The sequence below is a fragment of the Lissotriton helveticus genome, chromosome 12 (assembly GCF_964261635.1).
Source record: "Lissotriton helveticus chromosome 12, aLisHel1.1, whole genome shotgun sequence".
Classification (NCBI taxonomy): domain Eukaryota; kingdom Metazoa; phylum Chordata; class Amphibia; order Caudata; family Salamandridae; genus Lissotriton; species Lissotriton helveticus.
This window is the reverse complement of record NC_136073.1, coordinates 789678996-789823174: the sequence shown is the minus strand read 5'-3', so window position 1 is coordinate 789823174 and position 144179 is coordinate 789678996. Positions and strand designations below refer to the sequence as shown.

The following is a 144179-nucleotide window of genomic DNA, read 5'->3' as shown; positions in this document are numbered from 1 at the left end:
GCATTGAGTATTTTAATATTATGTAAAATGTAAAGTTTGAATAAATAGTTATCATTTGCTTCTGTCTAGACAGGTGACATTTGAGCCATTGCATTTAGCAGAGTGATGCCACTGTGACATACCAAGTGATGCGCAGTTTAGTCTCCACATAATTTAAGTTTGTCTAATCACACAGATTTTGATATAAGGCTCCATGAACTCTTCAAACCTGTCTAGCCTGTCCAAACCGGGCTAAGCCTCTATAGTGGATAAAGCAACCTTTGGAGCATGGATGCATGTTTTGGAACTATTCTCACGTCGTTCTTTGAATTGCACTTTTGTGCATGACTTTTCTTGTATATATGCCACATCATGGCCTTTTCCATCGTATTCAGTCAATATGTGCACCGTTTTATCATTAATCCTTACCTCTTTAAAAATGGGCCGTACTTTTATACTTCAGTAATCTGACTTTAAATGATTTAATTTGCGTCCAAGAGTAGTTCACTGCGCTTATGCTTGCCTCTTCTTCATTTTGTGCTTCTCTTTAATCTCCATCTTCCTTGGCCCTCTGGTTTTCTTTCCTGGTTTCATGTCTTTCATTAACAATTGTAATTAAGGAATACTTAGGCAACTAATAAAAAATTGGGCAAGCTAACATTATAACAATGACAGAAACCCAGGTCAGAATCGAATATATGAAAATGATTTATTAGTATCAAAAAAGCTAAGAATTTATATACATAGTAAATGTACCTTGGATCAATACATGATTCAAAAAAAGTTTTTTTCATTTTCATAAATATTTATATAAAACAGTTCATTCTGCCACCAAAGATGTAAATGAAACAAGCCTAATTGACCAATCATACCTCTGCACTCATCCTTCTATTGTATATACATGATTATTCAAAAAGTTGATCAGAAAAACAAAGCCTATAAAAAAATATAACTGCTTTTCTATACATTCCTCCAGGTCTAAATAGACAGTTGAAGATGGAATGATAATTAATCGTCTGTGTCTATAATCTGCTATAAGTCACTAGTATAGCAACATGCATCACAATTTTACTTCCTTTTATACTATAAGGATGTCTACATTAAGTTAAGGTGAACAGAGGCTGGATTTTCATCTGTGGCTTTGGCTTGTCAAAACTGAACATTTACATGTTCACCATGGCCTAGGGGGTAGAACTCACTCGTGTTTCGGCTATTGCAGCCTTCACCAGGAAGCCATGATGGAAGGTATCTAAAATGTATATGTAGAGAATGATCTGGTTAGAATAACAATGCCCTATAAGACATAATAAAAACAGATGATAGTAAGTGTCACAAGAAATAAAACCTAACTACTTTAAAAATAAGTAAGTAGAGTGAGAGTGAACAAGGTAGGGTGCTAAGATTTACCATCCCTGTGAAAATGAGAATAATCAAGTGATTTTTTTTTTTTTGGAGTAACATGTGACATAAGTGACCTCACCCAAGAATAGAGCCAAACGTGAACCAATAATGGTAAAATTGCTGGTGCAGCTTGAAAACAATAGTTTAGGATGGCTGCTAGAAAGAATCCATGCGGGCAAGAAAAACTTAAACAGTTTACCTTATATTGCATAAAGTTCTGAATTGAGATGAGCAGAGGATAATAGAACCATCTTACCGTGTAAGAAATTGGAAGGAAAAAACAGTTTCTGTGAGCTAGATGCAATGATACGAATGGGGAAATACTGTCTTCCTAAAAAAACTATGCAAGAGCTAAATAAATCTCACCTGCTTAAAGTGTGAGCACAAAAATGCACAGTGATGGGCTAGTGTTTCTAGATTGAAGCCCTATAGATGGAAAAACAAAAGATGAACCGTGTGTGAGACGCTGATGTGTATACATGCTAGGGCTCTGCTATGTATACACTCAAGACCATGCTCACCTGGTTGCGAATCGCCCCCAGTGGGAAACAAAGGTCTTTAGATGAATCCTAACCGGTGAGATTTGCGGTGGTTGTTGTCCAGGTCCCGGCGTGTAGCTGACTGCCACCACGGTCCCAATTAAAGTTATTGCCAGAAAAGAAATTACTGGGCCTCGGGTATCGGACTGGCTGATGTTAACTACGCAAGGCCTGAAGAATTGGGCCATAAGAAAAATCGCTTGGCCTGGAGCAGCCGAGTGTTCCTCGATGCATAGTAAGAACGCCAGCACTCGAGTACTGACCTCATGCTGAGTCGTGCAGAAAGGCACGGAGTTTGCCATTTAAAATACAGCGCTGAGAGTCCATGTGCGTGCTACAGGGATACTGATAGGTGTGTTCAAAATCAAACATAGAAAGCGAACTGAACGACACCATGCTGAAACCTGTCAGCCATCTTTGAGAAGGTAAAAGAAGGCATCCTCATCTCTTAGAAAATAGCGGAGGATAGGAGTGGCCGTTTTAGAACGTAACTGCGATTTTTATTTAAAAGGTTTTATATAGCGCTAACTGGACCCAAGAGTATCAGAGCGCTTTACAGGATGAGTTACAAGTTACCACAGTAACAGATTAACAACGGGCAATTTGATAACATAGAAAAAGGCATTTGAATCTAACGAGTGGATAAGGATAAAGCATACTTCAAAGATAATGTAAATAGAATGAGGGCTATTGAATAAGTAGAAAGAGAGGGGTTGAATTGTTAGATTAAGGACGAAAGAAGGCGAGAGATTGTAGGAAAGGTAGTAGGAAGGAGTGAGTGGAGGTGAAGCAAGGATTAAATGGACAGAGTTTAAAAAAAAAAAAATGACCCCAATATTTATGGAGTAGAAGCAGATTGAGTTTTTTTTATTTTTAATAGGGGTTAAGAAGGGTTGCAACGCAGATCTTTGCGAAGGGCATTCCAAATAGAGGGGGCATTACCAGAGAATGAACGCGATTGCGTCTGTTTATTTTTGAGCTGAGGGGGGGGGGGGGGGAATAGGACAAGGGCGTTAGTACTTCTCAGATATCTGGTACACCCTGGTCCGAAATGAAATACAACTGTGTAAGAATGCTCTGCGGCCGGCACAAAATCAACCAAACCCCTACAAGGCCATCTGAAAACTTAAATGGGATATGCCCCTATATGGAACAAGCCTGGGAGTTGTGTGTGCGCGCTAAAAGAAAATTAAAAAAATCATGCCAGTGGTGCACGCGGCGGCTCTGCTCGTAAAAGCAGCTGCAGTGTCACGTCTGGCCAGTGGTGTGGGCACATCCTGACGAGAGAGGAAAGCCAGATGGCACCTCTGCTTGTCATTGTGCGCGTAACCGCACGCTGTATGCCAGAGAAAAAGCTGTGGTAGCACTTTGTAAACCCACACATTAAATGTCTCGCAGAGGAGCGCATGCCCTGGCTCAGGCGAGACCTAAAAAGTTGTGTTGGCTGAGCATTTTCTCTGCTTGTAGCTGAGCTACAGGACTCGATCCCTTTACATGTTAAATTGCATGACAGTTAATTATCATTGAGATGGGATCATAAAAACCTCGTCCCATCTTGAGACAGAAATAGATCGCAACAGCACGTGGGATTTCTTCTAAGTGGTCACTTTTGATGACCAATGCTGCACTTACCAAAGACTCATGACTTTCCCTGTAATCCTCTATCCTCAGTACACATTGGGCATGACCTAAAGTCCTATGTAGGGCACCGGACATAGTCTTTGGCCACAACTGCATATATTACCAAACCAAAGAATCCAGGTTTTTTTTTATTTTTTTTATTTTTTTTTTTTTTGCAATCTATCAAACCCAGAACCTTTCAGGGTAAAGGAACTAAATAAACTATGCGAACTTTTATGTGGAAAGCAGCTCCTGTATAGACACCCAGCAACACCAGTAACAATCTGCTCACCTCAAATGTCTGTTTTTTCGAGTAAAGAGTTTAAGCATAGGATTAGCATAGTGCCATCCACGCCGAACTGTTAAATGACAAAAGCCTTCTACCTCTCCAGGCACAGGATCACAGCTTTGGATTGGTAAAATACCGTCCAAGCCAACCTGAAATGAATAAAATCAACCCCATACACATGGTTGGCTACCGTTATAGCTCTTCAGAGAGGTTTAGCTTACTCCAGGCACAAAATTCTCATTTAACAGATCAGTTGGGTAAATAAGCAAAATGATCACAGCTTGTTGGAGGGCAAGCGCTTTATTATTGTGGAAGCACACAATTTCTGCCCATTCGAAACATGTACTCATGGCTCCCAACGTGTGGGCGGAGCTATAGCTCCTGTCTAGTGATGCTCACATAATTGTCTGGCTACAGCTCTGCTGTCAAGCCAAACCATATACAGGATGTTGAAAGTATCCTTGGTCTGGTGAAATGTGAAGAAGATTCTTCTGGTAATGCCACACAGAGCCTTTCTTAATTTGTAATTTTTTTAAAACAAGGTTTACAATGTATTAAAATCCACACATTTTTTTGGGGGGGTGGGCATTTTATTGTATTGAACATAAGATCTGCAGTACATTTCTTATAAAGGGGAGATTATTTTGACATCTCCTCAAACAATAACACATATAGTGATGTACAGGTTACACAGCTTTGCCTATTACGCCTCATCGTCTGATCCATGGTCTACGACCGGAGGGGTACATATATGGCCTCTAGATACATTCCATTTGCCCCACACCTTCCCCCATTTCTTAGGGAAATCCACAAATGTAATAAATAAAAAAGGGTTTGGAATAATCCCAGTTCCATCATAAGTTTTAAAATATTGACACCTTAAAATGAGTAGAGCATGTCACTGGTGCTGCAGCCAGACTCTCCACAGTAAATATGTAACGCCTGCAGCATCCTGCAGTCTGCCAGGTCCTCCTCGTGCCATCTTCACTTTGACTTGCTGTATATCAGAAAAGTGTGTGATTACATGGTCTGCCCAGCTGCATCTGCATGCTCCCTCCTTCTATTTGGTGCAAGAAGAGTGTATCGGGGTTTTAAAGTAGATGAGCTTTTCAGCACGATAACACAAAGGTAGTGAAGCCACGCATGGCTCAAAATGTAATTTGTACGGCAACATAAAAAATGAGCAGAGAAAGTCACATCTTGTACGAAAGCGTGCTCTTAAAAACAAGCATTGGAAATGCAATAGGTCTCGCAGCATTAGAGTTAGTGCATTTAGAATTGTTTATGGGTTTTTTGTTGTAAATCTTTTGCATTTTTTTTTTTTTTTGCCAATGCTAAAGAATTACAAATCAAAAAAGCAATAAACAATTGTAAAAGCTGTAACTAAAAATCCTACGAGACCTATTGCACTGTGTGAGGGTGAGGTGTTGAGGGTGAGTGAGGGTGGGGGTGAGTGAGGAGTTGAGTGTGAGTGAGGTGTTGAGTGTGAGTGAGGTGTTGAGGGTGAGTGAGGTGTTGAGGGTGAGTGAGAGTGAGAGTGAGTGAGGGTGAGGGTGAGGGAGGGTTATTGCGAGTTAGGATGAGGGGTTGAGGGTGGGTGATGGTGAGGTGAGACATTCCTTTTAGCCAAACATGGTGTCGATTTCTCTGTTGATTCGACCCCTTCTATTCCTGACTCTGCTTGCCGGTCCATGCAAATGAAAAATCCCTTGTTTTACGCCCCTACCAGGTGTTTCTAAATGTTAATGTGCGTGTATATGTTTTATAAGACACAGCCAGTGAGATAACAGAAGGTTATCGCCCCGCCCCCACAAACACATGCTGGCCGGAGACAAAAGGCAGCTGGAGTATGTGTGACCCCGGATCCCTGAGTCCTGTTTGTTAAAGCATGTAGACTTTGTTTATGTTGGGCGCATGTTATCATGTTTTGTTTTAGAGAGCTCAAAGAGAACCCTGACACGCGCCTTACCAATAGCAGAGAGGTCTGGGTGGGCGAGATATGCATTTTACGATAACTAGGGTTAAGGGGCTTTCCTTTACGTACTGAAAGATCTGCGGCAGGAAGTTGTCAACGTAAATAAACACCTGGATACAAACCAAATTGTCCTATGCCTACTTTGTACAAACGTGCAGGTAAGAGCAGAAAAAGAAACACCTGGATGCATTAGCGACTTCGCAGAATTCTGTAAGAAGTGCTGCGACTGCTAGAGGTGGAAGGTGAATATGCCACAAACCGACCCGCACTTCCGACACAGTTCTGGGCAGTGAAGCGGAGGGCGGTCTGAAGTTGAATTGGGAAAAGCTTGTGCTGAGTGTTTGGTTACAGTTCTGGGCGGAGGCAGGAGAAGCTTGTGCTGGAGTTCCTAGGATGGGCGGTGCTGGCAGACTACCATTTACGTAGTAACAACAAGAAAGGGTGGAGGGGGCAGGGGAGGAGGGGGCAGGGGAGGAGGGGTCCGGGGAGGAGGGAAGGGCCAGAGGGACTTGATGGGAGTGGTGGGGGGGAGGGGGAGGGTATAGAGAGGGAGAGGAGGAGAGACAGGACAGGGGGAAGCAGCAGAGACACGGCGGGTAAAATAAACAAACAAGCCTTTCACCGTAACACGGCTGGCAGGGGAGGGGGCGGAGAGGGGAGAGGTGCGACACGGCAGTAGGAGGAGGAGGGGGGAGGAGAGTAGGGGAGGCACGGCCTAGCGGCAGGCAGGCAGGGGAGGAGAGGAGGAGGGGGGAGGAGAGTAGGGGAGGCACGGCCTAGCGGCCGTGCAATCAAGTAGTGAGGGGGCGGAGCTGGGGGAGGCTGTGAGAGAGAGTAGGCAAGGCAGGCGGCTGGGGGCATGTGCACGCGCTTTTAAGCTCAATGCACATGCGCATTGAGCTTAAAAGTCACGGGCACTGCAAGGAATCGCCACGATTCCTTGCAAGTTAGATAAAGTCTGGATGAGCCCCTATAGTCTCGCTTGCTCGATGCGCATGCGCATCGACAGGCGAGACCTAAAAAAAAGTGTATATGGTCCTTATTTTGTATAATCTAAATGATGCATTAACATCTGTGGTAAAACATTTTATTGCTCAATTGTGATGGGTTTTTTCTTTCATGCCTAGTTTTTTTCAGGAATTTTGTTTAATAAATCTCACCAAACCATAATTTCTGTAAAGCAGTAGATGTTTTCTCTATTCTGTTGCTGTGCTCTTGTGAATCCCTATGCTTCTTAGTTTGTGGTGCAACTTGTCACATACCTGCATAATACCTGCATTTTCCGTTTTTATTTTAATGAAGGTCTTCAGCAAGAGAGAGTTTACAAAGTATCAGGAGTCGCTTCAAGAGCTGGTGGCAATGTAAGTAAAGGCATTCATTATATGTATAGCAATGGGTATTTCTGTTGTGGTATTGTAGCAATCTTGTTTTCAGTGGTAATGGGTGGATGGATAGGCTGTGTTGGGAAAGTATGTGCTTGTAGTATGTCCTATGTGGGAAGAGATAAGTAGGATGTAGCATGTCCTGGAATATTGCCTGATCACGGCAAACCTTCTGTTAGTTGGTAAGATTGCCAATGTAGTAGAGGTCTGTGCGAAGGAATAACGCGTTTCATGCTGCATATGTTATATACGGAAGCGTTAAATCCTCGTGTGGTGGGTGCGCTATTACACTGTTTCAATCACCACTTGTTAGGTTTTTGAGGGGAAGTCTTTGGGAGCTTTTGTTTGTTGGGCTGTATTAGCTGGAGCGGCATATGTGATGTGAAGGTTAAGTCGGGCTACAGTCTGTCCAGCAGACCATGTTTGTATTTAAATTTAAGATCGGTACTACACTTGCCAGTGTTGTATGTTCCCCCCTGCCATTTAGTATCTGTTTAAAGGACCAATGACTGGTCCTGGCCTGTATCGAATATGGAGATGAAATGATTCTCAGTTACAAATGGTGGCTTCGGGCCATCCTCTACTTCCATTCATCCTTCACCCTCTCCCACCATAATATTAGGTTACATTATCAAAAGCTGTTCATTAATGTGTTTTTTCCCAATGTTTTTATTTCATTCTTGTTGCAGCATTAAAGCCAGAGGAGTCGGTAATCAGAGGCAACACCAATCTGCAGCCAAAGATCTCACAATGGCTCCAGAGCCATCCACCATTCAAGTGACATACCTGCCCTCCAGCCAGAAGAGCAAAAGGACCAAGCACTTTTTGGAGCTCAAGAGCTTCAAGGACAAGTACAACACGTTGGAAAGCACCCTCTGATTCCTGGTGTCAAGAGCTGGGCTTAGGAAACATTCCTATGGGTCAGAGATCGACTGCATAGGTATCTTTAGGACCAAAAGCCAGTGCTAGTCCTTGGGGATAAACCTGCTCCGCAACTACTGAAGGTGAAGCTTCTGGGAATCACTCAAAATATGGCAAGGATAAAAGATGAACTGTTGGCCAGGAGTGTATGTTGGATTGATGAGGGAAAGCTGATCTGTTTTCCCTAGCTGAGATGGATTGTAGTTCTTGAAGCCAATTACAGTAGGTCCTCTAGCAAGGTCCTCTGCAAGGATTGTGTGCCTGCTGGTGATGGCAAGACGTTTCTAGGAACTACTCGGCACAAAAGTAGGCAAAGCCTTATGGCTGCTTCTACAAAATGTACCTAATGAGGCAAAACACAATTGCTGTCTGCCAGTCATCCATGGCTAGGTAATCTGTTTTGGCAATGTGCCTCCTTGACTTGATGGTGTCTACAGAACAACAAAGCTGTCCTTAAATCTCATGGATGGTGTGACAGGAGACGTGTTTTTATTAATCTTTATGTGCATGTGTCCACTTCCGAATCTACAGCTCATCCTTTTGTGGACTCTATGCCGGTCTATAGCTTTCATTTCTGTTTCCTGGAAATGTTTTGTTCTTCTGTCTGCGTTAAATGTGGCGAATCGATTGGTCCACGCTCAGTACATTTGATGGGCGGCGAACAGAAATGATTCAATCTTGTGGCTGGACAAAAGCTTAAGTCTGTAATTAGTTGCGGACAATCTGAGAAGTCTCATCAACCGTATATAAAGCTCAGAAGCCATTGTTCCAATAACTCCTGCTGCCCCCACTTGATCCTGACTGCAGCCAAAACAGTTTCAACATTCTACAAAAAGCAGTTAAAACTACAGTATGCAAAAAGACTACTTTTCTTTTTTATGTCCTTAACTAATGGTCTTTCCTAATGTAAACTGTTCTGTGACTGAAAGGTGACCACTTCATCTTTGGCACACCAGCAAACTCCTAAGTGTTTAAACATGATTGGACGCTTCTGTTGAAGTGTTAATTATGTATTCAGACATTTTATCAATCGGGCACTGTGCGCCCAAAGGAAACGGCCCTGCTGCTCTGTGGTGCCCAAATCGGGGATTATCAGAGGGGTCCATATTTGTGGGAGGTATTAATGTGGAATGACATAGCTGGCATGGTTACTTTGGAAGAGAGTTAATGGTTAAATCCTTGCATCTCTTTTTGGGTGATTTAGGGCTCTGGTGAGACCGTGTATGACCGTGTCTTGTCTCATCACTGAATGTTTTGACAACCAAATACAATATATATTTATATATCCGTGTGTGTGTGTGTGTGTATGTTTAAAGAGCATATTTTGTTAACCCCTTCCACACTCATGACGAGCTGGGCTCGTCATGCAGTAGCCTGCTCACACGCTCATGACGAGCCCAGCTCGTCATGAATAATGGGTTTTTGCATATTCCAGCACAGGGCTGGAACTCATCGAGCACCGATGTGGTTAACTGCAAATTTTTATTTGAATATTAAACAATGAAACTAAGGAATTATGAGAATAAAATTGAGAAAGCAGGAAAACGTTTTGAATGCAGTAGCGGTATGGATATTGTGCAATAAAACACATGCACAGTTTTGGGGGGGGGGGTTTTGCATGGGGTGGGCTGACTTGGTGGACTTCGTTTTTAAATTAATGTTCTTTAAATGTAATCGACACTGGGTTTGACGGTCCTTATCAAGAGGCATACCATTGACCTGTCCACCCCATACTCTTTTCCTCCTCCACATTTAGAGACCAGACGTTCTTTATTTTAAAAAAAAAATTTACAACGATTTTGGAAAAATTATGACATTCTTGGTACTGACTATCATAGGATTAGAATTTGGTTGAGCCCTTGCTCAGCTACATGGAGAACTTCATTTTTCTGAGACTTCTGTAAAAAGAAGGGCCCTTCTGTTTTTTTAGGTGTCTCCTAGACAGCACATGCGCGGTTTCTTCAAGACCTTTTTAGTCGGTAGGCTTGCAGCCATCCCATTGGTGTTCATTTGTTCGATGTCAATTTTATTTGAAATTTTTATTTGCATTTAAAACCACCACAGGTGCGCCAATCGGTTTAACAAGTGAAACATTTCTCCAAATACATTATAAACCACAAATAACTATTGATCAGTTTTCCTCTTCAAGTATAAAACAGATGGATTTTTAGCAGCTGTGCAAATTTATCCATAATGGTTTTAAAGTATATTATATCTTTACAATAAATAATGTACAGTACACGATAATGCATTGCATCGGAGATCCCAAAAAGAGATAAAAGTGCGGGTGCAGCAGACAGTACTATCTATAAGGGGTAGTTTCATCTAAAACATAAACATCAGGTGTATGCCATAACTTCCCTAGCATATTTAGCAAGTTAATACGGATAGGGCGACAGAGAATCCGAATACATACACCCCACCCCATCACCTTGTCTGGACAGGACCCAACCATATGGTCTTCACCAGACCCTCAATCCATTATGCAACAAAATGCCAAATCCGAGCCCCCCCCATTACTGTGCTTTTCGTCCTTTAAACTCATTCTGGATCTCCATTCAAAAAATAGGGTGGGATCAAGATTTAATCATCTTGTAGCAATACACATTTGTGCAACTGCCATAGCAATTGAAACCATATACCCCTCTTTTTTTGGCTAGTCGATTCTGTCAAGTCCTCTACCACTCCTAAAACCCCCAATGTAGCATTGGTTTTAAACTGTCCCCCGGAAACCTGTTCTAAAAATGTTTCAATCTCTTGATAAAGAGATCTTAATAACTGGCATGAAAAAAACATTTGTACTATTTCGGCAGGTGCAGTACCACATCGATGACCACAATCGTGCTCTCCTACCCCACGTACATAATTTCTCTGGGGTATAATACAGATCAAAAATTGATTTAAAGTGTTGGCTCTAATCCGGCTGTTGAGTACTTTGCTACCTATAGCCAGTGATTCTTGCAATAGCAGCCCCTCCACTCCCAGCCTCTCCTCACATTTGGCATTTTGAAACTCCAATTCATCTGGAAATTCTTGTACCAATAAATCATAAAGGGTGCTGATCTGAACCCTCTTGTTTATTGCCCTATGATAGGGATCTTAATCATCAACCCTGAGATCCTATACAATTTACTAATGTAATCCTTGATCTGGAGATATATATATATATATATATATATATATATATATATATATATGTTCTTTAGTAATCCCACATTTCTCCTGAAGGTCCCTGAATGGGTGTAGTTGTTCTCCATTGAACAAATCCCCTAATTTTAAAATCCCTGTACGTCTCAAGTTTGGGAAACCGCCATTACAATGCAGCTGTTTCCCCGCATACCATTATATCGCAAGGGTTAAAACGCATGCATTGTAACAACGCGTATTAAATCGCATGTGCTTTTACCACGCATGCCTTTACGACTTTCCTTTTTAAGGCATGTGTGGTAAAAGCACATGCAATGTCAAAAAATTTTGGCGATCCACCTCTTTGTGAGGTAACGGAGGTTCTTCCGTTTCCTCATGACGTGCACCGCCCCTCAGACCCGACGTACAGCAGAAACTAGGAGGAGCGAGAGGAACCACGAGGAGCGGGAAGTTAGGATAATTGATCCTGGGGTGGGGGTTACTTTTTTAGGGTAAAATGGGGTTGGGTGGGGTGTGTGTGTAGTGCAGGGTACTGTTTTAGGGTAGGGTCGGAGGGGTCATGCAGAGAGGCATGGGGGTCGGAGAGGGTCGTGCAGGGGTAGTGCCGGGGGTCGTGCAGGGTAGAGTTTTAGTGTCGGGAGGGGACTGGGGGTCGGTGGAGGGTCGTGCAGGGGAAGTGTTTTAGGATTTAGGGTAGGGTCGGGGGAATGGTGCCGGGTAGTGTTTTAGTGTAAGGCAGTGGTCTTCAAACTTTTTTGACCCGTGGCTCCTTTGACCAATTGGCCGTTGGCCGCAGCTCCCCGTTACATTACTATTTTTTGATGGGGAGCAGAGAAAGTAAGACCAACCTCGGTAGGACTTCCATTTTAATCCCTGAATATAATAGGAATGAATGTATGGAGAACTTCCCATATCATTTTCCTATAATCGTTCTCTTTTGAGGTCCTGCTCAACTGACTAAATCAAACTTGGTTTACTTATTACATTGTTTCTATGAAGAAAGCCAGCAAATTTCACATGTGGATAAACCACATGTTGTGGGATTGATTTTTAAATGCATTTGTCTACCTAATGCAACCTAGGTTTGCAGGGGAAAGGATTTTCAAGGCCGAAATTATAATCCTGGTTAGCAAAATTGTCAGGATTGTAGAGTCAAATGTGATTTGTAAATTTCTAAATACTGCAGTATGGTAAAATGTCTGCATTCACAAATGTAGGGTTTAGGTGTGGGATGCTTGGGAGGTCCAACATGAAAATGAGGTGAGACTTGGATATCCCCTATCTCAACCACCTTATAAACTGGAATAGTCTCAAACCTGCACACCCTGATTGGCCATATATAGTCTCAAATTGAGTCTAAACTTTGCACAAGTGTCTACACAGCAAGGATGAGACTGCTTTCAAATGGATGCTCTGTCGGGCAGTTCGGAATACCTAGCAGATTTTCACTTTGTAAGGGCGTTGAGCTGGATATTAATCTTGTGATAAACTGAGCAAGAGGTGAACATTTCATTGAGGGGGCTTGTGAAGTTCTTGGAAAGAGTGAAACGCAGTGGAAGATGGAGGGGGTCAAGAGAAGAGCACACTTGCTTGTGGGTCCACGGGGTCTCCTGATCTTGAGCTCCACAGTTCGGAGAAGGCACTGCATGTTCCTTCATATGCTGCGAGAACTTGTGCTTAGAAGCTGTGTTAAGTGCTATATAGAAAACGAAGTTGTGCTAGCGTCCCTTTGGAGAGCTGACTTAGTGCATGTGTGTCAGACATATATAGTACTAAGATTAATGGTGACTTGAAAAGAGAGAAATTGACTGCATTCATACGCATTTCTAAGTATAACGGTTATTCAAATATGATACGAAGTCCTGCACCTTGGGGGTAAGTACAAGTGAGAAAATGGAGATTTAACTGAATTTGGGTATCCTGTTCATCAAACCCATAAATATAATCTAACCGGCATAGCTCTTATAAGTTTCAGTTTGAAGCCAGCTAGCCAAAAGTGTGTGATAAATGCATATTGCAAGCTAAGGGCCAGTAATATTTATATTTATGGTTATTTCTCGAACCCGAGTTCAGAAACAAATATTGTAATTGCATTTGTATAGCGCTTACTACCCCTGACGAGGTGCCGAAGCGCTTTTCGGTGAGTAGCACGCTACTCTGGGACCCATAGAGGATTAGTGTTGAATTGGTATAGTGAAACATGCAAGCAAATTTTAAGTGGTGGATTTGTTAGTCAGTTATTTGGATTTGGAATGATAGCAGAAGGATAGAAGAGGAAACAAGCATTTACAATGCAATGGTATTCGCATTGTTAAAGTTAGAGCTATTGGCATTGCTCATGACATTATTTTTATTTATGTTTTTAAAACATAAAAAATAAATGGCATTGCCATTTACAATGCCAATAGCTTAATCTTTTGCAAATGCAAGACCTATTGCATTTGCACCCACACACAGACCCACCCCCGCACACACAGACCCACCTACACACACAGCCACCCTCACACACAGACCCACATTCACACACACACACACAGAGCCACCCTCACACAGACCCACCTACACACACACAGAGCCATCCTCACACAGACCCACCTACAAAAAAAGCTACCCAAACAGAGCCACCCTCTCACAGACCCACCTACAAAAAAAGCTACCCACACACAGATACACACACACACACAGCGAGCCCCACCCACAGCCACACACGACGTTAGAAGACTATTTAGGCGACTGTTTTTATCTTTTGCACTATAAAAGAAAATTTTAAAATATATTTTTACCAATGTAATACTATGTAAAGTGTTTGTGTTTATTTCGGTCCCGTGGTGCCCCCACTCCAAGGTGTCTGCACAGAACATCCCCAGCCTTCGCACCGATATCTGCGAAATCCTCCCCTTAATCTTAGTGGTTCTTTCCCACTCCCGGCCCCGTACCTGTATGAGACTCCGAGCTTGCACCCCGCCCTTTTTTCTTTCTGTCTACCATTTTCACAATGTGTGCGGGCTTCAGCTATGCAAGCGCAGAAGGAAGGATGTACTACGAAGGCATTTTTGTTAGGCACGGGAAGATTAAGTGATTTGCCCAAAATCACAGGAGGTTTAGCGACATTACCGAGACTCAAACCGGTTTCCCCAGGTCAGAGGTTTAGCGCCCTGGCCGTTAGGCCAACTCCTCTCCCGTAACAAAGCCAAGAATTGTAGCAACCTTCTATTTCCATGATAGCCGGCAATGATCATTTTATTACTTAGTCTATCTAGGCAATGAGCTGGTCTGTGTCAGCAGGGGGGGGTCGATGGTATATGGCTGTCCACTGTGAGATCCTGCTAGCCCAATTAATTGCGTGTTAATGTGTTTCCACATGTTCTACAAGCCTGCTTCCTTCTCGCCCCTCCGCCTCTTCTTTTTAGCACCATTCGGGCTGGACTTGAGTCATTAGCAAGGTATCTAAATCCCTAAAGCTGCCGCCGCTGGTAATAGACTCTCGCATGGGGAGGGCATGCATTATTCACAAGCTCCGGCTCTTTGGTGCTCCGATCACTTCCCTTTGCCCCTCAAAGCACACGAAAGAGAGGAAAGATGGAGTACACTTTATGGAAGACTGATAGCCTGCTGGCGCGGAGACATGGGGGGGCCAGGAGGCGACGCACAGATCAGGGCATTTATGAGCGAGAGATGTTCACAGCTGTTCACAAGGGTCAGTAACAGATGGTGGTGGCTGCCAGGTCAGATTGAAGATGTCGCAGCCATGCACGCCAGAGGGAAAGCCTAAGGTTTAAAGGACGTGCCGGAGGCGTGGGGCCAGTGGGCGAAGTCGAACCTTTTGGTTCTCGGCTCTCAAGGGGCGTGTCTGTTTATCTTCGTTCATCTGTTCCCAAGGTTTCACAAACACATAGTTTGGCATCTCCAGAGCCGTCGATGCCCTCAATCCTCGGGCTCTGTCGTCTTGTACTTGCAGTCCTCCTGCTCCGAGTATTCCAATGCAGCTAACCACAAACCAGCACAGGCAAAATCAGCATGTTTTTCAAAATAATCTTTTCTATTGAAGCCACAGCAAAAAAAACAAGTCATTTGGCATTCAAGGGCTTGTTTTTCGTTCTCCTCTTCCCATTGGCTGGAATGTAAAATTCCAGCCAATGGGAAGAGGAGAGAAAGAACCTGAAAAAACTCGCCCCGAATCCCAAAATGACGGGGCTTAAATTGACAGACGCCCCTCTCCTCCAATGGATGGCCTCCGTTTAGTAAGCCAGCCAATGAAGAAGAGGGGCGGGTTCAAGCCCCACACTAAGAGACCTAAGATCTTGCAGGCGAGACTGCGCAAGTGCAGCCTACGCAGGCCGAGACCTAAAAGAGATTTGTATTTGTATAGCGCTTATTACCCCTGATGGGGTGTTGAAGCGCTTTTTTTGGTGAGTAGCACGCTACTCCGGGAACCCATAAAGGATTAGTGCTGAATTAGTATGATGGAATATGAAAGTAATTTGAGTAGTGGATATTAGTGAGTTATTTGGAGTGAGAAGGATAGCGGAGGGGTAGAAGGGAAAGAAAGGCTTGCATTCAAATAGCGCCGGTTACCCCTGATGGGGTGTTAAAGCACTTTTCTGGCGAGTAGCAGGCTACTCCGGAGCGCATAAAGGATTAGTGTTGAAAATTAGTATATTGAAATATGAAGTAGTTTGAGTGGTGGATATGTTAGTCAGTTATTTGCATTGAGAAGGGTTGGGATATATATATATATATATATATATATACACACACACACACACACACACACACGAAGCAGAGAACTCTGGGTAGTTCTCAAGTTTAGGTGGAAAGCAGCTCCTGTATGGAGCACTCAACACCAGCGACACTCTAGATCTGCTCACCTCAAATGTCTGCTTTTCTATAAAAGTGTTTAAGCATAGGATTAGCACAGTGCTATCCATGCCGAGATAGAGATGGACAAAGCCTTTTGCCATTTCTACAGCAAAGTGTTTAAGCATAGGACTAGCACAGTGCTGTCCTTGCCGAGCTGTAAAATGTCAAAAGCCATTTATCACTCCAGGCACAATATTACAGCTTTGAATTGGTAAAATACCAACCAAGCCAACCTGAAATAAATAAAAGCAACCCCTGACACAGTGTTTTGCTCTAAATAGAGCTCTTCAAAGCGGTATAGCTTTGTCCAGACATAAGGTAGCACCCAGTATAAGTAAAAAAACAAATGCTGGAGAGTGCCCCGTACAGGAGCTGCTTTCCACCTAAACTTGAGAACTATACCCAGCGTTCTCTGCTTCTTTTTTGCATAATTTATTTGTCACTCTATGCCTGAAAGGGTATTTTTTATTGATATATAGTGGAAACAAATTCTGATATACAGAGGGACACATACATAGGTTGGGTATTAATGAATAGAAAAAATGGGCAGCATTTCTGGCCCTAGTCCCGACCAGGCTCAAACAGGTAATTACCCATGTCCTCTCTCTAATGGGAACCCTAGCCCAACCCTATCCAATCGCAGCACTAGCCCTAAAATCTAGACACCATAGGAGACCAGGACCTTACAGCCAATCTCCGCCCTAATCCAAGCACCCAATAACTTTAAAAAACCCTGATCTCTACGTCCAATTGAGGCCCTAGCCCTACCAGCAGTTTCAACACAAGTGCAAGCAACCAATGACACAGGAAGCTCTAGTCCCTACGTCCAATAGACATCCTAACCCAAACCCTACATTGATTGAATCACAGACCCACAAACCAATCTGAACCCTCAAATACTCAACCAATGAGGATACTAACCATAATCCAATAGAAACATCAGATACAACCACCAATCGGTGTGCATGTACCTACCACTAGCAAACTAGAAGGTCCCAGCGATCTCAGACAAGGTTTGCTGGCCAGGGAGTTGGGAGCAGCTTCTCTTGTTTAGAATCTCCTAGGAGACAGACCGGCTCAATCCACGCTTTGGACTTCTGCAGGTAAGGGCGTAACTTGTCCTCTGAAAATAGTGTATGTATAATACTTTACTCCCTCTCCTGGCCAAAAAATGAAGGGGGGGGGCAGGTTTCACTGATTTGTTAACACAAAATGGTGGCTGGGGGTGCACTGTTCAACATACAGGTCTTAGCACAGCGACAGAGGGAAATTTGGAGGGAAAACTGATAGTCCCTGTGAATGATAGGGAAAAAGTACAGAGATAATAGACATATATAATTTGAAAACAAAATGATGGCATACTAATTGTCCAGGCACAATAATGAGAGTTCCTATACCCGTTTCCACCTGCTCGGTGCGATCACTACCTGACCCGTGCACTGCTCTCCTGAACTAACAGAAGACATGCTGCTGCGCCCCCTCCGATCAGGGCTTGTTGGAAGTTAAGAATTCAAGTGCACGTGAGAGATGTTCTATAATTATCCAGCTAACCTTTTTCAAAGTGAATAAAAGAACATTCAGTGTAAAATGTGAGCATTCCATAATGTAAATAAGACTAGTAGTACTAGTCGGTTGAAACTAAATTTAACACGAATGACACTTTACCAGGTGATAATGCCACACTCTCGGCTCATCCTGTGCCTTCCAACGCTTGCTGACTTCCTTCCTCCCTCTCCCTGCGTCTACAGGGCCCAAGGCTGCAGCAGAGAGAATGGGAAACAACAATTAAAATGCAATGGTTTCGCCTTTGGAAAAGTTTAAGCTATTGGCATTGTAAATGACAAAATTTGTATTTATGTGTTGGTTTTGAAAACAGATAAATAAATGGCATTGTTATTTACATTTAAGTATCAATGGGGGCTAGCTAACTTTAAGGGGAAGGGAAGAAGTGACTCAGGTACGTCAGACAATACAAGGAAAGCGCGATGTTTTCCTTTGAAAGCCCTCACCCACCGACCTAGTCGGTGGCATGCTTCATCATCGGGCCCACCACAGTGGCACCGAATGTGCCCCGGGTGTGCTGCAACGCCAGGAGACTGCGGAGCTGGTATATTGCTGAGTGTGCAGTGTAGGGGTGAGAAGTGAAAGTTTAAAAAGCCATACGAGTGGTCCCAGCACCCGAGGGTTAACAAATGTTTAATAAACTGGGCCTCCGTTGGTTGTTTAAAAAGGCAAGAGGACAAAGTGGAGTGGTTAATGGTCTCCCATGTCCTGTGTGGTCTACATGTTTCTGCCAGTGCCTTTTCTATTATAAGCTGGCTTTCCTCAGGACCAAAGAGTTAAGTGAAAAAGTGCAATTAAATAATAAACAAATAAACTATATTAAGTGATTGTGTTTTTGTTGGCTATGTGTTGCGCTCGCTAAGGCGCTGTAGCTGTTAGAGGGGGATTCCCTCAGACTTGTCTACATAAAACACATAGGACAAAGACAGGACGTACAGGGGAGAGTCATGTTAGGTTGGCAGTTTTTAGAACTCATGGTGGCCGGCTCATAGGGTGGTGTTCGACATAAAACCGGCTAGGGTGAGCTCATAGCGATTGTATGAGGCTAGTGAGACTGTAAAAACAACCGTAGGTGGGTAGTGGTGGGCTAAAAGACGAAATTACAAGGTGAGGTACAGGAAAGTACTAGTTCTAGGTCCTCACTCTGTTATTTCACTGTAAAAAGCCTCGTGGGTCGCCTGGCAGAGAAAGAGACCCTGTGGAAATAAGTGAGATTCACAAGGCTGTCTAACCTGTTGGAAAGAAGAGTTTTGGCTTACCCCATGGTGTTGGACAAGCGGTATTACTCACGAGTAGTTCGGTCTGGTTCCTCCTTGGACCTATTCGTCCTTCCGCGGCGCCCGGTATGAGCTGGGTGGGCTGCCTCGTTTTCTATTTATGTGGTTTTGTAAACTCGGTACACCTGTTCAGGTTAGAAAGAGGGAGGGGTGCGCGGTAAACGCTGTCTCATGCCGAGACTTGTTGCGCATGTGCGCAGGAGTGGTGCGCGTTGGCAGCGCATGCGCGATGGACTGTTTTTGGCGCATGCGCGGTGAACTGCTATGGCGCATGCGCGGTGGACCGCGGTAGCGGTTTAGTATTTGGACATGCGCGATAGCGAGTAGTTCAGTGGTGCTAGGTCAATGATTTGCCAGTATTCTCTGAAAAGGCAAGATTAACTTGTTCAGTTAAATTCGTATGACTCAGTCAGCAAAGGTCTGTTGCTGTCGGTTGAGACAGGCATTTGGGGAGAAGAATGGGATAGGGAGGGGGACGTTCATATGGGAATACTGGTACAACATGGGTTTTTTTGCAAGAGTGTCTAAGAGGCCAGGCTATTCCACGGGATGGAATCATTGAAGCCTTTGGTATGGGTGGAGAGACGATAAATCCAACGTTGTTCCTTATTTAGTAAGAGTTTCTCGTCCCTGAGGTTGTCAAATTTCTCAATGACAGTCCACGTGAAGTCATTTGGTGTGTGATTGTGGGTCAGAAAGTGGTCTGTAAGCTTACTGATGTTTTTCCCACACCTTATAGTGCTTCTGTGTTCTGTCATCCTGGTGCGCACTTTCCTGGTCGTCATGCCAACGTACCGGAGGCCACATCTGCAGGTAATGAGGTAAACTAGATTTGAAGTCACGTGGACTGTCATTGAGAAATTTGACAACCTCAGGGACGAGAAACTCTTACTAAATAAGGAACAACGTTGGATTTATCGTCTCTCCACCCATACCAAAGGCCTCAATGATTCCATCCCGTGGAATAGCCTGGCCTCTTAGACACTCTTGCAAAAAAACCCATGTTGTACCAGTATTCCCATATGAACGTCCCCCTCCCTATCCCATTCTTCTCCCCAAATGCCTGTCTCAACCGACAGCAACAGACCTTTGCTGACTGAGTCATACGAATTTAACTGAACAAGTTAATCTTGCCTTTTCAGAGAATACTGGCAAATCATTGACCTAGCACCACTGAACTACTCGCTATCGCGCATGTCCAAATACTAAACCGCTACCGCGGTCCACCGCGCATGCGCCATAGCAGTTCACCGCGCATGCGCCAAAAACAGTCCATCGCGCATGCGCTGCCAACGCGCACCACTCCTGCGCACATGCGCAACAAGTCTCGGCATGAGACAGCGTTTACCGCGCACCCCTCCCTCTTTCTAACCTGAACAGGTGTACCGAGTTTACAAAACCACATAAATAGAAAACGAGGCAGCCCACCCAGCTCATACCGGGCGCCGCGGAAGGACGAATAGGTCCAAGGAGGAACCAGACCGAACTACTCGTGAGTAATACCGCTTGTCCAACACCATGGGGTAAGCCAAAACTCTTCTTTCCAACAGGTTAGACAGCCTTGTGAATCTCACTTATTTCCACAGGGTCTCTTTCTCTGCCAGGCGACCCACGAGGCTTTTTACAGTGAAATAACAGAGTGAGGACCTAGAACTAGTACTTTCCTGTACCTCACCTTGTAATTTCGTCTTTTAGCCCACCACTACCCACCTACGGTTGTTTTTACAGTCTCACTAGCCTCATACAATCGCTATGAGCTCACCCTAGCCGGTTTTATGTCGAACACCACCCTATGAGCCGGCCACCATGAGTTCTAAAAACTGCCAACCTAACATGACTCTCCCCTGTACGTCCTGTCTTTGTCCTATGTGTTTTATGTAGACAAGTCTGAGGGAATCCCCCTCTAACAGCTACAGCGCCTTAGCGAGCGCAACACATAGCCAACAAAAACACAATCACTTAATATAGTTTATTTGTTTATTATTTAATTGCACTTTTTCACTTAACTCTTTGGTCCTGAGGAAAGCCAGCTTATAATAGAAAAGGCACTGGCAGAAACATGTAGACCACACAGGACATGGGAGACCATTAACCACTCCACTTTGTCCTCTTGCCTTTTTAAACAACCAACGGAGGCCCAGTTTATTAAACATTTGTTAACCCTCGGGTGCTGGGACCACTCGTATGGCTTTTTAAACTTTCACTTCTCACCCCTACACTGCACACTCAGCAATATACCAGCTCCGCAGTCTCCTGGCGTTGCAGCACACCCGGGGCACATTCGGTGCCACTGTGGTGGGCCCGATGATGAAGCATGCCACCGACTAGGTCGGTGGGTGAGGGCTTTCAAAGGAAAACATCGCGCTTTCCTTGTATTGTCTGACGTACCTGAGTCACTTCTTCCCTTCCCCTTAAAGTTAGCTAGCCCCCATTGATACTTACATATAAACCCAGGGGATACGGGCTAGCATATCTAGTCCTCTCTCTCTCCTTGATCTGAATAATACTAAGCAGCGCGCAGCTGTGAGAGTTCCCACTACCTTCAACATGGCCGAGAATATAGGCCTAACCTACACTGCTGAGGATATCAGCGAGATCCTAGCTGATCCCTCACTCCTGGCAGACTTTAACATCTCAGCAACTGTAGCCCAATCGACTGACTGGGACACACTCACGGAGAAGAAGAGGAACAGGATTCGGACTGTTCTGCATGGAGTTATTCTGGCACAATACCTACGAACCAATACCGCCCCCACTGGCCTGCTGGTTACCAATGCCCCCAGGATCTTCTTAGATGATGTAGCATTCCGGAAGGACTGGGCCCAGATCGCCTGGCACTGCACCAGGGACTGGCTAGTCCTAATCATCAAAACTGCTAAACGCCTATCAGACGCAATTATGATTGAAATCCAGGCAACGGAGTCACACTTTAAAACCACTGTGACAGGGATCAAGAAAAAGCTTGAAGACCAGAACCGCGAGATAGCTGAATACAAAGACTACCTCACCCAGACAAAAATTAAAAAATTTGAAAAGGATCTGAAAAGATTCAGTTACTCTAAAACATACCCGTACTCAGAAGATGACTACACCCCCGCTAAAAAATCATCTGACAACTCAGACAATAGCTCAATCTCGAGCGCCTCAAGTAACTCAAGCTCAGGACAAAATACCCCGAGAGGGAGAGGCAGACGTGGACAACACTGGCAACAACCATGGCAGGGTCCCCAGAATCAAAACTTTGGCCCACCACCGCCCCTTTTTGGACACCTACCACCGCCATACTTTGGATACCCACAGATGTACCCCCAGGGCAACATGCCCTTTTTCCAAGGCAATCAACAGCAACAATACCCTTTTTTATCCCGGGGCAGGAGAGGCAGGGGCAAGAGACGGAACCCAGGCCAAGTACAATGGCAACCCGAAGCAGAACCAGTGAGCTCAAACACAAGAAACAAAACCAAGGAGCAAGCGGGAACCAGCAGGTGATACCATCCACCCCCCTGGTGTTCAACCTATCCAACACACAACTCACACCAGATGAAGTGGAGGTACTGAACAAGGGCCTCTCATTTGTCCCCACGCCAAGACTGGACATGTTTAAATTACATGTAGAATTGGCTGAATTCTTTAGAAAGCTCAAGCTAAAGGCCTTCTTTGAGAAGAAGGACAACACAACCACACGAGCGGAAGGCACACCTAATGAGACGGGTATGAGGACAAAATCTACCTTCACCTCCCCACCAGGCAGTATCCCGGTAGAAATCCTGACCTTCGAACAGGCAGTCTACACAGAAGTAGAACATCTCCATCAGAGGGACACCTTCAACAATCTGTCCAACAAAGACAGAAGTACTATCCAACGCCTCCAGCAAGATCCCAACCTTGTCATAAAACCAGCGGACAAAGGTGGAGGGATAGTCCTGATGAATAAGACAGACTATGACCTGGAATGCAAGAGGCTTCTCAGCGATGCTAGGAATTACAAGCGTCTCCTAAGAGATCCCACTGAGCAACTACAGACCACGATCACGCAAATGGTGAAACATGCTAAAGACCATGATCACATCTCACAACAAGAGTCGGACTACTTATGCCCTAAAGACATCAGGACTCCGTACTTCTACACGGTCCCCAAGGTGCACAAAGGCACCATACCACCACCAGGGAGACCCATTGTGTCCGGAATCAAGTCTTTGCTAGAACCGCTATCACGCTTCTGTGACTTCTTCCTTAACCCCCTAGTTCAAAAGACTCCTACCTACCTTAAGGACACCAAACATCTACTAAATGTAATTAATGAGATCAGCTTTGACCCCAGCACTGAACTACTCGTGGGATTAGATATAGAGTCCCTATATACCAGCCTCCCACAGGACGAAACGCTCAAGGTCCTGCACGATGTCCTCATGAACACTACCTGGACTTACAACACGCCCCGCAGCTTCATTCTAGACTGCGCAGCACTAGCTCTCAAAGAGAACTATTTTGAATATGAGGGCACTTTCTACCTCCAAACGAATGGTACATCGATGGGCAGTGTCTTTGCTCCCAGTGTGGCCGGACTGTACGTGGCCCACTTCGAGGAGACACACATACAACACCCAGCCAACCCCTTTTTCCACCAACATTAGAGTATGGCGTCGCTACATTGACGACATCCTCATAATATGGAATGGCAACCAGGAGTCACTTGACAGATTCATGCTATGGGTCAACCAACTAGACCCGTACCTACGCTTCACTTGCACTAGTAGCCCCTTGGAGTTACCCTTCCTAGACCTCAATATCAGACCAGAGAATGGAGGACTCTCAACCACCACCTTCTACAAGCCCACAGCAAGAAACTCCCTGCTCAGGTTTGATAGTTTTCACCCCCGACACCTGAGGGAAAACCTGCCTTATGGGCAGTTTTTGCGCATCAGGCGCAACTGCAGCAACATAACTGACTACAAGCAACAATCCAGTGACTTAGTGCACAAACTCAGGGACCGCGGCTGTCCGTCTAGGATAATCAACAGAACTTGCAAAAGGGCAAGAAATCAAAACAGGGACGCTCTCCTAGAAACCGTCCAGAAACCCGAAGAAGATCCTGTACTCACCTGTGTAACAACGTACAATACAGCATCTAACCAAGTGTCTAACATCATCCACCGCAATTGGAAAATTATAAACTCTGGCACTAGGCAGTGGGAAAAGCCTCGTTTTGCTTATAAAAGAGCAACCAACCTGAGAGACCAACTTGTGAGTACAAGACCGCGCCCAAAACTTCAAGATAAAGACAACACCATCACTAATGCATGGGGTTTACCTAAGATCACTGGTCACCAACCCTGCAACAACTGCAGTGTATGCCACCTGACATCCTCTTCTAAAACATTGGCTTTGGAACCAGGAAAGACCTGGACACAGCGACAGTTTACGAACTGTAACTCTTCAAATCTAGTTTACCTCATTACCTGCAGATGTGGCCTCCGGTACGTTGGCATGACGACCAGGAAAGTGCGCACCAGGATGACAGAACACAGAAGCACTATAAGGTGTGGGAAAAACATCAGTAAGCTTACAGACCACTTTCTGACCCACAATCACACACCAAATGACTTCACGTGGACTGTCATTGAGAAATTTGACAACCTCAGGGACGAGAAACTCTTACTAAATAAGGAACAACGTTGGATTTATCGTCTCTCCACCCATACCAAAGGCCTCAATGATTCCATCCCGTGGAATAGCCTGGCCTCTTAGACACTCTTGCAAAAAAAAACATGTTGTACCAGTATTCCCATATGAACGTCCCCCTCCCTATCCCATTCTTCTCCCCAAATGCCTGTCTCAACCGACAGCAACAGACCTTTGCTGACTGAGTCATACGAATTTAACTGAACAAGTTAATCTTGCCTTTTCAGAGAATACTGGCAAATCATTGACCTAGCACCACTGAACTACTCGCTATCGCGCATGTCCAAATACTAAACCGCTACCGCGGTCCACCGCGCATGCGCCATAGCAGTTCACCGCGCATGCGCCAAAAACAGTCCATCGCGCATGCGCTGCCAACGCGCACCACTCCTGCGCACATGCGCAACAAGTCTCGGCATGAGACAGCGTTTACCGCGCACCCCTCCCTCTTTCTAACCTGAACAGGTGTACCGAGTTTACAAAACCACATAAATAGAAAACGAGGCAGCCCACCCAGCTCATACCGGGCGCCGCGGAAGGACGAATAGGTCCAAGGAGGAACCAGACCGAACTACTCGTGAGTAATACCGCTTGTCCAACACCATGGGGTAAGCCAAAACTCTTCTTTCCAACAGGTTAGACAGCCTTGTGAATCTCACTTATTTCCACAGGGTCTCTTTCTCTGCCAGGCGACCCACGAGGCTTTTTACAGTGAAATAACAGAGTGAGGACCTAGAACTAGTACTTTCCTGTACCTCACCTTGTAATTTCGTCTTTTAGCCCACCACTACCCACCTACGGTTGTTTTTACAGTCTCACTAGCCTCATACAATCGCTATGAGCTCACCCTAGCCGGTTTTATGTCGAACACCACCCTATGAGCCGGCCACCATGAGTTCTAAAAACTGCCAACCTAACATGACTCTCCCCTGTACGTCCTGTCTTTGTCCTATGTGTTTTATGTAGACAAGTCTGAGGGAATCCCCCTCTAACAGCTACAGCGCCTTAGCGAGCGCAACACATAGCCAACAAAAACACAATCACTTAATATAGTTTATTTGTTTATTATTTAATTGCACTTTTTCACTTAACTCTTTGGTCCTGAGGAAAGCCAGCTTATAATAGAAAAGGCACTGGCAGAAACATGTAGACCACACAGGACATGGGAGACCATTAACCACTCCACTTTGTCCTCTTGCCTTTTTAAACAACCAACGGAGGCCCAGTTTATTAAACATTTGTTAACCCTCGGGTGCTGGGACCACTCGTATGGCTTTTTAAACTTTCACTTCTCACCCCTACACTGCACACTCAGCAATATACCAGCTCCGCAGTCTCCTGGCGTTGCAGCACACCCGGGGCACATTCGGTGCCACTGTGGTGGGCCCGATGATGAAGCATGCCACCGACTAGGTCGGTGGGTGAGGGCTTTCAAAGGAAAACATCGCGCTTTCCTTGTATTGTCTGACGTACCTGAGTCACTTCTTCCCTTCCCCTTAAAGTTAGCTAGCCCCCATTGATACTTACATATAAACCCAGGGGATACGGGCTAGCATATCTAGTCCTCTCTCTCTCCTTGATCTGAATATTGTTATTTACATTGCCATTAGCTTAATCTCTCGCAAATGTGAGACCTATTGCATTTCATTTCGCTGCCTGTGCAAGAAAAGTGTGGGGTGCAGGACGAGATACAACAGGATGCATGAATCCGGTGGGTGGTGAGCACTGGTCAGAGCTGAGGTGCATTGACGGAGCTGTGTGCAGTGGTGAGCACTGGTCAGGGCTGAGGTGCACTGACAGCGGTCTCTGTTTTAAACACAGTTCACTACCTGAAAAACATGGCTACAAAAGACAACTTATGCTTTTCCCAAAAGGTGGTATTGACAGCCCGGGGGTTGAAACATTACAGCTACCTGCTGCTGCTAAGTATCACGTGACCACGGGCCTCCAGGATGCAGTGCCAAGTGAAAGATGTTTGTTTACCAGTACTATGCATTCTGGGAGTTATGGTCCTGCTGACTTCGGGTTGACCAATGGAGCCACTGAAAGAAATGCATTGCTCTAATGCCTGATGCGTTGTACTTGGCAAGGCTGATGCATGCGGTAGGGTCAGCTCTAGGTAGATACGCCCCTGCCCCTACTCGCATTGTTCTGTAGCACCTCCTGCTTCGAAATGCCACAGCGCAATTCCTTGACGTGCAGTACAGAGCCAATCACAGCTTTCGCTGGAGCCCAGCACTGCCACGCTCAGGACTGGGAGACCCATGAGGCCAACTCTTCACCCTCTCTCCCAGCTCCCCCCTCATGAAAAGTCGCATCTCAGCCACTGGCGTATTCAGTGGCGGCTGGTCCATAGGGGCGCCAGGGCAGCGCCCTACAAAATAATCGGGCAACAGATTAACAGGAATGTAAGCAGTTCAAGTTTCACCCGTGAAGCACAGGCCGGCCTGTGCTTCACGGGTGAAACTTGAAGTGCGCATGTAAAGGCACAGCGAACGCACGCGAGAGGAGAGCAGAAGTCCAGTAGATGGTCTGCGCATGTGAGTGAGGAGCGTTGCCCCTCACTCACATTCACAAACCATTAGGCATGCTGCGCATGCCCAGTGTAGTCCAGGCGTTTGCAGATAGGCTCCTGCCCGGGCGGTGACGCGTTATTCATAAAGTTGCCCCATGCCCTATCAAATGCCAGCCGCCCGGAGCCCCCCGTCGCATTTAGTGTCCTGATTGGCAGCTAGTATTTCCTGTTGCGGCAAACGAAAAGAGCGGGGAGAAGTTACTTCCACCACCAAGTTGTAGAAGAAACATGATGCGATGTGGGACCGGAGGAGATGCCTGGTAAGTTTTATTTATTCATTAAAATAACTGCCCCCCACACCCCCTCCCCGCGCGCACCCTCCCAGAGTCATGCTGGCCGCGCCTAAGTGTCTTCTCTGCTGGTCAGGTCACCGTCACGAGTGTGGAAGCCTGATTGGGTCTGGCTCGGTGTTATCTCTGATGTGCTCTAGACTGCCCGGTGAAGTTTCTTCTGGGTATTTTCACGAATACCACTGGGGCTCGGCTCAATATGTGCATCAAGGACTGAAGAGTGAGACGGGCAGGCTGCCTTTCCTTGGGAGCGGGGGTTTGCGAGTGTCAGTGGGATGTGGGACTCTGGGGCCCGAGGGTCGGGGATGTGAGGGCAGAAGGGTGCACACTGCTGTTTAGATCTTTACCCAACTTGCCGCCGTTTTCTGGAATGTGCTTTCATTCTTGCCTGACTGCATATGTTTCTGCACTGTAACACATGTCAAGTGACACAGGACTGTCCCATTGATGAAAATGTCCTGTTTTCAATAAGACGCCTGGTCTGTTATTTTTTTACAATTTACAGACACTGACAATGTTGTTGCACCATGGAACTAAGGCACAGTGGGCTAACATGATTGCACAGGAACATACGATCTTGTTTGGATAGTTAAGTCGTAAAATGTGTCATATGTATGTATGTGTGGGCTGGAGTTATCATCCGCCTGGTGCTTCTATTGGTGTGCTTGGGAACATTCACCTGTAGGTGATTCTGGCTCGCTCGCCACAGTGCAGTATTTACGGCCCACCACTTTTAAATGTCACCAGCCGCCCCTGGCGTATCTTCGTCTAGTGTCTGCCTGCCCTGGCAGGCTTCTACCATACAGATCTCCCATTGGACGTCCCCTTAAAGGGGAGGGGGTGGGGGGGTTGCAGATGCAAATATTTCACTGAGAGGCAGCCGCGTTAGTGACAGGCCTCCATATCGGCTTCCAAACACCATTCATTACCCACCACCACCCGAGGGCGTCACTGATAGCGATCGGATCCCACCGCTCCCCTCATTAAAGTGCTCGTCAACATCCAAGTGCTCCCAGAGATTAACCCCAGGAAGGAAATGAGGATGTAGCGCAGTGAGCCCCGGCTGCTTCTGGCCAGGCTGGGGCCGAGGGCGAGTCTGCAGTGAAAGTGGGCCCGGTGAGCCGCTCTGCTAGCTGGGGGCTGCTCCGCCCACACCAAGGGTGAGGCCAGAGAGAAGGCTGTATTTACATTCCTGGCACACCAGGACCGGAACAGAAGTCTGGTGGATTTCCCATTGCAGCGGAGAAGGGATCCCTCACGTTTGTCTCCTAGCTGCAGCCGCCATGTTCAGAAAGTTTCTAACTGAGGCTGGTGGGAGAATCCCGTCTTCTGTGCAAAAGAGCGCCGCATAAGGTTTCCAAAGGAATCTGACGAGCAGTGAATACTGCGAAATTCGTTTTGCATAATATATGACTCAAAGGAAATGAAAAGTAAAACAATGAAATGCACCTGCGCCCGGTAAATCGGGTGAGAGGTGCTGCCTGCCACACACCTGTAGGATCACTGGCCGCGAGCACATCCGAGGAGCGCCACTCTTACGCCACAACAACGCTCTCGTGATGTATAGCAAATGCATTGCAGCCTCTGGGAGTCTTACTCACGAGAGCATTGTTGTGGCGCTCCTCGGATGTGCTCGCGGCCAGTGATCCTACAGGTGTGTGGCAGCACCTCTCACCCGATTTACCGGGCGCAGGTGCATTTCATTGTTTTACTTTTCATTTCCTTTGAGTCATATATTCTGCAAAACGGATTTCGCAGTATTCATTCACTGCTCTTCAGATTCGTTCATATACTCACTTTTTTGGGAAGTGGCATCAGTGTGCTGCGCATCCACGGGCTGGGGGGTGCCAGTTTAAAAATGGGCCTTGCGGTGAATGACGTCACAATACTTCACAAAATCCACGCAGATGCCATGAGGAATATCCCAGGAGGCCAGAGGATGGCAGTTTGAAATGGACCTTCCGGTGTATGACGTCGCAATACTTCGCAAAACCCACGCAGACGTCACCCAGAGGCAGTGCTTGAAGTGGAAAAATAAAAGTGCAGGTACTCTGTAACAGAGTGCCTGCTTGTTTCTGAGAAGTGCTGGCGAAGTGCCGGTGCTCTCCAATTAAAAGTATTACATTTCTCTTGAGAAGTGCCAGTACTATCCCTCTAAAAATTAAAAAAAGTGCCGGTACTCAGTACAGTATAGTACCGGCCCATTTAAAGCACTGCACGGAGGAATATCCCAGTAGGCCTTTAAATGGCAATTTGAAACGGGCCCTCTGGTGGATGACGCAATACTACTTCTCAAAACCCACGCAGACGTCACGCATCCTAGGAAGGCTGCCATTGGAGCTTGAGATTGTGCAGGACTGAGTGAACAGAACACTGACTGGGCCCTTGAACAAGTAGAGGGTGGGAGGAGGTCCTTTACAGGCAGCCACCTCACACAGTGGTGCTGTGGTCAAATGCATCCTGGTACTTGCAGTAATGCCAGCAGAGGGGCGGCTGCACTATAGAGGCCAGCCAGTAATGCGAGATTACTGTTCGTAGGGTAAAATGGGGATTTGGAAAGACCTGTGTAACTAGTTTCTGCTCAATCCTTTGCCTTATGACCTGTGGTCAATACTATTTCCTGCAGGGGCACGGTGTCCTGCTGTCTGAGTGCGGATCCCAGGGCCTGGTGTGAAGAAATCCAGGGCTCTTTCGGCTGTGACGACGAGTCTGGGCACAGACTGCCCCACAGCTTTGAAGACGCCGCGCGTCTGCCAGGCCCGTGCAGCTCTCACGGGAGCCCGGCGGGCACAGCAGACAGGCCTTGCCTGCTTCCCAAAGGAATCATGACGGCTCAGGACAGACCTCAGCCTTCCGAAGAACCCCCGCAGCGGAGACGGCTCCCCAGCTTTCCATAGGACAGGCCTGGCCACCTTTTCCAATTACCCCAAGCAGGACTAGGCAGGAGTCAGCAGAGGACGACACGTGTGCTATTCACAAGAAGCCCGGACACTTTCAGGCTGGATTTACTGAAATGTGTAGTAGTCTGTTGGTGCAATAAAATAAGCAAAGTCATGTCTCTAACCTCCACTGCTGAAAAATCAGAAGTCTGAAGCCCTTGAAAACTGAAAAGGACACGCCTTCAAAAGGTGGCAACGTGAATGACAGCACGCACACCTATATGCGACAGAGTAGACACACTCTGCTTCTGTCAAGGCCTTAAACTTGGGCGCCCTCGGATTAGCGTGAGGGTGTTTTCCCCTGAGGGCCACTTCTATAGGTAGAAGAACGCACGTTCTGACTGATTAATGGAAAAGGGAACGCGTGCGACAGCCTTCTTTGCAGATCACTGAAGAATGTTTCTGTATCGAGGCGTCAAACACATGAATGCATCTTGGCAGGTTACTCTTAAGAATCAAAGGCACCGCAATGCACCCGAGTCAAAACGCGTTAAAAAAAATATCTGATTGATAACAGGTTCCACACAACTGCCCATGTATTTACACCGGAATACTTGACTGAGCTGGCGTGGCTTAACCTGAAAACTAACGATCTGTTGCGACTGTGTCGGGATAGAAAAGTGTTTAACCGAAACTCGTTCGCTTCTAAAAGAGCACAGACTGCAAAGTTATAGAAATAAGCAATAAATAAAAAAAAAAGTGAAAAAAGCAATATGCAGCGTTACGAAGGTAGGACGTAGTGCCGCAAGAATATTTAATTTAATTAGGGTAACATAAAAGAGGGAGGGCAATGTAAGAAGCCTGATATGGATATTATACCCGCACTAAAGTGCCCTCTATAGCGCAGTTGCTGAATGACAGCTTTCATGCAAGAGGGAGGAGCAAAATTCTTACCCGTTGCAAGGTTGCCATGCTTGCAGTAACTGCTGAGCAAACTACAGGACCTTCTGATTAGAGCAGCCATGGTTTCTTCCTGGTGACCTCCGATTTACGAACCTATCCTCAGACTCTCCTATCACAAACGAAGGAGGGTGAAACATAATAGTAAGTGGCGTGTAGAGTATCCAACCAAGTATCTCCGAACCGAAATAGCACCCAATAAGCGTCTACGTTCGTATCTGCGCCCGGTGAATGGTGAAGGGTTGAAGCAAGTCCCGGACTTTTCTTGGCGGAGATAGGTCGTAATTAGTACGGCTCCCGCCTTACTAGATGCCCGCCCTCTCCCGCAGCATGCATGTTACTTATAAGTTATCGAGCAAGCATCTGTGCTAGCAGCATATAGGGTGGCCATGTTGTTAAATCTGGTTACCGTAAACACTTCTGGTGGGCGAGAGAATTGTCGTAGGACACTTTAAAAAAACAAGTCAGGTCCCGGGCCGGCAGCCAATCACAGCGCGGCCTGGGAAATTACGTCACGGGGTGTACCGGGCCGGCAGCCAATCACAGCGCGGCCCGGGGAATAACGTCACGGGGGTGTCCCGGGCTGGCAGCCAATCACAGCGCGGCCCGGGACACACGGCAACAAGGGGCGGGACTTAAAAAAAGAGTCAAACGCCCACGATTCGCGTTCTGACCGGGAAAGAGTGATGGACAACCGTGTCTTCCAATGGCTAGCCTCCATTTATGGAGCTAGCCAATGGAAGAAGGGGCGGTTTCAAGTCCCCACTATTGAGATAACATTAGATTTCGCCGTGGGCGGAGCAACTGCTACGCAGTTGCTACGGCCAGGGCGAAACCTAAAAAACACAGAACTACAGTTGTCATGAGGAGTTACAAATCATGGGGCTAAGAGGCAGCAAGTGCACCACCTAGTGGGCACCAGGTGAGGTGCACTCGGCCTAAATACAAACGGCCAACGTAATTCCTAGTAGATTCTGCTCAGCAACTGCGACCGTGGCGCCCCTGGCTGGTTTTGGTGGTGCACCGGGGTGCCGCGGTGCAGTTTGGGAACCACTGGTGTAAGGAGAGGACTGAGAGTCAAGGGAGGGTCGTGCAGGGGTAGTGTTGTAGGGTTTAGGGTAGGGTCGGGGTCGTGCAGGGTAGTGTTTTAGGGTTGGGAGAGGACTGGGAGTCTGGGTAAGGGTCGTGCAGGGATACTAAATTAGGGTTTAGGGTTGGGCAGGGTAGTGTAAATTACCTTGGATACTTTTTACCAAGAGTATATCTTTATCACTCATGCCTTTGCGTTGTAATGGTATACGTGGTAAAGGCTTATTTGTGGTAAAAGTATGCGATGTAATGGTAGTGGTAAATGACAACGTGTAGTAATACTTGCGTTGTAATGACACTCGTGGTATTAGTACGTGTTGTAATGTGTCATATTCCTCCAGTTACTAACCATCAGCTCTTGAAATATAAAGGGTAATGACGGCGTCCTCCAAAGAGGTGTATAATAATTATTTTTGGTCATTTCCATATCTTGCCACAATCGACATGCCCCTTGCAAAAAGTTGAATTTTGTTTTCTTATGCTAGCTGGGTTAAAAAATGTTTTAGCAGGTAGCCTTTAGCCTCTTCTCCCATTATCAACTCGTATATTGACATGGACATTTCTGGTTCTAAGAGTGTATGACCTTCCATTGGTTAATAGTCCCATATTTTGCAGCATACATGCCCAATAATGCAGGGCTATATTCGGTACCCCCATCCTCAACAATCTTTAGGAAGAGTCATATATTTAGAGGCCCTTCTTATTTTTTGGGAATCTCCACAAAGCCAGAGCGCACACTCAATTTTCCCTAGCCACTTGCCATTGAATTCCAATGGAATTCCCCCGAATAGATTTAATTTGGGTAAAATAGTCAATTTTGAATTGTTTCCCCTTCCCACCATTGACAGATGGACATGATTCAATCACCAAAGTTCCCTTTTCCATTGAATGTGACAGGGGAGTCATGTTTAAATCTTCTATATGCTCAACAGCTGATGAAATCTGAATCCCTAAATAGGTTGCTTCTTCTACCACCTGAATATCAAATCGCCCAATATTGCTAGTACATACCACTTGGTTTTACTCCTGATCAATTTATACTCTGATGAAGCCCCGAATACCTTTGCTGTTTCCTCTCTCTCTACCCCAAAGCTTGCTGAGGGTTTCCTGTAATAATTGCTATGTCATCTGCATATGCTAATACCTTATATTCTACTTGCCATACAGATATCGGCTTAATCTGCTGATTCCTTTCCAACATTGAAATAAAAGGATCGATATACAGGGCAACAAGTAGTGGTGAGCATGGACAGCCTTGTTGTGTCCCTTTAGAGATGCAGCGCTCTTCTGATTCTATCCCCATAATCCATAATTTGGCCATAGGGGTAGCATATAGTAATTTAATAGCTCCAACCTATCCTGGACCAAATCCATAGCTCCCTAATCTTCCCCACAAAGAGGTCCACGACTCCCAGTTAAATGTCTTTATGGGTTCTAATTCAATCAGACCCATATTCTCCCCAGTGTGTTTGTGGCAATGTCAAATAGTGATTTCTTTTTTAATATGATCGGCTGTCCCACAGCCCGGTATAAATCAGTGATGCCTAGAGGATATTGGCGTAGACATAATACTGCCCAGCCGATTTGCCAATATTTTTGACTGTTTTGGTGCTAATTAATTAATGTTATTGGTCTATAGGACCCTGGATTCAATGGGGTTTAATTTTTTTTCTTAAATAGGACTATATGGCTTCCCCCCATCCCCCCCCCGCCGAAGCTGGCTTATCCCCTGTGTGCGCTTTAAAAAAATAGACATATTTTCTGCAAGTTCCTTTATACAGTTCCTGGGGAATATTATCGGGCCCATTTGCCTTCCCCGTAGCAAATGGTTTAAGTACTGCTATGATTTCATCTCCAGAAATTGGTTGCTTTAAAATGATCCGATCACTGGGTTAAGTTTTGCAGTGTCAATTGTAAGACCTAGTTACAGCCTCCCCCCCCCTCCCCATAAAAAGGCCCACCTTCCTGTGTATACCGCGTCTCTTAAAAAATCTTTTAAACTATTTTGCTGGGTAAAACCTGTTTAGATACCTGCTCATCTTCAATTGCCTCTATCCCAATTGCCGGGTCTGAAGGGCCAGGAGACGACCCACATTCTCTCTATATTCCTAACATGCCATTTTCCGTATATGGAACTTGGCGCAAGCTCCTTACTAAAATACAGCATCATTTTAGATCTCATGGCTGCTATTTGATTAATTATTACTCCATCTGTGAGACTTCGCTTGGACCTGGAGTCCCTCTAAAGCTGAGAGATCATTAAATAAAATCTGAATCCCTCGGTTTCTTCTTTTCTTGGAATAATGTATAGCTTAAAGTTTCTCCCCTGAGACCAGCCTTTAATGAATCCCAGACCAATGTCCCTTTGGCCGATCCCCTATTGATCTCTAAAAATTGGACCATCCATTTACACATATGATCTTCATACTCCTCGTAACATAAGAGCTGTTTTTTGTCAAATCTCCAATTAGCTCTAGGTGTATAAACCCCTTCAATTGGGACCTCTATAGCCAAAGGGTTGTGATCCGATAAAATCCTAGGATATCTCCTGATCGTAATTTGATTACGAAGTGCCTTGGAAGTAAAAAAATAATCCAATCGAACCAATTTGTTGTGCGGACTTGGAAAAAAAGGTATAACCTTGGTCTGGAGCCATACATTTCCCCCAAATATCATCCAAACCATGACTAATCACCAGACAGGAGAGAGACTTAAAGGAGGGGCTTCCTTCCTTCATATGTTTGACATGCATCCAGCCTATTGTCAACCCCTAATTAATGTTAAAATCTCCCGAAATTGCTCCATAGCTTGAACACACCGTAAAATGCCAAACCCCCAACCTTGCGGTCTAAAATAACCCGCCTACCCATCTTATCCAATAATTTCCAACGTACTGTACAACAGGATTTTGTTTGCTTGAATAGCAACCCCTCTAGATGTTAACCTCTGTAATGTGCAACCCAGCAGGTCCAATCTAAATCATAAAAAAACACTCAGTTTACATCAGGAGACATGAGGCTCTTGGAGACGCATGATATCAAATTTCCACATCTTAAGAACTGAATCCATCCTAAATATCTTGGCTCAGTCATTTAAACCATAGATATTAAATGTAGCTATGTATCCTACTATCCCCCATTCCTACACTTCAAAATTTCACCTAGAGATTTGTACTAAACTTTCTGCTCTGCACCCTCTACCAACCTTGTATCTGTAATACGTATATGCCATCTTAATCGATCCACAGCAATCACTATCTTCACTAAGCCCTGAAAAGGGCATCTTCAAAACATCTGATCAACACACCAATGTGAAAAGCCTTTAACCCATTCCCATCTGGGTTGGTGCTCCTTCCCCCTCACCCCTACCTCCACCCATTCAAGGCAGACAGGCCAACTTGGTCCATTAAAGAGGAATGGCCCCCTAACCCTCGCACATACCGGAAAAAAACTCCTCAAAAATCATACAACAGAGCAAACACAACAAACTAGTATTCCATCTGTCATAATCCTAATCCTGTATAGATCACCGGCCCCTGTAGGGGAAGAGAACCCACCCAGGCTGATCGCATTAACCATCTCCCTGACCCATTGCTTTGGTCAAAGGCCTGCTATCATCCCAATCAAGTGAGAGTTTCAAGGAATTCATTAGCTTTGATTTCAGTTGAAAAATAGTTCGATGTATCCTGGATTATGACCCTCAATTTATCACGGTTTAGTAAAAATGCCCCCCCCCCCTTTGTTCTGGAAGGGGTGAATCATTTGTCTCAGTCTCCATTTTCTTTCCACCGTAGTGGCAAAAATCAGATCTTATGAAAAAAGAGGAATTGTATGAGGTTAATTTCTGATCTGGACGTGCAGCTTCAAATATTGCTTGGCGAAGGAGAAAGTTCCCAAAGCAAAATATCACAGGTTTTGCTTTAAGGGGAATCTGTGAGCTCTTTGAGTTACCTTCTCTTTTTTCTTAATTTTTTATTTTTTGTATGTTGTTTATTGTCGGATGAGCCAGTGCAGTGAAACTGTATCCTAGGGCAGATTTGTGAGGCTTTTTACTGCAAGCAGAAGTAGATTGAGATAGGACAGTTCGTCTTGGGTGTTCTTTATTACATGCAGTTAGAACAGGAGGTATATCCACGTTTTTTTTTCTTTGTGAATCTGACCTCCCATGTTTGAGCAACCTACAGATTAGATCAGTCTAACATTCAAGTCACTGGTTAAAATGACCTAAATAAAATGAGCATTGACAAAGGCAGCAGGTATTGCTTTTGAAAGGTGTCAGCTGGACTTTGAACTTTACCAATGTTTGTCGATTTTGAACAGCAGTAACAAGAAAAACAAGCATTTGCAATGCAATCGGTCTCGCATCACTGATTGTTTGAGGTATTGGTGTTGCAAATAATAATGCAACGCCACTAGTGCATACTTTCAGTAATGCAAGACCTAGTGCATCTCAAATGGTTGCGTAGTAAGCCAGGAAAAAGCATTGTATGTCTCAGTGCAGTACCACAAGCTGCTCCTAGAGCTCCCTAGTGAGCAAGGAATGTGAGAAGTTGGACTGATATGTGATGTCCACTATTCTAGTGGGCACCTTGTATCAGTCCAAACAACCCTTATGGTGATGGTTGTAAAGTCAACCTTATAGACCAGCTATCCTAGTGGTAGCATGGACAAAGCAGTCTTAGGCGAAACTCAAGAGGGCATGTGAAGCCAGCTGTTTTACCATATGCAATCCCTTGTAATACCAAGTGAAAGGACACCACACAGGTTAAATATATAAAATATATGTATTTATTACTAAATAAATCCTCTGAACTCTTTATGAGGGCAGAGGCACAAGCACATAACAAGATATTCAATTATCATACAATAAGTTGCACAAAATACAGTAATGCCCTAGGGGCACTTCAAACCATATACTAAAATAGTGGTATAAGAACCACGTCACGAACAAAGGATAGGCCTAGGGCCTGGAGAATCGCTGGGGCTACGCTGTACTACCAAAGGATAGGGAGCAGGAGGCCCATGGGATGCGTGTGCAGTGTCTTTACACACACTCGAGTTACCATAGAGTTAGAATGGGAACGAAAGAATTAGAAACTAGTTCTTTTAGGTGACTTCTGGATGGACTAGGAGAAAGCTACTTGAAAGTTAGACACTAGGATAGTAAATACCCACAGGAGCACCGAAGTACTCGCGTTACCTCACCCACAGGAAGCGGGTGCATAGGTGTCAGTGTGTCGGGTTTCATCGCTGAATCCTATGGAGCCTTGAAGAAATATGCTGCAGGCGACCAGGAGGGACGTGTCCGGTTGGATCCAAGGGCGGATCGAGGATGAAGAGTACCTGAAAGCAGAGGGGACAGATTCTGAGTCACTAGCCAGGAACCAGAAAGGAACCAGGCGATGTCACGAAGCAATCAGGTGATGTCGTGAAGCTTGTCTCTGCAGCCACGTGGACCAAGAGGTGTCAACGACGACCAGGAGCTGGATATGGACTGTCCCACGAAGGCTCTCGCTGTCGCCTTCCAGATTGGAGTCAACAAGCCTTGGCAAAGGCAACCCATGCAGGAATCGAAGATGGCTTACGGATCAGACCAGCAAGGTCTGATGGACTTCTCCTTTTCAGGGAAGCAAGGGCCAGTCTGGAGCAACCAGACCAGCGATGTAAATCAAAGGTTTGTCGTCACAGAGGCCACTAGCCAACGGGCAAGTGACCGCACAAACGCGTCGAGCAGGAAAATGCAGCAGGGTCCCACGCCGAACTCGTGGAGTGTGGAGGGCTGATCTTCGTGCAGTTGGTGCTCGGGGCTGGGGCTTCTCAATCCCCAATGCACAACTTCAAAGGTGCCTCAGAAGTTCCACGGAAAGCAATTCGCTGGATTTCCAAGATGGCCGGTCTCACGTCTCTCGTCGCCTCCACGGGTCTCAGCTCTGCTGTGACTGTGGATTGGGCTGTTGAAAGTCTGGAAGTCCGGGTCTTGTCAGGCTCTGTGCTCGAGCTCCGGCCGGAGCGTCGACAAAGCAAACCGTTGATCGCTTGATGGTGCCTGCTTGCACAGGGTGGTCACTCCTTGACCACAAGGGAGATTCTTCAATCTTCTATCTTCAGGTAGAACGTCGAAGGTCCAGAGTTTCACTTCAAGTTTCAGTCAGGATAAATCTAAAGTCTTGGGACTCAGCTCCTACCTATATACCAAATTTAGGGGCTGGATTACCTGCTAGGTCCCTCCTATGGGTGGGACCAGGGAAGGGGTGGTTACACCCCTTTCCCTTTGTCCAGTTTCGCGCCAGAGCTGGGGCTGGAGTGCCCCAGCACCTGTTTGAACCGGACTATGCATGGGACACCTTGTGTGCCCCAGGCAGTGTCTCATTTCATTCAGCCCTCCCTGCCCCAATACACTATGGCCTGTCTGGGGTGGTGCTGGCACCTCCCAAGACATGAAACCTATTGTCCAAGCCTCCCTCACTGGAAGGGCTCCCAGCAGCAGGAGTCAGACTTGTGTTTGTGGCAGCAGCATCCATTCTGTGATGCTGAGGCTCTGGTTAACTTTAACCGGGATTAGTAGGAACAACATGTCTTCTCCCTCTAGAAGGGTGGAATGCTACCCCCGTCGCCAGGACTGGCAAGGGGGTAGTATTCCAAAGCCTATGACACCTTACACAACATGTTTTGATAAAGCCAAACCGAAGTTAGCATTCAACCGTGAGGATTATAATGCACTTAAGAGTATATGGTATGGCTATATCATAGAACAGCTATAAGGACATGGTTCCGAAAGCTGCAGATGGCTCAGCTCATGCTACAGCCTCATCTCACATAAAACCAAGCACTCTGCCTTCAGGATTGTTAAGGCCTGCCAATCGGAGTGACTTATAGGTGCATATGTGTCTATATATAATGGTAGGTATAGGAATACTATACCTAAGCAAGGGGTGATTACACGACCTTGCCCCAGCTGAGTGATCAGCCAGTTGTGTCAGTTTGGATGGCCAGCCAGGGGTGGCATAATACATGCTGCAGCCCCTGGTAGGCCTTGGATGCACCTATGCCCTGGGTACCTATGGTACACTATACAGGGACTCACAAGAGTGACCCAATATCCAATTAGGTATGTACCTAAGGTACATGAAGTCCATTTTATAGAGAGAGCAGATAGCCTGGGGCCCCGATTAGCAGGATCCCAGGCCAACTAAGTCGAAAACCAGCTAAACACAATGCAAAAAATCTGGGGTAACCATAGTCAGGTATCCACCTTCCTACACAAGGCACCAGCACTGCATATCTAGGTGCAATACCACAAGCTGCTCCTAGTGAGCCAGGCACCAGCACTGCTTGTAAAGTTGCAGTACTGCAAGTTGCTCCTAAATGTCCCTGATGAGCATCATAAACTTTAGTCACATTTGGTACTGTGCCACCTTACCCATAATGCATTGCATGTAAGACAGCACCACAAGTATACGTTAAAATGGCTATGTCTATATGTACAATTAGTAGCTTTGAAATGTGACAAAAGAATTCTATTAACTCCGGATTAGGTTGTACTCTATGTGGAGCTGATGAAGGTAAATTTATAGGTCTAATTTAAATGCAAGATGTGGTAGGTGCAGTACTACAAGCTGCTAATAGAGGTTCCTAGTGAGCAAGGCATCAGCACTGCTCATACACTGCTGGTAGAGCTTTGGGACTCAGAGGGCAACCTCCAAGGTGAGAACGAGCTAGTCATGTGAGTTGTAACCGACTTTTACAGCGAGCTTTACTCGTCAGTGAGAGTCCAGGTGAATAGTTTCCTGGAGGTCACCTCGAAGACACTGGGTCCGGAAGAGAGAGAGGGCCTGAACGTGCCCTTCACCATGGAGGAGCTGCACTTGGCTGCTACGACATCCAAGAGAGACAAGACGCCTGGAATGACGGTCTCCCAGTGGACTTTATGTCGGACTGTGGGGGCCTGGTCGGGCCGGGCTTGCTAAACCTCTATGAGGAAATGGTGGGCAAGGGCAGTATGCCGCAATACCTATGTGAGGGTATGATAACACTTTTGTACAAGAAGAAGGGAGAGAGAGAAGACCAAGTACTGGAGCCCTATCTCGCCCTTCAATGTGGACTACAAAATTCTCGCAAAGGTGATAGCCAACCGCCTAAAGAAGGTCATATCTGGATCAAGAAAAGGCGTTCAACCGCGTTTCCCATGAGTTCATTGACTGGACACTCAGAGCACTGGGGCTGGGAGACTTCTTCTGTGACGTCGTGACCACAGTGTATAGAGATATCTTTAGCAAAGCGTTGGTAAATGGCTGGGAAACCCAACCCTTCCCCATCCTGTCAGGCAAGGCTGTCCGCTCTCCACTCTTCTGTTCATCTGCGTGATTGAACTCCTCGCCGAACGCATCAGACAGAACAGGAATGTCAGAGGAGTGATAGCCCCAGGAAGCAAGGGAAAGGGCGAAGCGAAGTGTTTCCTCTACATTGACGCGGTCTCCGTCTTCTGTGTGGATGGATCATCTGTGGGAGGACTTGTATCTAGTTTGGAAAGGCATCAGGAGTGAAGATCAACATCACCAAGTCATAAACTCTACTCTTCGGACACTGGACCCGAGACCCACTGCCATTTCCCATCAAGCAGGACTTACTGAAGATCCTTGGAGTCTGGTTCTGCGGAGAACGTGCAGCGGAGAAGACCTGGGAAATGAGACTGGCGATGACAAGGCAGAAGCTGGTACTGTGGAGCCTCCGGAAGCTGACGATCAAAGGGAAGTCTTTGGTCCTGTGGAATGGGACCCTGCCAGTGCTCCAGTACTTTGCCCAAGTGTGGCCTTTGCAGTCCTGCACGCCCAGGGCCATCATGAGAATGATCTTCTACTTCATCTGGAGCTCAACAGGGTGGTGATCAAGACCCACTACAAGGGAGGCATGGGAGTGCCAGACATCTCCACCATCCTGAGGGGAATCTTTGTGTGCCACTGCATGAGGAGCACCCTGAGAACCAAAGACGAGAGCCACGACTGCTTTTTAATGGCACGGTTCTTCCTGTTGCCAATGTGGAGGCTCCTCGGATGGGCAGAGTGGGTGAGCGCCGTCCCGTACAACTGGGAGACCCAGTGGGTCTACTAGGAAGTGGATATATATATATATATATAACTTTAACCTTCGGTATTTTCGCACCAAAAGAACCAAGCCCAAATCTGTTTTTGTGTGGTGGAATTAATTTATTGCATTCATTATTCAATATTCACTGAAAAAAAACAATGGTTACAGTTACAGTTACCTGAGCTAACTATGTTATGCCTCAACAATTCACTGCTTATGACCTTACATATTACACCACTCATAACCTGGTCAGTGACATCCCTCATGACATCACTGATGACATCATCCAGTGAGTGTAAGTTTTTTCTCTCAGAGTTTGTTTATTAACCGTATATAATAAGCTGATACGCAAAACAGAACTGCATTCAGCACCCTCATCGACAGTTAATCCAACCATAAAGAATTTATGGATATTTATCAGCATGAACACAATCTTCTATGATCCTTGTAAAAGAACTTGCAAACATATTTACGCAGTGAACAAAAATAACACAAAATCCAATTATTGCTCCAAGCTTTTCAGTGTTGTTTTATTCTGTATTCTGTATAATGACACTCCCAGCACAGATCAGACAACATGTGTTTTGTCTTAAGAAACTTTTCAAGGCAGTTCTATATACCTGATCTTAATGATCTTGTGTGTCACAGAAAGCACCACGAATGTCCATGTATAGCAGCTGCAACCATATGCTAGTCCAACTTATTTGGGATCAAAAGTCAATAGCAAGTATCAGTTATACGCCCAACTTAGTCATATCTAGTATCCTTGGCTAATTTTTTTATTTCAAGTTTCAAATGTAAAAGTGAACTCCTCAAATCTTGAATGCGCTGCTACAAACAGTCGTCATTTCACTGAAGTACTAGAGAAATATCAAAGGAGTCCCTGGTAAGCTCCTTTCCCAGTGCAATTGAAAACGTATACCGAAGCGTAAGCAACTGCAACATATAGCACCAGGAGGCCCGGGCCCATTGCAAAGTGATGAGAAAGAAGACGGAGCATCCAATGACATCTCAGCAATGTGGCTGTCGGAGAATTACTTTGGGCAACAATAGGAATTCTTGGCCCCCAACGACCCTCAGCAGCCAAGTTGACTTCATCCCCCAAATAGTAGTGTGCCATAAGGCCCTTGTGCAGAGTGGTTGAGAAATGGGGCAGGGCCTCCAAAGACGTCTCATCAGTCCTGCTTGGGGGAATGAGTTTTTGCAACTATAGGGTTCTTGACCCCCGATGACCCTCATCAGACAAGGGGACTTCATCCCCCAACCAATAGTGTGCCAGGAGGCCCCTGTGTTCAGAGTGGTTGAAAAAAGGGGCGGGCCTATAACCAAATCTCAGCTATCCGGCTGTGGGGGGCTTGTGGTAACAATAGGGGTCTTGGCCCCCAACAACACTCAGCAGCTAAGGAGACTTCAACCCCCAAACCGAAGTTCGCCAGAAGGCACCTGTGCAGAGTGGTTTAGAAAGGGTGTGGGGCTGCCAACCACGTCCCTGTGGGGGACTTAGTTGTCTCAACAATGGGGGCTCTTGGCCCCAATGATCCTCAACAGCCAAGAGGATTTTATTCTCCAACCAGTAGTACGCTAGGAGGTCCCTGTGCAGAGTGACTTAGAAAGGGAACGCGGCCTCCATCGACGACTCAGCAGTCCAGCTTTGAGGGGCTAACTTATCGCAACAATAGGGGTTTTTGGCCCCATACGACCCTCAGTAGCCAAAGGGAACTCATTTCTCAACCAGTAGTACACTAGGAAACCCCTGTGCAGAGTGGATGAGAAAAGGGGCGGGCCTCCAAGGAGGTCTCCGTAATTCTCACCATGTTTGTTTCTGACCTTTATTTTGCCTTTCTGCTAGTTTCTGACCTTTATTCTGCCTCTTGTCCTTTATTTTGTCTCTTTCTTCTCGTTGCTGACATTTATTTTTTTCTCTTCCTGCTCATTTCTCACATTTATAATGCCTTTCTGTTAATTTTTCACTATTATTTACCCTCTTTCTGCTCGTTTCTCACCTTTTTGCCTCTCTTTGTTGCCTACGGTTATTATGCCTCTCTGTGCTTGTTTCTCACCTTTATCATCCCTCTTTCTGCTTGTCTCTAATCTTTATTTTCCCTTTTTGATCTTTTTTGTCATTTATTTTGCCTCTCTCTGCTCATTTCTGACATTTATTTTGCCTCTTTCTGACAATTTATGATCTCTCTTTTGCCCCTTTCTGACCTCCTCTTTGCCTCTTTCTGCTCGCTTCTCACCTTTATTTTGCCTTTCTGGTAGTTTCTCATCTTTATTTTGACTCTTTCTGCACATTGTTGGCCTTTATTCTGCCTCTTTCTGCTAATTTCTCACCTCTATGCTGCCTCTTTCACCTCATTTCTCACCTTTATTTTGCCTTTTTATGCTCAGTGCTGACCTTTATTCTGCATCTTTCTGCTCATTTTTTACTTTTATTTTGCCTCTTTCTGCTTGTTGGTGACTTTTATCCTGCTTCTTTCTGCTCATTTCTGATCTTCATTCTGCTTGTTTCTTTTAGTTTCTCACCTTTATTTCACCTTTTTCTGCAAATTTCTGACCTTTATTTTGTCTCTTTTTGATAGTTTCTGATCTATTCTTTGCCTCTTTCTGCTTGTTTCTCGCTTTCATTCTGCTCCTTTCTGCTTGTTTCTGATCTCTATTTTGCCTCTTTCGGCTTCTTTCTGACCTTCTTTCTGACCTTTATTCTGACTCTTTCTGCTCATTTCTGATCTTTATTTTGCCTCTTTCTGCTCATTGATGACCTTTATTGTGTCCCTTTCTGCTCGATTTCACCTCTCATTTTTAATGTGCTTCTTCCTCTCCCCCCGCTGGGGACCACGGGGAAGTCTCAATGCACCCTCTGTCCCTGGCCTTGCTCCCACACGCAGGGAGCTGCTTTAAATAGCAGAGCCCAACTTGCAGGAGCAATGTTGCTATCTGTTTCCCTGCATGCATATTTGCGTGCAAGGAAATAAATGAAAACTCTACTTTCTGTAAGCGGAGCTTTTTGACAGCTCCAGCTAATAGAAGGCAGAGTTTTCTTTGCTTTTGTTTGGTGGGAGATGTCAGCTCCCACCAAGAAAAAGCACACAGCTACATCCCAAGGGTGGGCACATCCGAGTTAGCAGGAACTGGCCCTGGGAGGTTGCGGTCTCCAGGGCCATCTATGGCTCTTCATGGCCCCCTCCGATGTTTATTTTAGCCCCGAAGAGGTGGCGATCTCCGGGGTACCCTGGAGGGGGCCATGCAGCCCCTCATACAATTTAATAGTTGCCCCAGGGAGGTGGCAGTCTCAGTGGGTGCATGGTGGGCCGCTCGGGCCCCGCTTCTAATAAAGTACATTTGCCCTGGGGAGGTTGTGATCCCCGGGGATGTGGGGGAGGGAGGGGCAGCGCGGGCCACCCTGCATTCATTTAGTAACTTTTGCCCTGGGGAGGTGGTGGTCTCCAGGGCACAAGAGGCAGCGCAGCCCCCTGCATTTTTTTTCTATCCTAGGCATGGGGTGGTGGTGGTCCCTGGGCTACCTTAAGCCCTAGGAGGGAGGACCCATGTGCCCCCTTCATTTTTAAGTCCCCCAATGCACCGGGACCTGGCCCACCTGGGGGCAAAGTAAAGGAACTTTGTGGGAGACCGCATTAAAAAAAATCTGAAAAATCAGGAAATCCATGCACAGATGTTTTTGAATTTTTTTTTATATATGATCTTTAGCCATAACGGGGTCACAGGTGGATCACTGCACCACGGCTAAGGACTCAGGATGTCTCTACCCTGGCCCTTTAAAAAAAAAATATATTTTTCATGGGACTTTGCTCAAGCTGCATCCCAAGATGGCTGCCATCCACACTTCCTGGTTGAAGTGTTGGCAGCCAATCAGATTTTAGCATGGGGACTGTCAGAGCCGCATCCCTATATATCTATATATTTTACCTTTAATGTCTCTAAAATTACAAAACCGATTACACCAAGTCACAAAAAGTGTGATCTGCATAACCAAATTTACATTTCTACCAAATTTGGTGTAATTCCGTCCACAATTCGGGCTGTAGGCATGTTCAAAAGTCCTATGGGAATTGACATGGGGAAAACGCATTTTCGGACACCCACCTTTTTCTTGGCTCCGCTTTACACATCACCCCGAAACTTTCAACACAACAGCTGAACTAACGAATGTACATTTGGAGGCTTTTTAGTTACCTCTGAAATACTTATATTTGTATTGTGTAACTAGGCATGTTAAAGGCATATGCATTGCTAAAATGAATATTAATCTTTATATGTATTTTTATACACAAATACATATATATTTTTACTTATACATATTTATTTTTAATTACACAAATATATTCAAATAAAACTGATTTTTATTATATATATATATATATTTTATACCTTTTAACAACCACTAACCCTTACTCTAAACACACTCTAAACCCCATAAATTCCCTTACCATTTGAAATCCCAAACCCACTCTAAACCCTACAAATTCCCTTACCACCCAAAACTCCATATCCACCCTAAACCTTACAAATTACCTTGCCACCCAAACCACCCTAAACCCCAAAAAATCCCCTTACCACTCAAAACACCAAACCTACTCTAAACCCTTAAAATTCCCTTACCACTCAATAACCCAAATCCACCCTAAACCCTACAAATTCCTGTTCCACCCAAAAGTCCATATCTACGCTAAACCCTAAAAATTCTGTGGTATATAAATAAATAATACCGGATCTAGGTTTGACTGGACATAGCAATAACAGATAGCTCAATAAATAAGAGTCAAGATTCGAGGTAGTAGGAGTTTGCAGGTTTAATACAGCATAAAGGACAGGAACAGGACAACCTGCACGGGAACAGGATGGCAGCGCTGCCGGGGGCAGGATCAGAATCGGCATAAGGGAATGGGTAACATTTAATAACAGTGCACCAATATATATATTAAAACAGTTGCATTACAATGAATTACAGTAGGCGGAGCAGTGGGTGTGGTCAATAGCAGTCGCGAAAGATAAGGGTGAAAATGGGTGTAACAGGGGCGTATACATAGACATGTGATGCAAACGTAACAGAATATGTCATAAATGGGGCGGAAACATGGAGGGGGCTACCTAAGGAGCCGGGACCTCTAACCTAATGGTGCGCGCAAACTGACAATGACGTGTTACTAGGAGAAGCTGGGGGCTATGAACTCTGTGCTAGGAGCAGAGACTGAAGTCTGGAGAGTCAGGGCGACATGTACCTAAACAGTATCTAGTATCTGATGTTTAGAGAACATGTTGATAGAATCCAAAAGTTATCGGGGTAAAGGCTAACAGACTCTAAGAATGGTGCATGCATTACTCTACATGTAGTGCGTGATGAAGAATATTAAATGACCATTAAATGCAGTATTTCTCTTACATGGAGACGTAAAGGCTAGACAATGACGGAAACTATTGATGCGATTCAGTAGCTTAGGAATGCAGAGAAGGAGGGCTGGACTGATAACTAGAATCATAACATACTCTTGGCAGACACAGAGGCAGAGCCAGGCTGAGCCGGGCACTGTGAGGCAGGAAGTAAGTGAAGGGTCGAGGATACAGGTGGGGGCTGTATCGCTCCTCAGCGAGGACTCAGAAGACAGGAGCTGAATCTGGTGTCCGGGCCCTTTTGAGGCCTAGAAACGGGGACTTTACAATAAAATAACGTGCACACTGAGAAACGTGGCAACGTAACTTTACATAGGCCTGATACTCGTAGCTTTCACGAGAACTGGAAACTGGCATACTAGAGATGGACAAAACTGTAATTGCGTCTTTAACCAAACATGGGGATACATATGCATATTTAATCATGCACACATAACATAAGATGGAGGACACGTAGGGACACAGAACATGACAAAATTTACTTTTCCACATTCCCTCCTTGTCACTACGTTTCCATCAGGAAACATCAATATTCATGATACCATCTATCATTTCATACAGTATCATTTGCTCGTCTCGAATTTTCTTGGAACGGGATTTAGAACGGGATTTAGGACTAGGAATACAAGAGGTAGCACAAATGCCGCAAATCGCAGGGCCACATTGTAAACAGAGGCAGCAACTGAATATGATCGCTACTGCAATACCCAGAAATGACAATACTTTCCATCCCCAGGCGGAAATTATATTCCAGAACCAACCGGACCATGTCCAGGTGCCTGGATCTTGGTGTAACATATGGGCAATTTTATGGAGTCTGGTAATAGCTGAATAAACAGACGGTGCGTTATTAGGAATGAAAATACAGCAACTAGATCCGATGACTCTACATGCCCCGCCCCTATCGGCCAGTATGACGTCAAGGACGAGACGATTCTGGAGCACGACAATTCTCATAAAGGATTGTTCTTCGGTTAAGTTACCTAGAGCAGAAGTAGTCTCAATCACTACTGCTTCAAGTGTTCTGGTTAATCTACGTATCAGTTTACTATTCACGACAGTACCTAAGTAGGGGAAGACACCTTTATTGATATCTATGTATTGTTCTAGAGCAGTTTCAGTATAATCGACAATCGGGAAATTTCTCTTGTGTCTAGTATGTACTAGGTGGGAATTCCTATGGTAGTCAGGTGGGGCTAGAAAAACTGGTGGCAGTAGGAAGGCAATGTAACATGTACCATCCCAATCAAGGGGCAGACGAACATGTGCGGTCTGACCACAAACAAAATAAGAATGACGTGAAGCTTTGAAAATAGATTTCCCACTGTCACTATACTTGACAATAGTAGTACAATCACTATGGCCTACATGTACGGAACCATTATTTCGGACACATAATTCACCTTTGACTGGTAGTACTGAAATAGCAGGTAAGTCTGGAGTAGAATCAGACTGAACATTCAGGACCATAAAATTCGAAGAATAATTACCCAAATCATAAACTTCATTTTCTAGATCTAACCCTGTTCTGTGGGGAAGACCTTGCTTGTCTGGGAAACATGTACTGTTAAGAAAAGACATATCTGTTGAGGATGACGTTAACGTGGACCATGCTCCACACGAACCGTTATGTGAAAATGGATAAGGAAAGAGTGGCAGAACTCCCTTCGGTGTCTGGAAAGGGGGGAGTCGACCACACACCCAACAATTTGTGGCATTGCTGGTCTGGTGTGAATAATGTAACATGCGGATAAAAGAATTATTACGCATAGCAAGACGATATGAGAGTTCATGAGGAGGCAGATCACTAAACGTGTGCTCTACTGTAACATTAGCAGACTTATTTACATGAGAAACTGAAAAATACAAATAAAAAGCATAACTGGTGCAGGAAATCATAATGCTAAAATATAGCAGAAAACATAAAATAATAGTGCAACTTTTAGAGTTCTCACTAACTCTCTCTCTGTGGGGGTCTATTATATACATGTCAGAAACCGGTCTAACCGTTTCACCTAGGGGAGGACTTAGACAATCAAACTGGCTGACTTATTTTACTAGACCTTAGTTTAAGCTTATACTCCTGTTGCGGAGTTTTCTCTAACAGGGAAGGGTTCGTAGCAATGTCTTTTGCGGGACAGTCCTTAAGATTAGTACTTTGGCAGTCTTTAAGATCCTCGGAAATGTTCTTTGAAAGTGGCTTCAATCCATAAAATGTTTTGATGTGCGAAAGATGCACCCAGCCTTTTCGTCCCTCCAACTTCACGGCTGTACGGGTGGCCAAGAGGACCTGTCGGGGCTCCTTCCAGCGAGGCTCCAGCGGACTTGAACGATCAAAGTTTCGCACTAGGACCATGGATCCGGGAACGATTTCATGCGGTGCCACCTCGGTATTGTCTGGAAATGCGGCAGCAACCTGTGAACGACAAGAGTTGAGGGCAGACATCAAGGAAGCTAGGTAATCTGTCAGCATATTACTTGAAACATCGGTAATACTTCGGGGTCTAGGTGTACCCCACATGTTAGGGGGGCGGCCGAATACGACCTCATAAGGGGACAGACCTGATCTGGAATGTGCGACCATGCGCATATAAAATAAGGCAACTGGCAGAGCTACTAGCCAGTCCACACCTTTCTCTTTACATACTTTTGCAATTTGGATTTTCAGGGTCTGATTATGTCTCTCTACGAGACCGGCTGCTTCTGGATGGCGTACACAATGGAACTTCCACTGGTACCCTAACAACAGGGAAATATGTTTCATGAGCTCAGACGAGAATGGCTGGCCGTTATCAGAATATACGACTCTAGGGAGTCCGTAGCGGGGGAAGAATTCACGAACCAACTGCTTGGCAGTGGTCGCGGCTGTGTAATCTGGGACTGGATATGCTTCTGTCCACCTGGACAAAGCGCATACAACTACAAGGACATACTTGAAACCTCGACATCGCTCCATCTGAATATAATCCATCTGGAGGACTTCAAAAGGGTGGTCAGGAGGCTGGAATCCACCTTGTTCCACCGGAACACTTTTACCTGGATTAAACTGACAACATATCATACAGGTACGGACTTTCTGCTTGGCTGCAGCTCGTAAATGCTTGTTGAACCAAATGTTCTGGATACTATCTAACATAGCTTTTTCTCCTAAATGTGCTGGACTATGTGCGGTATTGATAATGACTTGAACCATAGAGTCGGGGAGAAACCATGTGGCTTTACCCTTCGTTACCCATCCCTGATCTGTCTGGACCCCTCCTTGTTCGGACCATTTCTTGATTTCCTCGGGAGTAGCATGTAACTGGATATCTATGACATCTTGAGTGGGGTCCTTAACTGTCATACAGGTAGTCAGATCTGGAGTGTATGTCGGTGTCTTATTAACTGGAATGTCTGGTGTCTGTGCTGTAAGCTTGGCTGTGCGATCTGCTAGATCATTACCTTGAGAAATAATGTCAGTAACTTTCGTATGTGCTTTGCATTTCATGATAGCAATGGATGTCGGTAAGTGTATGGCATCTAACAGAGCTTGAATAAGGAGACCATGCTGAATCTTGGTTCCATGAGAAGTCATGAAACCTCTCTCCTGCCAGAGCACTCCGAAGTCGTGTACGACTCCGAATGCATAACGTGAATCTGTGTAAACATTAACTTTCAGGTTCTTGGCGTGTATGCAGGCTTGTGTCAGAGCAACTAGCTCTGCTGCTTGAGCAGACAGGGTGTCAATACGATGTGTTTCAATAACTTCAGTGTCAGTAGTCACTGCATACGCGGCTACTAGTTCTCCTGTACTTGTTCTCATACATGAACCATCCACATAAAGTGTCAGGTCGGGATCTGGTAATGGAATATCTGTCAGATCTTGTCTTGGCTTAGTCATAATGTTAACTACTTCCACACAGTCATGTGTGGCAGGATTTGAAGTAACTGACGGTAACAGTGTTGCAGGATTTAGAACGTTGCAGCGTCTGATTTCTATGTGTGGCTGGAACAGTGTCAATTCATAACCTGTTAAACGTGCAATTGTCAAGTGCTGAGTCTGTGTTCGGTTTAAAAGAACTTCCACGGAGTGTGGAACTTGTACTGTCAAGGAATGTCCTAATACTATGGAATCACTTTGTCTGATAGCTAGTGCTGTGGCTGCAACTGACTTGAGGCACGCAGGCAGAGCCTGGGCTACAGGATCTAATGTGCTCGAAAAATAAGCACAGGGCTTGTATTGTCCTGCTTGATCTTGTGTGAGAACAGATAATGCTGTACCATCGCGTTCAGTGACAAAAAGTGTAAAAGGCTTACTGTAGTTCGGTGTAGCTAGAACTGGAGCTTGGCATAGAGCTTTCTTTAACTCATTAAAACTAAGTGTATGGTCAGATGTCCAAGGGAGGACAGTCGATACGGCTGCCTCCTGTGTCGTTAACTGTATCAGTGGTTTAGCTAGAAATGCATACTGAGGAATCCATTGTCTGCAGTAAGAAGTGAGGCCAATAAAAGCACGTACCTCCTTCTGGGTCTTGGGCTGAGGAAGACTCGCTATTAACTGGATACGGTCAGGTGTCAACTGCCTACCCCTCTTGGACAGTAAGTGGCCTAAGTAGATCACTTGCTGGACACAGAATTGAAGCTTAGAAGGGGACACCTTGTGCCCCATCTCGGCAAGGAAATACAAGACTGTAAGGGATGCTCGCTCGCAAGCACGTTCAGAACGGGCTGTGATCAGTAGATCATCGACATACTGGAGCAGGGCAGTGTCAGTTGGCATGTGAATATTGTCTAGTTGTCTCTTAAGTGCTTGACTGTAAATACTAGGACTTTCTGTGAAACCTTGAGGAGCTCGTGTGAACATATAGCTCCTTCCATTTAAACAAAATCCGAAAAGAAACTGGCTGTCTGGATGAATGGGGACACTAAAAAACGCGTTCTTGAGGTCTATGACTGAAAAAAATGAGGCTTCAGAATCAATGGCTGTCAATAGGGAAGAGATATCTGGGACAACTGGGTACTGGGGAATAATACATTTGTTGAGTTCTCGAAGGTCAATCACTAATCGATATACTGGGGGTGCATTTGGATCAGTACGTTTCATGACTGGAATGATCGGAGAATTACATACATTGGAGTCAGTTTCTACAACTACTCCTTGAGCCATGAGCTCGTCAATAATTTTGGATAAGGCTGCTACAGCCTCAGGTGGCAATCTGTACTGTCTGATTCGTGGTAACACTACACCTGGCTTGAGAGTCACACGATGGGGTGTGATTTGCATATAGCCAACATCAGTTGGACCTTGCGCCCATAGATGCTGCGGAACATTAGACAATCTCGGATCAAAATCTCGTAATACATAGTGACCCTTGAAGTCACGTAGAAACAGGCGTATTCCCTCTGGGGAGCAGCAAATAACTGCACCTAATTCTTTCAGTGTTTTAATGCCTAATAAATTTTCTGGACATGACTTCGTAAGTAACAGATCAGTAGTGCGGGACAATGGACCTACTTCTAGAGTAACTGGCTTAGATATCTCGTTTACAATAGGCTTTCCTGAAAATCCAAGGGAAACATTTCTAGAGCCTGAGAGCGGAGCCCCTGGAACTTCGGCGTGACTGATGGTGGTCCTACTTGCCCCTGTATCAATCAAAAACTTTCTGTCTTTCCCTAATACTTGACTATGAACATAGGGACCCTCTTGATCTACAGGAATCTCGATGAGAGGCAAGCCTACCTCCCTCTCTAGGCTGTTTCATGAATATGGCTGATACTCTGGATACTCGGACTGCGCATACTGGTACATCTGCTGTGTAACATGCTGTGTTGCAGCGATAGGCTGCGGTGCTGGAACTGTCTGTTGTGCATTCTGTGGCTGAGAAGTCTGTGAAACTTGTTCTTGTCTAGGCGGACGTGGTCTTTCTTTAGTCTTACCGGTAGCTATATTGTGTTTCAGAACTGCACACTCGTTTATATAATGACCTGGCTGTTTACAATAATTGCATGTCCCTTTAACGGGAGCTGTAGGATGACTGGCTTGATTCGGACCCCTCTTCTGACTGTCTTGTGGAATAGATTGTGCAACTAGTACTTTCATTTTCGTGTCTTTCATACGTTTCCTTTCGTGATCTTGTTCTTCTCTGATTCTATTCTGGTGGTATTGAAGCATCTGTAACATCTGGGACGGGGTATTAGCTTGCCAGGTACTTTCAACTTTCAAAACTCGATTCTTAACTTGTGGACTTGAATTCTCGACTAATTTAGTAACAAAAAGATGAGGGTATGACTCGCTACTCGTCTTGAGGCCACTGTTTATAATAAAACATTTCTCGAATCTAGAATAAAAATCACTAGTGTCTTCGTCTTGTTTCTGTTTACAGGCTGAGATTGCATCCCAGTCTTCCTTTTTAGTTGCTAATAATCTTGGCAAAACTTGTATTAACAGTTCAGGTAATTCTTTACATTTCTCTCCAAGACCGGTACCTGGTACTCGTATCTTATCTTCAGCTTCGAGAACTGCCCAATCGATCTTTTTCTCTCCCACCTCCCAATCTTTTTCCTTGAGTTTTTCGTATACCCCTGCGGGCAACAGGACTTTTAACATTTTAATTATATCTGGATACGTGTATTCTCCCATACGGAGCATGTCTTTTAATTCTCGGTGGAACCCTGCTGGATCTTTGTCATGACAGGGAATTAATTTCTTCATCTCTAAGAGTTCCATCTTTGTAATCGGAGTGTAAACAAACACTCGTTGCATTTCACCATCTGTTGTCCTAACTGGGTGTACTTCTCGTAACGGATTCTGTCTGTCTATGTAAAACGGTTTACTTTCTGGAGGTGAGACATGAACAAAATGCGGGTTCAAAAACATACTATATTTGTGGCGCTGTTCTAGAATGACACTAATTAAATCGGTACCTAAACCTTTCCATCTATACTGGAGTAACTCGTTCAGGACATCGTGTAACGGACCTGGATCAGAATGTTGACCCTCATACAATGTAATGAGGTGCTGGATCATATACATACCCACCAGTCGTTGCTCGGCTGGAGGCAGTTTCAGAAACATTTGTGCCACTATTTCGTCTGGAAAAGTGGTAGAATCAGTAATCCATCGGACTGCTGATCGGGCTAGTTCTTGTTCATGCATAGTACTTAACTCACTGTAACCGATTCGTGATTTCAGAATGTGATCGGTAGCTTGAAATACTTGTTCTAGAGAACCTTGTTCTGGTGCCGGATGAGGAACAGTTTTCTTGTAGTCTAGACGTGAATGTCGGTCTGGAAATCTAGATTTTCCTACATACGCTATTCTGGCGGGATTCTGGTCGTCTACCTCTTCGGTAGAGTCATTTTCTTTCTCGCTTACTTGTGCTGCTTTACGTTGTTCGTGTAACTTTAGTATTTCCTTACGAATTTTCTTGTACATACTCTCTATACTACTGATAGTCTTGTGTTTACCCTCGGCTATATTATCACTCCACCTTGTCAGGATTTTCATTTCGGCCGGATCTTTAGTTGGGTAATCTTGTTCTCTTATTAGACAATTAATCAGGAACTTTAATAACATGAGCTGGATCTCAGCTTTCCTTTGAGACATGGCTTCGCCAATACTTTCTGGATCATCCCCTGTACGGATGAAACGATATATTCGGTCTAGATCTCCTTTCATATCTGGTAGGGTGTCCAAATACCCGGTCACCCGTCTTACACGGATGGAATATATTACTGTACTATCATCACCTGCAACTGGATCATAGCGGCATTCAGTGAGAGCTCGTCGGATGTCTGCAACGGACTTATATTTGGGCGTACGCTGTAACGCACATTCATGTAACTCGGCCAATGTTCTACGTTGGTGCGGTGGCGGGGTACCAGGAGGACCTCCTCCTGCGGCCCCTAAACTGGAATCATCGACTGATACTCTTCGTGCTGGCAGAGTGGGAAATTGTAATGTAGGCTGGACCGGGGGTACCGTAGCAGGTACTGCAAAAGGTGCCCCGGTGTCTGGGGGAGCAGGAATTGCCTGATTTACAGGGACTGGCGGAACAGGATTTGCATATTCCGGGACTGTGTCGTCCAAATAGGACGAGATGAAAATATCAGCTGCGGTCGGTTTGTGACGTAGCTTAGTCGGAACTAGTGGTGGCGGAAAATTACTGGATGCCTCCGGGGTCGCTTTTGGCAAGCCCTCGGCAAGAAGAGGATACATACCCTTAATAAGGGCATGCCTCTGTCTGTCTGACTGTTCTGTTTTAACTCGTTCACCTATCTCGATTAGTTCCCTTTCTTGGGCTCGTTCTAAGGATTCTCTACTTAGTTCTGACTTTCTGATTTCTTTTTCGGTTCTTTTATGAGATTCTTTGCGCCATAACTCGATGGCATCTTTCTGTGACTGTCTGGCTTTCTTTTTCCATAATGCTTCTTCTACTCTCATGATGCACTCGGCATCCCATGTGCCTGATACAGGCCATCTATACTTTTCTTCTAACTGTTTGGTATACTCTACCCATAAATCTAGATATAATATGGCACTTATGCCATGCTTTTGATACATAAAATGACCTGGACTGTCCCTAGGCGGGACAGGAACTGCTGCTTCTAGCAGACCTTTTCTGGTTTTTAACTGACGTAATTTCGAGAATAAAGGCATGACTGAACTGTTAATCTAGACACAATACAATACACAATGAACACGATAATTACTCCACATTCATACCACGACATTAAAATACATGAAGAACATTTAAAATATCAGTTCGAACAGAATACTACCTGGAATACTGAAAACAGAATACATGAATTTCTCGAGAACAGAACTGACTAGAACAGAAACTAGATGTACTGCTAAAACAGTACAAAACTTACCGGTCTCATAAAGAGACACGTCAGGACCCGCATCCACCGAAGTGGACACTTCGTTTGGGGGTCTGTGTACCACCAACCCACGGACCAGAGTCAATTAGATTGACCCTGTCTAGATACTACCCCAGCAATGGTACTCACCGGGCAGCAAGAACGGAAGGCCTCGGACTGGACTGGACTGCTTCGACGCCGGACGGACGACGGACGACGAACTTCGGACTTCTGTTACGGGTGGGCCTCCGGATACCTCGGACCTTGGACTCTCGGCTTGGGCTCTGGTCGGGACTCGCCGCGTTCCTCCACCGCCTCGTCTGGATGCTGGACCGCCACCTCCGTCTCCTCCGTGGGCCTGAGGGATACTTGAAGCAGAAATATCTGCACGTGCACGGTATGGTTCCGTCACGGCTGCAGAGGGTCAGGGGGCCGGCGTGGCTTCACCGGCGCGTGGGGAAAGGGCAAGTTCCTGTTCGGGCGCCATTATGTGGTATATAAATAAATAATACCGGATCTAGGTTTGACTGGACATAGCAATAACAGATAGCTCAATAAATAAGAGTCAAGATTCGAGGTAGTAGGAGTTTGCAGGTTTAATACAGCATAAAGGACAGGAACAGGACAACCTGCACGGGAACAGGATGGCAGCGCTGCCGGGGGCAGGATCAGAATCGGCATAAGGGAATGGGTAACATTTAATAACAGTGCACCTATATTAAAACAGTTGCATTACAATGAATTACAGTAGGCGGAGCAGTGGGTGTGGTCAATAGCAGTCGCGAAAGATAAGGGTGAAAATGGGTGTAACAGGGGCGTATACATAGACATGTGATGCAAACGTAACAGAATATGTCATAAATGGGGCGGAAACATGGAGGGGGCTACCTAAGGAGCCGGGACCTCTAACCTAATGGTGCGCGCAAACTGACAATGACGTGTTACTAGGAGAAGCTGGGGGCTATGAACTCTGTGCTAGGAGCAGAGACTGAAGTCTGGAGAGTCAGGGCGACATGTACCTAAACAGTATCTAGTATCTGATGTTTAGAGAACATGTTGATAGAATCCAAAAGTTATCGGGGTAAAGGCTAACAGACTCTAAGAATGGTGCATGCATTACTCTACATGTAGTGCGTGATGAAGAATATTAAATGACCATTAAATGCAGTATTTCTCTTACATGGAGACGTAAAGGCTAGACAATGACGGAAACTATTGATGCGATTCAGTAGCTTAGGAATGCAGAGAAGGAGGGCTGGACTGATAACTAGAATCATAACATACTCTTGGCAGACTCAGAGGCAGAGCCAGGCTGAGCCGGGCACTGTGAGGCAGGAAGTAAGTGAAGGGTCGAGGATACAGGTGGGGGCTGTATCGCTCCTCAGCGAGGACTCAGAAGACAGGAGCTGAATCTGGTGTCCGGGCCCTTTTGAGGCCTAGAAACGGGGACTTTACAATAAAATAACGTGCACACTGAGAAACGTGGCAACGTAACTTTACATAGGCCTGATACTCGTAGCTTTCACGAGAACTGGAAACTGGCATACTAGAGATGGACACAACTGTAATTGCGTCTTTAACCAAACATGGGGATACATATGCATATTTAATCATGCACACATAACATAAGATGGAGGACACGTAGGGACACAGAACATGACAAAATTTACTTTTCCACAATTCCCTTAAACCCAAAACCTCAACCCACCCTAAATCCTAAAAATTCCCTTACCACCCAAAAACCCAAACCCACCCTAAACCCTCAAACTACTTGCCACCGAAAACCCGAAACCCAACCTAAACCCTAAAAATGCCATTGCCACCCAAAACCCCAACCCCTTCAAATTCCCATGACACCCAAAAACCCAAACCCACCCTAAACCCAAAAAAATCCCCTACCATCCAAAGACCCAAACCCACCATAAAAATGCCCTTTCCACCCAAAAACATAAATCCACCCTAAACTTTAAAAAATCATGTGCCACCTAAAAACCCAAACTCGCCCTAAACCCTAAAAATTCCCCTACCACCCAAAAGCTCAAACTCAACCTAAACTCTAAAAATTCACTTACCACCCAAAGACCCAAACCCACCCTAAAAATTTCATTACAAGAACGGAGGCTACATTATGCAATGACTTTTAATTGCAGATCCAAGCCAGTCGCATCACAATATAAAGGTTCCAATAAGAACACTGAGAAGAAGTAATAGACAAAACATAGCAACCATCAGCCTCTTTTAAATGCGGCTCCAAGCAGATAAGTAGCTTACTTCATTCTCTCTAATATAAAGTTTTTATCTTTAACTTGTTGTTAGATGTTTATCTGGGGAGGTTTTAACTTAAGGCAGGTTAATCACCTAACATTACCTTGTCCTTCTTTAATTCTGATTTATCATTCTGTGACCTAAACCCACTTCCTACCACCCCATCCTCCCCGGATCTGCAATTTATGGAGATCCCCCCCCCCTCCCTTATACCCCTTTTGTTCTATCATCGCTGATTTCACTTGATATTGCGCTACAATATTGTGCTGAATGATTACTTTCTTTATCTTTAGGCCGCCCCGTGATTGCGCCTCACCGTGATAAAAATAAAGTTCTACTTTAGTCAGGGACGCGTTGCCACGCAGGTTATTTATCACTTAAACTCCCTAAACGATGTCCGCTCACGTACTAGGGCCGCGCGCCTGCCGCTCACCGCGGAAGGGCCCGCAGTAGGCCCGACATGCGTGTGTAGCCTGGGGCGCTGGGGCGCCCATCCCACACACGCCTGCACACTGGGGTGCTGGGGCACTCACCTCAAACGAAGCGCCGCATGCCCGACCCAGCCGCTTACCGCCTCATTTCAGCGGAGCCTTCTCCCCTCCGGCAATTCCTTCCCTCATCTGCCGAAGGCAGCCATCATGACGCACATTAGAGGAAAGTACCTCGGCGAGTCTCACGCTTCGTGAGTATCTCGCCTAGGGACTTTCCTCAATCCTCTACCGACTGACAGTTGATTCTCAGCTGTTTGGAGGCACCTCGGCACCGCGACTTCGAGCGTCAACACAATTAGACAATTTAAAGCACCAGGTCTCATAAAACAGAGGTTATAGAGGCCTCTATACCCTTATTCCTACGCCCTTACAACATTTTACATAAAAAAAAAAAATTTAAAAAAACCTTCTTTATTCCCACGCCCAAAATAGCATTTTGCATAAAAAAAAAAGGGGGTTTATTACATAAATTAAGATGGATAATGCTTCTGACTCAGACTCAGAGGGCAATAATGCTACAACTCCTACCTTTAATAAGGAGGATTTTCGATCCATGATCCAAAAAGAAATGAAGTCCTGTTTAAGGGAGACCTTCGCTCATCTTGCCCCCTATAAAAGACCTCTTCTTTCACAAGAAGAAGTATCTGATACGTTTGCTGGTCAAAAAGTGGGAGCAAAACGCACAAAGAAAAATAACAACATTTCTACTGGAATGCAGGTGAGCACAGGAGGCCCTAGCGCCTCTGGTATTGTTGGTGGTCCTAGCACCACAAAATCCTTGGGAGGTCCTTACACCTCAAATGATAGAGATGTCTTCTATGACTCACTTTCTTCGGGTGCCCCTTGCGGCCCAAATACCTTGGATGCCCTTAGCGGCTCACTATCCCAAAGTGCTCAATACTACCGGGATGGCTCCGATGATGACGATGATATGGATCCAGACGAATACGTCCTGGACTTGGATGATGGGGATGTTAGAATTTTTGATGAGGAGGACGAACCCCCCTCTACATCTAAAGATTCTATCCTAAACCCCTTGGGAGAAGAGATGTTCTCCCCCTTAAATCTAAAGCATCCCCGTTCCACTCTATGGTCTCCACAGGAACACGTATCTAAATTTATAAAAAAATGGATTCGTTTCCCTCTCGAAAGAGGGACAAGAAATATCCTAAGAGCTGAATGCTCAAGACCCTCAATTGACGAAAAGGCATGTTATGCCCCTAATATGGATCCAGAGTTAATTAAATACCTCTTTAGACTTGGGCGCGACCCCAGAAAGGGTCTTGAGAAAGCCTTTAAAGGATGCCAAGATCGCCTGCTGGATGTACTTGGCCCACTAAGCAGGATTCTTGACTCCGCCGAGGAGTGTTACCTCAAAGGCACCCAACTTGATACAGACCTTATAAGGGGTTGGAGTCAAAGAGCCCTCATTCTCCTTGGTAATGCCAATTCTAGCAGTAACGCTGAGAGACGTAGACTAATCCTCTTTAAACTAGACCCTAAACTTACAGACATGGCCGAGAAGGAGCCATCCTCAAACCCAAAAGGCCTGCTCTTTGGTGAAGAGCTTATAAGATCTCTAGGAAAATACGTCTCGACCTTTACTGCACTCGACAAGGCACAAAAGAATATTAAAAGAGTGTTCAGTAATAATGTTTTCGGAAGGGCCGGAAGAAGGGGCCTTTCTTCCGGCCGATTTAACCAGAGGCCCTATCAGAGATCACGTCCTTATGGAAGAGGTGGACAACAAAATAATTATAACAACGGCTTCTACCGTGGAAGAGGAAACAATGCCAGAGGCGCAAGATCACGAGCTTCCTTCTCGTCAAATCCTCCAAGTAAGTCCCAAGCTTTTACCTTTCCCCTCTATCCCTCCGAAGGTGGGAGGGAGACTCAGCCTTTTTTCAAAAAAATGGGAAGAAATAACTCAAGACCCTTGGGTCCTTTCCATAGTAACAGGCTTTATGATAGACTTCACTCAAACTCCTATTCAAACCTCTCTACCAAGAGATATTCCTATTTCATTAGAAAAAGAGAAAATAGTCGAGGAAGAGATTCACTCTATGCTCGAGAAAGGAGCAATAATAGAAGTTCCCTTAGATTCTTTAACCTTCGTAAGCTCTTTGTTCCTTGTAGAGAAAAAAGGAAAAGGTTGGAGACCAGTTATAAATTTGAAGGGTCTCAACAAATTTCTGGTCTACAGGCACTTCAAAATGGAAGGAATACATCTCCTAAGAGACCTTCTTCAAAAAGAAGACTGGTTAGCAAAACTAGACTTGAAGGATGCCTACTTCACTATCCCGATGGCGGAAATACATCAACCTTACCTACAATTTCTCTGGAAAAATCATCTTTATCAGTTCAAGGCTTTCCCCTTCGGACTCTCTTCCGCCCCTTGGTGTTTTACCAAGGTAATGAGAGCAGTAGCCTCTTTCCTAAGAGAACGAGGAATTCGACTTATCATTTACCTCGACGACATTTTGATATTGTCTCAAGATCTGCCTCAAATTCTTATAGACCTGGAAACGACTATGAATCTGTTAGAAAGTCTAGGCTTCATTGTCAACAAAGAGAAGTCTATTCTAACCCCCTCCAAATCTCTAGAGTTTTTGGGTTTCACTCTAAACACTTCCAAATGTCTTCTCCTTCTACCTCCTTCAAAAATCTCGAAGATCAAGAAAGAGATTCATCATGTCCTAAGACAGGAGGACATCCCCTTAAGGGAACTGGCGAGACTTCTAGGTCTCTTATCTTCCTCCATCCAAGCGATTTTCCCTGGCCCTCTGAATTACCGGGCTTTGCAGAGGATAAAAGGAAGGGCGTTGAGATCCGGTCTCTGGTACGAAGACCGAATCACCTTAGATTTAGAGGCCAAAGTAGAACTGAACTGGTGGTTAGAGAACCTAGAGGCTTGGAATGGGAAAGCAATTTTCGGTTCAGAACCGGATTTTGTCCTAGAATCAGACGCTTCCCTTCATGGTTGGGGTGCTTGTTTCCTAGACCAGAACACGGGTGGTATCTGGTCTCAGGAGGAGTCATCTCACCACATCAATTTCCTAGAACTTACTGCCGGCCTATACGCCCTTATGAGTTTCAAACACTCAATTCAAGGCAGATCGGTTGTTCTGAAAATGGACAATGTTTCAGCAGTGGCCTACATCAATCGCTTGGGAGGTACCAAGTCTACCGACCTTTCGAACTTAGCAAAGAAACTTTGGATGTTCTGTTTAGAACACAAAATTGCTCTCAGAGCAGAATACTACCCAGGGAAGTCGAACATTTCTGCCGACTGGAATTCCAGATTCCTTTCGGACTACAGCGATTGGAAATTGAACGTCGCTGTCTTCGACTCATTAAATTCCTATTGGGGTCCATTCGAGATAGACCTATTTGCGAGCCGTCTCACCTTTCAATTAGAACGTTACTTCAGCTGGATGCCGGACCCCGGCGCACAGGCAGTGAACGCTTTTCTCCAACCCTGGTCAGGGATCAATGCTTATGCCTTTCCCCCATTCGCAATGATCCAGAGAGTCCTGCAGAAGGTGAGGCAGGACAGATGCTCTCTAGCCCTAGTAACTCCTTTCTGGCCATCACAGGCGTGGTTCCCTACTGCTCTGGAACTGACCTTCGAAATTCCATTTCTCATTCCTTCCCTGAAAGATCTCCTTACGGACGTAAACGGGGATCCTCACCTAATGACCCTATCAGGGAGTTGGAACCTTCTTGCCTGGAGAGTGTCAGGAGATCTAACGAAGTCTCAGGACTTTCGTCGTCAGCTTCTACTCTCCTCAGAGAGTCATGGTCACCAGGAACTCACTACAGATACAACAATATCTGGAAATGCTGGTTTCGTTGGTGCTTGGAGAGGGACTTGGATCCCACTCAAGCACCTATTGTTGATATAGTGAATTTCCTCGCTGAACTCTTCGACAAAGGATTGAGTTATAGATCAATAAACTGTTATAGATCGGCGATCTCTGCTGGTCATGTCCTTGTTAACGGCAAGTCTATTGGTAAAAATGTTATTGTTTGTAGGGTGATGAAGAGCATTTGCATTAAAAGACCCCTAAGACCAAAATATGACTCTCTCTGGGATGTGAACTTAATTCTAGATCTTTTCACTTCCTGGCCGGATAATTCTTTTTTTTAACAGAAAATTTCTTTCTTTTAAACTCGCAACTCTTCTTTGCCTTATCTCCTGCCGTAGAGTTTCAGATGTTAAAGCTCTAGAGATCTCTAATAGATCTTATAACTTATTTGGAGTTAAATTTGAAATCTATAGAAGAACAAAGACCATGTCTGATTAAATTTTTTATCCCCGTTTTGATCCTTCTCCAAAACTTTGTGTTGTTGAATGTATGAAAGCTTATGATAGGACAATGTCTAACCTTTGTCCTCTTAATGAGAATCAGCTTCTCATTTCCTTTATTAAACCTCATAAGGCTGTCTCTTCCACCTCGATTGCCAGATGGGTTAAATCTGCTATGTCCCTAGCTGGTATTGATATATCCAAATTTCAGGCTCATTCCGTTAGAGGTGCCATGGCAAGTAAGTCCCTTTGGTCCGGAGGTAAGTTGGAGGATATCCTTAAAGCTGCCGACTGGTCTAATGCTAATACCTTTGCAAGACATTATTGTAAACCTATTGATCACATGTCTAATGTAGTTTTACAAGGCTACCAACATGCATAATGTAGCCTCCGTTCTTGTAATGAAATTGCGATTCTCCTATTAACATGCCTAGAGAATCTAGATTTCATTAAAGACACGGAGGCTCACATTATCCCACCCATCCCTTTCCCTGTTTGGTTGTGGATATATAACTTATATTCTGAGTATGACTTGAATATGATATGATGTATTTTATGTTTATATTAAAATGTTATTTAAATGTTATTTATGACTATTCAATTCTTTTTCAGGTTTTGTTTATGATTACCCCCCTTTTTCTAGGATACAATTTTCATTGTCTCCTTTCTTTCAGGTAATCCTTCCACTTAAACTACTTTGGATGTTTCATTACCAAGAGACCGTCCGGTTGACTTCTTCGTTTATCCTCCACTTCGAATTTTCTGGAAACTACTACATCTTCTTTCTTCGCCTGATTTAAAAGAGGGTGATGGTTGCTATGTTTTGTCTATTACTTCTTCTCAGTGTTCTTATTGGAACCTTTATATTGTGATGCGACTGGCTTGGATCTGCAATTAAAAGTCATTGCATAATGTGAGCCTCCGTGTCTTTAATGAAATCTAGATTCTCTAGGCATGTTAATAGGAGAATCGCAATTCGCTTGCCATCCAAAACTCTCTAAACCCTAAACCTTACCTTGCCACCAAAACCCTAAACCCTAAAAATTCCCTTGCCCCCAAAAACCCAAATCCACCCTAAAAATACCCTAGCCTCCCATCCTAAAAGCATCTCTGCCATTTATATATAGTTTCACTGAAACAAAAATAAAGGTTACAAGGACGAAATAGTTCGGCTCAGGGTTCACTCGTACAAAATCAGTGAAATTCAGCAGTTCTAGTTAGCTGAGCTAACTATAACTTTTGCCCCGCAATGCACTGCTTATGACCTCACATTTTGCATCACTCATGACATGGTCAGTGACATCCCTCATGACATCTCAAGTAACATCACTGAGTGTATGATTAATTCAGTGGGTGCGTGACTTGCTGTATAAGTGAGTGACGTGGTGTCTCAGCGAATGTATGGGTGAGTGACCGCGTGTGTGAATAATTGTATCAGTTTGTCATTTGGTGTCTAAGTGGCTGTAGGGATGTGTGAGTGGGTACGTGAGTAGCTGTATGGGTGATTGATTGGTTGTCCGAGTACCTGTATGGGTGTCTGATTGTCTATGGGTGGGTGAGGGTGTTTGTGACTGCCTGTATGGATGAGTGAATGGGTGAGTCAGTGGCTGTATGGGTTAGTGAGTGTGTGTGTGAGGAGCTGTATGGGTGAGTGGATGTGTCAGTGGTATATGGGTAGCTGGGTATGTGAAAAAGACTGTATAGGTGAGTGACAGGGTACGAGTGACTGGGTAAGTGAGTGAAGTGAGAGTATCAGTATGGGTGAATGTGTGCTTGTGTCAGTAACTGTATAGGTCAGTGAGTATGTGTTAGTATCTGTATGAGTAAGTAAATGTAAATGTAAAAAGTAAGTGTGTGTGTGTATGTACAAATGTATGGGTGAGTAAGGAGTAAGTGGCTGTGTGATTGACTGTATGGGTGAGTGATCAGGTGTGTGAGTAGCCTTATGGGTGACTGACTCAGGGTGTGAGTGGCTGTATGGGTGTATGAGTGGATATGTCAGCAGCTGCATTAGTGAGTGTGTGTGTGTGTGTGTGTGCGTGTGTGTGTGTGCGTGTGTGTGTGTAGATCTATGAATCAGTGAGTAGCTATTTAAGCACTGGTATGGGTATGTTAATGGGTTTGTGATTAGTTTTGTGGGAGTGGGAGTGAGTGTATGAAAGGTTTTATGGGGGTGGCAGTGGGTGCATTAGTGTATTTTTTAATGATGTCATCAATGATGTCATTTGAGATGCCTTCAGTGACGTCACTGACCATTTCATGGGTGATGTAATATTTGAGGTCATAAGCAGTGCATTGCAGGGGCAGAAATTATATTTAGCTATAACTGCTGATATTCACTGGTTTTGTAATAGTGAAAATAGAGCCTAACTATAAAGGCCCTGTACCTTTGGTTTTTTTTCTGAATTTCTAAGGATTTTTTTTATTTCATTTCCTAATTATAACGTCCCTGTAACCTTTGCTTTTTTATTGAATTAAAAGGTTTTTTAAATGCTAATTCCTAACTATAACATCCCTGTAACCTTTCTTTTTTTCAGTGAATTGTTAATTTTTTAGGTCTCGTATATTCCATCTCGTAGGGATGGTAGGTGAGATTTATAGTAAGCGTTCCGAAAAGCGTCTACCCAGCTGTGGATCACGTACAGTTCATGTGAGCCAGGCGCGTGCACAGGAATACTCTCCCCCTACCCCTCCCACATAGCAAGACAAGAACATCAAAGTGACCGCGGCCGCTTTGATTCCATTTGCCACCAGCCACTTCACGCGCTCCGCAGGTCATAAACAGGACCATCTGCTCGTGAATCGGAATGCACACACACAAACGCACACTCACACACACACGCACACACACACACGCACACTCACTCACTCACTCACTCTCACACACTCTCTCACACTCTCTCACACTCTAATTCGGTTCTGTAAACACAAAATGCATTCATTGACTGTAACATGTCTAAAAGTATTTTAAGGTAAATTTCACACCGTCTTGATTTAAAGTGGAACACTGCATGTGCGGAAATAGTAGTACCGCTTTTTCGGATGAAATTGGTGGCGAAAACTCTCCGTGAGAAAATTGGTCTTGTGCACTTTCCCTGCTCCTAACACAGGCTTCTCCACTATAACCCTCTTTTCGTTAATTTTACTCAGCTCTCATCTTTAACCCAGCCCACAGACACACACTTTTTGCAGCACTCATTTAAAAAAAATCGTTAATCCTACTTGCTACAAATAAATATAACTTAATTTGCACATGAATTGTGAAATGTTAAAAGTCACTCTGACAACAACATTGCTTTTGCTAGGTGGAAGTTCAATGTGTCACATCACGGCACGCAAGAAACATTTTTTTGGGGGGGGGAGAGTTGTGCAAGCACGAGGTGCCTAATTGACAGCGTGCTCTTACCGTGTGAATGGAAACTTAACATTTTGCAATCCCGAATGTGTAGGAATGTACGGAGTGAGCGCTCGTAGAACAGACGTCTCGCAGAATGACAAATGAGAACAGCATGGGGGAAATTCTACTGTTAACTTTAAAACGGCTCTTGGGATGGCTTTACGGTGGAGGAATGTGCCTAGCCCGTATCGTTTCATTCTATCAGTCCTGAACCTGCTCCAAGTAAATGAAAACAACTGCTTTCAGAGACACCATGGCCCAACCTCACTCACCATCACACCCTCACCCTCACACACCATCACACACCCTCACCCTCACAACCCTCTCACCCTCACAACCTCACCCACCCTCACCCTCACACACCCCCACCCTCACACACACACACACACCCTCCCTCACACTCATACCCTCACCCTCACACACCATGACACGCACATCCCCTCACCCTCCCTCACACCCTCACCCACACCCACTCACCCTCACACCCCCTCACACCTCCTCACACACACCCTCACCCTCACTCATCCTAACACACCCTTTTACCCACCCTCACCAACCCTCACACCCACTCACCCTCACATCCCCCACATCCTCACCCTCACACACCCCCTCACCCTCACTCACCCTCACTCACCCTCACAACCCTCTCACCCCCACACACCCTCACTCATCCTCACACCCCCTCACCCTCGCACAACCTCACCCCCTCACCCTTATACCCCCTCACACCCCTCACACCCCCTTACCCACCATCACACCCTCACACACCCTCACTTACCCTCACACCCTTGCCCTCACACACCCGCACCCAAACCCTCACCCTCACCCCCCTCACCCTCACCCCCCTCACCCTCACACACCCTCACTCATCCTCACACCCTCACCCTCACACCCCCCTCGACCTCACACCCCCTCACCCTCACCCCCTCACTCACCCTCACCCCCTCACCCCCTCACTCACCCTCACTCACCCTCACATACCCTCACCAGCTTGCATAATAAAACAGCATAGCATAACAAACAACACATAGCATAGCACAACAAAAAAAGCACAGGATAGCAAAACATAGCATAGCATAGCAAAAGATAGCATAGCATAACAAAACAAAGCATAGGATAGCAAAACTAAACATAGCATAACAAAACAAAACATAGCATAGCAAAACACAACATAGCATAACATAACAAAACACAACAAAACATTATTAAAATAAAGCATAGCATAACAAAACAAAGCATAGCATAACATAACAAAGCATAGCAAAACAAAACAAAGCATAGTATAACAAAACATAGCATAACATAAAACAAAGCATAGCATAACAAAACATAGCAAAACACAACAAAACATAGCATAGCATAGCATAACAAAACACAACAAAGCATAGCATAACAAAACAACATAGCATAGCATAACAAAACAAAGCTTGGCATAGCGTAACAAAACATAGCATAACAAAGCATAGCATAACAAAACATAGAATACAACAAAGCATAGCATAGCAAAACAAAGCATAGCATAATAAAACACAACAAAACATAGCATAGCATAACAAAACACAACAAAACATAGCATAGCATAACAAAACAAAGCATAGGATAGTAAAACTAAACATAGCCTAGCGTAACAAAACAAAGTATAGGATAGCAAAACATAGCATAGCATAACAAAACATAGCATAACATAACAAAACAAAACATAGCATAACAAAACATAGTAAAACACAACTAAACATACTATAGCTTAACAAAACACAACAAAACATAGCATAGCAAAACAAAACATATAATAGCATAGCAAAACATAACATAGCATACCAAACACAAAGTTTTTTAAATTCCATTTTGTAACTATAACATCCCTTTATCCTTTGTTTTTTCAGTGAATATATATATATATATACATATATATATATATATGTTTGTGTGTATGTATATATATATATATATATATATATATATATATATATATATATATATATATATATATATATATATATATATATATATATATATAGGCAGAAGAAGCACTGTGTAAACCCCACCAACAAAGCTGCCAAACATGTGTCAGGCTCCTGCCCTTGATCACTGGCGGTAAACACAGATTCACAACAGCTGTGCCGACTACATCACATTAGCCCCGCCCAAATGGGACTTCTCCACGCACATTGCATTCTGGGGTAAGTAGTCATTGCATGAACCGAAGTGGGTGCTGTACAGTGTCTCGCGTTTAAAAATTGCTTCCCACGTGGATTTGGTGGCAGGGAACACACTGATGTCCGCTTGTGTCTAAATCCACACAACTGGCATCAACAACTCCTCGTAGCGTCCCACCTACAGGCACTGCAGGGCCACTATGTGAGTGGCGGGGCGACTCCGCGGCGATGCCCGCCACAAATTTCTACCAAACAGAGCCAAGTTACCTTGCATGGAAACACCAACACAGTTGCTAATAACACCTCCGTTTATTGTGGGCAGAAGAAGCACTATGTAAACCCCACCAACAAAGCTGCCAAACATGTTTTGGGCTCCTGCCCTGGATCACTGGCAGTAAACACAGATTCACGACAGCTGTGCCGACTACATCACATTAGCCCCGTATATATAGGGTACTCCTCTTCTATTCTTTGAGTTCCCTTACAGAAAACGGATACGGACCACAAAGTCAGTGCAAAGTTATTTTATTTCGGTGCAAAATGCTGCCATAATATATATATATATATATATATATATATTACCTACTGGCGGTCGCCAGTAGGTATATATAGTTAGGATTTTTTCCCTATGGGTTTTTTGAAAATTCTATGTCTAATAACTTTGGCGTTTGTGGACGGAATTGGCTGAAATTTTCAGGAAAATGGCACATTTTGTTTCTGAGCAGCCCCTGAAAATTTGGGGGGGTTTCGTCAAGGGGGGGCCGAGAAAAAAGGGGGGTCCCAAAACGTGTTTTTAACATTGATTTTTCCATAGGGCGGTTAGCCTCACTTTTAGCCCGAACGGCTGAATAGATTTGCACGAAACTTGGCAAAATTGTAGGGACTGGTAGCCCGATGTGCCTTTTGTAGGTCTCAATATATGTGCTCCAGTGGATTTTGAGAAATTAACGTTTAAAAAAAGATATATATCTGTAGCAGCGGACCGGGCAGCGCTCCAGGACGCGTACCTTTCGCGCAACGGAGCTTTGTGAAGCGAAGCTGATTGGTTCTCTGGCGTCTGTCAACATTCCAAAAAGTCCGTAGCTGCCGCCATCTTGTCTCTCGGTAGGATCGAGAGACAAGAGGAGGCCAAAACAAAGGGGCAAATAACCATAAGGGGGCATAGTAGATCCTCCCTGACCCCCTAGGTTTAATGTGGAGGCTTTAAAACGGCCCCGCGGGGCAAAAAAAAATAATTTTTTTTTTGTTTTTTTGCGTGGGTAGCGCCCGGTCCGGGAACCGGGAAGCTTTCTGGGCAGCGTACTGCAATGAAAAATGAATGATAGACTTTTATTTTTTAAGGATTGTTTATTGTGTTTAATAATTTATTAAACTTTCTAACGCGGCGCGTCATATGACGCATTACGCGACAACGCAGGTCCAGAATATAGTGAAAATGTCTCCACCAACCAGCGGACGGCACACAACCCCTTTCAGCAGGCTAAATAGTTCTGTTAAATGACAACAGAAGGGACAGGCAACAAGAACCATCAGTCAAAGAGGGGAGGGCAAGTTCTTCTCTACCGGGTCACGTTGGAGCGCTACCGGAACTGATCGAATTGGTAGTCTACAGTGTTTCTGGATGTTTCAGACTGAAGCTGGCGTTAGCATGAGAGCACCACCATTTCGTAGCTCCGTCGTGGCCATTCCACGAGCAATCATGCTAGGCGCTCCCCACCAGAAGCCTGCGGGAGTCGGGGGCCCCCCAAGACTTTTGTAGAATCTTCAAGGATGAGGGGACGCTTTCGAGAATGGAGCCCAAGCTCTAGCAGACAAGCGTCCGAGTTCCAAGGTGTCGCAGGCCCATTTTAGTGGACCACGCCCAAATCTGAAGAGATGGCCGCCATTTTGAGAGTCCTGTGGCAGCCGCCTATCGCTGCGCCGCAAGAGCGGGAGCAACTCAAGTACATGGTGAGCGAGACGCTGTAGTCGAAAGAGCGGGCGGTAAACAGCTGAATAGCGGAAGAGGCACAGTGTAGCAAAAGCGGGCTGAATGGCAAATGAAACGGAAAAGGGGTGCCCCACTACAGCGTGTCTTTAGGTGAAACGGATTGTGGGACAAGGTGAAGAATGGAAGAGTCACCAAAAGGAAAAAAGTTCCGCTTGACCCCGGGAGCCGGCCACCTATGTCGGGGGCGATCTCAGGCCACACCAGGGCAACACGACTTGGGGAGGGGGCCGGAGCCAAGCGCCCCCTCCGAGTCCGCGACATGACACCGTCCCTCGGGGGCCTCCGTCAAGCGGTTCAGGGTGGCACCGCATCACAACAGCCCCCACTTACTTTAAGAATAGTGAAGATGAAGCAATTGCAAATAGGCTTCAGACAATGTTACAAGCACTCCTCAAAACTTTGAACTTTCAGAGTGCATGAGTTGGGACAGCGAGGGGTGATTTGGTTTCTCGGATTTGGTTTCTCGGACTGTTTTTCTGGTCTCTCACCACTGGCATAGTTTAACGTTTTCTTGTTTCTAGGACATTAATAGGTTTTATCATTACGTTATGTTATCGTTTCTTTGTTTGTTGTTTAATAAAAGTTCATGTTCATCAGTGGCCTACTGATTTTCGTTTTCCTATTTTTTTCTTTCCAGGTTGTTTCATGGTAAAGTTTCTGTTAACAGGATACAGTGATCACTTCGTTATTATTGCATATGTCCTTTTCACTAGGGGTGCTCTCTGGTCGGGCCAGATGACGTATCTCTAGTAAATGGTCCGGGTGAAAAAGGTGCATCAATCAGTGGGGAGTAGATAGGCATGACAGATTACAACGGGGGAGAAAGGTCCGCATTACGTACCCTTTCACTACTTGCAAAGATTTTCCTACGTTTATATGCAAACAGGGAATACCTCCAAAAATAACTAATTCCCAAACAGTCAATGTTCGGACAATCAATCAATCAATGAGGAATGAAATAGGTACGACGTGTTAAAGGCTTGCGTTACCTACCCTTCACTATCTGCAAAGGGAGAGAGAATATTCCTATTCTTCCTCGTTTGCAGGTAGAGAAGATCCTTAAGAGAATTAACTTCGAACAATTCAATGCTCGATTGAAACAATCAACAAGGGGTACTGTGAACACAAATGAACGCCGCTTATGTACATACGCATTGCTATTTTCAACAGGTTGTTCCTAATGTTTCTATTTTAGCGAGGTCAAAAAGAGATCCCATTAGTGGCCTACTGATTTTGCTCGATTCCTTTTGTTTTTTTACACGATTTTTCGCTATCTGCAAAGACTAAACAGAGTATTGCGACTCTGTGCTTGTTTGTAAATAGAGAATGAACCAAAGAGAACAATCAATCAAATGGAGAGAGAAGCAGGCACGACGTATTACAAAGGGGGCAAAGGGCTGCGTTAACTACCCTTCACTATCTGCAAAGAGAGAGTACTCCTAATAGAAATGAGGGGTGGGGGGCAGTATTCAAAGCAGATCAGTGTGCATAAACACGAAAATGTTTTTACTTACCACGTACTTGACATTCGACAGCTTATGATATTTGCTATTAAAAAACCATTGAAATTCACTGAAAAAACCATAGGTTATAGACTATATATAGTTAGGAATTAGCATTTACAAAACCTTGAAAATTCACTGAAAAAACCATAGGTTATACACCATATATAGTTAGGAATTAGCATTTAAAAAACCTTATTTTACTCACACAAAACCATTGAAATTCCATATATAGTTAGTTGCACTAACTATATATCGCGCACCCGCAATCCACTGCTGATCATGTCACATATTACATCATTCATGACATGGTCAGTGACATCACTGATGACATCACTGATGACATCTCAAATGACATCACTGATGACATCACTGATGACATCTCATTTGACATCATTCTTGTGCTAATACGATAAACCTCTTCAGACTCTAATATAACCTTAGATACACTCAGTGTAAACAGACACTCACACACTGCCACTCATCCATGGAGTTACTCACACACCCAGTCAGTCATGCAAAGAAACAATCTCACCTCCATTTCTTCAACTATACAGTTAAACACACCTTACTTATTGAAACATATACTAACACATATTTACTCTCTTATACAATCCCTGATACAAGTTCACAATGATCGATACAACCACTCACTCATTCAGTGGCTCTCATGCACAGTTATTTATATATGCCAACTCTCACATGTACTGTGTTTTACATATGTACTTACTATGACATGTAGCATTGAGATATCCATTCACTCATCAATACACTCATGCACACAGTCAACTGCCCATGTAGCTGTTTCCACATGCACTCTTGAACTCATACACCTAGTGAATAAACTGCTCACACATCTATGCATAGAGTCACACACCTTCCAGCCACCCCCACACAAACTCAATCTCCCATAGAAATACTTGGGCAACCAATTAATAACACATATAGCCTCTCGTATAGCTAATGATCAACACATGCAGCAGTTTACAGAACAACAGTCATAATGATGCACAAATTAAGACAGTTTAGTCACTAACCCATGCATTCAGTGAGACACATTTAATCACTCACTCATACAGTCAGTCATGCACCTACTAAATCCTTCATCCAGACACTTATACATCCACTCAAGACATATTTTAACTTTACAGAAAAATACAGTCACTGCATGTTGTCATCAGTGATGTCATTTGAGATGTCATCAGTGATGTCATCAGTGATGTCACTGACCATGTCATGAATGATGTAATATGTGACATGATCAGCAGTGGATTGCGGGTGCGCGATATATAGTTAGTGCAACTAACTATATATGGAATTTCAATGGTTTTGTGTGAGTAAAATAAGGTTTTTTAAATGCTAATTCCTAACTATATATGGTGTATAACCTATGGTTTTTTCAGTGAATTTTCAAGGTTTTGTAAATGCTAATTCCTAACTATATATAGTCTATAACCTATGGTTTTTTCAGTGAATATATATATATATATATATATATATATATATATATATATATATATATATGTTTTCAGCAAAAACCCTTCAAAAGAGAAGACGCCGCACACTACTTCGATTGTTGATCTTTAGTTTATTTTCTGTATATATATATATATATATATATATATATATATATATATCATGATCACGATCACAATCCTGACAACAAGGCGTTTCATTCAAAAACACAACCAGGAACGGACCACCACGCAGTGAGAAATTCTTTTCAGTGGATGATTATTCTTCCATCAACAGCATGACGTGTTGATCACATACATATATATATATATATATATATATATATATGTATATATATATATATATTAACTCCAGTTGCAATTAGAAATGGACAACGACACAGGTGCTTGGATCGTTCATTTGTTCTTCATTTATTATTCAAGCTATAACATGTTTCGGCATTTCCTCCCTTGTTCACACAACAAACGTCATTTACCAGTAACCATTAAAATAGCAGGGCTCAAGGTCACATGATTACCTATTCCAAATGACATAGAAAACATACTCGGCACCCGACTCTACTCGTGTCCAACTTCTACATTTACTGAATTGACACATCTTATTCAATACCATTTTAAAGTGCTTGAATGCCAATTTCTGTAAATATGATTAATTTTTCTCATACTTACGGACTAAAAAAATCATCAATAGCTGAGAATCAAATTTACAAACAGTTCTTTTGCAGCGTCGGCTTCCAAGCCGATTTGGGAGCACCGAAGGATAGAGCGGTGCTTCTCCTCTTTCCTGAGCCGTGGCCAGGTGGGGTGAGGTCTACACCTCTTACAGAAATGAAATCATGTTAAGAGGGAGCAGAACACCTAGTGATAACAAGTGATCTCTGTATCTTATTTTGATTTTGAGCACTTACTGTATTCACTATCACACTTGTCTTGCAGTAGCTATTATCAGCATGGTCCTGAAGAAAGCAATGACAAACACGTCTATTATTTGCTGAAACATGTCGACCACATCTTACATCTAGACGGTCTTTATTTATTTTCTGACTGTCATTTAACTACTACTTTTTAACAGTGGAAGGTAGGGTAACACCAGAATAAAGTTTTAAGTACCCCCCTATCCTATTTTATATTCACTAGTTTTCTCCTATTTTTTCACACTTTTTGAGCACTGCAACATCAGTCACCAGGTTTTGATATTTTCATCCTCAGAACTTGAGAAGCAAGACCTTAGTTAGACCTTACTGCCCGGCGGTGGAGCTCCTTTCAACATCAGGACCCCCGACCGTGATAGTTGATGGGCTATCCCAGCAATGGCCTTGGTGGAATCCCAAATGATGAAGGGCGGTTCCGTGTGGTGACTGATGGTCATCCCTCCTTGATCACTGTGGGGATGACTTTTCTGCCTTTGATACAATTGGTTTGAAGTTGCTATAGGGCACCCTGTGAGAATACATTGGATGTTAGACCCTCCAATATATATATATATATTATTCTTTACTGCCCTTAAGTGCTAAAGTATCCGTACATGCACCATATAAAAGGTACTTCTTAGGTACAATTTAGGACACGGGCACTGCAAGATATACACCACGTATTCACTTCTACAGTTCAAGAAGCTCCTGATCTTCCTAGGGTTCTTCATTAGTGGTGACATAACCTGCCTCTCATTCCGAGCAATCTTACAGGCCTTACATTTGAGACATTTGTGGAAGCCAGGGCTTGCTATCAGCTATCCCTCTGTTCTTCCAACTTCTGGACTACTGTCCACCAGCTCTTGCCTCATTGACCTTGCCTTCCTAAATGTAATTTGAGGTCTGCGAGGGATCACAGCACTCAAGATGAGATCTCTCTTTACTAGGTACCAGTGCTTACTCAAACAGTCTCTCACCCTGGTATGGTAAGCACTGTATCCAGTAATCATCCGTATTTCCTCGTTGGCCCGCCTGTTGTCGAATGAATCTTTTCAATTCATTGGGTCTAAGTAATTCCTCTCTTCTGATTCCATTCACTTTCTTAAGTGCCTGGTCTAAAATCTGGGTACTGTAGCCTCTTTGGGTGAATCTCTCAGTGGGGCTCTTCTGGGCTTGCTTCATCCCATGCTGCAATTTCTCTTCATTCAATGATGTTCAGCGTAGGGTATGCATGCTACTCTTGAGTTTCATAGGGTGACCGCTTCTGGCATGCAGGATGGAATTCGGCTTCCTAAATGTGCGAGTATGTAGCGTGTTGTCTTTTATTTACACTTCTTGGTCAAGGAAGGAGACTTGTGACCTACTGATAATATCCGGGAATCTATATATATATATATATATATATATATATATATATATATATATATATATATATATATATATATATATATATATATTTTATTTTATTTTTTTCCAAGTGCCATGAAAAATAAATCACAAAAGCTACCGATAACAAATTTTGATGCTATTGATTTATTCAACGAAGCAGTGCTAGGTGATTTGGAAAAGATTTCAACTGAAAAAATGAATCAAAAAACCTCTAATATATCAAGGAAAGAATGGGAGGTGATAAAATCGCTTAAAGAGGATAAAACAATCGAAATAAAACCTTCGGACAAAGGAGGAAATGTTGTCATTTTCAATCGGGAACATTATCTCTTGGAGGCACAAAGACAACTAAATGATAAGGATTGCTACATTCCCATACAAAGATCTGAATATAACAACAGCATCATAAACTTTCATATCATGCTAGAAGATTGGCAAAAAGAAGATATGCTCAGTATGGATGAATATCTTTTCCTAAAATGTGAAGCACCTATCATACCAACTTTTTATCACCTCCCGAAGGTCCACAAACATGCAAAAAGACCTCCAGGACGCCCAATAGTGTCCTCGATTGGGAGCCTCTTAGAGAACACTTCCAGATTCATAGATTCTTACTTAGCACCCTTCGTGAAGGACCTTCCATCTTATATAAGGGACACTCAAGATTTTTAAGCATCATGGACAGCGTTACATGGGACTCTGAAATGCTACTAATAACACTAGATGTGGTTAATTTATATACCTGCATCAACCATGAGGAGGGTCTGAATGCCATTAAATGGTTCTTAGACCAAAAACCAGATCACTTTAACAGTCACAGTGCCATGATTCTCGCAATGATTAGGTTCTGCTTGTACAATAACAACTTTTTGTTTGATGGAACATTGTATAACCAAAAGAGAGGTACTTCCATGGGCTTGTGCTTCTCTCCCAGCTACGCGAATCTATTCGTCGGCTGGTGGGAGAAGCACGAGACCTGGAAAGATACCAATGGTATGTATTCTGAAAACATCTTGATGTGGACTAGGTATATAGACGATCTATTTATTATCTGGCATGGTGATCGTTTGTCTGCGGAGAATTACATTGCTACCCTCAATATGAACAACCTCAATTTAAAATTTACCAGCACTATCAGCACCAGCAGTATCAATTATTTAGATCTGGAAATATTTGTACATAACAACACGTTACAAACCCGCCTATATAGAAAACCAACGGCGGGGAATGCGATACTGCATGCTGGCTCTTACCATCCTAAAAGCCTGGTGAAAAATGTGCCCTATGGCGAATTTCTTCGCCTTAAGAGGAACTGTTCCTTAGAACAAGATTATATACAGGCAAATAAGGATGCTAAAGAGAGGTTTCAGATAAGAGGATACAATGAAAATATTTTACAACAGGCCAGTGCAAAAGCCTCAGGTATCAACAGGAGGGCTCTCCTGACACCGAAATTGAAAACAGAGATACCTGATGAAGTAAGAATGATTACCGAATTTAACACCAAATTGGGGGAAATTGTAAATATCTTTAAAAAGCACTGGCCCATACTTACCACAGACAAAACATTGAAAAATCACATAACACAGAGACCACTAATTACATATAAAAGATGTCCGTCTCTGGCTGACCATCTAGTCCGCAGCCATTTTAGAACAATGGTTCAACCCATCAAACTGTCAAAAGCAACTGGCTTTTTTCCATGCTTAAAATGTAAGGCATGTAGATTTAGCGGTAAAATGGCAGACTATCCTAATCGCACTGGTGAAAAGAAACCCAACATAAAAATCAAACAGTTGTTAAACTGTAACTCAGAATATACTGTTTACTGTTTAACCTGCCCCTGTAAGCTGCGATACATTGGCAGCACCATGAAACCTGCCAAATTAAGAGTCCTGGAGCATATGCGAGCAATTACTAACAACGACAGGCGAAACGCATCTGTTTGGGGTGAGGGGGGTTTGGTGGAATAAATTCATGAAACGGATACCTGAGTGGCAGCCGTTTTCTTTTCCTTGCCAAACAACGGATGAAAGGAGGAACGTGCAGTAATATATATATATATATATATATATTAAAAACGGCTTTGCTCTTACCTGTGAAATGCTTACTTTTTTGTGGTAGAAGCATGGGTGGTAAAGGCACACGCGGTAAAAGCATATGTGTGGTAAAGGCATATGTGTTGTAAAGACGTGCGTGGTAACACTTTTGTTGTATTTGCATGCATGGTTCAGACCGTGTTGTAATTGCTGTTTCCTTAGCTGATTGCCATCTATTCTGGTTTGTTTGAATATTTTCGTCCAATGTCAGAATATTTAATAGTATAAATGTTTTGCTTCAATTTAACATGAAATGTGTGTGGTTCACTGCGCTTCAACGTTTAAAGGTTTATACGGCTAAAGTGGTCCTAATCGCTCTTATAACGCACCAGCTTGGTTAAACTGTTATAAAAATTCCATCAACGCCAAACCAGAAAACATCCTAAAGAAGTTATTCCAACTTACCCGATTCCTGATCCAGGTTTAACGCTATCCAAGGTTAGGGCAACTGCCCCCGTAAGTCAAAATGTCACATATACTGGAATAAGCACTAGGCAAGTTCCCTCGAGAAGCTGCTGCATTCTCAGGAGGAAAAAGCTGATGAAATACTCACAGGATGGACGAAACGAGGAGTCCAGCATCCAGGTGAGAAAGTCTCAAAATCAGCAGTGGAGAGAGCAAAGAAGCAAGTGAAAGAACGCAGGTTTGTTGCGCCACACCCTCCAACCGAGCTATGGCCTTTAACCCCCTGGCTGCGGCCGGAATTCTGCGCCTGTGCAGCACATTCCTATCGCGGGCGTGGTCATTACGGCTCCCGGCCGTCATCAGCATACGCCCACCGTAACTGATGACGACCGGGAGCAGTCATCAGCACCGAAGGGGTTAAATAATTAAAAGAGGAGATTACGGGCTCTGCCTGCTGTGGCATGTCCATGTTGCCCATAACCCCCTGCCACAGGATGAAGGAGGGGTCGTAGGGGAAGCGCTTTATAGCTTGAGGTCATGTGCGGCACGCTCTCGGGTGAAGACCAGGCCAAAAATGGGCCTGTCAGCGCCTAGAAGAGGCTGGAGTACCCTTCTTGTTCCGGCTACTATTTTTTCCACATAATTATCTGTGGTCTTCATATCCTTCGCCACCAAAGGAAGTATAGGGAAAAGGAAGGGACTACAACCTGCTGGTAAGGAAAGACTCACTACCAACCCTATAGCAATTTTTTAGGTCGAGCATTCAAGAACTCTTGTATATACTTTAGTATATACTTATATGTGTATGTACTGCGTGGGCTCTGGAGATCAGCCCTAGGGCATGTCTGCTTCCGCTTAGGGACTTTTCTTTCTGTTCAACTGTCTCTATTTAACTGTCTTGATAGAAAACGATCAGTAGAGGTCAGCAAAATACCAGAATTGCTTTCTGCTTGTTGAACTGCCTCTATTTAACTGTCTTGATAGAAAACGACCAGTAGAGCTCAGTAAAATACCAGAATTGCTTTCTGCTGAGGGAATTTCTTTTTTTAACCACATCCATGCTGGTGACGGAACCACTCCGTCACCAGCCACGGACCCGTTGTGCTGGTGACGGAATGGTTCCGTCACAGCCCGGCCGGCGCGCCTGCGCGGCATCAATTTCTCGCCTGCGCGGTGCATTCTATTAAGCGGGCGTGGCCGTGACGGAACCACTCCGTCACAAGCACATCGCGCCCGTGGCTCGTGACAGAGTGGTTCCGTCACGAGCATGGCGACGCCGGGCGGCCAAGGGATTAAATTTCTCTTGCAACTGCCTCTATTTAACTTTCTTGATAGAACACGACCAGCACAGGTCAGTAAAATACCAGAATCATTTTAGCATTCTCTAGATTCCAGTCCATAGGAATTGTCTTCCACGAGCACCCGTAGACAATAGATTTATTTTTCAAATCTTGTATTTTCAGTGATGTGACCACCGAAGGCCCTGATTTTATATTAAAAACAGAGCTTTGGACAGTAGATGTTTCAGCACTCAGGCTAATGTGCGGCATAGCTAAATACATATAAGGTCCCAAAGGCGAGACCTATTGCATTGCAAGTGCTTGTTTATCTAATGCAATGGGGGTTATTGAACACAAACTTGATGAAGTTACAGTGCAGATAAACAACGTTACAGGGGCTAACAAAGGAAAACTTGGGCTCACTGCTAGTAATGACTCTACTGATTCCAGACTACCCCAATCATTGTTGTTAATTGAATCACGTTCTGGCAGATCTGACAGCAGGGTAGTAGGGCTAACCCCTGTGTATCTGACGCGCGGCAACTATTGAAGAGGTTGATATCCAGAGACCTAAGAAAAGTGTTGATTTATTGTGCATCTCACCCCCAACAAAGAAAAAAAACAGGGCATCGGCGTCCTAACAAATGGAACTGCCAAAAAGGGGTCAAATTTATCCTGTCGCGGTCCACCTGCTTCAATAAAAACTCTACTAAAGCAGTCATGTCCGAATGGGATTTCAATTCTGTTTGTTCTGTGCTTGAGAAATTGGAGGAACAGCTGGTTGCCTTTATGGAAACCATATCAAGTCGTCTCGGAGCAATGGAAAATCTATTGATGAAACTTCACTCAAATGCGGGATATAGATGTGACCTGCTTAAAAGGGATGTATATACAACGTGGCAGGCACCGAGCAGTGCCTGTCACGTTGTGCATTGAAAGGCACAACATGCTTTTGTGGCATTGCAACGGGTGGAGCTCTCAGCACCGCCCGCCGAATGTTACAAATGTGCGATGCGCCTGTCAGTGTGGCGGGCGCATCCTAATTGTGGGTGCGGTACCGCCACAGGCGTTGCGGGCGGTCCCAATTCCCGGGGGTATACTAATGACCTCCAAAGTCTCTGCCCCCAAGCAGGGAACTTCGGCCAGTACTGTCCCTGTACAAAACAGCTCTTTGAGAGCTCAGAATCAGCGTGTTTTGGACCTTTTACCTGCTAACTTCACCCTATATTATCATTTTGAAAGGTCCTCTGGGCCCTGGTAAAGCAGAAAGGCAGGACCAACCACTCAACAAGGTCACCCATGGGTTTAACCTCCGGCTGAAAGACAGTACTGCACTACACAGGGATATAAATATGGTACAAAGAGTTGCATGGATTGGTAATAGTCCCAAACAGGATGATTGTAAATGTAATTGTTAATGTTCAAGGGGGAGGGGGGGCTGCTATTTTAACACACCGTCTTTCATTTGATTATAGATATGCTGCCCTTGCCCCATGTGATCTTGCGGACTGACAAATTGTACTGCCCTTGTTACGCCTGGGTCTTGTGATGATTTAATCAGTTTTGACAGTAATAAGGGTATATGTGCCTAAAGATTCCCCTGGTCAGGCTTGCAAAATATGGAATAATGACTTCTACCAAAGACTATGGGGATATAGAAACATGGAATGTGCCTAGTTTGGGCTCCAAAAAGTGTGATTCCCAGTGGTTAGACCATATATATAGTCACAAAATGATTACACTTCAAGCTACATGGTCTGTTAACCCATGTTATATACAAGGTTAACACCAGATATTCCGGGGCTCTCAGGTAGACCTAAGGGCGGGTTTTTGACCCTGATATCCACCACATTTCCTGGCCGTGTTATTAGAGCAGACTTGAGATTTTGTAACTTTCAACTCCTTTGGCAGAAGTATTGCAGCAAGAAACTTCTGCTTATTAATTATTATAATAACTGATTTGATACCAACAATTGTAATATTATTAATACTAGGAGTAGGGAGTTAGAGAGATTTTTGACCCATTCTGGGAAGCGTTTCTTTCTACTATGGATGGGTGATATTAATGTTAGTTGTTGGGATTGAGCAGGCAAGGCGATTTGTGGCTTAAGTGATATCTTTGGTGAATCTTTAACATACTTCATCTACAACCTCTGTGGGGATGCTCTTAATGAGCTTGTTGTTAAGTACCAACTGTACTTTGCTTTTGACTCACTTGTTGGTTCCACTATTGTAAATCAAAAACAATAGAGGAAGTGAAGAGGTATTGACAGAATCACCCTCCAATCTGATATGTATAAACAAAAAGATTCTATCAATGTGTGGTGATTTTATTTTTATTTTTTATTATTTATTTCTGTGGGTGGTAAAAAACTAATAAATGAACTCTCTCTTAGGGTGGTAAAGATGAGAGCACAATGTGCTTTTTAAAATACCCCTCACACACTAAAAAAACCAATAGTGTCATGCTTCATCATTGGGGTCTTCCCGTCCCTCTACGAGGCGGGGCGTGCTACGACCTGACCGACTACGCGGGAGCACTAGTATGGTGACAGGACTATGTGACAGTGCAAAGTGAGTGATGTCAGTGAAGTGTAGGGACCTAATAATGTGTGGGAATAAAAAAGGTTACAAATCCTCTGGCTAGTGGAAAAAAACAATTTATTCGCTTCCCTAGCTGGGGACGTTAAGAAGGGGGTTTTGAGGTAGAGCGATTCGCTACAACCTGGTCTACATGTTTCGTAGGCAGTCCCCTACTGCCTACTCATCAGGACCTTCTAATGGTCCCTACTAGAACAAAGCTCAGTTGCTAAATGTAATAAGCCTGTCGTCCTAAAAACTAGCAGTAAAAATCCACTGTTAGTTTTTGCTTCAGGGCATGAGCTGGCCCTCTGTAAGCAGAAGTTTCAAAAATAATGACCTGATTGTGGTCTCTGTAAAGCAAAAAGAAAAAAGGGAGAGAAAAGTACAGATTTTTACAATAGTAACTGTAGTTTGTCTTTGGACACTCATTATTGTTAGCGCCACAAGTCCCACTTTTTTGTTTCAATTGCCCATACCACAAAGGATGCACTTAAAACTTTATGGACAGAGTGATGGTTCAATCCGCCATCCCCTGGATGTTCGTTTTTTTGTCGAACATTGTGACGCCCCTTGTAATTAGGCTGTTTGTTATGGACAGAATGATGGTTCAATCTGCCATCCCCTGTATGCTCGTTTTTATGGCCGAACATAGCGAAGCCCCTTGTAATTAGGGCTGTTTTCATCTCAACATGCACACACTCTCACAACTCAATGCACACAGCGGAACTCTGCAGGGTTAAAAAAGAGGAACCCGACTTATTCAATGCCAGTAGTGATCTTAGAATCAATCATTAAAATCCCCAAAGGGCACACCCCAATTGTTAAATAATTTGCGATACATACTGCTGTTGCGCATGAGATATGCCCCATGAGCTGACACTCGGTAGGTATTCACCGCGGCACCCTGAAAAAAAGAGACCGCGCTCTTAGCATCACAGTAAACACACACCCGAAATCAATGTAGCCCCTGCCTCAAAAGCCAAGTGTTTTGAGACCGTTGGCAAAGTCCATAACTCACATTGTCCGCATAATCATTTAGCCTTACTTCTACCACGAGATGCCGCTCTGAAGAGTGATCGCGTCTGAGGCTCGGTGATCTTATGAGCTAAACTGGGCGCCGGTGTCGCGTGGGGAGTCTACTGGCAACACTAGAGCGCTCACCCAAAATGGCCGCCCAAAAACGGAACGGGAGTGTGCTAAAACGGAAGTCTGTCTTCCGTGTCCATTAGACTTACAGAGGTACCTAGCCCAGACAATATTTTAGTAAAAGGCATATTTTGAGGAAATGTACTCCCATCATAACTGCTCGTAATTTCTCACGGTTATTTTTCAAAAACGAACAATTCTGTAATATATTAATAAAAAACATGTTAGTTGGAAATGTAATCCCATCATAACGGTTCCTGTTTTTTCAGGGGTGATTCTCATAGCCGAGCAATTCTGTGGAATTAGTTTTGTTAAATCACACTCAAACCCCTTGGAAGGCAAACGTGCCAAAGTGTGTAGTAGGTTCATAGATGGAGTATGCAAATCCAAAGGGTTGGAACCTGACTCTGACCAGGTTGTATTAACAGGATCGCGAAATTTGCCAGTATGGAAGATGGGGGGACTGCCCTCGGCCAGTGAGTACCAGGAGCTGGGTAATACCTAAGGCTTACCAGAATTTCGATCTATGGGTTATAGAAGGCTAGGCAGATATTTTCAGTGAGTTACTGATAGGGCGCAGGGGATGTGCAACTTGGCCATGGACGAGGTGCCTCTCAATGGGGAGTGGGGGTACATAACCTATAGCTGACCCCACGGAATTTCATCGTTCAATCCATGTTTGTTTGACTGGACACGAAAAACCCATCTCTGTTCTTTTTCCAGTAGATGTTTCTCGTTGTCAATCTGTTCAATAACTGTCCAAGTTATGTCTTCAGGTTTGTGCCCACTTTCCAAGAAGTGGTTTGTTAGTTTTGTACTCGCCTTTTTACATTTGATTGTACTTTTGTGCTCGCCTATTCTCAACTTCACTGCCCTGCTCGTCATGCCAATGTATTCAAGATGGCAAGGACAAGTGATGAGATAGACGACGTTGGAACTGTTACAGTTGCTGAAGGCTCTTTGTTCCCATGTGGTCCCATTGTTGAAAGTTAGTTTCTTGCTCTTTTTGGTGAGGCAGCATACCTTGCATCCGCCGCACGGGTAGTGCCCTTGTACAAAATTGGGATTACTTTGGGTGTTGGCTTTGTTGTCCTTGGGTCTGGTGTGTACCAGTATATCTCTGACACTCTGTGCTCTTTTGTGTGAAAACATGGGTTTCGGAATTTCGAGACCTCCGCTATTAAGAATCTTCCAGTTCTTATTAATGATCTTGGTTACTAGATCAGAATTAGTGTTATATGTTGTGACACATATTGGTCTCTGCACTTCCACTGATTTCACTTTTTCCTCCAGGAGGCTCTCTCTGCAGTTGTTCCTCGCTCTTTTGTAAGCTTGGTCTATGATTTTCTGAGGGTAATTCCTCAGTTGTAACTTCTTCCGTAGGTCATTTGACTGTGCTTTGAAATTGGCGACTTCCGTGCAGTTCCTACGGAGTCGCAGAAACTGGCCGTAGGGTAGATTATCCCTCAGATGTCTCGGATGGAAGCTTTGATACAACAAAAGACAATTCTTAGAGGTGCTCTTAAAATGTGTCGTTGTCATCAGTCTACCATTTTTGGGAAAGATGTTCAGATCCAGAAATACCAGATTAGTTTTTGTGGTGACACTGGTGAATTTGAGGAACTCGTCTTGGTAGTTGAGCCACGTGAGGAACTGCTGGGCGGTCTTATCATCTCCATCCCAGATGATCAGGATATCATCAATGTACCTCTTCCAGGTCAGGATCTTTTGTCGAAATGGGTTGCTGGTACTCAGTATCTTCGTTTCCTCAAGATGGTGAACATAGAGACCAGCTATGCTTGGAGCAAATGTGCTTCCCATGCTGGTCCCATGTTTTTGAAGGTATAAGGTGCCATTGTGCTCAAAAAAGTTCTCCTTAAGTGCCAAGGAGCAACACTCCATCACCACGTTCCGTGGGGTCTGGTACTCCCAGTCGTCTGCGAATAGTACATCTTCGATTATTGCCAAGGTGTCGTTGTGGGGCAAACTCGTATACAGACTTTCCACATCACAGCTGATTAACAGCTGTGTGTTCGGGTCGAATGACCCCTCCTCAAGTAGGTTTAACACATCCTTTGTGTCTCTAAGGTAGGTCGATGTCCTCTGTACCATAGGTCTTAAAAATGCGTCTGCAAACCTAGAGACTGGTTCAAGGACTGACCCAATCCCTGATACGATGGGTCTACCCGGTGGGTTCTCGAGGTCCTTATGGATCTTGGGTAAGATGTATAGGTAAGGGGTTCTAGGGTTCCTCTGGCACAGGAACTCCCCTTCCTTGTTGGTGATCCAATTATGGGACAGTGCCTCCTCTACCATTGTTTTGATCTTGATTGTTATTTTTTCAGTTGGATTGGTCAATAGGACTTCGTAGTTCCTTTTGTCTTGTAGCAGCCTAGAGCACTCCTTGTCATATTGTTCTCTATTCATTAGCACAGTTGCACCCCCCTTGTCCGCTGGTTTTATGACCACCTGTTTGTTGTTGCTTAATTCGCGAAGCGCTTGTCGTTCTTCATTAGAAACATTTTGGAAAACTCGTTTCTGTACTGGATCGAGGGCTTCGAGATCCTTCATGACCGCCTTTTCGAAGGTCAGGAGTTCGATAGGAAGAGTGTGGTTCATAGGAGTGAAGGTGGATCGTGGCTTCAGTCCTGTGTCTCCCTTTTCTTGGTTGTATATCTTGTCTTTAAAGAAGACCTGCAGTTTCAGTCTCCTTATAAATTCCTGGATTTCTTTGCAGAGGTGGAATTTGTCCATGTTGGCAGTGGGGACATATCCTAAGCCTTTCTCTAGTACTTTTTTCTGTGACTTTGATAGTTCACTGCCCGTGAGATTTACAACTAGGCTTACTTCTGGTTCTTCGATGCCCCTGTCATGCTCCTGGTTGATACTCTCGGAGTTCCTTCTTCTTCGTTGCTCCAGTGTACCGAGTTGCCACTATTGTAAAGCCAACATTCATAGATAGGGATGGTCATTGTATTATTGACTTCATTTTGTTCACAGAGGATATGTTAGTGCTTCTTTCAGGGTATGAAGTTCAAGACTATGATCACAACTTACTTACAACTTCCCTTTCTTGTTGCACACTACTTATGAAAATGTGTAGACTATCTGTTCCCCTAGTTGCTAACAAAAAACAAAGGAGTATTACAGAAATGGGAAAGGGTTGACAAACGGAAGTTCTTTAGTAACACTGTCCACATAATAGGGAGGCAGTACTTATGTGTTTGAATGTTGATGTGGGCCCCACTGAGATTACAAGATTCTTTATCTTTTTGTGCATATCGATTGGGGAGATGCTTACTCTTCAGAGTGTGAACCGCCCGCAGAAACCTTTTAAATGGTTTGAATCCAACTGCTCTAAAGTACATGGAGACCTATATAAATGGATTAAAATGGTTCCATGAGATGTCAACATTGTTGGGATGTGTGTTAGGTTCTATAGATCAGCACTTGCGACTAGAAAAAGTGAGATCAGATCTGAGGCCTGTGAGTCCCTGATAGTAGCTAGTAATCTGAAGGATTCAAGGCTGTTTTGAAAAGGGATACATAGCCCTTTCTTTAATAATGAAACTAAGACAGAGATCGCTACAGTTTTTGCCCCCGATAGATTGGTAGAGCGCTTTAAAGTGGTGTATGGCTATTTGAAGTCATTAAACATTTCTGCTGTCTAAACCGTAGGACATGCAATGGTAAATGCTGCAGGAATGACGACTGAAATGTATGAAGTTATAGCAGGTTATAAACAGGTGCCCTGCGGGGAAGGCACCCAGTCCTGATGGGATTCCTGCAGATTTATTCAAAGATAATGTTGACTTTTGAGCTCCCCTCCTGACTAACGTTTTGAATGCCTTCTGTAAGACAGGGCCACCAAAGACCTTTTTGCACCCGGTTATCGTGCCCATATCCAAGAAAGGAGATAGAAATAATCACAATGTGTTGTCACCCCATCTCTTTTTTTTTTTTTTTTCTAAAAACCTTTATTACACCTTTGAATTTACACAGCCGTAGGCCTACAACCCGATCGGGCTGGCCGCCATCGCAATGATAAAATCAACATGCAGTAATATTCAATTAAGATCCGGATGTTATGTCATTTACAGCACATGACCACTGCTTGAAAGAAAAGGCACTACTTATTCATTAGTCAGTCAATCAGTACAGGTTTTTGTTTTTTTTTTCTCGTTTTTTCCCCCTTTTTTGAAACACAAGAACAAAACATAAAAAACTTGAGGAATCACAATATGGTCAGTCATTGTTTTTTGTTGTTTTTTATTGATTTTTTTAAGCCAGCTATTTTTTTCCCACAATACATTTCAATCAAAGCAAGACAAGCAGTTACCAGGAAGTCAATTAGAAGAAAAGAATGCAGGTTACAAGCAGGAGAAAAGGAGAGAGAGGTATAAAATAATATTTTGCTTTACATCCTTAGAATTTACAGAACTATAAGAATTCAATAATACATAAATAATAAATACTAATTTGCACTTCATAAAAAAGAAGGAAAAAAATCCAAAATAAATATCGCTAAACCAGCCCATGATTTAATTGAGCCCACACTCATTGCCCAAAGAAAATCCCCTGAGACACGGTTGTACGCCTTTTGAGCATCCAGCAAAATCAGTCAGAGCGGTGCTTGTTGTACATTTGTGTGATTGAATAACGCAATAACCCTCCTGATGTGATTGACCGTGCCTCTTCCAGGAAATAATATCAAATACCAAATGACAGAGACATAATGGATTGGGAAAGTCAGGAAGAAACCAAGAAAGGAACAGCCATGATGGAAAGGGAACAGAAAAGAGATGAAAACCCTGAAGTGGACTAGCTGAAGAGTCACCTTAAAAGGCAGCTGCAAACCCTCAGGCAGACAATTGTTATTTTGGAGTTGAACAGAGAGAAGGAGCAGCAGCCAGGAGCACGAGAGGAAATAGACCCATGTGACAGACTCTTCCAGCCAGCAGCTTTGGGCTTCATATTCCACCTTCTTAGCATCAGCATCTGTGGAGCAATGGAAAGTACTGTGGTTCTCAAGCGCCTGGGAAGACGATGATGCGACATCTACTAGACAGGAATTTAACTTTGTCTCAGCAAGGTACTCAGTACTAATTGCCACATTGCTGTGGATAATTATACCAACCTGAATAGGAGAGTGAACTTTCGCCAACATCATCCTTCAAGAGTTAGAAAAGCAATAAAAGACAAGGATCAATCCTTTTATTTTCCTTTTGAAATAGTTGGATTTTCTTGTTAGAACATGACAACAATTTAACAAATATGACATGACCCAGATATGATAGCGCACTTTAAAATGGTCTTAAAACTCAAATACGTATGCTAAGTAAAAAAAGCTAATGCAAGAGACTTGCAACAAAGAGTGCCGGCCATCAATACACAGAACTTTAGGAAAAGTCTACCTGCTTATTTATTAACAATGCTCCCCCAGGATTTGAGGATCAAGTATTTGAGACTGTTTTTGGGAAATTATACCAAAATGTAATTTGTAAATGTTGGGAGAATCCAGTGTGATGGGATTGCCACACCAAGACAGGAGGGACTGGTTATATCTCCACACACTCAACATGGACCTGTGTATCCATACTTCCGAAGAAATAGAAACCACCCTAGGGTGTCCACTTCGTTCCCGGTCATTTCGGACACTGCTTGCATTCTTGAACTTTTGTGTGATCACCTAGTATAGTGTCTTGGCCTTCTCTTGCACCCATTTAACTACTAAGACTAACACGCCAGAAAACAGTGAATTGCCGTGAAACGTTCAGAACTCTGAAACAGTGTCCGTAATGACCTGCAGTGAGGTGGTCACCATAACCCCACCGAGGATTTTACCCTGAATTCTCCACACAACTCCACGCACAGTTTCCTATTCCTAAAACCCTGTATCACTTACAGTTGAGCATCTCCACCTTTCTCACCCTGCTTCACCATGCACTACCCATGCATCTGTCCCACACGTCACATCAGGTGGAGAGAGTTTGTTAATTTCAAATACCAAGAAAGGATTGCGAAGATGTCCAGATCTTCTCTATTGCGTTCTCACAGTTACACTTGCTGCATTACTGGCCAAGAAGGAGGTAATGAAGAAAGTCTCCAATATCCAGCAGATTGGTCCATATCCAGTGCTCTCAAGTGTTCCAGGCCACTGTGTGAGTAGCTGAACCAGTCCAGATTGGTGTTGTTACATTCTGAGACTAGAATTAACTTTAGCCAATAAAATTAGGGCTACTAGAATGCAAAGGAAAACCTGAACTGGCTCAGCTGCTCCCCCGTATTGACCTGGTAAACGTGAAAGTTCTTCATATGTCCACTTTTCCGGTGTGAAGTGTGGGTGTGCGTTTGAACACATTTAGAGCGCTGAAATGTGAAATTCTGCCTTTAAAATGACATCTGCGCTTCACTTGGCCGCACCGTCTCATCTCATGCTCTTGTATTGTGTGGTTTTAAAATGGCCGCCGCTAAGGTGTACGCAGGAGGCGGAGCTTCACGTGGGCGGGAGTATTCAAAACGGACAGCAACCACAGCCAATGGTGTAAAAAAAAAAAGAGGTGCCGCTGCCCGGTGACCATGGCGACGAGCGAACGCTGCTTATTACAAATCACCGCCTCTGGTCACTGAGCGCGAGCGGAGGAGAGGAAGGAAGGGTGCTTGAGTGGGTCAGAGACGAGAAGCGCAGCAAGTGAGAGGCAAAGAGACCAGCAAAAGTGAAGTGGGGATTGGGGAGGATAAGGGACAGAGGAGAACAGTGATTGCATGGGGCAAGCAAGGGAGAGAATGCGCCGATAAGTTTGAGGGAGAGAGGAATAGAACAAGCAGTATAAGAAGAGAAGGAAAAAGAGTGACAGGAAGAGAAAGGGGAGAGAATCAGTTGAGGATAAGGGGATAATTGTTTGGGGCAAGGGGAAACCAACCCGGAATAGACCTTTCAACCATGCCTGTTAGCAAGCCCGACCAATCTAAAGTCAAGCAGGCCCACAAGGACCTTAACAAGGTGAGTGGGAGAGCTGAGATGTGTAAGTACGTGTCCGTTTTCTGTGACTAAAAAGAAGTAGTATTTTTCGGGTTTCAAAACCACTGGTTTGCATACTGATAGCAAGGCCGGCTCTAGGCTCATGGTGGCCCTGTGCAGGGAGCTTAGGTGGGGGGTCCGGACGGTGCGCCACTTTTCCCCATATTAAAAGTAACGCACTGGTCGCGCAAGGGGCTTGTAAATAAGCCCCCCAGTTCCACTCACTAGTCATAGCTGCCACCAGCTAGCAGCTGCCTGTCTCCCTTAGACTGGTGAGAGGGCACTGTACCAATACCCCAGCGGGCTGCAAAAACAACAAGGAGCACGTCCAGTGTGAGATCCAAGATAGGAAGCCTTTCGTCCTTACAAAAAATCTGCTCTGCCTCCCCCCCCCCAAAAAAAAAGACCTAATCCAGTTGGCTCTGAAATGTTATGTGTTTTGGCGAAGGAACTATGCCAGCAGCGGTGTTCTACCAAGGCGCCGTTTTCTTGTTGTTTTTAAGCAATCTATGGTTTGTGCACTCATATAATTCACACACATTGTTACACTTGCCATAAGCCCTAGCTTTCCGCTCAAATCATTCTTTTAATTGTTGTTGGCCCTTGAAAAAAAAAACTTCCTGTTTGGAAAAAAAAAGCGAAAATGATGGCACGCGCGCTGCTATGAACAGTAATGAAACATGAGGAGAAAATTACAAGTGAACAAATTACAAAAGCAAACGTTAAGTTACAATTGGCAAAAGTGACAATTGTGAGCAAACAAAATACATGAGGTTGCACACGTTGCATTACAGGAGGAAAAAGTGACATGTGTGCAGCCGGTTACACAAGTCCTTAAAAGATGACTGAAGGCAGGTTTTGAATTTTCCAATCCCTGAATGTAAGAGCTTCACATCCACTGTCTGAATGCTAGATGAATTATCTACACAAGTAATTAAACTAATAACAGTGTATAAAAGCAAAATTACTACTAATGCGTCTTTATTACTAAAGGAACACTTTTGGGCAAAATTTGAATAATGAAATACTGAGCAAAAAGCACTGTTTCTAAACTTATACCTTGCAGTTACCACCATCCATGCAATTCCTTAAAGATGGTTCATAATTCATTAAGCAGGTATAGGTGGTAACCTGAGACCTATCTCACTAAAGAATGTCTTGATGAAAGCAGTAACTCGCTGAGCTTCCTACGTAAAATACAAATCTTGCGCTTGTTCTTACTAATGCTTTTTTTATGTTGGGACTGTGATTGTGTATGATTTTGGTTGGTACTACTCCTGTGAATACATGGGCTGTGTCGGAATGAGCTGCCTGTGCCTTGTTGCATATATATTCATGTGTGTCTTTACTAGTGGAAGGCGCTGCTGTTTGCCACTTGCCAGATGGAAATAATCTTATGGGTAGAGACGAGTGGCAACACAGGACGCACAGGCCTTACTGTCGGCTCGGCGCGATCATGATCAGACAGGCAGCAGCACTACTGCAGCACGCGGAAGCGCTGAGGCAAAGGTGCCCTGTCCCCTTGCCATGCTCTTCTTTAGCTTTAACACTTGAACAGCTGCAAATAAGGACTGCACAATAAATAGACAGATACAAATTCCAGCACCTGAACTTCCGGGAAAACAGATCAGTTTCCAACATCCAGTTCTAAAGAGCCTGAAGGAAGTAGTTATGTTTGGAACATTACCTGCGGCATCCAAAACACTTGTCAACAACATAGGATGACTACTAAAGACCGGAAATTGCCGACAGAAAATCCGTATTTAATGCCAATTAAAACAAGCCCTACTAAAACCCCCATAAAGCATTGCGGGGGGCCGTTGCTGCAAACTTAGCATGGTCTACTTTGAAAAAATGTGTTGTGCTTCTTTCACACGTCGAAGGTCACTCAGATTATTTTACATCCAAGGGCGTGACACCAATAGTTTATCATTGAAAGGGACTCGGAGCTAGGGACAGACTGCGCTCTAAATTTAACGAGAGCATAAGGCACCCACGGAAATGTATTTAGGAGGCGAAGCTCAGACACGGCAGGACGAGAAGGCGCCAAATATATAAGGGACGGACCCGCCTCCGCTGCGCTGGTGGTTGATGTAAAGCTGACTCCTGGCTGTGTGTGCAGGTGTGGGTGTCAAATGGCACATTAGACTGATGATGTGTTAAGACCCACACTCGAGGCCTGCAGTGCACAACACACAATTAAAATTACTATAATTTAATTCTCAGAGACTCTCTACTCTCGAGTCTCAGTCTGAGTCTCACCGGCGTTCTGAAGGCTGGTCCGGCGGCCCGGGCCGGGGAGAGACAGAGATAGTGCCGCCGGGCCGGCGCGGCGCCGCAGACAGTCGGAGACGGAGTTCTCTTGGACTCGGACGGTGACGGTGGCGTATTTCTCGACCCCGGGACTGGCGCGTGACCACACTGTGACGTCCCACGCGTTAGCGGCTATTAGGTGGGGTGCAGTGAGTTGCGCACAGCGCGCGGCGCGGGGGCTGTCCCAGGGCCGTCACGCGTCGTCATAGTACGTCGTGGGCAGAGCAGAGGGGCTAAGAATAATTGACGGCCCAGGGACCCAAAACATGCTGGCAGGCTGGCTGGGCTGTGGGCTGCGCAAGACATGTGATTGTGAAACTGAACCTTTAGAATTAAACAACAAGAAATAAACAACAACGCTGCCATTGCCGGGGTCGGTGCCGGGCGGAGGCCGCCAAATCCTGCAGGGGCCGCCACTGCCAACACGATCCAGTAGACAGTTGTTCCGATCTCGTCGTGGCGGCCCCTGGGGTTTGGCGGCCCTGTGCAGGTGCACACTTTGCACATGCCTAGGGCCGGCCCTGCTGATAGCATCACATGCAGTTTGTGTTGATTATTGCATTGCAGGAAATTACGTCACATGACACGGGACCTGGATCTGAGGAAATTGATTTGGGGCTTTTATACTCTTTATGTAATAAGAAGTGAGTGCCTATTGTCAAGAACGGACTTAACAAGTCTTTTTACTCGTCAAACAACACATACATGCACCCGATCAAATGCCAGATACATAGAGATATATTTATTTATTTATTTTTATTTTTATTTAATACAATTTTATATAGCGCGAACAATACCCGAAGGTGTCAGAGTGCTTTACAAAAGAACCAGTTGCGATACATAAGGACTTTGGATTACATGAGTTACATAAGAGATACAAACAGAAAAACATTTTGCAAATGTACAAGGTTTAAAGTCACTCAAAGAAGAGATATAAACAAGAAAAAATTTCACATGTACAAGTTGTAAAGTCACTCAAGGAAAGATACAAACAGATAAACTCTAAAATCACATAGGAATGGTAATAAGTACAAAGGTCTACTACATATACTAGTGGTTAGAGTTCTATTGTTTGCTTTCTAGTAGATGTAGCCCTGTTTGTAGCATTTTCCAGTCCTGTGCATTTCTTCTAAAATGTATACTAAGTCTTTGTTCATTTCAGCAGATCTAGTTGGGTTAACAGACATGTTAAAGATTGATTTGTAAAAGAAAGGATCACGAATGGAATCTGGTGATCCCTGATGACTTGAAGTCAGGAGTTAACCTTACACTTAAGTACCAGCCTACCTCTTAAGTCAGTGCAGGCTTGGCATATATATAAGCTATAAGTAAACTAGCAGCCTATTAAAATGCAAACATTCACTGCATGTGCAGTAGATAAATACAAAACCAACATTTGTGCAATAACCGTATAATCACTGAGTGTACGAAAAGTAAGCCAGTATTTCGTTTACGTACATACGTAAGTAAACAGCTCATCTGTTTTACAATAGGGATTATATTTTAATGCCAGCACAAGGATACTTTTTAAATGGAAAAAACTTTAATTAAAAGCTGTTTTAATATTCTCGGTGGAGTCAAAGAAGTAGGTCTTTCAGTTATGAAGTTAAATAAAAAGGGACCGGAGTGGTATGGTGGTTGCAGTTAAACCGTCTGGCATGTAGTTGGAATCTGAAGAGTACAATAATGGAGGTAAGACAAAAATCTAAATCTCTATTACATAGGGAGAGGTAAATGGCGAAATTATGCTACAAACTGAAGTTGCAGGGATTAAATTCACTGCACTCGACTGACATTTTCCCCACGCTTTCATTACTTTACGTTGACTAACCTTGTATTTTTCATCAGCGGCCAACCTCTTCCAGCTCACTTCGAGCAAAAGTGTTTCATGTTTTGGTTGATGTTTGACTTGGGGAGCCCAAGGCTCAACATGGTAACAGGAACATTCAATGTGCACCACTGCCAATAGTAAGAGGATATTTCTTTCTCCCTTACCACACTAGGAGGAAACTTATATTGTGCAACTGAGAATCTAGCAAGAGTCCGTATACTTTTACCTTAGCCTAGAGAGGAAAGTCCACCAACTCTTTGTGTATAGAATCTTCTCACTCCCCATTTATGTTGTGTTGTGTGGACCTCTCAGCGCAACTGACGGCGCCCTAACTCCGTGTGGTTCAAACTAAATCGCTCAATCACTCTTCATGCAATCATTGTAAATTATTTTGTGCTGAACCACACAGTCTCTTGTATATATTTTCACATTTTGTCACCGTGCGCCTTTCGCTGTTTTGACTTTGTCACTTGCGTCGCCACTTATATGCGTCACAAGCACATTTGTGCACCAAGTCCAATTTGGCCTGCCTATGTATTCTATGCCTACAGTGCTGTTACAACTGTATCGTTTTTAACTTTGAGCCTAAATATATGATGCCATGTGCACATTTGAAAAAATTGTCGTGAGTCACCCTCCTTCCTTCCTCATAATGTATTTTACATACTGGTTGAACTGACTCCCCTAATGATACCAATTGAGATATTGTTGTTTCTTGTCGTGTTGTGTGGAATGGCATACTCATGTTTGCATGTGTGTTGCATGTAGAATGCTCCTAGCAGGGGCAGGGAATTTGGCACAAGAAAGAGGTCCCCTTCCAGGTTACTTTAGAGACATGTCCTTTTCAATGAAGCGTTGCCATTTCAGTGCTTCTTAGCTCAACTGTGGTGGTCTAGGGAATCCACGTTTAGCCATACATACTGATTCCATAGCCTTGCTGATTAACAAATCACACACCGTAACAGCTTTTATGCTGTTATTAACTCCTCCTGCAGCTCTATTCAGAAACAATGTATCCGTCCTTTCAACCTCCTGTCCGTCATTCCTGGAATCCACGCCCCATGGCAATGTGTAGTCTTTCAGGTCAGAACTGGGACCATTCTGGAAATTGCAGATCCCACTTTGGAAATTTACAGTGTCCCCCTCGGAATATACATTCTAGGAAGTCTTTGCCTGCTCCCACCTCTCCTTTGTAAAGAGAATCCCGGATGGTGTGTCGTAACTCTGGAGGGCCATAGCGGTGCTTTTCGAAACCTGGCACCATTAGGACGTCTCTAATTTGAGATCATTACTACTCATTGATCTGGTAGAATGTATTTGTCTGGGTTTCCAGATATGTTTACTGTAATCACTATTTAGGGATGTTTGTCCTGGAGCAGGACTTTGGAAGTTGCTGCTTGCTCGAAGACAGGCAACAAGCTAGGTTCTTTGAAGCAAGCATGCTCCTATGTCTAGTCATGGAGGACAAGAAGGTCTCTCCCTGCTCTATTCAGAAAGGCGACATGACAAGAGTAAGCCATCTTATGGATCCCATTATGGAGGTTTTTTGAGGAAGCAAGCCACAGTAAGAGCCATGAGGACCTTGCAACAAAGATGGCCAGAACTGAGCTGAAGACATTTGTTTTGAAAATTGGGAGGTGATGTCTTACAGGAGATATCACAAGGTTGCATTTTTGGTAAGCCTCTTTCACCAAGATCCGACCATACAATTACCTGGCTTTGTGGGAGCCTTTATCTCCCATTTTACAGCCACAGAGGAACACACCAGCTTTTAATTTTCATCGTACGTGTTAGCGTAGTGCCCGCTTCACTGAGGCAGGTCACCCTGATTCCAGAACCATTGTTAGGACAAATGTCATCTGTTGTTTGAAGATGTGCCACCCAGCCTTTGCACATTTTTTGGACGGCTTTGTATTTTTCTCCAGTGAGTTCTACACTTCTAGGAACCCACTGAAGTTCTCTTCAGTATCAACCCTGGGCTCTGTTGTCTGGTGCGAGGAGGCTACTGCTTTCTAACCCCTGGCTATATGGGGCCAGATGTAGGAAGCCTAATACCGGTCGGTAACGGCCGAAATTACAGAATTTCGGCCGTTACCAACCGGTATTAGGCTTTTCAGATGTAGGAGGCCAAATTGTAGGATTCGGTAATTTACAGAATCAGTAATTTAAGGAATCGTTAAATTACCGAATTCTTAAAATACCGATTCGGTAAATTACCGAATCCTCAATGTAGGGAGCACTCAAATGACTGTTTTTCTCATTTCAGGATTCGTTATTTACCACCAACTACAAGTTGGTGGTAAATATCGAAAACCGTGAAAAAAGCAATTTTTTGCAATTTTTAACAGTGCCATGTGGCAGACATACATGCCCTTAGGGCATGTATGTGCGCCACATGTGCACCCATGCACTATTCAGGAGTGCAACAGGGTGTCAAAGTGACACCCTGCCACCCTTGAATGTGTTCCCCATTTTACCGAATCGGTAAATACAGATTCGGTATTTACCGAATCTTACAGATTCGGTAAAAAATACCAAATGAATACCTACATCCCATCGGTGAAATTCGGTATTTTAGAATCGGTAAATCTGGATTCCCTACATCTGGCCCCATGGTCACTGCTACATGTTTATAGTCTGGGACAAAGGGCTTTTTAACTGTAACCCTCAGCAGAGACCGTCTACAGGCTCTTTCCTGCACAAGGGCCAGTTTGAACTCTATAACTGGGCATGCTTGGTGTTTATCATGTCTGGGATATGTATGAAAGATGCTGCCAATGTGTATGGGCTAGATGGACTGGTGAGTGCTTGTTGTGGATGAACTGGATCCACATGTGTGTGCTGTACAAGATGGCGGGCTCCTTTCTTCTGGCAATGTCCATCTTGGACATTCCCTCCTGCATGTACGCTTTCACGTGATCCACTCCTAGAAAATGCTACACAAGTGGACAAGGAGGGGCAATGGCAATGCGAAAAGCTGGACTATACCCACCAGGAAGAGTGACCACGATGCACCTGGGTAAATTGTGTCCTGATATGCCAGGCTGTGTGCTCCATACCCCATTGTTTGCATTCCGGGGGTGTATCTTTACTCGGAAGCATTAACAAGTCCCGCAGTGGTCTCCCAATAACTGCCCAGTCCATATAAAGCCAGTGTTTATTAGTTTCTCCTTTAGACCATTCATTGACTATGCACACCTAAGCTGCTTCATAGTAATCCTACAAGTTAGAAAAGCCCAACTCTCCCTCATCTCTTGGAGCCTGTAGCAGTTTACCCTACCAAGTTGGGGTTTCCATTGTCAAACCATCTATATAAGTGCAATATAAGACCCTCTTTCTTATTTTAATAGGAAGATCCTGAAAAAATAGTGCAACCTAGGGATGAACAAAATTCTGTCTAGCTAAGACATATCCTTTCATTTCTTCAAGTCATCATTTATATCCTTAAACAGGAGGGGCCATTAGCTGTGTGTAGTCTGCTTCTTGAAGAGGTCAACCATACTCCCAGGTCTCTGATTGTGACACTGTTAATCTAAAAGGTGGCCTTAGTTTAAACAGTAATGATCTCTTCCTTTGAAAAATAAATTTTCAGTAACAAATTTGACAACATATATCAAGTAACCTGAGACCAGTTTGTATTTCTTCAGTGTCCCTAGAATGACAGCAGGGGGTGCTCTGGAGCCTGTAGTGAGAAGAACATATTCCATAAACAATGAGATATTGTGTTCTTCCCCTCTGAGGGTTGTGCCTGTAATGGCCAAGTCTGAGTAAAATCTCATAAGCAGGGGGTCTGTCACAAGGATAAATAGAAAAAGAGGCAGGCAACCCCGTCTAGTGTCTCTGAAAAACTCTAACAGCTGGGAGACTGTGCGAATCACAAACAGCCTGTTGAAAGCCTTTTGGCACTGAGCATCACAAAGGTCGCCCTAATCGTTTTTACGTTTCTGACAAGGTGAGCTAATCAATGGACATAATCAAATGAATGTTTTCTGAACAAAGCCTGCCTAGTCCTCTTGAATTGTGGCGGGTAAACGAAATGACAGCCAATTGCAAAAATCTTCATGTAAATTATTTTTTAAAATGTTTTTATTTTTATTTGAAAAGTTTTATATAGCGCTAGCTTGACCCGGATGTATCAGAGCGCTTTACATGAGGACGAGCAATTTTTTCAGAGCATAGTTACCAGTTACAAGTTACACAGTTACAGAACATGTTCTGCAGGCCTCACATTAGGTGCACTCCTTGTCATGTGTTCGGATAACCACAATATTAGCATCTTCCATAGATGGAGACACCCTTTAAGTTTCTAAAAATGACTGTAACATGTCCTTCACTGTTGGCCATTACTTAGTGGAGACATTTCTGTAGGCTCTTCCCATGAAACCATCAGGGCCTGGGCACTTGTACAGGTTTAAATCTCTAATAGCAGTAAGGATTCTGCATTTTTCTAAAAGGACGGATGTTAAGGGACTGGGCGGTAACTGAAAGGGTTTGCTTTTTGAGTTATGGTAAGCAATTCCTATTTTCAGCAAGAGTTAGAGCGGGAAGATGTTTAAGGTGGAGGGGCTAATAAACATTTCAGGGGCGGGGTAATTCTTCCAGCAATAGACAGAGTGGAGATGCAGAGGCTTTAAGAAGGGGTGAAACACAACAAAGCATTGTTAACAAGTAAATAATCTTTTAAAGACCTGTGAAGTTCTCAGGTGCGGCTGCAATCAGACGGACGCCAGACCAGCCAGCCCACAGCAGCTCAAAAACTGTCTGTGTGTGTGTGTGGCCGGGAAGCTGTCTCAGAGACACACGGTGGGGTGGGGGGGGGGCTGAAGCCCTTTGAGCACTATGGCTGTTGTGCTCCTGCAAAGGATCTAGGCAAGGAATACCCCGTTTGATCTCTGCTTTGACACTGGATGTAAGATTGTACAACACATTAGGTGTCACATCCTGCCACTGAATTTTCAGACACAAACTGTTCGAAACACGTCTTAGTCTAAAAGATACACCACCATTCAGACACAAAAGATCAGGTTTTTAGGGTGCTAATGCCAGTCCTAACAGTGTCATGGTGTCCAGGTAACTGGAGTTCCAGGTTCAGGTAGGGCCATTGCTAATCCTGCTTTGTTTCGGTGCAAGCAGGAGGCCTGAGTCAACCAAAGTATTCTGTTAAAAATTGGAAATCGCCCCCAGTTTTGAGGAAGTTCGTGGTTCCTGCGGGCGAGCAGTTGATCTCCATTGACCTCTGAGCGAAAAGAAGCACAAGGAAATGCAATGCAACTATCACAGTCACAGATGTACAAATACCACCGCCATCATATATATGGTCGAGATCCAACCATTAATAAATACTGAAGAGGTGACTAAATATCAAGGCATTGGTTGCTCTCCTTTTGATCATGGTAAGAAACCCGGGCACGCGGAACCAAACTACAGATGCATATTATGCAACCGCCATATGTACAGCATTTTTATCAATTAGTTAAACGATGAAGCCCTTCCCTGATCAGGGTGTCCTTTCTATACAGTTGGCATATGAGTGTGCAAAAATGGCGGCTTGACCAGCGAGAGACAGAGAGAGTTGGGTTTGGAATGGTGGTAGGTGGTTGGTGAGTGTTTGTATGTGCACTTGCTAGATTCAGATTTTACTGTTACTGGGGGAAGACTAGTAGTCACTCTACACTCTGGGTCCAGGTAAGAATGCTGCTACCCATGAGCCATGATCCACTACCAACATTACCAGTCACCTCGTAGCCGGGGGAGAGAGGTTGTAACACCACACCTATTGTAGTATTGTGTTTCCTTCAAGCAGAGATAGGCTTTACTGTTCCGTACCCCCTGTTAAAACTGAAGGCACCTCCTATGGACACGTAGAAAGTTGAGGGTACTGGAGGAAACCATGACATACGTCAGGCAGGGCGGCACAGATATACAAAGCCATGCAGAGGTCTTTTGTCCCAACAGAGCAGTGAAGGAGGGGGGCAGTGATCTGCTTCATGTGAATAGTGTGGATTGTAGAGATTTTTGATGAAAGGTGGAAGGCAAGTTTGGAGAGCACAATTGTGTGTTGACGTGCAGCCTTTAATAGGTCGTTTATACTTGTTAAGGTGTGAGGAACTTCAGATTTCCTTCCAAACGCAAGCGTGCACATATTTGTGTCTTGAGGTAGATATGGTAGGGGTTATCTAGGGTTTAGGACAGGGTTCTTGAAGTCAATGTGGGCGATGGTTGGAAGTTCATGAGAGCTGATATGCACACATACGAGATTTGTTGAGCAGATAGTCATTCTGCACTCACCAGTGATTCAGGTGTGTGCTTGAATGTGGCGTGATTTTATGAAGGGCTGTGAGTGGTGCATCTCTAGAGTCTATCCAGGTGGCAGTGATGCCAGCAGAAATGGAGGGAAAGGCAGAAGGAGTGGTTAAAGTGGTCTGTGATAAAGATAACCTTATTGCAGGTGGACAGATAGGCAGAGAGGGTGTTACAAGATGGCTGCTGTTGTAATCCACTATCTACTGGTAAAGTGGGTTGTGTGTATGAGAGTGGTTTGCTGGTGGTAAAAGTGGTGAAAGATGGATCTTGGGAGAGGACGAATGACGTTTGTGCTACTGAAAGGAGGCGAGAGGGTTATTGTGAGCGGCTGTGAATACTAAGGGCTTTGAGCAGGCTGCAGAGGATATCAATGAGGGTGGCAGTTGGCGGTGATCATAATGACTTAGGAAAGTGAAAGCGGAGTTTGTTGGAAGGTGTGTACCAATCTTTCATGCCCCTCTGCATAATTTTCGACTGGGAAAGTATCAATAGGCTGCACAAATGATGCATGTCGCTCATTGGTCGCAGGTACTGGGAGGATACATCTTAAAAGGTGATGTACAGTTCTGTAAATTGTTACATACGCACCAGTGTTTCATGTTTAAAAAGAATAGGTGCTAGGTCCCTCATCAGGAGGTCACTGCAGCTTGCATCACCCATTACCTCCGCCAGTGCAGCCAGTGCCAGTAACAACACAACTATTAACCATCTCACTCCTACAGGTGTAGCTATTGATAATACCAGGCCTGCAATGCTAAAAGGACAGCTTGGGCGACATGTATTAGCCAATTTAATGTATATTGAACTAATAAACAACTGTTGTTATTCTCATCTCCAAATTACACAAACAACGCCACCATGTGGCAGGCTATCATAAGTAAAAAGAACAATTGATGGACAGAATGCTGTTGTTGTCAAACATTCACCCCAGTACGGAGATCTGGGCCTAAATCCATAATTTTTCTCCCCATGCCATTCCAGTTCAGACCAAGGCATATGCAAATCAGTCTTGACCCTGTTCCCCATGGGAACAGTCCAGCCCGAACTGCCAGGCCAGGTCCTCCCTGGACTGGAAACAAGCATCCTGGGCACGGTTTCAAGGCATCACCCCGCATCAGCCAGGCTAGTTTGACTCCAGTGACATGGAGAGCACCGGACCCACGTCTGGGCATACCCATCCCACTCGGGGTGACAAATACAAAAAGAACAATTGATGGGCAGAATTCTGCACAATGTCTAACATTCTCCCCAGTACAGAGATCCAGGTCTAAATCGATAGTTATTTTTGCTCTCCATGCCATTCCAGGTCAGACCCAGCCATGTGCAAATCATTCTTGACCCTGTTCCCAAGGAGAACAGCCCAGCCCAAACTGCCAGGCCAGGTCCTCCCTGGACTGAAAACAATCATGCTGTGACCAGTTTTGGGACATCACCCATATCAGCCAGGCTAGCTTGACTCCAGTGGCATGGAGAACACGGGACCCACGTCTGGGCATACCCGTCCCACTTAGGGTGACAAATGCAAAAAGAACAATTGATGGACAGAATGCTGCACAATGTCAAACATTCACCCCAGTACAGAGATCTGGGCCTAAATCCATCATTTATTCGCTCCCCGTGCCATTCCTGTTCAGACCCAGGCCATATGCAAATCAGTCTTGACCCTGTTCCCCATGGGAACAGCCCAGCCCGAACTGCCAGGCCAGGTCCTCCCTGGAAAGGGAATAAGCATCCTGGAACCGGTTTTGAGGCATCACCCCATATCAGCCAGGCTATCTTAACTCCAGTGGCATGGAGAGCACGGGACACACGTCTGAGCATACCCGTCCCACTCGGGGTAACAAATGCAAAAAGTACAATTGATGGACAGAATGCAGAACAATTTATTTATTTAGGAGGTTTTCTATAGCGCTAACAAGACCCGAAGGTAACAGAGCGCTTTACAGTAAAAGAATGACAAATAATCAGCAGGAAGATGACATATGAAAAGTAATAGCAATCAACGAGTGTCAATAGTGAAGGAGAAAATTTGGACAGCAGAACTTCTTTGGTAACAGGATTCAGCGTAGCCACATAGTTCAGGGGATGCTATCTGATCCGTGTTATCCACAACCTAGGGAACAGATAAGGAGCAAGGATTTAAGTTGACTCTTGAGTTCCACGTAGGATGGTATGGTTCTGATGTGCGGGGGGATAGAGTTCCATATTTTGGGGGCGTTTCCTGTGAAAGAGCAGTCCGCTGTTCTTTTCTTTCTGGTTTTAGGTAGGATGAGCAGTAGGGAGTTAGTGCTTCTCAGATTTCTGGTTTGGCCTGCTTTTTTGAGTTTATTTGCCAATTATTCAGGTTTGCCGGTATGGAGGGCTTTGTGGATTAGGTAGGCCGTTCTGAAGATACTACGCATTTCTGCTGGGAGCCACTTGAGTTCTTTGAGTGCCGGGGAGATGTGATCAGATTTTTTTACGCTGGTGATCATTCTGACTGCCGCATGTAGTGCTGTTTTGATCGGTGCCAAGTGCGATTTAGGGATGCCTGTTAGGATTTCGTTCCCATAGTCCAGTCTTGACAGTACTAGTGATTGCGTGGCCAATTTGATGTCCTTGTTGGGAATGTAGGGTTTGATTTTGTTCAAGAGTCTGAGGTTAAAGAATGCACGTTCTGCCGCGTTCTTAATGTGATTTGTCAAGGATAGTTTGGGGTCTAGGGTGATGCCCAAAGATTTCACGGAGTCAGCTAGAGTGAGATTCCCTTTAAGCGCATCGATTGCCTTTAGCCACTCAGTGATTTGAGGGTTGCCTTCTTTGTTCGAGATGAGGAGTGTCTCAGTCTTGTCTGGATTTAGTTTTAAGTGATTATTTGTCAGCCATTCTTGGACATCATTCAGGACGTCATTTAGTCTGTGGATGTCATTAAGAGAGGAAGTTTCCAGATAGATCTGTGTATCATCCGCGTAGAGGTGAAAGCGGATGTTGGCTTTCCTGAGTAACTTGGCGAGCGGTTCCATATAGATGTTAAAGAGCTGAGGAGAGAGCACGGATCCTTGGGGGACGCCCTTGCTGACTTGCTGGGTTTCGGAGGTGAAGTTCTTAATTTTTATTATTTGCGTGCGGTTGTGTATAAAGGAGGAAAACCACTTGAGAACTACCTCGCCGAGGCCAGCTCTTTCTTGAAGAGCCTTGATGAGGAGCTTGTGGTCCACCGTGTCAAAAGCTGCGGAAAGATCGAGAAGAATGAGGAGGCAGCATTTGTCTGCGTCAAGAGATCCATGGATACCATCTATGATGTTCAGCATCGCAGTTTCTTTGCTGCGGCCTTGTCTAAAGCCAGACTGGAGGGGGTCCAGGAGATTAATCTTGTCCAGATGTTGAGTCCATTGCAGAAGTACGCAGCGTTCAAGTGTTTTAGAGAGCAAAGGGAGGTTAGATATGGTCTGAAATTGTTCAAGTCTGTTGAGTCAAGACCGGGTTTTTTCAGCAGAGGGGTGACTTGCCCCATTTTTAGACAATCAGGGAGCACTCCATTTTTTAAGGAGCTGTTTATGATTTTGCCCCATTTAGGTGCTAAAGTAAGCTTCATTTTCTTGATTAGTAAGGGAGGAATGGGGTCTGAGATACGAGCTGATGGTTTGGAGGTCAAGATCAACGAGATTATCTCTGTTTCCAGGACGGGGCGAAAGCTAAGCCAGGGGGAGGGAGAGGAGCCGGGAGGGAGGGCCTGCGGTACAGCCGAGCTGCTCTTCTTGAGGTGTGAGTTGTTGATGTCTAATGATAGTTCGATTCTTGAGATCTTATCGTTGAAGAAGTTGGCGAAGTTATCGCATAGTTCTTTGGACGCCTGTAGAGATGAGGACAGAGGCTTGGAGGTTTGTTGTCTGATGATGTTGTAGAGCTCCTTTGGTCTGTTTTTGGCTTTGTCCAGTGCCTCTTGGAAGAAGCTTGATTTCTTGTTTTTGATGTGGTTGTTGTACTTCCTGCGGGCTGATTTTAGTTGGACGCGAAGAATGGCGGTTGGGTCGTTTCTCCACTTTCTTTCTTTGGCTCTAAGGTTTCTCCTTTCTGCGTTGAGGTCAGCGTTGAACCATGTTCTGGATGGGGTGGCTCGGCTTCTTTTGAGCTTTAGTGGCGCTAGTTTGTCAAGAATGGACACAAGCTCAGAATTATAGTGGTCAGTGAGATCATTGGTGGAGAGGTGCGCTTTGTTGTCCGGAACAAGTGAGCTTAACTGACCTTCCAGGATATCTAGGGGTACTTCGGAGAGGTTTCTCAACCATTTGGGGGGGCCCTGAGGGGGTTTGAGAGAGATGATGGGGTGGTTGATATGAAATAAGATCCTATGGTGGTCTGACCAGTCGACGGGAAGTATGTGGTTGAACGTGATTGAATTCTTTTGTGCAATGATGGCATCCAGTGTGGCTCCTTTGTAGTGAGTCTCCTCAGTACAGTGTTGTATAAGGTTGATATCATCGAAGAGGCTGGATAACGATTGGATTAGAGGATTGTGAGTCTCGTTCCATCGGCGATTCAAATCGCCAAGAATTAAGTTTTTGGAATCGCCGAGTGCGTCTTGTGCTATCAGGTCGGATAGTTGTTCTCCAAACTCGTTGTTTCTGCCAGGGGGGTGATAGAGCAGGTGACACAGTATAGAATTGCTGTCTTTGGTCTTGATGACAGCAGATAGACATTCAAATGAATCGTAATCAAAAGAGGTGGTTTCCGAGATGCTCCAGCTGTCCTTGTGGATGATAGCGACCCCACCTCCTCGTTGATCTATCCTGTCTTTGGAAATGAGGGAGAAGCCAGGTGGTACCAGCATGTCTAGGCAGGGAGGAGATGTCTTATTTAGCCAGGTCTCCGTGAGGAACGCAACGTTAATGTCATAAGTGAGGATAGCTTCAGCTAAGTCCGTTGCGTGTAGTGAGGCCGATCTGCAGTTGATTAGTAGGCAGTTGGTGAATTTCTCCTGATTGCTGGCAGTTCTGTCTTTAGTCTCTCTGAGTATGGCGGTGAGGACTGGGAGTCTCTGTGGTTTGAAGTTGGGCAGGTCTTTTGGTGACCTGTGATTACTTGGATTTTGGATTTAGGTGACTCTGTGAGGGGAGAGTCGTATGTAGCGGCTAGTAAGGTTGCTTCACTGTCTGACATAGGTGCTTCTGATCTAAACGGCCTTGAGGTCAGGTGTTTTGAGACCGATAGAGTGGCAGATAGAGTAGAGATCATGGGCCTAGGACAGGGGGCTCCGGTTATTTCGGGCTTCTGTGGACCGGCACCCAGGATCCTATGGGGGGGATCGAGAGGCTGGGAACTAGGGAATTCTGTGGGCCCCTAGGTGTTGTTGGCATTGGCGGTGTAGGAGGTCCGGGGAGGAGATTTCAGGGGTCTACAGGCTATTCCGAGGTTAGAGAGGATTTCCATTAGGCCTTGGGTGATAGTGTCAATCTGGATTTCAAGGGCCGTGAGCCGCTGTGCTATGGAATCATAGTAGGGGTTGTGGGCATCAGGGGTAGCGCCAGGCGTGTTATGGTTCAAGAGGAGGGGTTGGGGGATTGGGATCGGGGTAGAAGATGGGGAAGGGGTAGGGGAAGGGACAGGGGGAGGTTTAGGGGGTCTGAGAGCTGGGATGAGGCTCGTGGGGAAGGGGCTCATGAGCAGGGGGCTGCCAGTTGGCGAGGAATTGTTTTCTATAAGGGGCGGTGGGAAGCGGTAGATGGGGGAGGTGTGGTGATTGGAAGGAGGAGTTGGAGGTGTGGTTGGAGTTTCCTGTTGTGGCTGGTTGGCCGTACGAGGGCGTTGTGATTCGGCGGGGAGATGGGGAGCATATCGGGCAGCAGTGGGATCGCGGAAGAGAGGATCGAGGTCTTCTCTGTTGGCTGTGGGAGAGGGCGGTGAAGGGGTTGGGGCAGGGTGAGGTAGGGTTGGGAGGGCTGATCTTAGTGCGGGAAATAGGGAGTCGAAAGCTTCCAGGTTCTCATTGTTAGCCTGGATGAGGACTGTGCCATTGGTGTAGATGGTCACGGTTGTGTTGCCTCTACCAGCTGATCTGAAAGGGATTATCGTGGTTAATTTGCACCTATGGGGAGTGGATGTGGTTTTGGCGATAAACAGTTGCGTTCTGATCGTGGAGACCCAGTATTCCGGTTCTCAGTGTGGAATATCAGGTCCATCTTCATCGGTCCGTTGGAGGCCGAGTGATAGATGTCTGTGATTAGGGTTTCTTTGTGTTTGCGGATGAGTTTCTGCTTGAAAATGCATCTCAATTTTGTAGAGAGGAGGGGGGGGAAGATGATGGTGAAGGAGTTCCGGCTGTGAGGTTTCAGGTGAGTAGGTAGGACTAGTGGGGGAGGGGGAGGCAGGTCCCGGGCCATCGTGGTGGTAGTGGGAGAGGAGGTGTCTGGTTTAGCTGCGGTATTAAGCTTGGGTGGGGCGGGAGGGCAGGAGTCGGGCCGTCTGGGCTTCACGCCGGCGCGACTCACCTGGGCATGTGTCGCTGAGTCCTGTGGGTCATTGTATCTGGAGTTCACGGGTCATAGAGTCCTTTAGGTCTGCCAATTCCTGGCCAGGCGTGAGGTGATTTGGGCTTTATTTCACAGGGGGAAGGCTAATCCTGTGCAGCTGAGTCCAGAGAGTCCTGTGTGACGTTGTAGCTGGTGAACTCAGGCCGGGGAGTCCTTGGGCTCGGCCCTTTCCTGGAAAGTGCGGGGGTGGCGAACCATGAAGTTCCAATAGGTCAGTCCAGGCGTCCGAGGTGAGGCTCCGGTCAGGGGGAGACCTCACGATCCGCTATTTTGAGGTCAGGCGTGGGGGAGATGATTACTGAGGGTCCAGCAGCCCAAGAGGTTCCGCCTAGGTAGTGGCGGACATCCCGTCTCTGCATAACAGACGGCCCATCAGAAGCTAGGACTGTGGGAATGGTGTTGGGGGGCAGGGCCGGACTGGGAATCACAACCAGCCCTGGCAGAGTGCTCGGCCGCCCCCCCCCCCCTCCCCACTCGGGGGGTTGGAGATGCCGCCGAACTCTTTGCCGGGGCCGGTTTTCGGCCGATTTTGTTACAGGGCTGATTTTAAACGGCCCTGTAACAAAAACGGCCCCAGGGGCCCAAAACCGGCCCCCACCCATGCAGGACACCGGGGGATTGCCCGGTGCCCGCTATGGCCAGTCCGGCTCTGTTGGGGGGTTTCGGTGAGGCTCCGGTCAGGGAGAGTCCTCCTGAGCCGCCATTTTGAGGTCAGGCGTGGAGGTGGCGATCGAGGCGGGTCAAGCAGCCCAAGTGACTCCGCCTAAGTGGAGGAAAGAACATCCCATCGCCCCATGGCATTCACCCCAGTACAGAGCTCTGGGCCTAAATACATCATTTTTTTGCTACCCATCCCAGTTCAGACCCAGCCCAGCACCCAGGCTACCATAAGTGCCAGTGTTGACAATTAAGTACCAGTGCTGAACACTGGCGATCACCGGCTCAAATGAAGCACCTCACACAGTTTTTTTTTTTTGCTGAGTTTTATATAGCGCGAACTAGACCCGAACCGAATCAGATATCAGAGCGCTTTACATAGCACCAGTTACGTTACATGAGGACAGACACACATTCATTCATTTTATTTACAAGTATCAAAGAGGGGTATTTTGGTATTTATTACGTTTGAAAAATTCTTACGCCATACGAGCCAGACTGTTATTGGCTGCAGTAAATAGTACATTGTATAAGTTTTGCACTAAAAAGTGGGCACACTGACTTTGGTGTTCACGTCATGTCTGGTTAATGTTCAGGCTTTTTTCCCCTTTGTTAAATTCGGGTGGGTTTGACCTGCTGTATTAGATATGTGAGATGCGGCTTTACTACACAGTGTGTGCACAAGTCATAATTCTGACCCTTGTAAAAAAAAAAGAGTATGCACAGAGGCTGCAAACTTTTTTTTCCCTCATAATCACGGGTGTTTGGATTGTAGAGAATATACACGTTCAGAAACGTTTTCATGGCTTTTGCCTTTCTCTCCCATTCTTCAAGTAAAAGCACAGTAGAACAACTTGTATTTATGTTTATTTAATTGCTAAGCAGTTTTTAATTGGCTCCCTCTTTTTCCCCCTTTAGAGAACTGAACAAATTTTCGTCGCCCAGAGAGAGATTAAAAGGTAACTTGAGTCTTGCTGAGATACTTTTTATGCTGTTAACCTGGTGATTACACCTCTAAATCTCTTGTTCCCAAAGATTAACAAAATACAGGTATGGATTGGTGGGATGAGTATGGCCTTCTTTTCGCGTCATTTATAAAGCGTGCGAAAAATTTAGAGCCCTCTTCATGACATTGAGAACAGCTGCACATTGTTCTCCATCCATATCTTTGCCCAATAAGTGTGAAACCTAAAAGCGACACAGCTGCCTACATTGTTTATAACCCAAATACCAGGCAGGTGTGCATGTGTGTGGATTTCACGAAAGGCTGGTTGGGCAGATGGTGGTATCAGAATACAGCAGCTGGGGGCCGGTTGCAAATCCACTTCCGGTGTCCTCAAATATCAGCCCACCAGAGATTTGTATGAACTGCCTCCACTCTATATTTTCAGTTAGCCATATGCACACTGATATGAGCCTGTATGTGGTACAATGTTTTTTTGAGGAGGCGTCAGCTCTATGTAGACAACTGTCTTTCGTTCCTATGGACAGGGCTGCTTTTAAAATAGCATTGCCCTAATATGGTGAAGGAAGATATATAGTGCTGCTAAATACATTTCTCTGGAAGGCTATTTATTTAATGCAACTGTACATAATAATATGACCATATCTAAAAACCTAATTTTACATCTATATAAAATCCCTCAAATTATTTTTTATATTTTGTATTTGAATATTTACATTTTGGAAATTCATGCACTTGTTTCCTGAACATTTTGTGCAATGCCCAAATGTAGAGGAGAATGAGCTGACCTTTTCCCTATGGTCTGCTCCTTCGGGATCATAGCGAAATACTGCATAGTCCTAACTGTAAGCATTGGTAGGTTGCACTGGTGATATAGATCTAAAATGATGTTTGCTCGGCCTCCTCCCACTGCAGTCTGCCTCCTGCTGGCAAAAATAGGCATTGCAATACGTTTGATAAAGCCTGATGGCAATGAACTGGATTTTTCGTTCAGAGATTTTAAAGAATGGACCCTGGCTGAGCAGCTGTATAAGGCCAAAAAGAGGACACACTAGAAAGTTGTAGAACAACAGTGCAACTGGCTTGCCCTGGAATAGGCATTACTCTTTCTGCCAGGTACCTTGCCTCTGTGAAGTGCAATATATATGGTAATTGTTGTCTTCTTTATGTTGCATTTTTGGTGCCTCTTGTTATTGATCCAAGGAAATAATGTGTACCTTCTGCCTTTCTCAATTGTGGTCTTTGAAGTAACTGCTCATCATAAAACCTTGCTCTGTATGGGAGTAGTATTGGTTGTAACTATCAGAAGTGGCTCTATGTGCTGCCAATGAATGGTGGAAAAGGCCTGTGTACTTCCTAAGTTATTGTTTATTGAAATGTTTATATCAGATTGCCTTTCATTCAATAGGCTTAGCGGCACAAGCATATGTGTTCCTCGCATCATGACTGCTGTGATGTGCAGCATCAACTTACTGATTTGTGGAGTTTATTTTTCCATGCAAATGGTTCTGTAAGTCATGTTTGATGTCCGCTGACTTCAAATGAGCCATTAAGTTGGTGACCTCACTGTTGAAATTGCAGACCTGATGATTAACCTCCTCCAGTTTTAAGGCTATTAAGGTCGAAATGTCAACACATTTAATACACATTCTGGTCTTTTCAATATGCAAAAGAATTTGGAACGGTTGAATACATTAAGAGCAGCCTTTTTATTGCATATACGAGAATCTATTATGCCATTTTAATTGTTCATGTATTTAAGCATCTAAGTAGCTAGTTATTGCACCGTAAGCACCATTTGTCACCATTCTTGTTTTTAGAATCTGATGGAAGGATTTGAATAAACGAAAACTTATGAAGTACAGAGGCCTTTCCCAACATTTATTGGCACTGTATAGAGCTATCCATACCAGTTGTAAGCAAAATGACTCCCATATGCAACATTGTTTTACGATAGACCTATACCCAGCTCCCTGTGAGTTACTGCGTTGCCCTGATTAACTGTCACTTTGAAATATCCCAAAAGGTGCTGTTGTTTATAACAGATTCATTGATGAATCCTGAGTTTGAAAATTAATAAAAAATGAATGTAAAAAGAGAAAGAAATCCATATACTTTGATGTTGGCATTCCTTGTTTGCACAACTTGTTCTTTGCATATTGTACATATTGGCTCTATGTTAGGGTTGACCCTGATTTGATTGTTTTACATGTCTGATATGGAAATTATGTGGACTGAATTTTTTTAGCATTTTTTCCTTACTTGTCATCATTCTAGCCATTTGCCCTCTTTTGGAATATATTTTGCTTGCAGAAGGTTTCCTCTCTATTGCGATCTATTCTCTTCGTGTATTACTGATTTCATCATTGTTGTCACTTGTGCATCCTGAACTTTTGGTCTTAAGTTTAACTGAGACCAAAACTGAGACAAAAGTGTAACTTTACTACTCGTAAATGCCCTTGTGAATACTGAAAGTCGTAAAGTTTGACTTTTGTCTCAGTTTACCTTTGTGAATCGGGCCCATTGTCTTTTTCTCAGTAATACTGTTATATGCAGTCACTGTATCTGCCCTACCTGGATTTACTACATAATCTTTTCTTCCCAAATCCACATATGAACATCTATTGTAAGTGTCTGGTGGTATCCTGTATCCATGTTTTCTTGCAGTGTCAGGTCATCTTTATTCACACTTACCCCTCCTTTCGCTTGACATTTCAGCCCTAAACAACTTGTGCAGCTGTGTTCCAGGCAAATTGGAGCATAGAGAGCAAATGGCGGGGAAGTCAGACAATCACAAATACTTTATTCAGCTTCATGAGCCTCAAAAGTCAATTTTAAATTCAATATCATGCATTTAATAATTAAAAGACACGGAAGAACAAAAACATTTAAAAGAAATAAAAGTTTTACAAGAGAAAATATCTCTACTAACTATCTAGAGCGAATACGATACGAAGGGCAGTTAAAATATAATTCATTATTGCCTGAATAATCTCCTCGGGATCCAGGTTGTGCAAATTATGAAAAAGCTAGCTGATTTGACCTGATCCCTGAGGATTTCAAAACTGGTTGCAAGAAATTCCTTCTCTGTGATGTATATAAAGTGCAAAATCATATAAAGTGTTTCGTGCTCTGGTACAACATACCCCGGCATGGACACGGGGGTAATGATGGAAACCACGTACCTTGCACAGGGAAGGCCCCCAAAAAATGTACGGTCTTCAGGCGGAATCTTGTCAGCAAAAATGTATGTCTCTCGCGTTCTATTATTTCTAAGTACAATGCTGGGTTTGGGGGAATATTAAGTTGTTGTAGATCATCCCCCACTAACCTACCACCCCTGTTAGCCACGCGAGTGGCTTGGTTATGCTGGTGAAAGAGTTCTTTAACCCTACAGATTGCCATTGGCGTAATGATATCTGGTCTAAGGAAGAGCTCTGGGACCCCTAGGGTTATCAATGTGGTCTTAATATGTTTCAGCCATGGCATATCCAGAACTCTATCCAGGGTCATACAATTAGCAAGAACTGATCTGCAAAACAGAGCTTTCAGGTTATTCCATACCCTAAACCAGAGCAGCAGGGGTTGTCGTTTGACGTGGAAGTCCTAAACAAAGGGAATTATTGTGGTCCAAGCATGGCAATAGCTCTGCCTGTATGTCAGCCTTGCAAGTATCTGAAGCAGCATTGGTTGTCTGTTTCTAAAATGTGGTTGAACTTACCAGGGACCTAAGGGATAGGCAAAATGGGCAACGGCCCAGGGCTCCACCTTCTAGGCCCCCTCTGGTAAAGTGGTCTTATTCTCAGTGTCTCACACTCTTACTCACTTTTATTGACTTCTCTATCAGAACCTCTCTCTCTCTCTTCTTGCCGCTACCTCTCACTCTGTCACTCTCCCCATCCATTGTGTTTTAAGTATTTTTGGGCATAAATCAAAACATATTTCAGCTGTTTTTATGTGAATATGTATGTTTGTATGCAATAAAATGATCGATTGTAATGTCGTCACCGAAATATGTCGTGTCCAGGGCCCCAAAAATCCGCATGATGAGACTGCAGGGCAGTTTACCCTAAAGCAAGTGTTTACTCAATCGTCTGCTAATCTAGCCAGGAAAATACAACAAATACAGTTAATCCGCTGTAGTTCCATCTTATACCATGTACAGAATGCCCCTTTACATTGGTAGTACCTCCTGCTTGGTTGTCCCTTTACCATCTAATACTCAGTTTCTCTTAGCAGTGCCTGAATTTCTTTTTGGGATTGCTTCGAGAACAAGTTTCAGATCATCGCAAATGACATTTCTATGCTGTTTTGTCTTTATATCTGGATGCACTCTCAATTATGTTTTTTCTTATATAAGTGGTGACCCTGCTGTGTTGACCAATTTATTCTTTGAAAATAATGTGTTTTACGCTATTTTTTTGACAATCTCACTGCAGATAATTTTGACACCTGTTACTGCAGTCTTCCATTTTTACAGTTCAGGCCTTTAGTGATTATTTTTAATCGCTTAGCAGCTGATACACCGTGGCCCCAAACTAAGATGGCTTCAGTAGTTTACAGGCGGCTCAAAAAAACCTTTTTTTAAAACACCCTCCAGGCCTACAACTTATCTGAGCTTCCTGGATCTAGCTCTTTACATGGATCAGCATCTTAGAGAGATGTTCGTAAAAAAAGGAAAAAAGTACTTTCCTACTCTGTTCCACTCAAGTTTGTCAGATATGGTGTGATCTTTTCACCACAACTCTTCCCTAGAGCCAACGGGAATCGCGACACGAGGTCCTTCGTCTACAGAAGAGAAAACAATGGTGCACAGAGAACCCCTCTTTAATTATGGTGTGTAGGTCATTATATGAATTTTGCCCCTGTAAACCTGAACATCTTGAGGGAATCAAGAAAGCTGATTTGTTCCAAACTCTTTCTTTGCTGACACCATGCACAGTGGCTCCCATGACATTAAATGTGTAACCGTGTTTTGAATGCCATGATGTTATTGCATACATTTTATTTCTAGTTAATGAGACACAGGTAACTTTATGGATCCCATGCGTAAATATTCAAAATAAGGAATGAAATAACAAGAAGTGTGACTCTGGCACGAGAGGAAAAAAAACACCATCTTGCATCCGAAAAAAGCCCACGAATCCCAAACGACATTCAACCATACTTTTTTGATTTATCAAGAAGCATACTCCTAACTGTTCCAAAAGGGAAGCTTGCAGAAGCTCAAAAGCCTCTGAAAGGAGTAAGAAACAACGTAAAGACACAGTTATAAACATTAAAAAAAAGAACATTAAACACACTTTGTAGATTTCAAATATACCTGTTCAATGCACGTACCAGTGATGCAGAAAGTTGTCCTGAACCTAAAAGCGCAGTGGATGGGTATGCACTGACAACAGGTCCATTTCAACCTAATAATGCCCCCTTACACGTAATCTGTCTGAATAGACATTCAGAAATGATATCCTTCTATTTGATTAATGCCGCCACTTTCAACTTCATAATCGGTACAAAAGGGGGTGGTGAGGGATGGAGCATCTGAACCAATCAAACACTCCCACCCAGTCAACAGATCTGGGTTTAATCCATCACTGTTCTTTAGCCCACTCTGCCACCCCAGTTCAGACATAGCCATATGCAAATCAGTCTGACCTGTGCCTCGTGGGAACAGTCCAGCCCGAACTGCCAAGCCATGCCTTCCCTGGACCGGAAACAAGCTTCCTAGGACCGGTTTCTGGCATTTCAGCCGTCTTCAGCCAGGCTTGCTTGAATCCAGTGGCAAAGTGAGCAAGGGACTCACGTCGGAGCATACCCTGCCAACTTATGGCGAACAAAGCGGTAGAAAGGGGGTGGTGATGGACGGAGCATCTGAACCAATCAAACACTCACACCCAGTCAACAGGTCTGGGTTTAATCCATCACTGTTCTTTAGCCCACTCTGCCCCCCCAGTTCAGACATGGCCATATGCAAATCAGTCTTACCCTGTGCCTCATGGGAACAGTCCAGCCCGAACTGCCAAGCCCTGTCTTCCCTGGACCTGAAACAAGCTTCCTAGAACCGGTTTCTGGCATTTCAGCCGTCTTCAGCCAGGCTTGCTTGAATCCAGTGGCAAAGTGAGCAAGGGACTCACATCTGAGCATACCCTGCCAACTTATGGCGAACAAAGCGGTACAAAAGGGGGTGGTGATAGACGGAGCATCTGAACCAATCAAACACTCACACCCAGTCAACAGATCTGGGTTTAATCCATCACCGTTCTTTAGCCCACTCTGCCACCCCAGTTCAGACATGGCCATATGCAAATCAGTCTGACCCTGTGCCTCATGGGAACAGTCCAGCCCGAACTGCCAAGCCATGCCTTCCCTGGACCGGAAACAAGCTTCTTTCAACTTCATAATCAGCATGTCTTGGTTGGTGGCTCCTGCGCCAGTTAATGATAGGGAGGCCCATGAAGTCACCCTATCTGCTGAGCTTTTGTAAGACATTTTCTGATAGAGACTTCTAACCGCAGATTTCTCACCTTTTGAATACCTCCAGACGTGAGACTGGATCCCCAGAAATTTTTGCACACGATATCCTCCAGCGTCAACAGGTGGCGTAGTGCGACAACAGAGTTCCTTGTGTGACTCCAGCTTGTGCGGTCATGATGTCACTTTCCATATATAGGCACCTCCTGCTTGCGCTGGCGTCAGTACACTTCTTTCTGACTCACCTGACGTGGAATTGGATCTTCAACTGTCGTTCAACGATTTTTTGCAACATTTCTACTAGAAATTGCTTTTATGGTACAGAATGTCACCCAAACTATCAGGTTTTAAACCAGTGTGTGGCTTATATCCAACAGAGGTCGTTACAGATCCACACAATGTCTGTTTGTGGTGCTTGGTTCGGGCCACGGCTCGAAGTTTTGTTCGCCGTGCACCAAAATGAACAAGAAAGCAATCCGAGATCAGGAAACAAAACTTGTGGTAGTGAAGATGAGGATGTCATATTCCTGAAGTATACCACACGTTGTCAGATGTTTTTGTAAGATATAAATGCAATTATTACCATTTTTTATCCATACAGCTTTCAACTTGATTCTGTACCAAATGCGAAACTACAATGTAGAAGGTCTATGCAGGGAACAGGTATTTGAAGAGTGTCTCTGGATCAAGCCTTGCACGTGACTTTATCATTCCAAACCTCTGGGAGACTCTGTTTACAATTTTATTTGGACGAAGGGAGCAGAGCTGATATGTACTTGCATTGACTATCAAACTAGAAACTATATAAGGCTAAAACAAATGCACTTCCTTTGACTAGGTGATGTTAGACCAGAATTGCTGTGCTGCCGCCTACACCAAACTAGTCCAGAGGGGCTACACTATCTCATCTGCAAGAGATTGCGATGAGTGTTCAACCTTCAGCATTACGTTAGTTATCTGAGTACCTAGTAACGGTGTATTATTTATGTAAAAAACCATTGACTTTTAACATTTAATGAATGGCTATTTCTGAGATATCATTGATTAATTTCTCTTGTTTATCTGTACCACATGAGGTGGCTACATCAGCAGTTTAAAAAGAAAAAATCGAAGAGAGAAGTTGCATCACCAGGTCAAGATCCTTATATTCAGTCTAAATTCTGCTCTTTCGTCCTTCATCATTATTTTGGTGCCGCCGGCCATGCACCATACTGTATCATATCAGGAGGCGTTTTGGTGTACTGAGTGCCTTCCTTTAGGATCTTCTGCTTCAGATTTCTTCAATCTTATTTGTGCCTAAGATGGTTTCTGATTTGCATCTCCAACTGGACTTGATTACCCTTATTCAACGTTTGCTACACTTTTTGGGATTTTGGGAGGGAGGTTCTCATCTACATGGGCAAAACCGATTTATTTTGTTCTTCTTGCACTCTGATTTATTTGACGCAGCGCTAAGGGACAAGAAACTACTGTTATTTTTAAGCGGATGGGTGCATCAGACCGTTGAGTTGGCCTACGGGCAGGTGATGATACCATAATCAAATGCCACCCCTGATAGGTCGATCAGAGGGATGGTTGATTACTGGGAAAAGGGCAAAAGACTGTCCATAAGCGACATGTGTAGGGCAGCAGGCTTGACCGCTTCTGGACCTGCAAGACGAGTAGGCGTTCTCTTTAGGTTTTGCCGTTCTGCATGCAGTTGTTTTATATTTTCTGGGTATGTGAATATAGGTTGATGTATGAAGTATTTCTTCCAGTGGTGTTTCCGGGTTCAACGTCTGAGTACTGCTTGTGAACCAAGGACTCTCACTGATGGAGTGGTAATGCTCTGAATACCTCCTGGTACGTTTTATTACAGAGAGACCTAATGTTCCTACTAATACTTGAGCTTCTCGGCAAGGCTGGAATTGTCTTTTATTCCATCACGCGTTTTCCTGGTTGGCTAGAGCCACATTATTCCGGTTTCTCCACCTCCATGAGATTAATGAAGCAGGCACAGGAGACTTCAAGACAGAGAGATGAGAAGAGATGGATGGATCGAGGCAGCAAGCGATCAGAGTGGCAGAAGAGAGAGATGAGAGAAGGAGGTTTAGAGAATGGTTGGAAGCTAGAGATAGAGTGTGGAGCAGAAGGGAGTAGGGCTGGTTTGAGCATTTTTGCCAGAGCTGCTTTTGGTTCCCAAGTCCGACCCTGCTTCTCAGGCTTAGACGCCAGATTTTTATTTGTTTATAGATTAGAGAGAACTGTGTTTAGAAGAGATGTCCCAATATATACCCCGTGGGGACAAATGAAACTTTACATTTGTGTTGTAAATGACGTCGGTGGCACACACAGGTGTAGCGTCACCCTCAAGGTTTGAACAACTGTGTTGAGGAAAAGTAGCACTGGTATAATCCTTGCTTAATTTGTTAAAAAGCACACGTTCAGGCACCCAATTAAGTTCCTTAGGAGTCAAGCCACCGCTGCTGAAAGATGGGACTGTTAAATACCAAGACTGCCTAATCTTGATTCAACCTCATGCCTCCTTCTTCTACCACCTTGCACTTCCTGTTTTTTTAATCTCACTTTTGTGGTTCTTTTTCATCCCTACTGTCTCCTTTGGTCAATAGTTTTCGATCTCCCTTTTCTCCCATTCGCTCGTGTGCTCTGGTCAAAGTCCAATGTTGAAAAATGATTGCTCTTGCGTTCTACGTGCAACCACCAGCACAAATGGTGGACCTGTTATAATGATGGTAACCAGAAGATAATCAGATGAGACTTGGTAGACATTGGATGAGCAGGTGGCAAATTAACCATCTTGTGTTTTCATAATACCAAGTCTGATTGACGACAAGGGGGTCAGTCCCTGACGGGATAACATTGTTCCTGTCATGGACCCATAAGATCCAAAATTCAATGTATTTGTCCGTCAAATGAGCCTCTAAATTATTCAAAACAAAGTTTTGACAATAAAAAGCGCATTCTTGGTTGAATGGACAAATGTTCGCCCTTCTCAACAATAAGTTTTCAGAAATACATTATCCAGAAATTCATATGTCACTGCTATGTGTCTATCAAATCTATCAAAAGATCTTCTAAATTATATGGTCTGTCCGGGGTTATTTTCAAAGAGATTGGGGCATATTATCAAGAAACGGCGTTAAAATTATCGCCGCTTTAGCAGAAGGAAACTGCCGCTAAAGCGGCGATAATGGGCTTGATAATATGCCCTTGTGAATTCCAATCGAAGCCCATGTTCTGGTATGAACATGAGCTTCTATTGGAATTCTGATAATATGCCCCAATGTACGCCCAAGTTTCTTGGCTCTAATTCAGGAGAGACTACACAAACGACTCGCAGACTCACAGATTAAATGTTAGCAATTAAGATTTCAAAAAGCTTGTGAACTGAACAAGGACAGGGGATTCCAAAAGTTTGCAGCCTCCTCTTAGAAGTTTCTGTTTCCAAAAGTGACTGAGATCTAGGGACAGCTAACGAGAACTGATGAGAAGCAGAGAGAGCACGGACGGGGGCATCTTATTGGGATTTTGTGCTTAAAAATTGTGGGACTTTTGGTCGATGGCTCTGTGGCCAATTCCCAATGCTTTCAATTGGATCCTCTTTTAACTCGATGTCAGTGCAACGCGGGGAATACATGAATATATTGGTAGGTCTGTGATGAGGCGAACAGCTGCTTTTTGTTGCAGTTGGGGCAGAAACTTTTCTGAAGGGCTAAATATGTGTAATTTCCTACGTCTATTCTCACTTCAACCAGTTAACTGATGATAGGTACAGTGGTTATCGATGAAGGGCAGTAATGCTTTTAAATACCTTAATTACCCAAAAATAAGTTTTGGATAAATTAGCTGTCTAGATATTCAAAGATAATTCAGCATCAGAATGAATGCCCAAGTTTCGGGCCGAAGTAGCTGGGTTGGTTAAAGGACTCCTGACCATAGGCAAGTTGAGAGAGTCGAATTCCGAGCCATCGATGGAAGTCAGGAGAACTTTTGGTTTTGGACGGATTCAGTTTAACACCAATATTGGCCCTCTCCCTCCAAATGACTGATAAGCTGTCTAAGATAGAAGAGTGGGAAGAACCGGGCTGGTTGTCTGATTTGACAAGGCCAAATATCGGTAGGGTGTCATCTATTTAGATATAAAAGTGGGCGCCTGCATGATGGAGCAGTCTGGCCAGAGAATTCATGTAGTTGTTAACTAGGAGAAGCGACAGAAAGGAACCTGAAGGACACCACAACTGAGAGCCATTGGCTCTAACCGATGTGGCGGGAGTGTCCCAGTTTTTAGTTCGATCCTCCAAGATGGATGTTATCCATTCCAGGACTGTTGAAGACAGAGAGATTGTAACCACGCGAGGGATGGTCATTGGTATCAAAGGCAGCAGAGAGATAGAATAGATAAGTGTTCTTGCACCCCCACCACTTATTCTTGCAATTGACGATTTCCAATTTTTGTTTTCATTCTGCCTCTTTTTTTAAAACACTAAACGAGTTCATAGCAGGTGGTAACTTGGCTGGGGGGGGGGGGTTCCACATCTGCTCCACAGATTTTAGTTCTGTTTGTAACATAGGCGCCTACTCTGAAATTTTCAAGACCAGGACACCTGCTAAACTTGAGTCCCTTCGGATGGAGGAACCTAGGGCTAATTATTAGTTGAAGCTATGAGACACATAGATGCTCATATAAAACAGGGATTGCCTATTACCTAACATTGTTTTCTTTCCTGGTCTATCAAAAGTAATTCTTTGTTGATTTTATTGATGCGTATAATATATGTCTGAATGATTCTATTGTGGGAACGATTCAGTATGTTTGAGCGAGAGATTGTGATTGTTGGGGAGGTGGTTGTAGGAACCTGGGGGTCTCCCAAGGTACTTACATATACCACTATCAACATTGTGTTTTCTACATTTGTGTGTATTGGATAAAAAGAATACATCTTTAGAATGTGTTAACAAAATGAATACATTTGACAATTTCTATTACTTGAGAAATATTGAGTTATTAGATTTGTTGTGACCGTCTTCTAGGCTATATTGCGACTTTTCACGCGCTTAAGTGCCTGATTAAATTAATTACCTTCATCCATTTACCAGGCAAGGTTGTTCTTGTATTATATTGTAACATGCAGACAGTAGAACTTTAGGTCCCCAGATCAAAGGGGTGAATCTAGCTAAGGATGGCTAGGCTTCTACTCCTCACTAATGGACCGAGCTTTAAGTTGGGTAATATAAAGCGCCAAGAGACAATTTTGTTAGTGTTGTGGCACACCTAAATTACAATATTAACAAAGGCAGAGGCAGTTCTAAATTTGAGTCCTTGCATTAGGAACCAATATTGCAACAAACCAAAGGCTTGAACTGAGAATAGTATCTAGGGTAATAGTAAGGCACTCGCAGTGTTCTCTGAGACGTGTCGAAAGAAGAGGTCCCAGCCCAAGATCTAAGGCTGGTGGGGTGTCAGTGCTGGCACTTGGGTTGAATGTGAAATGTATGCTTAGTGACGGGGACGTCCTTTCTTTCAGCTACCAGGAGCTCAACAAACTCATGAGCTGGAGGGAGGATGATGAGGCTCGGATGGACGTCAGAATACAGAAGAGACATCGGGTGGACAAGAAGAAAGAGGTCGGACTGCTCAACAAGGAGTTATTGATGGTTAGTAGTGAAGTCAGATAAGCTTCTGTTGCTGGGGGGCGTTGGGTGTTCAGCGGCTGAGAGCAGCTTGGGTTGTGCTGTGACTAAGAGGGGAAGCGGCTGAGATGGGGACCCATGGTTGAGAGCAGCGAAGAGTCCTGGGATGCTGTATCTGAAATGAGACACAGGTTAGAGGGGGCTTGTGGGGGCGAGGAAGGAGAATACAAGCAGGACCTCGGCTCTGACAAAAATAGAAGGGCCGGACTGCCATAATGGGCACAGGGAATTTCCCCAGTGGGCCGGGGGGGGGCGTTTTTTGTGTGCCAATGGGGCCGTTTTTGCACCAGGGCTGCAATATCAGCCCCCTGTAACAAAAGCGGGAGCGGTGCTTCTTGATAGCACTACCCCTCCCTCCTAGGGCGGGTCAAGCAGGTATCTGCCAGGGTTGACTGCTGTTCCCAGTCCAGCGCTGAGAAAGAGGGCAGGGTTGGCAGGGGCGCTATGACTGAGATGGGGCACATTGGCAGCTGATGTTCTGTTGCCAAGTAGTGGCATGTGATGAAGACGACGCGTGGATCAGGGGGCCCTGTGGTTGACAGTGGACACAGGTAATCCTGACGCTGAGGGTCACTTTGGTCAGAGGAAAAAGGGGACCCGAGTCAGAGGCACTTGACATGGATCAAAGGACACATGGTTCAGTGGTGTCTGGGGCCCGGCGGCTAGGTGTTGGAGAAGTACAGGCCATTGAAGCCACCCTACAGGGTTGGGTTGTGGGTCACAGGGTCAATGCCACTGAGCGAGGAGTGATCCAGGTCGGATACTGAGCTGCGGCTGAAAAACAACATACTTCAACAGGGACTCAGTGGCTTCGATGAGGGAATCAAGGTGGAAGGGGCTTATTGACCAAGGGGATACCTGTGTCAAAGAGAAGCGTAATAATACATGGCCCTGTTGCTTTGGGGTAGGAGGCATGAATCAGAGATAGATGGGTGAACAGCGTTCTCTCTTTTTTAACAATTTGAAAGTGGTGAACCTGGTCTAGAAATACCAACCAGAATAGATGGTGATTTCCCTATCCTAAGGGAGAGATAGGAGGGGTTGACCAAGGGTAATTGCATCACCGAAAGTAACAGGTCCCGTGTTGTTATAAATGAATCAGAGAGGCCCTGCGTGTCAAAGGAGACACTGGTCAGGGGTGGGGCTATGACTGAAAGAGAAAAGGCACATGGGTCAGTAGGGGCCAGTGGCTGAGAGGGACACATGAGTTAGGGTGCTGTGGTCATGGATGACTGTAGTAGGGGTCTTATTTATAAGGGGAGGTGGGTACAGGTCAAGGAGAACAGAGATCAAAGGTTTGCTGTCAGTACGAGTGGCCCCTTGAATGAGAGGGACGAGCTGTCTGAACCTCACGGTTGCGTATGAACAAGCAGTTTTTTGGACTGAAATGTCAAATGGGGGTGATGGCATGCATCTGGGAGATGCCTTGTGTCTAAAACTGGGAATGCATTAATGAAATGGAGTGTGTGATATGTCAAAGGGTTCCCTCTTGGGACACAGGTCAGAAGGAAGCTCTGGGTTTGGGGTGGAGAGCAGGGAATTGTGACTAAGGCTAAAAACCTGAGTGGAGACCTGTTGGCATGGTAATGTCCAATACATGGTAAACGAATGGGCTCCCCTGCCCTGAGTAAATTGTATGCAACTGATAACCTGATCTTTCTTCTGGCCCCAGCACACATGAAATCCTGCATGCTGACTGAGGTCTGGAACTGACTATGAGACCCATGGGCTGGCTCTGAGGTCATGAGGGGTGCCAAAAGCATACTTTCTAGTAGGCACAAGACTATATCTGTGTCACTGGGGGATATGTATTGGGAGTGGTGGTGGTTACAGTATATTTGTTGCAATCCATAGTATTGAACAGGCCTTTTTACCTATTGAAAGGGTATTTAATGCCTACAGACAAGCTTGTGTAGAGGTCTGCTCACATGTCATACCCAGACCCTGCTCAGACATCCCTGAATGGTAGTAGAACTCCGTGTCGTTACAAGCGTGTGAATGCTGAAACCAGTGGAACACATTTTGGATTATCCACGGTATGACATGGCATAAGATGGAGTTTGTGATACAGCCTTCCCAGACAGTGAAAGTGCATTGCTTGCATTCCTGCATTGAGAGTGTAGCCCTGGACATTGACATGAGAAGATATAAAGGCAAGAGGTCTGTCCTTAGAATTTCTTTGGTAACATTTTTAGCAGGGGATTGCTGACTAGTCGTTCTTGAGCACTGCTATTTGGTTGAGGGCGGGGGACTGGTAGTAAGTCCGTAGATTCAGTTTTTAGAGGGGGAAAAGTTTCTGGGCAGGGCCTGGTCCATTTGTTCTTCCCATGAGTAATTCATCGAGGAAGGCTAATGAAGTCATGTGTAGTTATTGTCCTCCTGTTATGGGTACTGCTGGCGTGCTGGTAGACTCATCACTTGCACAAAGACTGTGTCTCAGCTGACCCCAGAAAATAACATTTGGGAAATAACCAGACCAAATTGTCTCAAGACTGAACTTGACAAACAGAGTTTGGTGAGACTTTGTTGAGATGATTGCAGTCTGCTTGAAAGAACTGCATAATCAAAGAATATGGACTGACTGTGGGTCACAGAACTCAGGAAAGCTGCTTCATCTCACCACAGTGATTCTGAACCTATGCTTAAATCTTAAGCTTCTGGTGGTCTCTGTAGTAACCCGATAGCATACATAGATACCGTCTCTGACGTGCTGCTATTCCATGTGTACAATTTATACAGAGATTAAATCACGCTTCTTCTTAGAAGAAAAGCACTGCCTGGTCATTCACTTATTTTGTCTTTTTTTTGACTGGTGAGTTCTGACTCTCTAACCCTCACACTACCTTCTTAAGATGCCTTGGACTGCTGCCACTTCTCACCCGGAGAGTGAAGTGCGGTAGAGTTGTACTTGGCCCAGTTTGCATCTCAAAAGTAGAACACCACCAGACTCCTGAGGCAAACAAAAACAAGCCCCATGGCTGTGGCCAACCGGTCTTGGCCTTCCCTGTGGCCTACCAAAGTGGTCTGACAGGGCCCTTTGGCTAAAAGAGCACAAAGGCCCACTATCTGGTTAATGGGGGCCTCTGGTTAGAGAGAGGCCTCTAACCTAGAATGGAGAAGTGCGAAAGAGACTCAATATATTGGATAATTCACTGTCATGCCAAGAGGCATGGGCCAGGAAAGCCTATGAACAGCTTCACTATTACACCACAGTGGGTAGGATTACAAAATTACTGCATAGGTTGGTGCTAGAATGTAGCTGATAGGTGGGTTGATGATTGTATAGGTGGTAGAAACTGCCAGAGCTTCTTAGGGTACTGGCATTGCTGAATATTGGTGAGACCTTTGCCTGGCAGCATAGGTGGTGCTAACTAGAAGAATTGTATAGGTCGTCCATCTTTCCAAATTTCAATAGTGAGCAGACAGCATAACTACATATTGGCCAGACTGACGGGAAGAGAAGCAGATGTTGTAATAGAGCAAATACATCTGGCAAGAACTCACCATCGCACTTTAAAAAAGATGGACTCCAAATGTGCATTCATGAACCGGGACAGAAGGCTAGAGTGGAAAGAAAAGTTCAAAATTAAATATACAGAGGAGACGAGAGGTGACAGATGGCTGGAAGACAGGTGCATGAGATGTTGCCTCTGCACTACACACATATTCATGGTTAAATCAATCAATCAATCAAACAGATTTGTAAAGCGCGCTACTCACCCGCTGGGGTCTCAAGGCGCTGGGAGGGGGGGGGGGGGTTCGCTACTGCTCGAACAGCCAGGTCTTGAGTTGTTTCCTGAAGGAGAGGTGGTCCTGGGTCTGCCGTAGGTGGGTGGGGAGGGAGTTCCATGTCTTGGCCGCCAGGTAGGAGAAGGATCTTCCGGCGGTGGCTTTACGAGTTCGTGGGACGGAGGCGAGGGCGAGGCTGGCGTATCGGAGCTGGCGGGTGGGTGTGTAGAAAGTAAGGCGGCTGTTGAGGTATTTGGGGCCCATGTCGTGGAGAGCCTTGTGTGCGTGGGTGAGGAGTCTGAACGTGATCCTCTTGCTGACGGGGAGCCAGTGCAGGTCTTTCAGATGGGCAGAGATGTGGCTGTGGCGGGGGATGTCCAGGATGAGTCGGGCCGAAGCGTTCTGTATGCTTTATGGTTAAGAAGAAAAAGGGAATGGAAATCGGTTACCTAGAATAGGTGAGATTCAAGGAGACGCGGTTACAGCATTGAAGACCAAGACGCAAAGACGTGAAGTTAGCAAACAGCTCATGGAGTCTCTAGGAAATGGGCATTCATGGACACATCGGTAAGACCAATGGAGGAGAATGGACAGGGTTGACATTAAAACTGGAGCTGGAGAAGACGCTGTCACTGAGGCCAGGACCCTGACACTAGGTACAATAATGTCAACTTGTATAGATACAAAAGACAGTGTTACATTAGACAAGGAGACATGTCTAATGGAGCACAAAGGAAGTGAAAGGAAACTGGGCTACCAGGAATACCAGATTGGAAATCAATAACGGAGGATAGAAGGTAAAGCACAAGTCTGGGTAGTGAGTGCAGGAAAAGGGAGAAACAGAAAAGCAGGTTCAACAACGTAGAGACTGAAGCAAGAGTCTGAATGTCCAACTTAACATTGACAACAGAACTCTGTCTTCAAGTTAAAGGCAAAATTAACTATAGTCTTCAACCTTGGGGTTGAAACCATGGGCTTTCAAGTTTGCTCTCACAGGTAGCAAAGAGTCTCAACCCAGCAAAGCTGAGTTCAACCTTGCGCTAATAGCCAGGGAAGGCATCCTGATGGAACAGGGGCCAGCCAGAAACATGAGATGATTCTTGTTAGGAATCCTTCCAGAAAAAACATGCTTGTTGATGATGACCGGTTCTGAAAGGTGAACAAGCAGTGCCGCCATGAATTTGGGGGTCAGTAATTCTAAGAGTAACTGTCCTTCACCAGGGCACTACCAACAGACCAGGGAAATAATGGGTATTGAGGCAGGCTTAGACCTGTCCCAGCCGGTGTGAGGCTACAAGGGAGATAAGCAAACATGGAGATTCAGGACACAATAACCAGCAAGAATTCAGGACTCTCAATGTCAAGGAACAGGCACCCAGCACCTGGCTCACTTGTGCCATGGTAGAAATCAAAAGTGGTGGGAACAGCGTCTCCAGCAAGCGACTGAGTAGAAGCTGGACGACACTACTGAGAGACGAGAGCATACATCCCAGCATACCTGGTTAAGGAGAGCATGTCAAGGAAAAAGAAGACGGTCTTCCTTGATGGAATTCTCTCTGATAGTCGTCTTTAAAATCATTTATATAGTGTATCAACAAACCTGTAAACATTTATACAATAATATTAACATTTCATAAGTTTTGAAAATATCAAACATAATCTTCACACATAATAAGTGGACTCTCTGTTATTAGCCTGTTTAAAAACATTATACCATTTCAGCATTACTACAATCATAGATCAATAAGTCTTCTAATTGGTGATCATATTTCTTTCTGGGATTCCTTGACTAAAGTAACCGGGAGGGCAACACCGCTGATTGTTCAATAACTTGCCCCATCACCCCATTAAAGCCATAAGAAGTCACTGATCAAGTCAGAAGAACACAAATAATCTTTGCAGGCCATGATCCCTAGAAGTTACTTAACTTACCACCTGTCGCTCAGGGAGTTTGATTAAGTACAATGAATCACTAAAGGGTCAGTATCTTCAGTTTTAACCCATTGCAGCAAAAAATTCCTAATTGCCCCTTCATGAAAATGATAAGATGTCATGCAGTCAGTAATCCAATCACATAGCCCAATATCCTCAACCCAACAGTTATGGATTTGATTAAGAGTTTTTTGCTATCCGTCCAAGCAGAATATCTCCTTGTGTGAAGAACTAGGATTACAAGTGCGTAACCTTTTATTGGATGGGACGTATAGAGATTGGATGCAGCACACCTACTGTTGTGAGAACAGGAACACAGAAACACTGCAAAGGTGACAAACACAAATACATGAAGGCCCTGTCAAAATGGCATACAAGGAGAGACAGATAAGGATGTCAGGGAAAATAAAATGAGTACGCGAAGTGGAGGAGACACTGCAACTTTAGCAAACATAGACTCTCAGGACAAAGACAAAGAAGGACAAAATGAGTTGAGCTGAAATACCAGAGCAGAATGGTCGAAAATGCAGAGGCCGAAGCGCGAGGTAAAAGCTCCCCATCAACACAATTAACCGAGCAAAGTTAAAAAATGAAAGGCATCTTCCATAAGCTCTTCTAACATATGCCGATGGAATTTTTTAGCTTGTGTAACTTTGAGGTGCTGTGTTGATCCCAGTGTTGCTGAGATCATTCACTCAAAGAAACAAGTAAAGCATGTTTATACTTGAATGCAACAAAGGAATAGAGTTGAACTCCAGAACAGAAGATAGAATGTGCTCAGTTATGAAAAATGACATATAGAATTATAGATGGGTAGCAGTGAATTATGGGGATGTTTTACACCAAGAGGTTTGAGTGGCTTAAAATAGGTGGAAGCGAAGCGCGAGTGGTCTCTGATGTCACTTGGAACCCCGAGGTGAAAAACATCCCTGTGATTCACTTTTTACCTGTCTATAATTTTATATCTGATAGAGACTTCTAGCTGCAGATTCCTTACCTTAGAATTATCCCCAGGCATCAGACTGGAGCTGGAAATTTTCAGCGAGCAGTACACCTGCAAGCCAGTAGGTGGTGTCGTTCGGCTCCATGCGGCATTGTCAGCATTGTCCATGCCAAAGGTACCGTGCGTGGTGCCTATATAAGCGTCATCTCAACACACTGACGTCAGTTCTTTCTTTTTGTGACAATTAGCACAGATCTAGACAAGAGCTACCCCCAGGCACATTTGTGAGCTTCTTTCGACCCTTTGGGCAAACATTTTTGAGACATTGTCTCCTGGTGTGGCAGGGATTTCCTGGCACCTGTCACTGGCAAATGTCTTTAGGACGGATCCACACCTACCTCGCCTGCCTTTGGTGCCTCGAGCGTGACCATGACACCAAGACCTACATCGACTATTGTGACTTGCAACCCAAGGCCTTGAAGGAGCAGTCACTCAAGCTTCTTGCTGCTCCACGTGTGACACTGCAATGGTCTCGATCCTGGTATAGGTCGTGGAGCAATTCTAAGCACTCGTAGTTGAAGGCATCCTGGCGTCTGGATCAGTCCCACAAGGATAAGAAGAACAAGAAGTCGAAGAGCACTTCGACTTTGCCCCGTCTGTCAAAATCATCCAACGAGAATAGGGAACGTCAGCCTTCGAGGCGTGGCTCCACGTTTGAGCCTGTGCCAGGGCCGTCTCAGCGCCTCCCGAAGTTTCCTGGAGCTAGAGTGACCCCCACCCAACTCTGTGAGTTTTATCTAGCCATGCACCTCATATTTAGGCGGCCTGTCCATACTGGTGCTACCTTGGGCCCCATGAGTTTAGGAGGGGCCCTTACTGCTTTTCCACAGGCAGACTCACCTCCAGCTCCATGGATGGATACAGACCGATTCCAGTCGAGCCACATCAACCTTATCCGGGGTCGGCTCTATTGCTGACATCCCTGGCGCTGCCGGTGTCCATCGACTGCCGGTCCCTATACTCATGCCCGACTTCGGCATGCAGCTGATGAGTGTCCCCTGACACCATCTTTGGCGTTGATTGAAGGCATTCCTTCTAGGCCTGAGCCAGTGCCTTTTTCCTATGGACTAGGATTTGGGGATGATTAGGGGGGGCCACTTGACCCTAATGAATGCCAGGCCTTCGATGCCCCCAAGGACACCTGGTGTGAGAATATAACATTCTCAACAAGAAGAGAATTTTCATCAAATTTGCTCAAAAACCTAAAGCATTTCGGGTGGGAATCACCCTTTGTCAGTGGTTACTTTAGAAAATGTGTTTGTTCTCCAGTGTCCTGCTACTGGGATCTAATCTGGTTTCTTGGCGAACCCTTGAACGACAGGTTTGCAGCCACTTGGCTACCATGAGTTTCGCATAAACTGCTTCATTTATTATATCCTGGTCAGTTTTCACAATGTAAACAACGCATAGCCCACCTTTCATGATATTCTGACATTATCCCTGATGAAGGGTAATTCGCACCCGAAATGCATTGAATTTTCTGAGTAACATTGATGAAAATTCCCTACTCGTTAAAGATGCTATATTCTTGTCGTCAGCAAATGTGATGCAACATTTGTAAACCAGACATCAATCATACAAGCAACTTAATAATCTACAGTTGTTGCATCATAAAGCATTGATTATTGTTTTGGACTTTCTTGAAGTTGGTTAAAATTTGTGTACATGAAAGCCTTAGGGCACCGCTGTGCGTGCTGTATCTAGGACACTACGGTCTCTTAGGGTTATTTATCTGCCATCTTCGCCTTCATGAAGCTGACAGATCAGCCCTCCCTCTTCAAGTCCCTTATTATAAATAGGTCCCTAAAAGGTCTGCAGCAAGTTTCCTCCAGCTCCTTTCATTATGCCTCAATGGAATCTTAATTTGGTTCTTACCTTTCCAATGTATGCTCCATTTGAGCCGCCTAATATCTGCCCTCTGAGACTCCTCACCATCAAGATGGTCTTTCTGGTGGCAATTACATCTGCCACAGAGGGTCAGTGAACTGCAGGCTGTGTCATCCCAGCCTCCATATCTCTCTTTTTCCCCCAAACTGGTCCTTTGGACTTGAGCATACTTCTTGCCTAAGGTAGTCACCTCATTCCACGAAGGCCAGTCCTCACTTTGCCTACCTTTTTTGCTCCACTATATCCCTCTAAGGAAGAGGAGAGACTCCACTGGCTGGATCCAAAAAGAACGTTGTCTTTCTACCTTGACTACACAAAACAGTTTCATATTGACAATCAACTCTTTGTGGATATGTCGGAGCCAAGAAAGAAAAGACTGTGCAGAAACTAACCATCTCCTGATAGATTGTACTCTGCATTAAGATCTGCTATGCACAGGTCAAGAAGCAATCTCCAGAGGATTTGCATGCCCATTCCACTAGAGTTATGGCTGAGACCTCTGCGTTAGCACGCCCGCTTCCAGTCCTGGACATCTGCCAGGCAACAACGTGGGCGTTGCTGCACAAGTTCACCAATGATTACTGCCTGGAGAGTGAGGTCCATTGGGACAGGCACTTTGCCCGCTAGGTGCTGGAGGACTGTCTGGTCTCAATCATATTTGCAGGCCCTCCTCTGGGGAGGTATTTGCTTGGGTATCTATTCTAAGGTAAGGAATCTGCAGCAAGAAGTCATTATCAGATGAACAAGTTACTTAGCTTTGGTAACGCCTTATCTAGTAGAGACTCTATATAACTGCAGATTCCTTACCAACCCAAACGTCCTCCCCACTCTGCGGACAAATTTATAGGTACTGGGCCATTCCCTTTTCAGGGCCCTAGTTCCACACACTAGTGGTCATTGTTCTTCGTGGCTCTTCGTTTCCAGATTGAAAGTTGCGAAAGGAAACTGACATCAGGGCATTGGGGTGACACCTATGTATGCACTGCACATTTCACTTTCAGTACTGACAACGTCATATGGAGATGAACTATGCCAACTATCGGCGCGCAGGGGTATTGCTCACGAAAATGTTCTGAATCCAGTCTGACACTTGGGAAGGATTCTAAGGTAAGGCATCTGCGTCTAGATAAAGTTTCTCCCAGATAAGGCGTTACAGATGGTAAGCAACTTGTTTGTTATGTATGCCCCACCATCATCTGCCCCTGCTTTCAACTGCTAAGCAGGAACAGAGGAATAATGGAGGAACCATACATAACATGGCATCCCCTCCCTGTCCCAAAATATTTTTTTTAACTCTACCTTATGTTGCCTACCCTCTCCACTCCCTGTGCCTTCCCTTTCCTTTCCTTCAGAAGATGTGCTCCTTGCATTCCAGTGCTGCTCGGACAGGCCTTCAGAGAGTCCTGCCAGAGCAGCCTGGGATTCCTTTGTGACATAGCAACAATGTGATCGGAGTTCTGTAACCCACAGTTGTTGTCGCAGAATTTAGTTACTAGTTGTAGAGTCTGACGTTTACACTAAAGGCTCTTTGTGAGCGCGTTCTACAGGCACCACCACCCAGTGATCGAATTTGTACATTCCAAACATAACTTGAGAAGGCTGGATAATGGTCAATCCAAATGTTGGCTGCATTATGAGTGGACATGCAATGGCTGCACTTACTATAAACCCTTGCACAGCTTCAAAATGGGCAGTACAGCATGACTGGATAGTGAGCTGATACTAGTAGAATAAGGAAATGCTTTATTATGTGGGGATGTCAACATGACAGAGTAGTGAGATGGCATAGGAATTGTTGCATATTGGGCAAGCACAGGTATGGCTGTAAAGAGGAAAGTTTGTGTGGGGCACTCGGCAATGCGACATGTTGGTAGCCTGAGACATGACTACATAGTCGGTTGACTCAGCCATGTCCGTATAGACCCTGGTATGTTCATCCAAAGCAGACAGATCATAGAAAGAGCTTGTGGATTGGACCAACTCCCAACAAGGCTTAGCTGAACAGTGCATGGCTATTCCGTTATGGGCAACTCTGCACAATGGTCAACACCTGGCTTTGTTTGGTTACATAGCTACACCTTTGCATGGCTCTACTTCCACACTTGTTCATTTTTCTTTCCATCAGGTGCGTCAAGCCGCTCTTCGGAGCCTGCTGCAATGTGAGTATCTTCAATACCAGGAGGAGCTGAACCGCTTGGGGAAAGCTTTCTACGTGCAAAGGATATAAATGGGGTAAACAAGATATTACAAAGAAGCCCTAGACCTGTCAAGTCGACAAAAAGATTGTATGCCAACGTAGTATGATCATCCTATTAAACACACAGGCCATTCAGACCTCAAATTGTGCCAATGGCCTGTGCAAAGCCAACTGAGTTTCCATTGTCCATGATTTCTAGGCCACATTCAGTCAGTGTAGTTAGATATTAGCCAGAGATCACAGACAATTCAGTCTTCCCAACATTTCTGATAACCTAAGAACCTAGAACATTTTTAACCAATGTTGTGTTAAGTTGTATTTTTCCTTCCAAATTCAAGTCCCTGATGTAGGTTGTATAGCAGTGTTCTCCAACCAGGTGCATACACAATTGTAGTGTTTACCTGCTTCACACCGGGAAAATACACGAAACCTCTGGACACAACTGGTCAACCAGATGTTCATTCATCATCGTGCGGTTCCGGGATATTGTTATCGCAATATCGTCAGAATATCGCCTTACATAAATGTTGTGCCCTATATGTAGTTTGCTAAATCATCCCCTCTTTGGAGTAAATACCAGAAAATCTGTTCTCAAAGGGTTGATATTTTTGTGACTATTAATTAGAACACCATATTTATGTTGTACAGTATTCTGATATACAACCATTCACCAGACGCACATGAGAATCTGAAGCTAGCTTGGCATAGAGGGATCTCACAGAGGAAGAGAAGGGGATATCCTGGAGGCTCTTGCAGGAATGAGTGACAAGACCTTGTAAGCCTGTCTGTGGTGGGACAGCAAAGATGAGTGTCATCGAAGGATCTTGATGGAGTGGCAGAGACATCGCAGACTATGCTGAAATGATCACACAGAATTATCTCATTAGCACAGATTAATCTTAGTGGGTGGGAAGTTGGGTTGAATTTGAACAGAATTGTTTACCATAGGTCAGGGATGTCCACATAGGTCCAGTCTAGGAAGGCTGTATCCCTGCTACATTTTCTCGATAACCTTAATAAAACTCAAAAGGTCTGTGGTTAGCAGATGGGTGCTCATAAATGATGAGATGAGTAGCGAGCTAGTAATTAGGATGTGATCTTTGGTTGGCAGTCGGGTGCATATTATGATGAGATGAGTAGAGTAGAGAACTAGTGATGGGGATGAGATCTTTGGTTGGCAGACTTGCTTGTTATGAAGAGATAAGTAGTGAGCTAGTGACAGGGATGCAATCTTTGATTGGCAGGCAGGAGCTGGTTATGATGAGATAAGTAGAGAACTAGTGACATGGATAGGTCTGCGGTTAGCAGATGGGTGCTCATAAATGATGAGATGAATAGTGAGCTAGTGGTAAAGATGTGGTGTTTGGTTGGCAGTCGGGTGCAGGTTATGATGAGATGAGTGGAGAGCTAGTGGTGGGGATGAGATCTTTGGTTGGCGGGCAGGTGTTGGTTATGATGAGATGAGTCAAGAGCTACTGGCGAGAATGAGATCTTTGGTTGGCAGGTGGTTACTGGTTTTGATGAGATGAGTAGCGAGCTTCTGCCGGGGATGAGATTTTTTTGTTGCCAGACAGGTGCTGGTTATGATGAGATGAGTAGAGAACAAGGGGTGGGGATGAGATCTTTGGTTAGCAGATGGGAGCTGGGGTATGATGAGATAAGACGTGAGCTAGTCACGGGGTTGAGATCTTTGGTCGGCAGACATTTGCTGGTTATGATGAAATAAGTAGTGAGCTACTGGCGGGGATGAGATCTTTGATTGGCAGGCAGGAGCTGGTTATGATGAGATAAGTAGAGAACTAGTGGCATGGATAGATCTTTGGTTTGATGTGTGCTCATTATGATGTGATGAGTGGCAAGCTAGTGGTGAGGATGTGATCTTTGGTTGGCAATCGGGTGCATGTTATGATGAGATGAGTAGAGAGCTAGTGGAGTAAATGAGGTCTTTGGTTGGCATACGGGTGCTGGTAATGATGAGATGAGTAGAGAACTACTGGTGGGAATTAGATCTTTGGTTGGCAGGCGGGTGCTAGTTACGATGAGATAAGTAGAGAGATAGCGGCAGGTGAGATCTTTGGTTGGCGGGTGGGTGCTGGTTATGATGAGATGAGCAGAGAGATAGCGGCGGGTGAGATCTTTGGTTGGCAGTTGGGTACTGGCTTTGATGAGATGAGTCGAGCACTAGTGGAGGGAATGAGATCTTTGGTTGGCATGCGGGTGCTGGTTATGATGAGATGAGTCGAGAGCTAGGGGCGGGGCTGAGATCTTGGGTTGGCAGGCGGGTGCTGGTTATGATGAGATGAGTCGAGAGCTAGGGGCGGGGCTGAGATCTTTGGTTGGCAGGCAGGTGCTGGTTACGATGAGATAAGTAGAGAGATAGCGGGGGAGATATTTGGTTGGCAGGTGGGTGCTGGTTTTGATGAGATGAGTAGAGCGCTAGGGGCAGGAATGAGATCTTTGGTTGGCAGGCGGGTGCTGGTTATGATGAGATGAGCAGAGAGATAGCGGCGGGTGAGATCTTTGGTTGGCAGTTAGGTACTGGTTTTGATGAGATGAGTCGAGCGCTAGTGGAGAGAATTAGATCTTTGGTTGGCGGGTGGGTGCTGGTTATGATGAGATGAGCAGAGAGATAGCGGCGGGTGAGATCTTTGGTTGGCAGGCGGTTGCTGGTTATGATGAGATGAGCCGAGAGATAGCGGCGGGTGAGATCTTTGGTTGGCAGTTGGGTACTGGCTTTGATGAGATGAGTCGAGCACTAGTGGAGGGAATGAGATCTTTGGTTGGCAGGCGGGTGCTGGTTATGATGAGATGAGTCGAGAGCTAGGGCAGAGGCTGAGATCTTTGGTTGGCAGGCAGGTGCTGGTTACGATGAGATAAGTAGAGAGATAGCGGGGTGAGATATTTGGTTGGCAGGTGGGTGCTGGTTTTGATGAGATGAGTAGAGCGCTAGGGGCAGGAATGAGATCTTTGGTTGGCAGGCGGGTGCTGGTTATGATGAGATGAGCAGAGAGATAGCGGCGGGTGAGATCTTTGGTTGGCAGTTAGGTACTGGTTTTGATGAGATGAGTCGAGCGCTTGTGGAGAGAATTAGATCTTTGGTTGGCAGGCGGGTGCTGGTTAAGATGAGATGAGTCGAGAGCTAGGGGTGGGGCTGAGATCTTGGATTGCCAGGCAGGTGCTGGTTATGAATAGAAGAGCAGATAGTGGTGAGGATGAGATCTTTGGCTGGCAGGCGGGTACAGCTTGTGATAAGCTGAGAAGAGAGCTGGGGCCAGGATCAGATCTTCTGTAACTGGCAGATAGTAACAGATTGTGATTAAATCAAACGGAGCTAGTGACATGGATCAGAACTCTGTCAGGGCAAAAGGTGTGATGATGAGAATAAAAAGATCAGGGAGTGATCAGATCTCAAGTTGTCGGTAGGATGAATGAATACAGCGCAAGTGACGCAGATAAGATCTTTTCTGCTCCTCAATGTCAGGTTCATATCTCCATTTTCCTCATCCGCGGTCGACACAGGTTGAGGCTTGCTGAGCAGAGAGCGAAGACTACAGGTCACATCTCCAAGGTTACCTGGAAGGGCTCAGCACGAAATCTGGTGATTAGTCGGATGGCAACACACATTAGATCCCCAGTTTGCCAGGGCGGTATTAGTTGGGTATGGTGGATAGGGTTGGTGCAAGAGTGTGACCTCCACTGGTTAGTACTGGCAAACAGTGAAACTTGTAAGATTACAAATGTATGATAGACAAGATCTCACACAGGCTTCACATTTTCTTCTCACCGCGTAATTAGGGAACCTATTCCTGTGCATCAGGCAGCGGGCTTATTGGAGTGCGCAAGAGCCACTGATCCAGTTTTCTGAAAATTAGTGGTCGCCAAGAAATTAAAAGCTTGTGTCCGTATTCTTTAGCACAAATAATACATCAGAAAATGAACTGTTGGAAATGGGATCCCCGGCTGGCCAGGGCTTTCGCCAAAGTCAGTCAGAGACCACCACTCCCAAGTCAGGGCAAGGGAGTTACACATCAAGATAACCCCTACTCACCCTCTAGGTAACGTGGCGCGAGCAGCAAGGCTAAACTTGGAGGCGATGTAGGCTAAGTATTTGCGCACGCACCCCAGCAACAACACCCAAAGGCCCACCACAAAGGAAACTCCACACAAGGTTATGTAAAAATAGCCTTTGTATTATAATAAATATACATCAGATAAAACACACATCTTGTTACACTGTGCCAACAGGCACGGGCGGAATTTACAAGGGATTATTTACAAGACAGGGCCACCTGGACCACTGTCAGGAATCAGAAGTAGCACTTTCAGAAATAATACTTTTGCATGTAAAATCACTGTAGCACACAATAAAAATAGAGCACACAACCAGTCACTACTGGTAACAGGACCTCACTAGCACCACCTGCACTAGGGAGAAAACAACCACCTATGTATCACAATACCTGTAGGGGTGTAAGAACATACACATGATGCAATGCATGACATTCATTCAGAGGTGTAAAGGCACATGACGCATAAAAACACATTCAGAGGTGCAGGGGAAGGAAACACATGATGCAGAACCTACATTCAGCGGTGTAAACGCAAAGCACATGACGCATAAAAACACATTCAGAGGTGCAAACAAAATGAACAATTGCGCCAAACTGACATTAGTCACCACCTGTGACTGTCCCTAGGACAACTGGCCTCTCTAGGGCTAGGACGCCGTGTGTCCCAAAGTCAGGGTCCTAAACGTTGCAGTTGCCCACAAAGTGCTGGGCAACTGGGGAGCAATGCTGGTGGGGACAACGTTGGAGCCTCTCAGGCTCTGAACAAACCAACTGGCCCCTTTGAGCCTCGCTGGGCTCTTTGCACAAAAAGAATGTCCCTCTGAGCCTCTCTCAGGCTCTCCAACAGGAATTCCGCCTCACTAGGCAGGGGGGTCCCTCACGGGGGACCCAGGAACACTTAGGGCGCCTGGTGCCCCTCTCAGGGCTCAATAAACAAATGTGGGCACGTTGGAGTCCCTCTCGGGGGACTCGGGACAACAGGCAGAGTAGGCAGAGTCCCTCTCGGGGGACTCGGAGCAGTTATGGGGCCCAAGAGCCTCTCGGGCTCAGAACACAGGCGGAGTCCCTCTCGGGGGACTCGGCATTAGGTGAGGCCCCACGGGCCTCTGCACACAACGAGCCTCGCTCTGGAGGGGAGGGGCGGGCACCGGCAAAGTGCCCCGACGCCCCCTCCCTTCCGCACGCACTCACCGGGTCTCTGGTGCTCGGCGGCGCTCTCCTCCCACCGGGGCTCCCTCCTGGTCCTGGGAGCCCCTCGACATCCGGCGACTGCTTCCTGGCTGGCCCGGGGCTCTCCCCAGCTCACGGGATCCCCGGGCGGCCATCACTCCTTCGCGGACTGCGGGGGCGGGACTTCCGGCCGGCCGCGCTCTGATTGGCCGGCCGGCCAAGCACTTCCGGGTCGCACTTGGCAGCGGCCCGGCAACGTTTTCTAAACACTCCGGGCTGCGGCGGTGAAGTCCTGGGCAATGCCGGGTGGGCACCGGCCTTAATTACCATAAAGCGCGGTGGGCACGCGCTCGAACGGCGGCAATGTCCCCGGCAGGGTGGGCACCTGCCAGGGGGCTCCAGACTCGTCACGGAGCGGGGCAAACGCCGGGTGGGCTCCGGTTTCCAAATAACAATAAAGCGAGGTGGGCACTCGCTCGGCAAAAACAGCGGCAACCTCTGGGCCAATGCCGGGTGGGCACCGGCTTCCAAGAATACAGCGCTCCCAAGCGCTCTAACAGCTGATCAAGCGCTCCCAAGCGCTATAGGTAGAAATCCAGCGCTTCCAGGCGCTATAAGAGCAAGACACAGCGCTCCACAGCGCTAGGGCAAAGAACAAGCGCTCCCAGGCGCTTTAGGGCATTCCACAGTCCAGCAAAAGTCCATTAGGAGTCCAGGGGCTGGGCAGGGCCCAGGGAGGCAAGCATTCCCCCGGGCCCCAGCAGCAGCATGCCCCTGGTCAGATTCAAGTTGGGAACAAGAACATTTTCATGGGGTCACAGCCCCTCTTTTATACACCTTTTCCCTTTGTCTTTAGGTGCAGGGTGGGGGCAGAACCAGTCGCAGCTGGTTCTGGAGCACTGTTGATGGCCCAACCACCCATTCTATTCACAGGCAGGGCTAGGGTCATCAGACACACCACAGGGGGGCGGAGCCAGCATTGTGTGGGGAAAACCCAGCCCATCCAGGACACAGGTACACTCCTCCCACACATCACTCATGCTAATCTCCCACTCACCACCGGGGCAGACCCACACAGACTTCCTGGAGCCTGGCATCCCAGCCAGCTCCAGCCAATCACACGCCAGCACCCTCACAGCACACGTACAGCCATGTCTAGAAATGGCGCTTCCCTACTAGACACATACATGCGGCATACACCATCTCGCAGCATTCACTCCCCCGAGTTCACACATACCAAACTTGACCATGCACACCTCACGCACCAGGAACTACCAGGGACACAGACATTCCCCATGCATTCCTATGGGAGGGCAGGCCAATCTCACACACGCACTCAGGGAGAGCACGCACTTTACACTGCGCCACAGTGTCAAAGTGCGCAAAGACCAGAGATCACTATAATTTCAAGGCAAAAAGTTCAGGGGTGAACCTGCCACAAGGCCCAAGTCCAACACAACCCCCTTCCAGCCAAAACGCAGGGGAGACCAATCACCACCGTGATGGACTTCCCTGCTTGGGGCGATAGAACACGGACGCGGGCCCGCACTGCAGGGACACCCTCCGGTTCTACGCCAAGTTAATCCATAAGACAAGCACATCCTTAAAAAAACAGGCCCAACTAGGCTACCCCACTGGTACTCCTTAGTTGTCCACGGCTAGGACCAGGCCCTAGGCCACCTAGATACCACTGGTCCTTGCCAATACACAGAGTGGGGGGTAGTAACCCCTGGCCTACAATAGCCATTCTCCACTCCCTTTCTCAGCGTAGTTCCAAACTACCACTGATCCTTCAACCTAGGGTCCGCACCCTCAGGCTGACCAGAGGTCACGGGCAGGAATGCCCCACCCTACCTCTATTTCTGAAGCACCCTCCAGAACACAACTCTCCCACCAGTTTAGGACCTGACTTCCTCAGCAGCAGTGACCACAGTCAGACCAGCACAAGATCGGTGTAGTAAGGCGTTGCACTTTGCGGGTTGCCAGATGCGGCACAGGCGGCGGCTCGTGGACCGCGTCGAGACGGGGACGGCGAGCGGCATAGACTGCGCGGCCGAAGGCAGACGCGGCTCAGTGCGGTGCCTACAGGACACCAGGCTGGTCATGACAGATAGGTCACCACTCCCTTAACTGGTCTACCACCTGGGATTCAAATTCACCGGATGCACAGGGGTCAGACTCCCTCTGACCCCCTTCCAGAGTTCTGCACCCTCCCACTGTAGAACAGGGTCCCTCCACTTAAGGTAGGCCCCACCTGCTCTCAGGGTAGTACCACAACACTCAGCCAAGAACCCTAAAGATCCCTGCTAGGCCTGTACCACCCCTTCTGGGAAACACAGGGTCTCTTCACTTAAGATGAGCCCCACCTGTGTTCACAGGGGTACCCCTAGAAGACAAACCGGCCAGGACACTGGCTACAGTCGCCCTGCCGTCCAGGACAGGCAACACCTGAACCTGGCTCCCTAACCTAGGGACGCTACCCTTTGGTTAGATGCCTGGCGCACCAGGACTTCTACAAGTTGAAAACAAAAATCTAAGACTTTCTCTCCTCCTTCAGCAGCAAGGCAACCACTGCAGGTCAATACCCCATACAGCTTACCCGGTTCCTTCTCTTCAGGCAGGAGTTCCCTCTTGTAACTTCAGGACACTACATACAGTTGCCCTTACGTCCAGATCCGGAAACACCGGCTACTGGCTCCCCAACCGAGGGACGTACCCTTTGGTCAGATGCCTGGCGCACCAGGACTTCCTTGAGGGTGACACAACTAATGTGTCGTGTACAAGTCTGCCTGACACTCAGGACAGAAGTGGCATCACCATGGTCACTCCCTGGCGACACAACCCTTCTGGTTGGCCCCTGACCCACTGGTTCTTCCACTGGGGAACCTATCCCCCTCGCACCCCTCCATCTGGACTTCTGCACCCTCCCAACTGGAGCGGTACTGCCAGACACCAGAACTACTGGAACCCTGGTTACAGAGGTTCCACGTTCTCCAGACACTCTGGAAGATCCTCCTCAAATGACCTATTGGTACAGCCTAGGCCCCCGACCTGATGTTCCCTCTAGAAACATTCCAGGCCCTGACACTGGGTTTCGGGCACCTGGAGACATGCAGTCCCACCCACTCCTTCTCCTCTTGAGACAGGACGTGAGCCCCTACACCGAGACCTAGCTGGGCTACACTGAACCTCTTCCACCACGCTGGGCTGGAAGACACCTCAGACACTCCTTTTGGAATCACTCCATCCCCTATGCCTCTCTCCTCCCAGAACATTACCAACTCCAAAATTCTGTCTCTCAACAGACCACAGAAATCAAAAAGCAGGCTCCACTATCTGCAGACGTTCTTGGGAAAAGTTCAACACACAGGACTTAGGTATCTGAACAAAACAAGATTACACAAGCATTCAGCAAGCTCCCCATCCAGAGAACTCACAAACACATCCAGTGCCACACACCATTCATCCACACACACCCCTCCCCAGACTGGTAAGGCAGTTTCTACCACCCCTGACTTCTCAACCTGACCACACTTGACACAGGTACCATTACTCCAGGGCAGGGACGGGGGACACATGCACTGGACACACTTATGCTGCCACCACTGGATCCCACCCTTCTGGTGAATCCAGAAAACACACTGCACTTAGGGGGATGATCTACCCTCCCGAGCTAGGGACACCTAACTCAAAGTGCACAAGAAACACATTTCCACAGAAATGACATTTTCAGCAAACTTAAACAATAATCCCCAAAATGTTTTTATCTAAAATGTAGAGTTTTGTGGTGCAGCCAGCTGCTACTAAGGTACAACGCAAACACAAATCCTTATCCCACCGCTTGCCGCCAATGTTGGAAATGGGATCCCCGGCTGGCCAGGGCTTTCGCCAAAGTCAGTCAGAGACCACCACTCCCAAGTCAGGGCAAGGGAGTTACACATCAAGATAACCCCTACTCACCCTCTAGGTAACGTGGCGCGAGCAGCAAGGCTAAACTTGGAGGCGATGTAGGCTAAGTATTTGCGCACGCACCCCAGCAACAACACCCAAAGGCCCACCACAAAGGAAACTCCACACAAGGTTATGTAAAAATAGCCTTTGTATTATAATAAATATACATCAGATAAAACACACATCTTGTTACACTGTGCCAACAGGCACGGGCGGAATTTACAAGGGATTATTTACAAGACAGGGCCACCTGGACCACTGTCAGGAATCAGAAGTAGCACTTTCAGAAATAATACTTTTGCATGTAAAATCACTGTAGCACACAATAAAAATAGAGCACACAACCAGTCACTACTGGTAACAGGACCTCACTAGCACCACCTGCACTAGGGAGAAAACAACCACCTATGTATCACAATACCTGTAGGGGTGTAAGAACATACACATGATGCAATGCATGACATTCATTCAGAGGTGTAAAGGCACATGACGCATAAAAACACATTCAGAGGTGCAGGGGAAGGAAACACATGATGCAGAACCTACATTCAGCGGTGTAAACGCAAAGCACATGACGCATAAAAACACATTCAGAGGTGCAAACAAAATGAACAATTGCGCCAAACTGACATTAGTCACCACCTGTGACTGTCCCTAGGACAACTGGCCTCTCTAGGGCTAGGACGCCGTGTGTCCCAAAGTCAGGGTCCTAAACGTTGCAGTTGCCCACAAAGTGCTGGGCAACTGGGGAGCAATGCTGGTGGGGACAACGTTGGAGCCTCTCAGGCTCTGAACAAACCAACTGGCCCCTTTGAGCCTCGCTGGGCTCTTTGCACAAAAAGAATGTCCCTCTGAGCCTCTCTCAGGCTCTCCAACAGGAATTCCGCCTCACTAGGCAGGGGGGTCCCTCACGGGGGACCCAGGAACACTTAGGGCGCCTGGTGCCCCTCTCAGGGCTCAATAAACAAATGTGGGCACGTTGGAGTCCCTCTCGGGGGACTCGGGACAACAGGCAGAGTAGGCAGAGTCCCTCTCGGGGGACTCGGAGCAGTTATGGGGCCCAAGAGCCTCTCGGGCTCAGAACACAGGCGGAGTCCCTCTCGGGGGACTCGGCATTAGGTGAGGCCCCACGGGCCTCTGCACACAACGAGCCTCGCTCTGGAGGGGAGGGGCGGGCACCGGCAAAGTGCCCCGACGCCCCCTCCCTTCCGCACGCACTCACCGGGTCTCTGGTGCTCGGCGGCGCTCTCCTCCCACCGGGGCTCCCTCCTGGTCCTGGGAGCCCCTCGACATCCGGCGACTGCTTCCTGGCTGGCCCGGGGCTCTCCCCAGCTCACGGGATCCCCGGGCGGCCATCACTCCTTCGCGGACTGCGGGGGCGGGACTTCCGGCCGGCCGCGCTCTGATTGGCCGGCCGGCCAAGCACTTCCGGGTCGCACTTGGCAGCGGCCCGGCAACGTTTTCTAAACACTCCGGGCTGCGGCGGTGAAGTCCTGGGCAATGCCGGGTGGGCACCGGCCTTAATTACCATAAAGCGCGGTGGGCACGCGCTCGAACGGCGGCAATGTCCCCGGCAGGGTGGGCACCTGCCAGGGGGCTCCAGACTCGTCACGGAGCGGGGCAAACGCCGGGTGGGCTCCGGTTTCCAAATAACAATAAAGCGAGGTGGGCACTCGCTCGGCAAAAACAGCGGCAACCTCTGGGCCAATGCCGGGTGGGCACCGGCTTCCAAGAATACAGCGCTCCCAAGCGCTCTAACAGCTGATCAAGCGCTCCCAAGCGCTATAGGTAGAAATCCAGCGCTTCCAGGCGCTATAAGAGCAAGACACAGCGCTCCACAGCGCTAGGGCAAAGAACAAGCGCTCCCAGGCGCTTTAGGGCATTCCACAGTCCAGCAAAAGTCCATTAGGAGTCCAGGGGCTGGGCAGGGCCCAGGGAGGCAAGCATTCCCCCGGGCCCCAGCAGCAGCATGCCCCTGGTCAGATTCAAGTTGGGAACAAGAACATTTTCATGGGGTCACAGCCCCTCTTTTATACACCTTTTCCCTTTGTCTTTAGGTGCAGGGTGGGGGCAGAACCAGTCGCAGCTGGTTCTGGAGCACTGTTGATGGCCCAACCACCCATTCTATTCACAGGCAGGGCTAGGGTCATCAGACACACCACAGGGGGGCGGAGCCAGCATTGTGTGGGGAAAACCCAGCCCATCCAGGACACAGGTACACTCCTCCCACACATCACTCATGCTAATCTCCCACTCACCACCGGGGCAGACCCACACAGACTTCCTGGAGCCTGGCATCCCAGCCAGCTCCAGCCAATCACACGCCAGCACCCTCACAGCACACGTACAGCCATGTCTAGAAATGGCGCTTCCCTACTAGACACATACATGCGGCATACACCATCTCGCAGCATTCACTCCCCCGAGTTCACACATACCAAACTTGACCATGCACACCTCACGCACCAGGAACTACCAGGGACACAGACATTCCCCATGCATTCCTATGGGAGGGCAGGCCAATCTCACACACGCACTCAGGGAGAGCACGCACTTTACACTGCGCCACAGTGTCAAAGTGCGCAAAGACCAGAGATCACTATAATTTCAAGGCAAAAAGTTCAGGGGTGAACCTGCCACAAGGCCCAAGTCCAACATGAACCAAACGCGCTGGCAAAACAATCCCCACAGACACACAAAAGAGCAGAAGCAAACTTCATATTTTAATGTTAAATTAGGAAGTACACACAAGATCAGCAGACCTGCCTGTGCCCTCCGGGGGAATGGTGGCAGAGTGGATAGAGCTGCTACGGCCATGGGCCTGCTTGGGCGATGATGCCCTGTGATGCCTTGCTGTGACTGCATTCAGTCCATCAATTGTGTGTCTTTTGCTTTCTCGCCCTAAGTGTGCCAGGTATGCCCAGACGTGGGTCCTGGGCTCACTGTGCCACTGGAATCAAGCTGTTCTGGCTGAAGAGGGGCGAAACCCCGAAACCGGTCCTAGGATGCTTGTTTCCGGTCCAGGGAGGACTTGGCTAGGCAGTTCGGACTGGACTGTTCCCACAAGGCACAGGATCAAGACTGATTTGCATATGGCCAGGTCTAAACTGGGGTGGCATGGTGAGCAAAAGAATGATGGATTTAACCCAGATCTCCTGACTGGGGGTGAATGTTTGATTCTGCATTCCGTCCATCAATTGTGTGTCTTGCAAAGCACACCTGATTAATGAAACCAGACTTACCGGGGAGTCTGATGGAGGAAGCACATGTGAGAACTCTAGGTGCCCGCTTGTGGACTTCGATATGCCCAGATCTAGGAAA

The 144179-nt window shown here is 45.3% G+C and overlaps 2 protein-coding genes across 3 annotated transcripts in view; both read left to right on the top strand.

Annotated features, from left to right (window-relative positions):
• The window catches only part of LTAP1 (lipid transport auxiliary protein 1), a 48968-nt gene extending 39579 nt beyond the window's left edge, over positions 1 to 9389 (top strand). The window contains exons 6-7 of the mRNA XM_078668649.1: positions 7106 to 7164; positions 7875 to 9389. Coding sequence (XP_078524775.1) covers positions 7106 to 7164; positions 7875 to 8064 — 249 coding nt within the window. The 3' untranslated portion in view covers positions 8065 to 9389. The remainder of the gene's footprint in view (positions 1 to 7105; positions 7165 to 7874) is intronic.
• Positions 9390 to 27378: 17989 nt separating this feature from the next.
• Positions 27379 to 131838, top strand: CFAP141 (cilia and flagella associated protein 141). Of its 2 annotated transcripts, none has more exons than XM_078671108.1 (4): positions 27379 to 27470; positions 108712 to 108752; positions 120754 to 120883; positions 131596 to 131838. In XM_078671108.1, the coding sequence occupies exons 1-4, from the start codon at positions 27447 to 27449 to the stop codon at positions 131695 to 131697; spliced, it is 297 nt and encodes a 98-aa protein (XP_078527234.1). In that variant the 5' UTR covers positions 27379 to 27446; the 3' UTR covers positions 131698 to 131838. The 2 variants fall into 2 exon arrangements, with proteins under 2 accessions (XP_078527234.1, XP_078527233.1); XM_078671107.1 differs by lacking the exon at positions 27379 to 27470 and adding an exon at positions 89780 to 90162.
• The last annotated feature ends 12341 nt before the right edge of the window (positions 131839 to 144179 follow it).

What these genes read in the sequence shown, in the direction of transcription:
- CFAP141 (XM_078671107.1), top strand. Translation starts at nt 90,103, where the DNA reads ATGCCTGTTAGCAAGCCCGACCAATCTAAAGTCAAGCAGGCCCACAAG. An exon ending in GCCCAGAGAGAGATTAAAAG is followed by an intron (nt 108,753 to 120,753) that starts GTAACTTGAGTC and finishes CCTTTCTTTCAG; the next exon opens with CTACCAGGAGCTCAACAAAC. An exon ending in TCAACAAGGAGTTATTGATG is followed by an intron (nt 120,884 to 131,595) that starts GTTAGTAGTGAA and finishes TCTTTCCATCAG; the next exon opens with GTGCGTCAAGCCGCTCTTCG.